The 144,179-nt window shown below is 40.2% G+C and overlaps 2 protein-coding genes across 6 annotated transcripts; one reads left to right on the top strand and one right to left on the bottom strand.

The window, feature by feature from the left end:
* The first annotated feature begins 48,715 nt into the window (after positions 1 to 48,715).
* OPRM1 (opioid receptor mu 1) lies at positions 48,716 to 70,263 on the top strand. Its single transcript, XM_059841955.1, has 4 exons — positions 48,716 to 49,078; positions 62,648 to 63,000; positions 63,912 to 64,432; positions 69,489 to 70,263. The coding sequence occupies exons 1-4, from the start codon at positions 48,759 to 48,761 to the stop codon at positions 69,525 to 69,527; spliced, it is 1,233 nt and encodes a 410-aa protein (XP_059697938.1). The 5' UTR covers positions 48,716 to 48,758; the 3' UTR covers positions 69,528 to 70,263.
* Positions 70,264 to 80,472: 10,209 nt separating this feature from the next.
* Positions 80,473 to 140,067, bottom strand: IPCEF1 (interaction protein for cytohesin exchange factors 1). 5 transcript variants are annotated; one of them, XM_059841951.1, is made up of 11 exons: positions 140,021 to 140,067; positions 125,897 to 125,947; positions 120,233 to 120,269; positions 119,398 to 119,567; positions 111,631 to 111,704; positions 110,413 to 110,484; positions 107,422 to 107,483; positions 103,676 to 103,764; positions 97,987 to 98,356; positions 90,008 to 90,201; positions 80,473 to 86,434 (listed from the first exon to the last, which is right to left on the bottom strand). In XM_059841951.1, exons 2-11 carry the CDS (start codon positions 125,918 to 125,920, stop codon positions 86,234 to 86,236), a joined length of 1,293 nt encoding a protein of 430 aa, XP_059697934.1. In that variant the 5' UTR covers positions 125,921 to 125,947; positions 140,021 to 140,067; the 3' UTR covers positions 80,473 to 86,233. The 5 variants fall into 5 exon arrangements, with proteins under 5 accessions (XP_059697934.1, XP_059697935.1, XP_059697932.1 ...); XM_059841952.1 differs by having other exon boundaries at positions 97,987 to 98,353; XM_059841949.1 differs by lacking the exons at positions 125,897 to 125,947; positions 140,021 to 140,067 and having other exon boundaries at positions 120,233 to 120,476.
* Positions 140,068 to 144,179: the final 4,112 nt, after the last annotated feature.

Raw genomic sequence — 144,179 nt, 5'->3', positions numbered from 1 at the left:
GACTAAAGTAGACTTTTCACTGAAAGGATGAAAAAACCCCACTGTTTTTTGTTATGTTCTTTTCTGAGCATAGAGGGGCCAGCAAAAACTGAGATCAAGAGTATTCTTCACTAAAGAAGAAAACTTGTGATTTATATCATCTTTCAGCACCTTTTCAAGGGATGTGTAGGCTAAAATAAAAGGTGTTTAGGGAAGGATTTCCACAACGCTACTTTATCCTTTTGAACTCATGAACACATTCACTCAACTTCAGAATACAGTATATACTGTAAAATGTTTCATCTTTCCCCATTATTTAATTCTTTGGCATTTTAAAGTGCAACTACAGTGGTATTTATGATTATCTCATAAAGGAAATTGGATTTTCACAACACAAAATGCCACACAAAATAGCTGCAGAAATCATTCCATTTCCAGTACAGAGATTAAAGATACAATTGAGGAACAAAATGTCTAGTTTTAATCAAAGATCAGAAAGAAAAAAACAGATTCTTTCTTTTATTTATTTTTTTATTTCATTTTTTTACTTTAAGCATGAACATATTAACTTAAAAATAAATTATTTCAGAGATAAAGGTTCTGATTTTATTACCGTGTCAGAAGAATTATTTCCATCCTTTCAAAAGCTTTCCATGCATTGCTAAATGACAAATGCACTGAAACAGAATTTCTGGTTCCAGAAGGCTAAAATTTCAACTATTCTGTGTCTTCCCATGGGGTAGAAATACAGAGGGAAAAACAGTATCAATATATTTTTAATTGTATAAATCTTTGCAGGTACTGGTGAAGTTCACCAGCTTCAGGCCACAAGGCAGACTCAGAGAGTTTGGAGCTCCCTCCCTGTATGAGAGAGTTGGCTGACCAGAGGCAGGCAGAGAGCTTGCAGAGTATTCCCTGGCCAAGTGATTTCAAGTCACTGTGTTATCAAAATTTTAAAACATTTTTTAGAAAAGAGGAGCATGAAAACAGAAGGATAGAATACATTTCTACAAAAGATATCTAGAAATATGTCCATTTTATTTTTCCACTTTTTTTTTCCTTTCCTTGAGACCAATTAATTTAGTTACAAAATGCTTTCTCAACAGTCAATCACATCTCTCAAATTTTGAAACTTGAAAAACTGAAATTCCACTTCCCTGAAGTCTCCTGTAATAGGAATGGCTTTATGCCATGATTAGCTAATGAGAAAGAAAGCATAGTGGATATAAAGGTGAATATTTCCCATTACAGTCATGCTGCAGATGCTACAGTCATGAAATTGCTTCTATTTTTTGGCAAAAATGCCAGCAAAAAAGGACACATGAGTTATATGAGTTGCAGTGAAGCCTGTGGAATTGCTGCTCTGGCAGCAATTACGAATCTAACTTTGTTTTCAGATGTTGCTGGGCATCTTATTGCTCCTATCAAATCTGCACAGAAGACAACAATTGTCACTGGCAAAACTGCTGCTAAAATAAATTTGGAAGTGCTTTAAGTCAGTGTGTCAAGTTGTACCCAGAATCTGGTCCATGAGTCAGAAAAGTGAAAAAAATTCTTTCTCAAGATGGCCTTTTTAATGCGGTCAGGACTCCTCTGACAACGCTCCAGCAGTTGTGAGAACCATCTTAAACCCTGGGGCTTTTTGTTCATGGTGAGAAGGTGGAGGAGAGTGTTTTGTTATGTTCCATTGGACACTGCCTGCCTGAAGCACTGCAGACCTCTTGGTTGCCTTTCAAAAAATGAATCCATGCCCCAGGTAACTCCTAAGTAGAAAAATGGGCAGAAAACACAAAGCAATGTTACATGGCTCTACCAGGGTGGAGCAGTGGAGTGATGCACTAGGACAGCTGGATCACAGGGCAGCTACTTGTACCTTATTGCTGCTGACAGTACATCCCTAATGTCCTGAATAAAAAGGCAAGAAAGACTGCTTTCTTGCAAGTCTTTCTTTTTTTTTTTCTTTTTCCTTCTTCAAAAAGGCAAGAAAAAGACTGCTCAAATCTGAAGCTAATAGTCTCAGTTCAAGCTATTGTCTCCTATAAAGAGCCTGCCTTGAGATGCCTCCAGTGCTTATCACTGGAAAGAACCAATTGCCTGATTTTTGGAGTTCTACCATCATGATGCATACAATTGAGTGCCTGCCCCACTCAAACAATTTCTGGCTGGGGCATACAGGCGGATGAGGAGGTGTCCTGGGAAGTGCTGGGAATCAGGAAGAGGTGTTCAGTGACAATCTGTGGACTAGTAAAGGCCTCTGGGTGTCTACAGTGTAGCCTGCTGAGCTCGTGGGGCACTTGTGTCTGCCTCAAGACAGCAGAGCGTGGCACAGGCAGTGTGCCCCACCTCACAGCATCACCACAGAGATGGCCCCAGCAAGCATACTCAAAGGGCCCTAAGATAACCGAAATGAGGAAAGAACACAGATGGTATGATTTAAAGTATCACTTAGGAAGATCAGAGTGCCACTAGCACTCTTGAGGGGGGAAATCTTCCCAGCAACTTGTCCTTTACACTGTCCTCCTTTCAGGAAAGAGGGAACTGAGGCTGGCTGTCACTAGCATCAGCAGGAGCAGAGGTACTTGCGAAGAAAGGCACAGTCTAGATAACTATTTGGCCATTTCAGGGCCTCCTTTCTTCTCTCAATTCTTTTGTTATTTAGTTCTTTGCTACAGTGGGAAATCACCAAGAGCAAGAAGGAAGAACATGAGAAAATACCATTTGTAAGTCCTTTTAAAAGGCTGGCAACTCTGCTCAGACAGTGGCCACAGGTTAGAGGATTGCCACCTGGATACCATTTCCAGATCAGACAGCGATGCCATTTGTCCACATAACTTGTGTACAGACCATTTTGAGCAAAATGAAATTATTAAGAGGTTTCAGCCTGCCCTCAGAAGAAAATTACACAGGTGCGCACCCATTATCCTTGGGATGAATTCAAATGCTTTTCACAGCCTTGTCCCAAAATTAGAGTGATATTTAAACACCATTCAAGAGCTTCCTTGGCTACTGTAATGCCACATTTACATTTGGCAGAGCTCTTGATGACTCCTGTCAGCCCTTGTCATTGGCACTGAACCTGACAGCGGAGTCTCAGAGAAGGATATTACAGATTTAGACCCAAAATTCAGTCCTTCTCCACATCAGGTTTTGTTGTCTGAAAGGTGAGCTCTGAACTGTTGAGGAATTGTGTTAGGATATAACAGTTCTCATGATAAATGAGCAGCTGAGAGACTTCACAGTTTTCATGACCATCAGGATTCTTCAATTTTATTATTATACCTTGCACCATTATCCAGCAGGAAGACTTACAGTGGAAATGGGGATTCCATTGAAAAGTAGAAGAAAACTAGAAGTTTTTTTGTTGAATTTGCTTTTAACTGGAAGAAAAAAAAAATAATATCTAATCTTGTTAATTTGTCACAAATACTGTCAACCTCTTGTCCTTCATGCAAAAAAAAAAAAAAGTTTGTATTGATAAGTAAGCACTGAAGACATAGGACTTGTAGATTAGTTAAATAAGGGGAAAATATTAGATAGCATTAATAAAAATTCTCCTTCTCTCTCAAAAAAACCCTTTTGCTGAAGCAAAAGCCAAGTCTTTTTTAAATACAATTTCAGATCTTAACCAAAAAGTGTAAAGAATTATCACAATGGGCAAACCTCAGCACTAAAATACCACCTCTGGCATGCTAAATGACACTGTAAAAACAATTTCAGGAATATTTTAATATTAATATAAGGCATTTTTTATTAATAGACAGAATATGGATGGATTATACTTAAAGATGACTATTAGAAAAGGATTTCTTCTGAGTCTTAAGAACCATTCCATTAGCAGTTGTTACTTAGAGTGTCAGCACAACTTTTGCATGCCTATATTTTGGTGTTGTGTTTTTCAGAACACTAGCCTAAGGACTGCAAAACAGTGCAAAAAAAAAAAAACCCGATAAAATATTTTTTTACACTAATATTTATTGCTTAAAATCTGTGGACAGAGGGAGGGAGGCTGAACATAGAAAACATTTGGCATTCCAGGAGTTACCTGCCTCTTGCTATAATTAACATCAACATTTTTTCAAAATGTTTGCAATTATAATGACAGAAGTATTATTTTATAAAGCAGTAATAAATTTAATTGCCTGTATTATTAGTACTGACTGACACTTGGCACAAGAAAGTCGTGAACCTGTTAGAGTGGGTCCAAATAAGTGCCACAAAAATGATCAGGGGGCTGAAATACCTCCCCTAATGAAGAAAAGCTGAGAGAATTTTGGTTGTTCAGCCTGGAGAAGAGAGGTCTCTGCAGATGCCTTATTGTAACTCACTTATAAAAAGAGCTTAGAAGATGGACAGAGCCTTTTTACCAGGGCATGTGGTGACAAGACAAGGGGTAAGGATTTTACACTGAAAGAGCGTAGATGTGAATTAGCTCCAAGGAAGGAATTTTTCAATAACGAAGATGGTGAGGCACTGGAACAGGTTGCCCAGAGAAGCTGTGGATTCTCTATCCCTGGAAATGTTTCAGGTTGGATGGGGCTTTGAGTAACCTGGCCTAGTGAAAGGTGTCCCGGTCCATGGATAGGGGAGTTGTGTGATGTTTAAGGTACATCTCAAACCATTCTGTGATTCCCCAGCAGGTGGTTGCTGAGGCAGTAATAGTTTTATCATGGCTTATCTACCACCTCATGGAAAACCAGTAAACCACATATCCAATTCTGTTCTCCTTCTGGAAATGGTTTCTTGGAATTTATAACTACATAAACACATGCTGCAGTTCACCTTGACCCTTCCCAGCTTTAGAGTTTCAATGCTTTCCTGTCAAACACTGGAAAATGTCAAAAGCATACAGCTAGCACAGGATTAGTTCAGCTCTCAGATACTGACTAAAGGAAGTAGCTGGGTAAGAGTGGTTGTGTGTTGCTAAAATATAATTGGTTTTCCACTTCAGCTCTTCAGTGGGTCTGGGTAAAAATAATTGCTGAATATTTAAACACATGCTGCCAAAACATGAACTTCAATTAATTAGATTCTTCTGGATATAGTTTAAAATATGACACTATGTTCAGCTAACTTTCACTTTGGGGACAAAATGCCCTACAAAATCATGCTTAGAGGCATTCTGTCCCTTACAGTTTGTACAGAATTACTTTGTGGAGATCTTTCTCATTGAAATTCTTCAATAAGTTTTCTCTGAACATCCTCTTAGAATCAGAGAGTAATCTCCTCAAAATAATCACACTTACTTGAGAAACAGCACTCTTACCTCCCTGTTCTTTTTCTCTAGAACATCACCTAGACAACCTGACAGTGCATTTGTGAGACACTGACATATGCGTATGTCGAGAGCACCACATTTCAAACTCCTGCCTCGTATTCCTGTACCTTCTTCTCAAGTCTATCAGCTTTTCCTCCAAATTCTTTTGAAGTGCTTTTGAAGGGCACTATACAGTACTTATTTACATAATAATACCATATAATGGTACTTGCACTGTACTAAATTTGGTGTCTACTACCGCCGTGACCCATGTACTTTCATTAAGGTGACGTAGTGGTGGCCATTAGACATTAAACAGAAGAGTCTTGAAAGTATCATGACAAGACACAGTTGATAAATGCTAATTGATCTTCTAATAAAGTAATTGTGTGAGATAGGAGAAAACCTTCTGGAAGATTGAAGACTCTTAAGATACATTTTCCAGGAATAACGAGAGTTCTTGAGCACTTCATCACCTTAAGAAGTAATTGCACAGCTCGCTTCCTAACAGGTAGTTTCAAAGGCAATGATGAGAAAATTCACAGATGCTTTCTACACACTGCATAATAAATAGACACATTGGCAGTGATTAAGTGGCTTCCTTCCATTCCGTAAATTGTTGACATAACGGACACAAGCTCTTTGCTGCAAACTAAGAAAAGCACTGGCAAAGTTTTATTCCTTGACATCTTGCTGAAAGAAGAGCAGTTACTAATCTACTTTGTGAGATATGCAAGACACTTAAACACTGTCTAATCTGTTGTTCTGGATTGCTCTGGGGGTGTTTTTTCCCCTTTTAAATAGAAAAAAAAATGTAAAAAAATCAACCAACCAACCAAACCAAATCAAACCAAAAAACAACAACAAAATAAAAAGCCCCAAACAAACCAAACCAAACCAAAAAAAAAAAAAAACCCAACCAAAAAACCCCAAACCCACCAAAACCAGTTCTCTTGTTTGGGATCTAGTGAGTGCATGAAACTCTATAGAATACTCTATCAATTGCTTCAGCTTCTAGGATTACTGCCACAGACCTGGCCAAACCTATAGGCACCAGGGCAAAAATGGATTAAAACAGCCTGGTGTAACATGTTACATCCTGCCTGCCAGACAGTCACACTTAGAAAATGAAGCCCATGGCAATCCACACTTGGTCTTCAGCACTAAGATTTCGGAGAATGCTTGGAATAAAACCTGCTGTCAGTGAAGTCAGTGGCAATGGAGAGGATGGTCAGCAGTGTGGGGTCATGATCTCTCCTACCTATACCCATGGGAGCACGTAAGCACTTTCCCTGTGTAGCCACCTTAGCCCCAGGAACTTCAGGGTTGTTACTTCACTTCATGCAGTCCTTACTGGAAACACCTGAGGAGTCTGCAAGGCAAAAATGATGAATGAGAGTGGCTGCATCTTTTCTACTCATGGACACCTGAATGACTTTTAATTTGGACCAAGTTATTGCTTTGTGTAAAACTACCAGAGGGGAAGGTAATAACTGATTTATTGTTAACTGCCACATGGCTCTAGCTAAAACTCTGACCCGCAGCAGTTTTTCAGCTACTTAACGTTCTTTCATCAATGCTAAATGAACTTCTGTTTTTAACAAACTGACTTCCCTATGAAGGAAACAGAAGAATCTGCTCCTTTACTGATAACATTTTTTTCTCTTGGGTTTTGTTAAGTTCAGATTGATGCTTCACAATGTAAAATCACTTTATGGAATCTGTATTGCTCATAATAATATTTATGTTGATAAAGAAATATGACTGACCAAATAATAATGAACAATGAATCAGTTTGTTAGCAAAGGACAATATTTCTATAAGCAGCTTAGTGCTTGAGAATCTGTATTTCAAAGTAAATATGATCTAAGAAGCATGCATCCTAAATTTCTTTACAGTTATTTTCCTTTTACTTACTTTAATTATTGTGCCTAAAGTTGTTGTCCATCAGCTTTTCTCAGAATATGTATTGTATACCAACATGTTTTTAGTGCTCTCCTCACTCATTTGCTTTACCAGCTGAATATTGTCAGTCAAAAAGGGATTTCTCAGTCAGCTCAAGTTCTGTTCTGAGTTTTTCCAGTTGCTGACTCCAGCCACAAATTGCCACAGTGTGCCTTTGTCGGCCACAGTAAGTAGTAATTTAGATCCTCATATCTTCTTTAGTGAAAACCCCAAAGAAGGAATCAACTCTCCACTGTCAGAGGTATTTCCCCTGGGTCCCAGAAATACATGTTTGGGGTTTTTTCCTGCCTTCCCTCTAGATTTTCCTAGTCTTTTTATAATGATGATAGAAGGGTTATACCCAGTATTCCTGCCTCAGCATAAAAATCACCTCACTGTTTGCCTGTTTAGACACCTAAGATCATATTAACACATTTTTAGCACAAACTGCACTGATGGCTTATATAAAGTTGTTAGTATTTCCAAAGCCTAAGTAATTTTCAGAGGCAGGATGTTCTATGTCTGAGTCATTAAAAGCAGATTATGACCTGTTTTCTGGGGTTTTTTTAAGGCATCCTTCTAGATGAAGATGAGGTACTAAAATTGGGAAATTCTGAGTGTTAAAGAGGGCCTTGAATTAAGATTATGCTGGGATGCAACATTATACCTCTCATAACTTAATCTAGAGAGTTTATAGCAACAGCTTTTCTCAGTTCCTCTTAACTTTTTCTGCAACCCTTTTGTCTCTACACACATAATATATATAATTTGACAGTCAGCATGTCCATTTACAATTGACAATTAAAGTACCTGTTCTGTACTGCTTTTTAATAAAGGGCCATTTCAATCCTTCTGATTAGTCACATCTTTTTCATTCCTTTCGTGTTTACTCTGAAAGGCCTTTCATCTGATTCCATATTCAAGAAATTCTGAAAGGAAAGTTTTAAAAGTGATTTCAGTATGCTACACTACAGAGTGATATTGCAGCTAAAAACATAGGGAGGTTGATGTTTGCCTATGTCTATAAACTGGATAAATTAATTGTTGAGTTTGCCTGGCTTAAGCTGATTTTTTGGTAACTTTGCAGAAAAACATTCGTTAGCAAAATCAGTGATTTCCCAATTAATGACTATGAAGGAAAGCTTACAGACTACTAAAGGAAAACAAGCTCTAAGATGTCAACATGTTAGGTTTGTCTTTGAACAAGCCAAGTAATGAAAATAAACTTTATGACCCTAACTAATAATAACAAGTGGCACAGCTTAGATGATGAATATCAAGGATTAAAATAGGTTACCTAGGAATGATCTACTAAGAGAATCTACTACTTTTTTTTTAAGTAGTCTGCAGAAAATGTACCTAATTTGTGGAATAATTCACCTAACAAAACTTCTGAAAATGTTTTGACCATTCAAATCCATCAAAGTGTTAATTGAATTAAGCAGCCTAGCTTGAGAGGCATGCTTTTAGTTCTGTTTTTTTGTTTACACTAGCAGTTTACTCAAACTTTATGTATGGAGAACAGCTGTGATGGTCCAACATTTACATACTGCCTCTTGGCAGTAATAAATAATTTACATTCTAAATTCTACACCTGTCCTGTGAGCACAGCTTCCAGTGAAGTCCATAAACAAAGTAGCCAATGAATCAAACTCCAAGCAGTCCCAAGCTCTCTTCATCAATCAGAGAGAGACTGCAAGCACAACCTGTATACCCATACAGCTTACTGACGTTATTCAATGGATAAAGCATGCAAGTGAGAGCACAAAACTTCAGCCATGCAACCAACCCTTCTTCACTTTGAAATTTGGAGCAGACACTCCAAATTCATTCTGGTCTTTCTGGCAAAAAATACTAGTGCTTCTGTAACTGCAAGTGGTTATGGCCTTCCTTTTAATAGCCATAGTGAGACCACAAATATCCTCTGTAACAAGCAAATCCACTTGGCATGAGTAGAGATTCGTGCAGTGCTATTGCCAAATTTTGTACAGCCTTGCTGCTCTATCCCAATGACTGGGAAGCAGGGATGAAAGCTCACCACTCCCTTCTGCTGAGCAGTGTATGCTGGAGCGTTTAATGGTGTTTGCAGAAAGCTTTCATCTGCAGATGTGCAATGTATGCTTATCATATTCTGCAAATTTCATCTTATAATTTGCATCAAGCTGTCCACCTCAGAATCATGTAAACCCAAAGAGAAAAACTTTGAAATCATAAAAATTGAAAGCTTAATAAAGCCAGGATTGCCACACTTTGGAAAGACTTTTTCACTCATCTAATAGGCTCTCTAGGGAGAGACATGCTGTTTGAGACCTATTTTCTTTAAAGAAAATTATTGATGTGCTGAGAGACATTTGAGGGACAGAACTGCAGAAAATCTTAAAGAAAATGTTAGTCTGAGTCCTAATGTGTTCTTCTGGAATAAGATAGTCTATCACCACTAAGAATTTTTGCTGAATTTTACTATTAAGCTCATATAATGTTCATTTTTAAGACAAGGCAACTTAAAATTCCAGAAACTGAGTGCTTGTAGAAAGTTCATATCAAATTAGATAGAGCAATTATAGCCACTTGAGATTCAGAGCCCCTTTTCTACTCCTTTTGGGGCACTCATGCATAAGTGATGATGTCGAGTTGTTCCTAATAATTATTTCCTAACCCAAGTGATTTCCACGTTAATTAAATTCCTGTAACAAGACTTACTTATCCGAGTGAAGCTGAAGACCTGAAGAAAAAACATTTCCCGACTTATGAGAGTCTTCCCAGTAATGTAAACTGTGATTAACTCGTATGTGCAATTTCCTTCTGCCTACAGCGATCCCTGTACTACGTGCAGCATAAACACTGCTGGAAACTGGGCTTATATGTGCAAACTGCATCAGGATGCTCTTTATTTCTGATCCCTGGAAATTCCACTTCTCTTCCACCAGATCTAAGCACAGACTTACTGTAGGACAGGTTACTCAATCAAATCATTAGGATTTCTCCTTTCATTGTGCCAAAGAAATCCATGCCATGCACATGGACAAGCCAAAAGTCCAGCAAAAAATCCATGGCGGTTTAACAACCTCATATTCTTCCCTACTTTCAGGACATAAGAGATTTTGTAACATTTATCCAAGAGCTTTAACAGAGCCCTGAGGTCTGCCCTTTGCTGTCTTTCACCTTAAATTACCTGGTACAGATAATAGAAATACATTTGTTCTGAGAGGTGTTTGGCATGCTGCTACTTCCTCTCCTACTATACTACATAAAAACAATCTCTTCTATCCAAACTTTTAATTTCATTTATTCAAACTTTTAATTTCATTTATTCCCTTTACTGTAACTAGCTATATTTTTGAAAATGGAAATGAAAGCAAAACAAGGAAGAAAATGCAGGTGTATGTTCTTCCATAGAAAGGGCAGCTAGATATCCTGCACCTCGCCCAGCTGCACCTTCACCCAGAGGAACAGCAACCCATGCAGCTTGACTCACACAGGTGAGAGTGATGTGTGAACAAACTTCAAGCAATGGGGTCCATGGGATGTATTTGTTCATGCAAATTCAGGTGCACTTGCTGGCAGGATGGTAAGGGAAGTATTTTCCTGGCAGATTTTATATGAAACATTGCTCATATGTCAGACATCACATCCTTCAGGGGTGGCACCACGACTTGCATGGGGTGCCACTGGTGTCAAGCTCAGGTAGGTGATGCTAGAAGGGATCCAGACAGCTAAATCCAGATAAGAAATGGCTTTTAAGAAATGAAAGTCAACTGGGTATAATTGCACTGCCAACATACAAGGCTTAAAGTTTTCCATAGAACACAGACAGTGTGTATCCTTGCTTATTTTGCCCTCTTTATTCTAAAAATCATATTTGGTTCATCACAAATCCAATCTTTCTTTCTCAAGATTCCCGTCTCAAAAACTTGGATATGCTAATAAACAAATATATTTGTCCAAGACGGAAAAGGAAAGAGCTCAGATTAGTTTTGGATATTCAACCAGAAAAGTGTTAGGTCTATTATACAGAGTATCAAAGAAAGATTAAAATAATTTCCAAAGCATTTTCAATATTAGAAGCGTGACAAATTCTGTGGAAAGCAATAACATCCCTTTTTCTACCAGCTTTTACTGTTGAAAAAGAAAACAGTGGTTGAAGGTAGAAGCTCTATTTCAGAAATGGATGGGAAGCAGAGAACTTTAAATATAAATACAAGAACAATGTTCTGTATTTAATATGATAATTTTAAATTATGTACAATCTTACACAAAACATGGTTTATATTTTAAGGGTAGAAGAGGGTGCTGAGAAGGGAGAGGTGATAAAGCCACCCTCTCTAATGGAAAATAGAGGAACAGACATTTATCTTGTTCATCTGTAATGAAAGCCTTTCCTTGCATTTCTTGTTTTAATCTCTTTGCTCCACAATATAACATAAGAGAGAGTTCAGTGAGTTTTCTGGGAACTGGCTCATGGGCAAAAAGATAATAGTATGTTTTTCTCTATTTAATATTTTATTTTGCAACTAATTGGATTTTAATTCCACTCAGAAATTATTTTTTAAAAAAATATATAAATGCAGAACATACTTTACCTTTCAGCTTGTGTCTGGCTAATACCATTTTTTAAGCATCATACTGCTTTGCACAACGTTATTATTTCTCCTCCAGATTGAAACACTGTTTTTCAAACACTTGTGTTCCAAAGGTCTGCTTATGCAAAAGCTGTTAAAACAAATCTTACTGACACAAATACTCTTCAAGCTATACATGAGGAATTATTACTGCTTTGTTTTGGAGGCAGAATATCCATCCACAGCTGTAGAGGCCAATATTGCTTTGACTTCAAGTTCTGACATTGCATAACAAAGGAGTGCAATAATAGTTTTATTACATATGGCTACCTAAATAGGTTTAACCAAACAAAATTTAAAACAGAAGCAGCAATTTAAATGAAACATAAATTTAAATTTAATTTAAATTTCCAAACCATCTTCCATTAAAAAATAAGAATTTTACCTAATTTCTGTGCATATGACACAGAATGATTCTGCTTTCTCTGGAAATGACCCATTTCAGATGTCTTAGAGGTGCTCTCAGGCACACACACATAGTCCTGTGGTAATCAAGGGTGTGAAATGGCAGCACAGCTGCTAGAGCCTATGTGCCCTTGTGCTCTGGCACAGGGTAGCTGTGTGCTGGCTCTGCCCTCGGCCGCAGCGGGCCACCAAAGGTTGGAGCGCGGACGGGGGCCGTTTCTCATCACACCCGATAACGCCGGGCACTGGCAGCCTGAGCTGCTTCTCCCAACACCTTCCCATACACTTGCTGCTCCTTAATGGAATGTAGGCCTTAACCACCCCCTGATAACATGAGCTGGAACTCTACTGGCTTTCAGCAAATAAAAGAAAAGCCACACAACTCCCCCAAAACAATTTGGTCTATGCACCTGAGTTCTGATCATTTTTCCCAATAATACAAAACTGTGTAGTGTTGTGCATCTGTATTTCATCTGTAGTCAGCATGACAATATAATTTTATCTTCCCACATGCCATTCACAGCCTTTTGGAAAATTGTGTGTTAACAAGACGACTCCTGCAGTCGTGTAATGGGCTTTTACAAGTAAGGGCATGTCAGGGTTCTGTCAGCCCTCCTCAGACCACATGGAGAAAAAGAAAGACTTTGGTCAACAAAGAGTCCTTGCTGGTGCCTTCCAAACAATTTACCTTGCACTGAAACGGGCTAGAGGTGGGTGTGTAAGAAAATGCACAGCCAAAATACACCTTGGGCATGAAGGAGGGCAGTGGTGCCAGCTGAGCTCAAGATTCTACCTAGGAATCCAATCCATGTGCTTTCCTATGCAAATTCAGTCACAGGAAAAGGATATATTTTCAGATTGAAAAAAGCAGTCAAGATAGTAAGGCTGATGACAGCTACACAGTAAAGAGTCCCAAGTGTCAGAGATGATATTCTGCACTGACAAAAGGTCAGAGACACAATCAACAGGATAAGCAGTGGAGAAAACATTCATCAGGGAAGATTTGAAAAGTGACATAGCTGTCAACAAACAACTTGAAGGTTTGCCCACCAGCTCAGTACAAAATTTCTGTAAAGTAACAAAATTTTTAGAAAACAGAGAGAGACAGGTGACACAGTCCACTTTATTACTTTGTCTGTGGTATATTCCAACTATATTACTTTGTCTGTGGTATATTCCAGCTTCTATTGGACATTGAAAATAGTGAATTTATGGAGGTCACATACTTCAGAAGTTCTCAGAATAAGCTTTTAATTCATACTCTAAGACAGCTGGAAGGTCTTTCTAACTATTACTTGGAGGCAGTGGATCACCAAATATATTAATTCATAGAAATTTTTCCTCAATATCCTAATCTGTCTCACACGTGTCAAAATAACTTGAGTGATTCATGCACTATTTATCTGTTGCCAAGTTCTATGCCTGTCAAGGAATTCAAACTTGGATTTAAAAGGTGTCTAGATTTATATGGCAAAGTAGGAAATTATTTGGATTACTCCAAATTAGCATCAAAGAGCTTTCCACATTGTGCCCACAAAACACGACCCTCTAGGCCACAATTACCCCCTCCTAACTTGTTATTTGTGTGTACGTGGTGTGCAGGACAAAATACACAACAGAAAGAGTGTGATCAAATCAGGCACTTCATTATCATGTTTTCCACTCATCTGTCCAATTATGATTCATTTTGCTAGGTGAAATAAATGGTTCAGCACTGACATGCATACTGATCTTAGCTCTTCTAGACACTGTGAGTAGATCCAATATTTCCCAATTTAAGGTCCCCATGATGCAGATCTTCGAGTCAGAATAGGTCTTATTTTAATTCAGTTTCTGTATTTTTAATAAGTAATGTGCATGGGCAAGGGGTTGGTGGAAGAAGATTTTAAGACTCTTCAAAGCTTTTTAATCTTTTTTAATGCTCCAAAGAGCTTTAAAATTGTCATTTTCTCAAAAGCAGCATGAATGTAGAATAGACTTTCCCTCAGTCAAAATATTCACGGATAGAAAGTATAGGAAGCAGTTTCATTTCCATTATATGAACCCTGCCTTATTAATTATGAAAATGACTCTCAAAGACTTTCATTGACAAAGCCCACTTTAAGTAAAACAAACACCACTCTTCATTAACTAAAAGGTTAAAAGCTATTTTCTGCTTTTGTGTTGCTTATTTTTACTAACTTGTTTATGAATATGGGTCAATTCTGCACCAGCTATTAGAATAGATATGTAATCTGGGGGTTTTTTTTCCCCAATTTCTGTCTTTTCTTTTTGCTTGCCTCTTCACTAAACTCAAGATCATGTATTAATGACAGCACCATCAGCTCACTGAGTTCATAAAGTATATTGTAGCATTTAAGATTTTCTGAATAAATGCTTCTGTCTTCCATTCCCAAGAACATGCACAAACACCAGTTTTGGAATATCCCCAGCACCATACCAAAGAGTGTTCAGTAGGAACAACCCACAAAAAAATCTTTGCTAGAATGGGAGAGAAGCCCCTGTTTGTTGCTGTATCAGCTATTGACATCTGAGGTCAATACTGTTTGTGCTGATAGGTCCACCACCCCTAGGAAATCCTACTCCCACATACCCATCCCGTTGTTTAATGGCTTCCATAAATAGCAGGAAATTGCCCACATTTTTCAAATTTAATATCCTGGACGTGAGAGTGAGAAAAAATTCCCTTTATTTCTGACTGCAGCAGTACTCAACATTTCCTGACAGTCCTGTTTGACTCTATGACTCAATAGAAGTCCAGATCCTTTGATTAGGGAAAACTGCCCTCATGGTCCAAAAGTCAAAGTAGCTGAGCACTTGATATAGGAATGTGCTTCCACAAGAAAAGCATCCCAAGCCAAAGGATGTCAGGAGATGGGAAAGGAAAAAATTTTTGTTGTACTGAAGAAAAGAAAAAAAACGCACAAACCTGGAAATCTCTGCCCATAGGGAGATCCTTCTCCCCACAGGAAAAGGAAGGTAAACTGAAGAAGAAAGCATGACTCTAAACTTTCAGATTTAAAACTAATAAATCTTTTTAATTTAAGAAAAGTATTACTGCTGTAGTCTGGTAAAAAAGGTCAAAAGGAATTGATGCATTAGTAAGGGTAGGATAGACACGAAAAAAACATGTGAATTTGTGGAAAGAAATTGGGATGCACCAGCCTTGTAGGTTGTGCTTAGATAATATCTACACCATGGGACAGAGCAGCAAGCCAAGGCTTTGTCAGGACTAAACTCAGATACAAAGCATTCTCCCTGTGCACTGCTTTCCATGGCAAGTTGGCTGTCACACAGGCCAAGACATCCTGGCCCACTCAGGATAATCCCTTGTCTGGAAGAGACAGGGGACCAGGACATAACATTACTCCAGGTTTTTATGCTTGTCCCTGCAGGACGGACATCCTGGAGCCAATCGGAGCCACTGATGAGGAGCTCAGTGGGGACAACAACTTTCTGATCTGTGGAACACCTTCCAGCTGCACCCAGCTGTTACTGGTGAATGAGGTGAACATCCTAGGTCAAGCCCCAGAAGGGCTTGACCCAGCTGCTAGCAGCAGCAAACACAGAATAAAACCTGAAAAAAACAGAGTGTGAACGGGACTTTTTAACTGCTTTTGTTTGTTCTTTGGATTGACAAGCTGGTTATACTTCAATAAATCAGAAAAAATATTATTAGAGAAAAAACATCATGGAAGAGCTGGAAAAGACCAGTATATATGACAAAGCAGGCCAATTCTCCAGCCTCATCTCCAAAACTCTTAGATATCCTTACCCCAGTGAACCCTGGCAATGACTACAATAGGGTTGGTTTGGGATAAGAACCCATCCCAAAGGACAGGGCTGCAGTGCTTGACTTTCCCTTACAGTGCAACTCATCATGTGGTATAAGTGCCTCACTACTGCACAGACTTTCACACTGGAATAAAGGACAGAGATTAAATAAGAGAGCAATTATGATGAGACAGCCTGAAATTAACTGCAACCCACAGGTGCTACGAGTAAATTGAGCTTATTTCTATTTCTACTACCTACCTGATAAAGCTAGATGAATTCACTTCCAGAAGATTACCTTTATTTAACTGAACAATAAAATATCAGCAAATACAACAAACAGAGAAATCTTCTTCCCTGTGTTACATCTTCCCAACCATTTTCTCATTTTCTAAAATAATTTTATTTGCTGCTGTTTTGCTAACTATTAAAAGCAAGGTGCTTTTCTCTAATTTTAAATTCACTCAGTCATAACTTATGGCAGCTGAGTATAGCTATGATTAATGTCCCAAATCACTTCTGTTCAAGTTGCCACTGCATTTCACTCTGCAATATCCGAGCACTCAGCACCATCTCTGGCCAACTGTGTTAAGTACAAGCTAAAATTCAAATAAACAGAAATCTCTGATACCAAATTCACAAGACTCAGGACAGATGAGGTTGACATGAAGATTTTGTAGACAAAAAGCAAAAAGACCTTTGCTCCTCTGGAACATAAGGTGTCCCCAGAAGTGAAAAATGTGAAATTTGATTCAGATCTGTCTATAAAACTCTATAACATTTCTATGAATTTCTGTATTATGCCTTACTATTTGTTGTTTTTTTCTCCTTTATCTAAGAAGCATTAAACCCCTGTGTTTCTGTTTGCAGGAGGGCAATTTTTTCTGCCTTGAGTTAATCTCACCATTTAATAGCTGCAGAATTATGGACTAGATATGGAAAATCTGTGAGGACAAAATCCCTGTGAGGGTGGGAATCCATATTTCACACTTTGGCCCCTTACCACAATGAACCAAACCTAAACCACAAATCAAAAGACTAATTATTATTACAGAGGAAAATACTGAATTTGAGCTTACATATTTGAACTAAGAAAAATGCTCTCCTCAACCTTCATACTGTATATTGAAGCCTGAATTTTCCCTTCATGTTTTAAAGTGTACATATACTTAAAGGACAAAGATAATATGTGGAATCTAATTTGCACATCACTTTTCCTTTCAAATCTTGGGTAAAATCAGCTTTAACTTACTTGGTTGCATTAACCCTTTTTCAGGGTTGCAGGCTGAACAATATATGGAAAATATGAAATTACTGTAGTTGAAAAATTTATCCCTCAAGCTATGTAAACTGTAACAGGAATACACTGTCCCTTCCCCAAACATTCATAAATACATGTATGAAAAAAACTAGTTTTGAGGCTGTGTGGGTTAGATCAAGGCTTAGTCTCTGCAAGTGGTTTCACTAACATCTGTTTTTCTTCCCCTGGCCTCACATGCCTACTTAGCAATGTCCAAGAGGAAAACAAGATCTTCAACTGCAATTGCATTGTACACAGAACAAGGACAGTGATCTCTTGCTTAATGAGTCTGTGTAAAGTGCAAGAGTATATTTCAATTACACATTAAATTCTGATCCCTGACCCAAAATAACTCAGAAATTCACATTGAAGTAAACATCACATAAGTCTTCCTTTCTATTTTCATTCTGTGGTCTCACATTCTATAACATTTGAATTTCTTCTTCACTTTAAAAACTGATAATCACCTCATTTATTTAAATGATTTATCAGAATGAGGGTTGACTCATTGGAGAAATCTCAGACTTCAATTCTACAAAAGCCTAAATGACAACTTAGAATAAAAGCATTACGATAACCTATCATAGAAAAGGCTGCACCTATTTCTCATCTACTTAAGTTAAACATGTATCATTGGTATTCTAAGTAGCCAGGCATGAAATAGCAATGAATCATCCCATTGCACTTTCTCAGATATCCCAAAGACTGAGATAAAAAATAAATCTAAGTTTTCTTCCCATTTTTTTTTATTAGGCATGACAAGTATGAAAAAGCTTTACTCAAGAACCACAAGCAGAATGTCGGCTCACCAAGCATAAAAATGTCTGCTCACTGAGCATTTGCTAGACTTCCATGCTGATTGACTTCCTGTGTTTTCTCATTCCTTGCATGTTCTCTTCCTGATAAGGTGAAAAGCAACTGGCTTTCAACAGCATAATGTGGTTGTGGAAAAGACATTTAGGTACACATCTTTGAATACTTCTGGATTTAAAACACAGTGTTCAAAAGAACTACGTGGAAATTTGGTTATAATCAGTTACCCTCCTCCATGCCATCTGGAACCTCAGTAGTCAGATGTCATTTGTGTCCCAGTCCTGAAGATCACATTCATTGCAGCTTCTGAAAGTTATGCAAGTGTTGCATAAGCAGGGCTCACTCCTTTCCTTTATTTTATTCCTTCAGTACCCTGTGTGCCATCTGACCCCTGTCCTCTGCTTCTGTCTCATCCAAAGGCTTCCCCTCTTCACCCTCCTCCCAACCAGCTCATCTTCAACTGCGTTGTCCCACATTTCCATTTGCCATATTGCCATGCAAAAGGTCTCCCCTACCCTTCTTTTCTGATGCCAGGACTTCTGTGCAGCCAGTCCTTCACATGCCACACTCTTTTCTATTTCTTCTTGCTAGGTATAAGTTTTCTCCATGTATTTGTGCCTTCCTATTGCCTCTTCCTCTGAAGCTGCCCACAGATCTAATGCACCTCCCCCGAAAGAAGGTAGGGAACATTGAGGATGGAGAAAACAACTTTTGGACAACACTGAGCCTTGCTTGGCTGAGGAAATAACACCAGGGGAAAGAGGGAAAGCAGGAAAAATGAAGTCTAAGAAACCCTGTAATGTGGGCCATTAAATATTAGTTAGGTTTCTTCCATAAAACAAACAGTAAGGGATAAAAAACAGCAGGAGAGAAAACTGTCTCCAGTTTGTCTCCATACCCCTTTTTATTCATGTTTTCCACTCAGATCAGGAGGGTGCTCTCTGCCACTGCCAAGAACCTCACCCGGAATTTTCATTCATGAGATGCAATTTTCAAAAGTACGTTTCAGAGAAATGGTCCAATGCACCATGAAGTAAATGTGCCATCTTGGCTGAGCCACATGAACTTGGCAGAGCTGTTCATGTTTAGCAGTTAGCATAGCTAAACAAATGCAATTTGAAAGCATACTGCAAAGAGAAAAAGAGCCTTATTAAAATGGCCAGTCATTACAGCTAGTTTTCCAGCTCAAGGAGAAAGAGCCTAAGAAAATGTAAAAGAATTCAATTTGAGGGAGTGAAGAAACTGTTAATAGAGTGTATGGCATGTTTTCATTCACTTGGGGTTCTGTAAAATTTTTCATTTGTTGCAGGTATCATGGTCTCAAGCCCTGTAGGACTGGGGATGGTAGGCTAGCTACATTTCTGAAGTGTTGTTCCAAACCGTATAGAAATTTGCTAGAAGGAAAAGAAGTTAGAAAAGAAGAACTAGCAGCAATCCAGTGGTCAGCCTGAATTGCAAGCCTATATTAGGGTGAAAAGGCATGGCTATGCATGCAGAAATCTCAGAAGAATGCCTGCTTCCTTCTAAAAGGGACAGCAGCACCTATAAGGACAATAAACAAGCTGGATCCTGAAGTTTGTGCCTTGTATGACAATTCTTCAAAGCAATACACTGTCTCCTAACATCCCAACAGGGCTATGGTTCAGTTATAGCTTTATGGGAGATGTGACATCCAAAGCATCAGCATCACTTAGGGATGGTATGTCATTCCCTCAGAGTATCCTCAACTACAAGCAACGCAACACCTCAAGGAAATGGCACGGTACATGGAGTTCTTCTCATCAGCTTCCCAGAACAGCTTAGATGAAACAGTGCCACACATGACTTAATTCTTACAACTGGGATTCACTGACAGCTACTTAGATGTTGTTTACTGTCATAAGTCCAGTGACAGTTTGTCCTATATCCCCTTACAAGTGGGTTCTGTTAATGAGCTTGGGATGTTTTGTAACAGGAAGTTTTTCCAAGCTTTCCTCTAAGAAACACATCTTTGAATATGGAAATAATTGCTGATGATGGGACAAACTCTTCCTTAATTAAAAAATTGGTACAAGCCCAGACTATATTTTGCTTTGTATCTCAGCCATTTGCAAATGCTTGCAGATGAGGTTGGTCCTCGGCTGTTGCACAAAAATGTAAGCCAAATAAACAGAAATATTGCCTCTTATATTGCAAAAATTCAGAATTATTTTTTGGCTTTCCCAGTTTTTATCTTCTCTCCCCAGTTGTTGGATACATATCAGAGTAAACACCAGAAAAACAGACTTAAAATACTCACACTAATCCTGAAGTCACGCGTAGCATTTACTAATGCCTTTTACTTCTGTCACACAGGATAGACTCCCCTGGTGTCTGACTAAAAAAAATGTATGCCAGGGCAGAAAAATCTTAGAGAGATTAACCAGCTTGCAATTGCTATAAATCATTAAAGCTCCAGTGGGTTTCATGCCTTGCAACTGAACAAAGATGGTTTACAGCTTCAGAGAAGACAATCTGCAGCTGTTCTTCATAACATTTTTGTATAAAACCTTGACAAGAATTCATAAAACAGTGGCAAGACTCTAGCTAGAAGGCAGCAAAAGGAAGATTTGAAAGGATAGTGTGACAAAGAGGAGACAAATATGTACAACAGATGTAAATGCCTCAGAGCTAAAAAGCAAGTGCTACTCCCTTGACATTTCTTTTCTGTCAAAATATAATGAAAGAACAGCAAAAAAAGTGTCTCAGTAATGCACATAATTATGACTCTAGCTGTAGACATATTTGCTTGAAGTGATAATAACAAAGGCATTCCCAGGTGCTAATGGTGACTAATCAATCTTCTCTTAACAGGTAACACACCTTTAACTGAAAGAAAGGAGAAGCACATTTTCCCAAATCAGTCCCAAGAAGTCAATCAAGAGAGCAGAAGCCCTAGTTATGTACCACAGGCCCTGAATTAATGTGAACTATTAGAATTCAAAAATTACTTCTATCTAAAAAGTTAATATTCCCCCAGCCCCTACAAGAAAGTTAATACTGTTGATCACATTTTTTGGAAATTGAATTTCAATTCAAATTTCTTGAATTGAACTTCTTCATATTATTCTTCAGTAAAGATGTAGAAATCATGAACCTCAACCTGCAGAACTGTTTCCTCATTCTTCTCTGGAGAGAGAGAAGCAAAATTTGCAGCTATTCCCTGCCTGCCTGCTCCTTTCCAAAAGTCATATCTTTTCAAATCTGTAAAGACTCCAAAGGATTCAGTGGAGGGAAAATGTGTTTTCATCTAAGCTACCTGGTGATGTGCTGTTACACAGATTCACACAAACATATGCACACCTGCCCTTAACCTTGGCAGGCCTTTAGCATGGCCTTCCTTGCCTCTAACTCTAAGAAGAAGTCATCAAAGAACAGGGAATGGGAAAAAGATTTATAAATACAAGAATGAGTAAGTACAAATCATGGCAGAGCCTAGTCCACCATTCATAGCTGTGACTTGCTTAGATGTTGCTTAGTCCTTGATTTGCAAGAACTGAGGAAATGCAGAAGGCTCCACTAGAGTCCTTTAGAGCAATTCCCAGTTCTATGTCTTCCACCTTTCTCAAATCCAGAGCTGAAACCATATATAGGGGCCCCAGAGAGATCATGCAAAAACCAGTGCCAATTGAGAAGAGCCTGGCAAGCCTACTTCCTGCTCTCAGGATTACTTCTGATTTATGGCTTACTATTGGGAAACAAGTAAGGAGATAATCAGAGTCCTCCACCATGTAATTCCCATCAATCCTGCTCTGGAAATGCTGCAACACAGCCAGCACTGAAGGAACTCCAGGTCAGAACAGGAGTTAGCTCAAGTGCTGTTTGCATTAGGGTGAAAACTATGACCACAGTACAGGGTCCATCTATGCCCTGCTTTAATTATCATCATTCTTTTCTGGATGCTGTTCCTCTCTCTCTCTCTTTAGAAATCCTACACCTAAGCAGCAGGCATGAAAATCCGCAGCTATATTGTGGGCATTATTGAATTCTTCTCTCCTTCACATATTTCTGTCTGCTCCCACAGTGGCTCCATGGCACCAGTTTCCTCATTTACTGTAAACCTAACACAATGGTAGTACCAAAACATCAGCCAGGCTTGTCGATCACCCAAGCAGTCCTTGACGATTTTCCAAGGAGAAAATATTGCTGAAGGAACAAAAAGTGCACAAAGCCTATTTTTTTTTTTTTAATAATGAAAAGTAAGTAAATAAGCAGGGTTTATAAAGTCAGGGTTTGTAAACATCACTAATTTCTCTTGAGATATTTCATTAGCTCTATTTTTAATTCATGTACAGGTAAAGGGTCACATTTGTGAAACATGGTTTTCATTAGCTGTGCAAATATTATGATTCACTGTTATTCTCAAAATAAATGTAATGTTCAGGGAGTCCTTTATATAGATTCAGTTCAACAAAGCTCTTAAACAAATGTTTACACTTCAGTAATGCAGCATGTACGAAACAACATGATACATTTCTTGATTTTCCAAGATGGTTATTGGAATGCCTACGTTGACAGAAACATTTCCTACAAACATACACCCACCACATACAGTAAAGGAATTGTTGGGTTTTTTTTTTTAACAATGAAAAACTTAGCAATGAACAATCACATCAGCAAACCAACTAATTGTAAGTTCCTAGGTTAAAACACCTCCCGCCTCAGCATGGAGCAAGTCGCATTTAAATCCTGCTTTACAGCTGGGACTCCACAATGCTATGGTACTTAATAGCAATAATAAAAATAACAGTGCTAACAGCAGTCTGGTCCTTGCTCTCAAAGATATCTCCTTCCACACACAGTGACTGCTGTGGTGCTCTGTCTTCACTGGGGTGAAGCTTCTTGTACCACAGTGTGTCAGGAAAATAAAGGACATGCACCTGAGTCCTGCTCTGCCCACCCAAACCCAAAGGCACATAAAGACTTCCAGTACCTGCCAGCACATGCATTCCCTGGGCTTCACGAGGAATGCAGATCATACCACAAATTATTCCACCCTGCATCCTGCAAATGACATCTTAATGATTTCAGCCATAGCAAATGTTCAAGGAAATGCAGAGATGGACAGAAAACACTGAATTGACCTTCTACATCTTTTCAGTTAATCGAAAAATGTCTCACTACATTTCTAAAGAAAAAAAAAAATTAATGCCTTTGTGTTTCTTTGCTGTATTTAATTTTTTTAAATTTGTTTTGCTCAGATAGCCAACTGAAGTATTTCAACTGTATGAACTTTTCTTAGCAAGAAATGTTTCAACACAAAACACAAACAATTATGAAAAGAAATGTCCATTAGGGATTTTTATGTTAAACCACTATACACTTTTGGTAAATAAAAGAAGGTAGAGAAGTAGAAAGAAGCAGGATAGCTTGTTTTCCCATGAGTCAAAGGCATCAGCTCTTGTCTTTCCATGTCATTTTGCTATCAATAAACTGTTGCTAGGAGGTGAATGTTTCCATGGTAATGCATGAACTCTTAGTTTCACTAACAGCACTGTTCTCCACACACACTCTGTTTCATTTTCTGAGATTATTTATTTTTTCATACCTCAGGAACAAATATGGAAATTAAAACAGAGATGGGCAAATCTCACATCATACTAAGACCTAGAAAGGCCTGAGGACATCAGTGTGACTCCAGGTAAATATCTCTGAGACAGCATCATGGCTTTTGCCATAGTTTTCAGCTGCTTACTTCTACTTCAGGTTTCTGGCATGGAGTAGAGAAGGCTATCAGGTTCAGGAAATTTTCTGAAACCCGAAAGGCAGCAGCTTGTGCAGACGAAGCCGCAAGTTCAGCGCCGGCTTTGCTGGACGTGGATCATTTGGGCAGGCAGAGCCCTCCGTGCATGTGCCCGGTGGAGGCGGGGGAACGGAGCAGGGCGGCGATTGCCACCTGTTGGGTCTGGAATGGCAACTGCAGGGCCGGAACGGCACCTGCAGGGCCGGAATGGCACCTGGGGGCCGGAATGGCACCTGGGGGCCGGGAGGCGAGGGGCGAGGCAGCCGCAGCGCCCCGCCCGGGCCGGCTGTGCCCGCGTCCCGCCGCCCTCGCTGCGGAGGCACCCGCGGCTCCTCCGCCCCACAGCGCCCAGAGCCACCCGCGCCTCAGCCTGGTGCTCAGGAGCCGACCTTTTCTGGACAAATTCTTCAAGTAAGCAAACATGAAACCGGTATTTACAAGTCGGGTGAGAAAATCGAGCGGTGCGGCTACTTTTGGTCTCCTCCTCTCTGGTTTTTACAGGAGGAAAAACACCTTGGAATGAAATTTGTTGTCTGCATCTGATGTCACCCTCCTTAGGCAGAGGAGAAAACAGGGATAAGGCCACAGCTATCACTTCTGTCGCTCCCTTTGTGATTTCTTTAACAAGCAAAACAAAGGAGACAGGGAGTTAAATGGCAAGGGAGAAACAGAAGTGTCCCTTCTCACCTTGCTGCTCCATGTTCAAAACACGCTGGGAGCCATGGACCTCACCTTGAGATGAGTCTAAACACTGACATCACACTCCTACTAAGAAACTCTTGACTGGCTCACCCAGCTGCTCCTTTCAGGAGACTTGCAGCTCATCCTACTCTCAATCGTTACCATGAGCCTGACTAGACACCCCAGGCTCAACTCAGATATTTCTGAAGCTAGAGGGCAAAGCCAGAAGGAAGAAGAAGGTAGTAGGTTACAGAAAAATCATACACAAACTCTGATTCAGGGACTCTGATTCAGCGCATAGAAAGTTGTAGATAAGTCAATGAAAGAAATCCTGATCTGTAATTTCTTCTCTGCCTCCATTTATTAGATGGCTTTCTAGGAAAAAAATGTGTGACAGTAAATCCCAACAAGTATAGCCCCTGAGGAGGTGAAGTTTGAGGGCAATGGAGATGATTGGCCATGCTAGAAATAAGACCCAGAAACTCATAAAATTCTTTAAAAGAACTTTGTTTTAGAGTGGACCTTATTGACCAAAAATGAGAGGCACATTTATTCTGTACTTAATTACAGGGAAATACAAGTTCATAGCCCAGTTTATGAGCTCTTGACATTCCACCCCTTTTGCCTCACAAAGATTGTGTGGCAACTTGTGCTAGACTCTCAAATATACACAGCATGACTTCTTTTTCTCCTTAGCAATAACACATAAATATCTCTGGCATTAATTATTTTGTGTTGTTTTTTGCCAAGTGGTTTTGACAGCTCTCCTTGATCATGGGACAACAATTTTCTTTAAAATACTCAATTTTCTAGACAGCCACCTTAAGCAGACAGTTTTCTACAGCTGAAATGAGGAATATTTATGGTACTCCATTGTTAAATATTGATCTGTTACTGCTCTTCATCGTTTGGGTGGTTCCCTGCTTTCCACAGTCTAAAACCCCACACAGTTAAAATCTTACCAGAGTCACACATTCAGAGCAGTAGTCAGGGTCTTCAGAAACAATGAATTTATCTCTCAGCAACCTTCCCTTACTTTGCCTTCCCTTACTTTGATATACCTGCCCTTTCACTGAGCATATTGTCCAGTGCCACGTTGAAAGTTTTTTTCAGTGCTTCCTTCTGAGAGGCCAATGAATCAAAAATAGATCAGCCTCTGACCCATATACCTGTTTGAAGCATTTTTAACCCTAAAAGTATTGTTCCTCACATTCCAAAATTAGTGTAGGGCCTGTGACCTGTAACTAGCAATAGTGATCTTACTGGTTCACATGAAACAACATTAGTTGATTTCTCAACAGTTGATTTGTTAACAGTTGTCATAAGGCTGTCCTTTTTAACCAACATTGCCTGAAATGCTGAGCTGTCACAATTGGGGATCCAACACTACAAACTTTGTGGCTCACAATGAACCAATTATTGCAAAGACTTAAGTAATAAGATGCACATTTGGCTTAATCATGTTACTCAAAAGCTGGAATGAGGGACTGTCACCAGCTCAAACAACTCATGAAGGCACAAGATAAAAAGCACAACACTGTCATAATTGCCATTAGCTGTGCTAAATTCATTGAGAATGTCAAATGCATCCAGATACTTTTTTTTTAATGTAGTCATTTATCCATTTTCAAAACACTTTACTTGAATGAAAAGTGGCTCAGCTTGAGACATGGCATAATTTATGCTCATCTTTGACTATATCTAGTGCAGCTGAGGATAAATTATATGCTGGAATATGGTCCCAAACCCTCATTGGCCAGTGGAATCCTGCAGTGGAATTCAGTGGGCTTTGGGATTACAACAAAATGAGACGTCCTGCAGGTAAGAAGAAACATTGACCGAAGGCCTACATTAAGTTCCTAAGCACCGTCTCCACTGGAAACTCAAAGCGTGTCCCTCAGCATTCTTTTCTGCCATGTAAATTATTTTCAAGGTGTACCAGCTATCTTCCCACTGCAAGACAATAATGTGAAAGCCCCTCTGGATTCTCAGCCAACTTCAGATGCTGCTGTAGGAATGCTGCTGGGAAGATCACTGGCAGGACCCAAGGCTGTCCTCCCAGGCCAGAGGTAAGAAGGAAATATCACAGTAATTGTCCTGTATTGCTCCCATGGCTGCAGCACTCTTGCACCCAAGGAAGCTTGTTTAAAGCAAACATGATGCAGTCCTTTCCTCTGGCACCCCACAGGGTACAAACACACTTCTGCTTTCCATCAGTACTGACAGTTCTCATCCTTCCTGCTTTGCATACAGAGCTAAAACCCTTCTTTGCAAACTGGGAGAATGAGTTCACAAAATTAGTTGGGGCTACAAACCTCATCTTCTCCCATCATCTTCCCCAGAGCCCTACCAACATTTCTTGCCTTCTCTTATAGCAAGATCATCAAGGAGTGGAAGAAAAAACAATATGAGATCTAAAAATTAGTGCAGTGTAAATTAATTTAGATCAACAAACTTTAAAGTTACCCAAATGCAGTCTCACAGGTTTTGCACAGTGCCATTATGAGGAGAGGGAAGGTTTCTTCCAAAGAAGGTAATTTCATCAGTAATGAATGAAGAGAAATTGAAGGCCACCTCTAAATACTTAGTGAACAGGACTGCAGCCTTTATACCAGGTGAGGATTTGGAAAGGTTCTAAGAGAGAATATTACAATTCCTAGTTAATACAAACACATTGTTTAATACCTTATAATTTCTAGATTCACTTATCTAATAATACATACTCTCAATTTTTTATTTCTGGTTTCAGATGAGTTAATTACAATAGCCTGTAAATATATTTAAACATATTACAACTAAAACTATTTAGCTATGCTTCCAACTTGAGCTCTACTTAAGGTTTTGCCTGCGTATGAATCAAAAGAGCGTGAACCTGTTCCAAGTACTCTTATTTGGTGATAGAGTTGATGCAAATTGAGTACAACTTTGTAAAGAGAAATTGAATACTACAAAGTAAATCTACACCAAATACATCGCAATTAATGATTTTCAGCATTTACCAGTCTTTCTTTAAAATTTTACTTTCTTCAGTTCTGCTTGTTTATTCAAGATAAAATTAATGTTTTCTTAATACCAAGGAACCTGTTGTTTTCTGTCTGTTTATCATTTATCTGTTTCAGTTTCTTGATCTAGGGCTGTCACTGCATAAAAACTGTCCTTTTATCTGCATTCACCAAGTTTTACGTCTTGCATACGCTCAAGATAGCTTGCTTTTCATTTTTGTTACTGCTAATAAAGCTAACATCCTTTGACAGTTTTATTCTGAAAATATCTTTATTTCACCCTTGAGAAATGTAAGACAATATCTAATTTGGAGATGGGGCATATCAGGAAATCTGGACTGCAGTTTAAGTTGAACAAGAACTGGCATCTAGAATGATTAGACATCTGCTGAAAAGCCCCAGATTTCAGCCCTAAAAAGAGCTAGGCAGGTTTTTCCATTTTGAAAGTCATGTTTCCAGGACCAAAGGGGAGAAAAGTGGGGGCATCATTTCTAGAAGAATCAATCTAACGTTATTTTGGCAGCACTCGAGAGGCAATCACATGCCATCAGGACTTGGTATGGCCCACAGAGAAAAGAAAGAAGCATGGGGACTTTCTGGTGGCACCAAGCCATCAGGACAGCTGGGTCAGCTAGGTGGGGACACTCTTCCAACGCTGGTGGTGATTGCTTACAAGCAAGAAGCAATGGCTTGGTAGAGGTGATGTTAAGGACTTCCCTAAAGCAACAGGGCAGCAGCCAATGGTTATAAGCTGGATACCTCCTTTGCCCATGCCAGGCTCCTGGAAAATCAGACTGGCTGCTGGTGAAGGAGTGGGACAGAGTTTTTGGGGATTGAGGAAGCTGGATTCACACTCATGCTTTTATTAAATCCCCCACTCAAGAAGCCTGTCTGTCTGTCCTAGACAATGGCTCCATCCCCTCCCTGTCTCTCTTCTAGTCTGTGTTTCTCTATTTTCCTCCCTGTATTTCTGTCAAAGGGCAGGAGCAGCTAAGACTGAGCCCAGGTGTTTTCCCCACTGATTTGCACTGCAGCATCCTGCTTAAACCTACTCTGCAAACAAATTTACAGTTAGCTAGCTCTTTGGCCTGCATGAACCAGAATAAAATGAAATATTATTCCTGGCAGAATACCTAGCTCCTTCTAAGAATATAGAGCAGATACGGACTTTTTTCCAGAGATCAGTTCCAGTCTCCTTCTAATACCAGCTGTTATACCACAGATCCCTTTCACAGACCTGGTCAAGTTTGGTCAGGCTCCAATCCTGACACTATTTAGCATTTCAAACCCTTTACTGCCCTCAGGAAATGTTCCCAGAACTGAGTTGTTTGGAGCAGAAACCTCCTCCCAGTATTGAGGGAACATACAAACATTTGCTACAAGTGTACTTTGCATATTTAGTTCTATCTTAGGACTGTGGAAAAACTAAGTATGTTCACAAGGCTCCTTCCAACCTTAAAATTCTGTAATGTAAATTTATTTCCCATCTCTTGCTCTTCTTGTTTTTTTTCTTGTTTTGTTTTTTTTATTTGTCTCTCACTCTTTATAGGTCCTAATCAGTCTATTTACCTTTGGCTTTCTATGGCTAGCAATTATTGCCAGCTTTATGTTGGCACAGTGTCTTAAATATAGACCTTTGTGAAGCATTTAGACCAAAAGTTAAGAGAAAGCACTTCATCATCCCAACAGTATTAACATATTTTCTACAGATAATGTACAGTTAAGCTAAAGTAAGGTTAGCAAATATTTTTTTCCATAGACTACAGTACAATGCTGTATGTAATAATATATCATTTCAGCCAGGCTGAAGTTTTGATTCCCTTTGATGTATCACAGGTATCAGCTTGTCTACAGTTACTTGGGTGGTAATTATGTTTCTCTCAGAACACCTCAATAAAAGAACTCATTGTATGGTGGAAATTCTCCCTTTGAAAGTGATCTTATCTAGATAGTATTCACAAGTCTGGGTCTTTTTTATTGTTTGCTGTTATTACTCTGGAAGGCAGCTTTTGCCTTTTTATCTGATTTGCTGTTGTTTACAAATTGCTTAGTGAGTGTAACCTCTGGGAAAAGAATATTAACGATGAATTGGCAACCAAGATAGAATATTATCAAGCGTGGCTCCACAGTTTAGTAGTTTGAGCACTCAGATTAAAGTGAGGAGACTCAGGTTCCCACCCTAGTTTACAGACCATTTGTGTGCTCTAGTCAAAGACTGCTTGACATAAGTGATAGTTTAAACAGGAATCCCATGCTATTTATCTCCCAAGTGAACAGCCAAAACATGTAGCTAAAGACCAGACCTCTTTTTTTACACTTTTTTTCACAGCTACTCTGAACGCCTATGAGCAATGCCACAACTCTAACAATGACAACAACAAAGGTACAATCTCAAAAGGAGAAGGAAAATACTGATCCTTTTTTCAGAGGAAAATGGAAAGTGATGTCAGAAGAGGCAGAATTTTACGTATGTGTCATATTTAGGGAGCTCTTGCTTAGCAAGGGGGCACCTACTTGGAAAGAAAGCAATGGTTCCTGCAGTGTCACCTGCAACCAGGGCATCATGCTCTGAAATTGCTCACAAGACCAAACTCCTCAACTAGACAAGTGGAGGAGTACCTTCAGTGAGATCTCATATGGATTCCTTTATTTTACAGTAAAATGGCAATGCCACGCTGTGGGATAGAGTGCCTCAGATGAGAGAATAGCTGCTACCAGCTCACAGATGCCAACTGGATGCAAATTGTTTTGTTTAATAGTCTCAGGCAGCTATCTATAGCTGTCTATAGCACTTCTATAACACATATACCTCCATACTGTATTATCTCTCAGTCATGCACAACAGCTAGCTATAGCAGAGTGCAAGTCTCCTTTTCCCATTTTCAATATTTCACAACCATCAAATAAACTGTGATGGTGTTCTACAGAAATCAAGCATAAGATGAATTTCTTTTGCTCTTCAATTTATGGTATATTAAACAAATTGTAAGTGTTGAATTTACAACATCCTGCTTGTCACAAACTTCAGGTTTCTTTGCAGCTGTCTAGGATTTAGCACTTCATTCTCCTTTTAGAATTATTTTGCCAATACATGGCAAAAAAATATATCCACAGAAAGCCTAACTAGCCCTTGAATAATCTATTAAATCTATTAGTGGTCAATACCCACATACAGTTAATCTGCAGAGAGCTTTTTGATCTCCAGAGGAATTACTTGCACATAAGAAAAACATTGATTCATTTCTTATGTTTGTTTAAACACTGTCAGATGTGTGACATATATTGTTAGCTCATTGTTTAAAATTTCATAAGGGGTAGGGGCATGCTGTGAGCACTCCTCTGTCATGTACCAGTGAGGAGATTACAGGTGTCACCATGTTCAGTTGAATTGAAATTCAGATTTTGTCCCATGTAGCAATTCCTTCCCCAGGTATCAGAACCAGGTCCATCCTGTTCTTCAAAAAAACCTTGGCCTGAAATCTTTGGAAGGACTGAACTGTCAGCAGCAAAAGTCTGCCTATTGAGTCGTCTTTTTCTTCTCCTTCTCGTGGTGTGATTCTTGGGGTAGTCCCGTGCAGGGCCAGGACTTGGACTTTGGTGATCCTTGTGGGTACTTTCCACCTTCAGATATTCAATCACCCTGTGAAAATTTTTCCTAAGATCAGAAAAAAGTTTGAAAGTTTCTGGGAAACTCAGCATGTATATGAATTCAGTGCCAAAGGAGCATTGCCTTCACAAAGGACTATTCTTTTATTATCTTCTTCACTAATATAAAATCAAGTTAAAGTACAATAGGCAATTGGATACCATTTTAGCAAAATAAGATAAAATATAAATAGACTGCAATCTTTGCAGTCAAGCCAGTTCCACTATCTTTCTTTCCAGAGGAAATCCCCTAGCTCACCTCATTTTCTCATGTCAGTTTTCCAGTCATCTGATTTTCAACTAAACTAGAGCTATGATGACACAAACCACTTGAAACAGTTACTCATAAATGCTGCAGTGCTACTTACATTTTATTCTGTCCCCCGTGGTTATCATGCGTTATTTCCTACATTATCTGACAGTAACTGCCACAGGCTCGCTAGAAGAGTTGGTTTAAATGCATAAAGAATAAAGCTACATGAAGAACTGCGTATCTTGGGTGTTTATAGATCTAGTCCTGATTTAATTAACCTAAAGCATGTAATTTAAATAGGAGGTGAATGCATGAATATTTCTGTGGCTGAACTGCAAATCAGGAATTCATAAACTAAGGTCACAGTTTGCTTAACATTCACAAAACATGCCCACAGATTCGATTTTTTTCCTCCAATCCAGGGAGCAATTCAAATAACACTAAAAATTAATCCATCACTGGGTTTTTGCTCATGCAGTAAACAGCACTCTCTTCCTGAGGAGAAATCAAACCTAGGTAAGACCAGCAGTTCAAACAGTTTCCCTTAACATGTGAGATGGGAAAAAGGAAAAGAAAAAGAAAAAGAAAAAGAAAAAGAAAAAGAAAAAGAAAAAGAAAAAGAAAAAGAAAAAGAAAAAGAAAAAGAAAAAGAAAAAGAAAAAGAAGAAGAAAAAGAAAAAAGAAAATGAAAGATAGTGTTAAGTCTTCTTCTTAAAAAAAAAAAAAAAGAAAACAGAAAAGAAGAGCTTGCTTTTCTATTTTTGCACACTGTTTTCTTTGACAAAAATATTTTTACAACCCCAAGTCTCTCTGGCTTTTCATGCCTTTTCCCAGGAATCCCCCTAATGCAACAGCAGATGAGGACATGCTGAGCAAATTCACTCAGCTTTTACATGGTAAAGGACAATGCTGAGCAAAGGGTAGCTGAATCTTTAGCAAGCCAACATAACAACTTCCCTTACTGCAGAAATTATGAATAGGAAAAATGTATTTCCTTTGAAAAAACTATTCACACAGACAGTTTTAGATGGATGTGTAGAATGTGCTGAGGCAAACTAGATAATGGGCATGCTTGTTTGCATGCCAGAACTCAGGAAACTCAGATTAATCAGAAAACAAATTAGAGATCAGCAAGTCATTGTTAGGAGTGCATATGTCATGGATGGCAAACAGTGGCAAAAAAGAGCAGACAATCATGCAAGGAGGAATACGAATCACTGAGAAAATATCTTCATGCTTTATATTATAGTGCCATGTCTTTGGAAATAATTGAACTCCATCCTTAACTGCATTGCCTACTGGCAGTCACGATGCATGGGTAGAGGAAGAGACACTGACATTGGAAAATATTACATTAAGTACAGATGGGTGTTAATGTCTTTCAGACAAGACAGGGCTAAATGCAAAATACCCTCAATTCAATTTTGTTGTTATTTACAGCTGACAGTGGATTTCTGATGACTGTGTAAGGATAGAGATAGGTGTAGGTGGCTCTCAGACAGTAGAAAATAGCATTAACATACCATACTTGTCCATGAAAAAAACCAAGGATAAAAAGAGATGCCAGGGAAGGCTCACTGACAGTTCCTCATGCATTATTATAGCTCATTATTACAGTATTCCTAACAAAAACTAGGGAAGAAGGGAAGGGAAGGGAAGGGAAGGGAAGGGAAGGGAAGGGAAGGGAAGGGAAGGGAAGGGAAGGGAAGGGAAGGGAAGGGAAGGGAAGGGAAGGGAAGGGAAGGGAAGGGAAGGGAAGGGAAGGGAAGGGAAGGGAAGGGAAGGGAAGGGAAGGGAAGGGAAGGGAAGGGAAGGGAAGGGAAGGGAAGGGAAGGGAAGGGAAGGGAAGGGAAGGGAAGGGAAGGGAAGGGAAGGGAAGGGAAGGGAAGGGAAGGGAAGGGAAGGGAAGGGAAGGGAAGGGAAGGGAAGGGAAGGGAAGGGAAGGGAAGGGAAGGGAAGGGAAGGGAAGGGAAGGGAAGGGAAGGGAAGGGAAGGGAAGGGAAGGGAAGGGAAGGGAAGGGAAGGGAAGGGAAGGGAAGGGAAGGGAAGGGAAGGGAAGGGAAGGGAAGGGAAGGGAAGGGAAGGGAAGGGAAGGGAAGGGAAGGGCTAAGTAATGTCTTAGCAAATGCAAGGATATCCTTCATCTGGGGAAGATCCTAAGTGAAAACTTAGGGAAACCAGAAGAAAATCTACTACATGCTGGTCCTGCTACTATTTTGTTACAGACAGCACCTGCTACTGATGACTAACAAAGTCAGAATTTAGGCTGACATCTTTATATTCTTACTCAGCATGTGGTTCTGTGAATCATAAATAGTATTCTGGCTTTTCCAAGTAAGCACAGCCCTGCATTGGTCTGAGTTCTGCAGAAACATGTCACTAGGTGGTACCTTAACTTCAGCATCTGCTTAACACCAAGTTCAGTGAAACTGCTGCTGTGATTCACTTTAAATAAACTCTGAGGACAGGATTCTTGTACTGTCTAAGGACACCACATGGTGGCAATGACACAAGACTATGAAGACTCAACAGAGACCAGATGAACAACTTAAAGGATATCTTAAATGGCAGTGGATGTCTATGTTCGAGGAACTGAACTCCATCCTGTTTGAATTGGCCACTGAGAAAGCCCAGAGCAAGACTGATCCCTCTAATTCAAATTCACTGGCCCACATTTTGCAAAGCCTTTTTTTTTTTTCTGGTTTTGCTTTTGGTTTTTTTAGCTGTTAATGCACACTTAAATATTCTGCTGCTTTGGGACACAGAGAAGGTATTAATGTCTAAAAGCCAGTGGATAAGGTATGCCCTGGGACTTGCACTGGAGAAGGTCAGAACTTGAATATTTATTTCATGTTGTTGGTTAATGTCATTCCAACCCTTTGAATATAATTGGAGAAACAACAGCAAGTCCCAATACAATGGTGCTGAGTTAGAAGATCGTTCCATGTGGAGAAGAGCACAGTGAATCTCATGGCAGGGAGACAAGGAGACAAAAGGTCTTGGTATCTGAACTGGAGATTCTGGTATTACTAAAATATTTCACAGAGCACCATGACTGTGCTGAAAACTAATTTTGATTCAACTTTTCATTTTAAATTTTCCATTAGAGCAGATGAGACTAATAAAAATAAATCATAGATTAAAAAAATAGCATTTTAAAAGCAAAACTTTGCCCCATGTGAAATTATTTTTTCTGGATATTCTTTCTTGGCAAATTTTAAAATGTCAAGTTACGTATATAGCTGAAATTAAAGTAATTTTTTAAAACTGTACACTTCTCTGAGATAATGAATTTCTACTCTGTGTGTCTCAGAGATTCTGTGTGGGCTTGAGAAATTTAGGTTGGAACAAGGAATGTTTGAAGGAAACAGGAAAAGATACATGTAAAAGTAAATTATTTAAATTTTCAGTATTAAGCAATTTTAAAGTGAATTGCTCCTTAGCTGCTGGACTTCAAAACTACATCCAAACCTTGCTTCAACATAACGACAAGGTATTTTAAATTAAAGTAGTGTTACAGCCAGACTAAGAAAGCAGAGAAGGCAGCCTGTACTCTCCATTTGTGGAGTTGTTTGAGACATAAAGTAGTTATATCAGGTTGGGTCACTTTTTTTTTGTGCCCCCAAAGTTTCAATTTGAAATATAGATTTCTGACTGCATTTTCAGTGTCCTTCTAGAGAGACATTTCTGAGGAAGAAAGGGCAGTTGGTCTTTTCTTCCATCTGGAGGACCATACAAAGGAAGACACATGCTGTATACATATGTGTCTCCACAGGTAGGCTGTTTTCTCATTTTCCCTCATTTCTTTCCCCTTTTTCCTACTCTTAATGCTAGAAATAAGTCTCAAAGTTTGTGGTCTTTGTAGGAGGTGGGATTTAAGGGTGAAATAGAAATAGAGATCCATCTTTTTATTAAAGATCACATAAAGTGAACATTGATAATACCCACAGGTGTACATTCTTAAACACCATTCTGGGATTACAAATGAGCCTCTTTTGAAAAAAGGGGAAAAGCTTCCAGCCTTCAGGGCACAAATCTGTTTCCCAAGATGACTGGAAACATCTGGTAATCATCTCTCATTGCCTCTGACATGCAAATATTTATTAGATGGAAAGAGCAAACACTTTAAATAGAAGATATTGGGTATTTTTAAAAGCACATTGGGACAAGATTAGCCCTTCACTCCTTTAAAAATTAAAGCCTCTGCTGTTTCGTAAAGCTACTCTACTCATATTTTTCTATACTATCAAAGACAAGTTCAAATCAATAATTAAAAATAGAAATATATTTATGGTGAGAAGACACATCATCCACTAATACCCGACAACAGATATGGTGATTGATACACCTTGGTTTATTTGCTAGTGTTGCTTACAGAACACCACAAAAAAGTAGCCAGGAATATTTACAAGTAACAAGTAACATTGGTAACAAGTGAGGAGGCAGCCCTGGCACCTCTGAAGTGTCCCTGCCAGAACAGGGAGGTGCTTTTGTGGACACTCAGTGCAGTGAGGGCATGGTTTGGGATCTGAATTTATGCTGACAGATCCACGAGCAAGGAGCTGCCTGACAAGGCACCAGACAGGGAATGTGCCCAGCCCCAGTTCAGGATTCCTTACCTTTCTGCACGCACTGTAGTCTGAAAGCAACCTACATCAACTTACATCCAATAGAGAAAAAAGATGTTCCTTATTGTTGCAATACCATAAAAGGAAACAAATAGATACAGATAAACTGATGGATAAACTCCATGGCTTTAGTCAATAAAAATTCCTACTTATCCCAGGGCATAAGTCATTACATGTTCTCATGGGCAAGTTATTCCCTGGAAATTTAGGAAATTGAAAACTAGACTCATTTTACTTGGACACTTAACAGAGGCACCTGCATTAGGGATTTTTGAGGTCCAGCATGGACACAGGAAACAGAAAAATAAAGGCTTCCTCAGGAGAGAGAAATGCCTCTTGCACATGACTCAATGCCCTTCCCATTCTGCCACTACTTCTTCTCCTCACTGTAGCTCTACAGTACATCCTACAGAACTGGAGCTGTTTCTTCAGTTCCTGGCAGAAAGGGAATTTCAATATGGATGGGCTGGAATAACAGCAGGTGCCGTAAGAAAAGTGATACTGGAAGTTGCTGCACTCTTATGATACTCATGAACAAAGAAAAGTTTTCCGAATAACAGCAGGTGCCATAAGAAAAGTGATACTGGAAGTTGCTGCACTCTTATGATACTCATGAACAAAGAAAAGTTTTCTTTGAAGGACCTGGAAGGGAAGAAATAAAGCCACCAGCTTGCTGAGTTATTTATTAGAGACAGATTCTCATCTGCAATTGCATCTTCTGTAAAACAGCTGAAGGACCCTTTGCATTTTTTGTGCTTGTGCCCTAACCCCATTCAGCATTTGATGGTCCAACGCTCTCCTGGGCACTTGCATTTAGGAAGCCTCATCCAAAGGGCTTCCTGACTGAGCAAGTGTGCTACTGGAAAGCATGAATTGTGGGGTGCTCTGAAACCAGTTTCACAATACCTGAATATGAAAAATATATATTCATTCAAAGAGGGCAGTCTGACTTCAGCCTTTCTGCTGCACAAATGATTCATTCCAGGACTAATGAAATGTCAAGGTTTTGGCAACCCATACTCCCACAGTCTGCCATACCCAGGCACAACCTTACAAGGACAATCTGAACTCTGAATTCATGTTCTAATTACTCTGCATACTCAACACGCAACCTTAGAAGTTGTGAGAGGAGTGCAAAGCTAATCATCGTCTGGCAGGTGAAATGCTCACAATAGCATTGTGGATCATGGCTCCTGCCTCCCAGACTTCCTTTCCTTTGTGCTTATTTTCACAATGATTTCATAGGTCCTTACAAGATGTGGGACTGAGAATTGTTAAGATTTTTATATAAATGAAGTCTTGAACAACGATTTGTCACTCTCCCTTCAATTGTAAGCTATTTCAGTGAGCTGCAAAATCTCACACCCCCTAATGTTATATTTGGCCAGTACTGCTGCACAAGTTCAAGTGGTCTTCTAACCAAGAAGAGAACACTTCTACCCAGGAGTACCTTGATGAAAAATACACTGAAAAAATCATGCATTTAATGGATAATAATCATTTTGTATGCTTCCACTGTACATGTCATCTGAGGATTGCAGAACACTTCTCAAATGTTAATTGAACTTCGTAATACCCTTCTGAGACACATAAAAGATGTAATGAAGGCTTCAGCTCCTCAGTAAACTGTACTAGCTTCCAAGAGAGAATCAAGAAATTATCAGACAGTATATAAACACTTCAGCGGGAAGTGAAAAATGTCAGCATATTGCTTTGAGATAAAGCAAAGGGAATTCAGTAGCAGTTTATTCCAGAAGGCTAAAACTTCCTTTTGCTTCAGATTCACTGAAACATTAATGAAAATACAAGCCAGGAATTTACTATTCTCTCCTATTATCACAGCTGGCTATTTAGTAATACTAGCGCCCCAAGCTCTTTTTGAAGTACCTGCAGTAAATTCTGCCAAAAAGCAACATCCATTGCTTCTCTTCTCCACTTCCTGCATCATTTGCTATCCCTGTATGGCAGCTATACCATCAGCTGTGGCTATTGTACAGCCTCCCACTATGGGCCACGATATGGATGCAGCATGAAGTGGTGGGGCCCCAGGCAAGGCAATTCTGTGAGGCCAAGGCTCTGGAAACAGAATCATAGAATCACAAGTGGTTAGGATTGGAAGGCACCTTAAAGATCATCTAGGTCCAATCCCCTCACCATGGACAGGGAGGCCTTTCACTAGGCCAGTTTACTCAAAGTTCTCTCCAGCCTGGCCTTAAACACTTGCAGGGATGAGGCATCCACAACTTTTCTGGACAACCTGTTCCAGTGGCAAAGAATTTCTTCCTACTACCTAGACTAAACCAATCTCCTTCAGTTAAAGGCCATTGCCCCTTGTCCTATCACAACATGCTCTTGTTCAAAGTCCCTTTCCATTTCTCTTATAGGTCCCCTTTAGGTACTGGAAGGTATTGTTATGAGGTCTTATCAGAGCCTTTTTTTCTCTAGGTTGAACAATCTCAATTCTCTCAACCTTTCTTCACAGGAGAGCTACTCCAGCCCTCTGATCATCTTCATGGTTTTCCTCCAAACTCATTCCAACAGGTCAAGGCCTGTCTTGCGCTGGGCACCCCAGAGCTGGATGCAGCACTCCAGGTGGGCACTCTCTCACAAGAGCAGAATAGAGGGGGAGAATCACCTCCCTCACCCTGCTGGCCATGCTGCGTTAGAAGCAGTGCAGGATGTGGTTGGCTTTCTGGGCTGCAGGTGCATGTCGAGTTTTTTGTTTACAAACCTCCCCAGGTCCTTGTGTCCAGTCTTGATCCTTTCTACACCCAGTCTGTACTTTGCCTGGGATTGCCCTGACCCAGGTGCAGAACCTTACACTTTACCTTGTTGAACTTCATGAAGATTGCACAGACCCACCTCTCAAACTTGCCAAGATCCCTCCAGATGCCATCCCTTGCCTCCAGCATGATGACTGTGCCACGTAGCGCCATGTCATTGGCAAACTTGCCACGAGTGCATTCGATCCCACTGTCCATGTTATGGACAAAGACACTAAAAGGTGCTGGTTCCACTACCAGCACCTGAAGAATGCCACCTGTCATTGCTTTCCCCTTGGAGACTGAGATGTGGACTGCAACTCGCTGGCTGTGACCATCCAGCCAATTTCTTACCCACCAAAGAGCTGATCTATCAAATCCACGCCTCTCCAGTTTAGAGACAAGGATGTCATGGGACAGCATCAAATGCTTTGCACAAGTCCAGGTAGATGATGTCAGTTAGGCCTTTCTCATCTACCCCTGATGGAACTCCATAGTAGAAGGCCATCAGATTTTTCAGGCATGATTTGCCTTTAGAGAAGCCATGCTGGCTGTCACAAATTACCTCCTTATTTTTCACGTGACCTCCTTTGCCATGACTCTTTTCCCTGGCCCTCTACCGCTCTACACATTTACTTGCAGCAAAAGGAAGGTCTTACCCACCTCCTAGAACTTGAATTCTAAGTAACTCAAGAGAGCAGACAGAATCTGTTCCCCTAGGTAACAATAACCAAGTCTTTCCTCAAGTTCCTGTTGTCCTGTGAAGCTCCACTGATTTAATCAGAATTATACCTTACTTACTCCAGTAATATCAAAGTCCAATCAGTCCCATTGTTTTCTTTATGGTTAAATGATTTATGGTACAAAAAGATACTGGCATCCAGAAAGGAGAAGTTTTGAATGTGATGCTAAGGGTGGCATATCCAAACCAGAAAAGAATAAGGCTACCATGGATACTACTACTCTATCATTTCAAGCACTTCAAATACATAAAGCATTAAAAGATAATTATGCAACTGCAATATCCATGTTTACAGTCATCCATCACACAACTTTCCACTGCATGCCCCATATGTGCTCCCATTTACCTCAGGCAAAAATTGCACATGCTTCTTCACTCTGTTTATTCTTGCAGGCAAAGACAACAAAGTCACACATCAGAGGTTACAAGAGATCTTAACCTAATAGACTACAGATGTTTCATAGAAGGCAGAAACCAAAGAGAGAAAAGATATTCTGAACTAGTTTGAAATCACAGAAATTTCAATAAACAATAATTTCCACAACATAATGGGGCGGGGGTGCAAGGACTATTTCTTTCCATCACTTCAAATGTCATTGTACCCCAACAGGACACCTTTCTATTGCCAGTAGCTGTTAGCATTCAGAATCTTAGAGACAAATTAAAGGTCATTTTCCTAGATGTCATATGCTACTGCAAATTACTTTTTAAAATCACTAATTGATGAGAAACTGGAAGTGCTTATTATACAGATAAGTGTGAAATCTTCACTTCAAGTTGATTTCTTTCTCCTATTGTGGTTGTTTGGAAATGAATCATCTCCTATGCTCTCTTTTTAGTAACTGCAGACTACATGCAACTCAAAAGAAAATAGAAAAAGAAGGAAGAGAGGACATAAATCAGAAAAATCCGAAATAAAGTTAATTTCAAATTTCGGATTTTATGTTACTTAAAAATACATAGATAAATACAGGACATGCTTGTGACCTTTCATCCTGTCATAAGTAGTACTATTATCCCTCCTATGCAAATGTGAAGACTATGACTCAGACATCTAATTTGTGTAGCTTGCTGATTCTGTTATGCATTTGATAAAGAGCCTTAATAACGCACTGAGCAGAGTCTCTGCATGCTTGCACACATTCACAATACAAATACTGCATTCAGAATACAATAATTCATCACCATGTTCCAATGAAATCCTATGCCGTGTGACACCAAGATTATTACCTGTTCATATGTTGTCTCTTCTCCTTGCTGCAATGGAATAAGCTGGGCAGATATACTTCTCCAAGAAAAATTAACCAGGAAAACTCTTTGCCCTCCTTCAATGTCTTCCCTCGCCAGGTTCATTGTTCAAAATGGATTAGTGTGAGAACAAGGCTACAATAGTTCATCCTTTTCTTGGCTCATGAACTGGCAAGCCACATGTGAAAAAAGTGTTATACCAAGAGAGTTCTGCTTTCTGAGTGTCATGGTTAAACCCCAGCTGGCAACTAAGTACCACAGAGCCACTCACTTACTCCCTACCCCTGCTGGAATGGAGAGATAACTGCAAAAAAGTATAAGTTTTTGTGTCAAGGTAAGAAAGATTAATAATTAAGAAAAACTGAAAAATAGCAAGGAGAAGGAGAAGGAGAAGGAGAAGGAGAAGGAGAAGGAGAAGGAGAAGGAGAAGGAGAAGGAGAAGGAGAAGGAGAAGGAGAAGGAGAAGGAGAAGGAGGAGAAGAAAGAAGGAGAAGAAGGAAGAAGAGAAGGAGAAGGAGACAAAAGAGAAAGAGAGAAAGAGAGAAAGAGAGAAAGAGAGAGAGAAAGAAAGAGAGAAAGAGAGAAAGAGAGAAAGAGAGAAAGAGAGAAAGAAAGAGAGAAAGAGAGAAAGAAAGAGAGAAAGAGAGAAAGAGAGAAAGAGGAACACAACACAGGAAAATGAAGTGATGAACAATACAAGTGCTCACCACTCACTGATCAATGCTCAGCCCTTCTCCAAACAATAATTATCCCCCCGCAACCAACTCCTCCCAGTTCATATACAGGAAATTATGTTCAATTGTATGGAATGTCCATTTAGATCATTTGGACTGTGCTCCCTCCTTGCTTGTTGGGCACCCCCTCACTGTCAGAGCATGAGACACTGAGAAGTCTCTGATTTAGGGTAAACACTACTTAGCAACAAACAAACAAAATGTCAGTATATTATCAACAGTATCCTTGTACTAAATCCAAAACAAAACACAAGACTGTGCCAGCTACTGAGAAGAAAATGAATTCTATCCCAGCTAAAACTAGAACACTTAGGAAAAGATAAGTGGAGAAGTATAAGTGTCTTTCTTTTGTGTTTTATATAGATGCAATACTTCTTAAATGCAAACTCAAACATTTGTCAAACATATGACAAGGACAAATGCAAGTAAACAACCTGAGAAAGAGTAGTGCTATGCCTTCTGTCATAAATCTAAACTAAGATTACACCAGCACTCTGCTTAAGACACTCTATTTAGACAGTGTCATTGTCTCACAACAGTCATCTCTAGAGCATTGTGTGGGCTGAGTTCAAACCCCAAGGTTTCTTTAAAGCGGGCATTTGCAAGTGTTAAAGTGAATTTGAGCACGAAAATCAGAATTTATGCTTTGGACATAAGTTCCCTTACTCAGTACCTGAGGAAGATGTCTCCCTCAATTTGAAATCACAGACACAACTCCTTCCACTGTAGGGTGTCCATCTCCATGTCACTTCAGCAATCACTGATGCTGCTGCTCCTGTGCCTTCTCTCCTAATATGCACCCCAAGAGCAAGACACCCTGCAAAGAAGATGGAACACCTGAGCTCCCATCTCTCATGAGATCAAAAGGACCTAAGCACAATTTTTAGCAGAGTGCTTAAACAGCAGATGAAAGTTCAGGGGAGACTGGGAGAAAAGAGGACGTGAAAGATCTCTCTTTTTGGAAGCTTCTCCATTTAGTTGTGGATAATTAACCATTTACTTAGAGCAAAAGGACAACAATAATTCCCAGTTCAGCAATTAAGAAGCTTTGCTTCCTGAGGTGAACTTTAACACCAATGCCTATCTCAGTGAACACTGTAAATACAAAATATTTAGCATCTAGTGACACATGGCAGCCAAATAAAAGTATGGAACTTTACATTTTGGAAAGAAGTGATTCTGTGATTGAATATCTAAACCTTTTGGTCAAACTGGCCTTTTGTGGCTAAAATGATGACTTGATCTTGGAGAACTCATGTTACATCTCAAGGTGATTGTTCCTACTATTCAATAACACAAAATGAGGTCCAGCCTCCCTCTCTATTTGCAGGGATTTTTCTAGGACTGCACCTCGTGCTATGAAAAGCCAGACTGACATTAGAGTCTATGGAATTCAAGTTTTCCGGTGTGCCTTTTCCTTTCCTGTTGTTTGTCTTTGCTTAGCCTCTAGCCCTACTTCTGTCTTACATCTGTTATGTGCAAGGTTTAAGTGTAGTGCTGTCTTACAAAAACAGGCAGCCTTCCATTCTGAAAGAAGCAAGGCATGCTGCACACAGCAAGAATGCACACAAAAGCTTCAAGAGCATTTTGAGTATCAATTGTCAGAGCAGACAAATCAATCAAGAAGCAACAATTATGAGCTGGAAGACAGAGGACCTTATTTTACACTAATTGATACTTACTGGGAAGACAAAAGTGAGATTAATTCACTTCTCAGTATCACTTACTGTGGAAAGGTCTGAAAAAACAAAGCCCATGGCATGCCTGTAGGTAATTGCTCTAACTTGGGTGTGTTCCCGGTGCCTTTGCAAGCATTGTTTGTGAGGACATTGCTTTCATGATTTATATGAGCCTCTAAAATTATCTCCCTACAAATTACTTGCAGATATGGTGGTAAAGTGGGTTTCCTCTGCATGTGGAAGAACAGAGAGATAAAGGCTGGGAGGAGGTGTGCTGAATTTTTATTTTGGCTCATTTCAGTGGTGCCTCAGCTCTGGCTTATGCTTTCATGAGGGGGAAAACAGGATATTTGAAGGGCACATCATTTTTAACATTTGCATGCAAGAATAATTAGAAGTAAAACTATCAATTTGTTCAAAACTCCCCATTATTTCACATTAAGAGTATTCATATGGGAACATGAATGATGGCAATTATATCAGCAGGGTTACACTGGACAGATTTCTCTATGATAGATCAAATGTATGTTTTATCACTTCTTGTTAGGGCTGCAAAGGAAATAATAACCAAGGAAGGGTTTAAGAGGGAACAGGACATGAGTTTGAAAGACTCATGTAATGGATCTCGTTTTAGGACTCAAATAATACAGTCCTAAAATGAGATCCATATAGGATGCCCAAAAAAGAGTTTTGGAAATGTAAGTAGGTAGAGGCAAAGAAATGTTAAATTTGATAAACATGTCGGGAAACAAAATCCTGCTGTTGGGTTTATGGAAAGATCGTAAGCTCAGACTTCACACAGGAGGAAACTGAGACTTACTTCCCCATTTGAAAATAAGTAGAGCTTGTCAGATTTTAAATTCTGTAACTTTAATCATTTCTAAAACTAACCAAAACACAAATTGGAAAATTCTCAAAACCATAATCCCTCATTTTCCCTCTCCTTTTGGTTTTGAAAACAATTTATTACTCAAAATAAAATCACATGGATAAATCAAAAAGCCAAATATCACCCTGCCCATTCTGTAGAGATTTTGCTAGATTTCCCTTCCAAGAATCAAAGTCAGCTCTTTATTCTGCCACACTGTATTTCATTAATCATGTAATGGGTGGCAATTACTTAGTGTCACATAATGCTCTGCTTTTAGTGCTACCAAAGTGGCATTACACGGTAGTTTAGAAGTTATATTTGTCATAGGGCAATTTATGATGGCTCAGAGTTTTCCATTTATTTCTGAATGCCTTGTGGAACCTGTGAGGCCCATAACAAATATTTTATTGGTGCATTCTGAGGATTTCCTAGAAGTATACATCTGTATTTAAATTATCTATTTGAATCTCCTCCTTTCAGCAAAAACCAACTTTATGGCCACATAACTATTTTTCCCTACATTACCATATGTGAGTGGGCAGAGCAGTCAGTCTCTGTGGACAGTATTTCTCCAACAGGTGCATCCTTTGTGTATGCCTAATGCTGTCTTTCTGGTAAATTAGAGAAATCAGTATTTAGCAGTGAGATTGCCAGAGATGACTCTTAAGTTATGTGATCTGTATCTGCACACATGCAGGGAGAGACAGAGACAGCAGCAGGTGGGGGAACCTAAATAATTCTCTGCTATGGCTATTCCAGGAGCCACCAGAGGAACCACCATCACAAAAAAGACCCATCTCCTCACACAGGAAGGAGCCTCTGGAGACAAGGGCAGGTGGGGGAACGCCAATAATGCCATCAGAGAAATGAGATCTCTCCCTAGACTGTCCCCAGGCTGTCACAGCCCCATCGGCCAAGCACTATAACCAACACCACAGGCCAGCAGTTGCCTGGAGCACCTCCCAGTCTGTAGGGTGTCACTGCTAGGGATATAACACACAATATGGGATGCAGGAGAAGAGTGTCTTGGGATTGCACAAAAATGTGTCACGGGATGCTTAAGGGAGGACGAGACACTGGCAGGAAAAGGGAGGGATACAGGCTGGCTACTGGGTACACTGAGTCTGAGGATGGTTCCTAGGGGGGCTTAGTGTGTCCCCCCATGTGTGTGTTGGGTGTCTGAATGTGAGTCCATATGCACAGCCTGAGTGGTGCTGCAGCCTCAGGGCTCCTATATCCATGTGCAAACAGCTGGGATGCAGGGAGCAGCTACTGGGCAGACTCCCTGATCCAGGTGCTCACTGAGGAGAGCCATAGGGTGTACATGTACACATATATATTCCCACTAGCACATTTTCACCCTGAACAGCCAGAGGGGAGCAGGGTGAGGCTGTTGGTGCAGTTTGTGTTTCTGTTAGTGCTGTTTGTGTCTGTGCTGGTCTGTGGGGCCAGCTGTGTGTGTATATGCTTATGTGTGAGTTCTATAAAGGTGTTTGCAGGCGTGACTATTGGGAGGGAATACAAGCCCAGCCTGGCTATTAGTTGGACCTAAGGGCACAGAGCTGCAGCAATCTCCCCTCTGTTGAGCTACTGGATTTGGAAAGCCTAACCAATGACCAAGAATTGAACTTGCAGAGTCAAATAGGAGCTAGAAAATGTAAGATTATATGAACTGAGCTGTTCCTCTTACTATTGTATTAAATTATATCACACACTAACTTCCTCTAGACCCTTATGTCATTAACAACAGTGGTAGTTTTTTGGAATGGTTGTCACTCTTCTCATTCAATATAGCTCCAACTCAGCAAAAGTAAAACTATTAGTTTGTCAAGGATAGTTGAGAATATAGCTAACTATCAAGGACAGCTAATACAGTCCCTAACAAACCGTCATGAATCTGCTTTGTAGCCTTGCCAGATAAGGAAATTGAAGACTATATCACAGAATCACAGAATCATCAAGGTTGGAAGAGACCTTAAAGATCATCTAGTCCAACCATCAGGGTGGTCAAACTGACACCCTTCAGACTTGTTATGCAAACACAAAAGCTACCGCCTACAGCTACATTTATTAAAATTTGAGGAGACATTCTATTTTCTACAAGGGCACAAGGACCCAGAGATGATGAAAGTTAAAGTACTTATTTTCAGCTAATGCATATAGTATTTGCCACTCTGCAGATTGCCCTTATCTGTAGAGTCACTATCAAAATCTAGAAAGGAGGCACAGGTGATCTGTGAATACAGAAACAATGCAAATGACTGACACTGCTTCTTTTCTATGAAGGAGGAAAAATCTGAACTACTACCAACAAGAAGGAATTACTGGTCTGCCACTTCACAAACACCCTTTGACCACAATCTTGGCTACACAGTCCTATATTATCTGAAATTATTTGAAGAAAGGGTCTCACATATTATTACACCCAAAATTATATTTACCATCTGAAAGCATTATTCTAAACATTTATTTCACTTTGCCTATGTCCTTGTGAAATAACACTTGCATTTAACTATCATTCCCCTACCTTGAAATTTTGCTTAATGAGGCCTGTCTTAAACAGGCTCAACTCCCAGGACTTTTTGCCAGCCCTCTCTGCATCCTAAGTTTTCATCTGCACCTGCCAAAAGGTTGATTTATTTGGGCATAATTTTTTTTTTTGTGTGTAATCACTTTTCTGTGAGCAGTCATAAAGACTTGCATATAGCATTCAATTTACCTGGGCATCTGTTTTTAAGAGGGTTTTTTAAGACATTTTAATGTAATTTTTCTGTCATTTTTAATGCACAAAAGAGCCTTCTGACAATGAGGATGATACAAATCTGTCTATGACACAAGATATGGAGTGGATCTCCTTGCAGCCTTGATTTTTGCTCCCCATCTTCCCCATTCCTTCCACAGCCAGGCACAGTTGTGTTCAAAGGGCTAAATACTAATTGTGTACTTGCGGCTTAGCTTAAACTCTTCTGATGGCTTTGGTGCAACAAAGGGCAAGCACAGAGAGAGGTTCCCACACTCTGTGCACACACCCAGAGATGAAAGTCTCTGAGAAAAGCCCAGTTTTAAAGCCTTTTTCCTCCTGCTCTTTGTACATTCTATACTCCAACAGGGGATAAAGAAGCAGTGTCTCTGACCACGTAAAATCTGAGTTCTTGCTTTCATTTCCCCTTGTCCACAGCTTTTTCCTGAGACAAAAATAACTCCTATTCTAAAACTCATCCTACATGCAATGCTAAATGGGCTCTCTCCTACCCAATGAACAATGCTGAAAATACTATCTGTGGCCATGAAGCAATACATGCTATCTACTGAAAGTGCCCATTAATAGCTTACTTGTTCTTCTCCTTCCATTTCACTTTAGAATGAAAAAAGAAATAGAAATTCTCCATATCTGTATCCCTCTCAAAGTCCAGTGATACCCCTTTCCCATTCCCTCTTCTTCCTCCGCACAAATTATCAGATATACATCGAAAGAGTGTGTGGTCAATTCCACCACTGTTACCTGCCCTGAGCAGCACTGGTTCCCACTGCTTGTGGCACAAGCACATGGGTAACCCTTATACTAAAATGCCAGGGATTCTGCATCTTTCTCTTAGGTTGCTACCTGCTTCTACTCCACTTTTGTCATTACCACTCTTGAAATAGCGGGAGGTGCTCTGCAGAGGGTGAGCAGAATAAGTGCGCATCCATGATGAGGCAGCGGGAGCAATCACTGCTACTCTGTCACCTTCCTGTTCACCAGGAGATATTTTTTCTGCCTTACCTGGGATCTCTTCTGATTTCATTAGTGAGACAGTAAATGAGCTAAGTCCTAATAATCAGCCATCAGGCAGTCCTGCACCTCTGTACTCATTTGGAACAACTGATCAGGGAAAGGTGCCGGTGAAAACAAACGGTGTGCAAATTAAGCACCCAGTAACAATGAGTATACGGCTCGAGAACGGTTTTGATGTCGTTCTTATCTGTGTTATCACATCTGATAACAATCACATCAACACCTAGGAGAGAACATCCTTGGAGCTCTGAATAGAAGGTCCTCTGGAAATCCTGAGGATCCATGAGATCCGAGTAATTTCTAAAGGACAATTCTGTTCACAACCATCCCTCCCAAAGTGTTGCCGTAAAGTTCGTCACATTTTATTACAAGGTTCTGTTATCTCTATAATCACTGAGGACATCGTTTTGCCAAGATCCCTGTCTCACTACGATAATTAGTCGCTCACTGATCTCCTCTCTGCACCGGCCTTTATCTCGCCAAGTCAATCTCCCCCGGTTCTCTCTTTACGGTGTTTGCCACTGATGCCTGTGCCGCTGGGCCTTCAAGTGCCACCCGCAGGGGAGGCGAACTCGCCAGCACGCCGCCCGCCGCCCCCAGCAGGTGCGCCCCGTTCGCCGCTGGGGGCGGCCGCCACCGCGTCCCGCCGGCCGGGGAGGAGCGGCGGCGGGCAGCGGGCGAGGGGAGGCGGCTCCCGCCGCTCCTGCGGACACGGCCCCTCCTCCGGGCCCGCCCCGCCCGCCGCACACATGTGCCCGCACCCAGCGGCGGGGCGCGCCGTCGGGGCGGGCGGGTGCCGTCGCCTCGCCGACACCGCGGCAGCAGCGCGGCGCGCCGGGCGTCCCTCGGGCGCGGGGAGCGGGTGGCCGCGCTGAGGCCGCTGCGCGCCATGGCTGTCGCCTACCTGCTGGGCAACGGGTCCGCGCCGCTCCTCGCCGGCGCCCTGGAGGTCCCGTTCGCCGCCAACGCCTCCGCCTGCCGCCCGCCCGGGCCGCCCTGCCCGGCCTGGGGCAACGCCTCGGCGGCGCTGGGCTGGAACCGCTCGGAGCCCTGCGCCGGCGGCAATGGCAGCGCGGGCGGCGGCGGGCCCTGCGCTCCCGCGGGCGGCGGCCCCTCCGTGGTCACCGCCATCGCCATCATGGCCCTCTACTCCGTGGTCTGCGTCGTGGGGCTCTTCGGCAACTTCTTGGTCATGTATGTCATCGTCAGGTGAGTGCCGCCCTGCCCCGCCCCGCAGCCCACGGCCGCTGCCGTCGGGGCGGAACCCCGCCGCCCGGAGCCGGGATGCTGGACGGTGTTCCGGCGGGGATGCTGCGGTCCCCCTCCGCCGGGCAGCGCGCAAAGGGGCGCGCTGGGGTTGCGGACGGGCGCCGGCCCCCGCGGGAAAGGGAAGGAGGTTTTTGATAAAGAGCCGGAGCGGGTGACGGTGGAAGAGAAACTTGGGGTGGAGCAGTGAGGGGCGTCCGGTCCGTCAGAAACCGCTGCACGTCCGAGGATGTTCTAAGGACCCTCGGAGCTACTCGCCTCTGCGAGCGGCTCTGGCAAACAGGGCCTGAATCCCGGACTTGTCCCCTAAGGAGCGAGGATTTAAAGGAACTGTAGCCACTGCCTGTGAGCGTATACGGGTACGGGGTGGTGCACGGATAGCCGGTACGCATCCACTTGTCTTTCCACCCACCTCTTCCAAATGCACGAACAAAATGTAAATGGCACTGCTTCTCTGTGGCCGTGTTTGGAGATCCTCTGGCTCATGTCTAGATCTATATGTGTATAGTGAAATACATTTATATATGTATATAGGCATACATGCGTATACACGTCTAAATACGTATGCCGTGATCGCGAGCACTTTCTGTAATCCCGGCGTTCCAGTTGTGCTGCGGCACTTCGCAACTTTCTCGCCCGCAAAGGGAAAAGCCCCCAGTGGGGCTGTTACAGACCAGATCACGCGCGATAAATCCATTGCCCGTAAATGAGCGGAAAACGAGTGAGAGGGAGATGAAAGAGGCTCCCTTGCCGGCCTGGCAGCGGAGCTGGGCAGGTGGCTTCCGTAGGGGAACACTGCCACCTCCCGGGAGCGATGGGACGGGAGCGGGACGGCGGGGCGCGACAGGACGGGGTCAACCGAGCTCATCTCCCTTCGTGGCTGCTCGTCGTTCCCAAACCAAGCATCCCTTGAGCCCTGGAGAGCCCAGCGGGCGCTTTTAAGGGGGGAGATAGGGGTGGCCCCGGGGCGCGCTCCGTTCCTATCGAGGCAGCCCCAGCACTTCCATTTTCCCCCACGTCTGGAGCGTCCGTTCTCCCTTTGAGCTCTGTGCTCCCCTAGGAGTCGGGGCCGCAGGAGCCGGGGTTGTCTCTTGGCATCACTGGCAAACCAGCGGCCGCGGGCGGCTTTGTGGTGCGTGGGGGCAGCGCAAGCAGTGCCAGCTGTGGAAAGCCGGGGGTGAGGGTCCCGGTCACGGTGGGGGGTTGCAGCAGGATGGAGGATGCGGCACGTGTTCGGGATGTCACTGCAAAAGCTGTGCATCTCGTAGACCTAGTGGGAACACAAGTGATATCCATCCGTGGTTCGGACTAGAGCAATTCAGAAGCCTTGTGGGTTTAAATGTGCTTTAGAGGCTGCATGCACAGAGCTGGGGAGATTGTCTTCTGTCTTGTGGTTTTGGTCAGTCTGAAACTCAAGCTGTCTGTGTGAGGATACATCTGCAGAAAGGCTTCTGGTGGGGGCATGACTGCAATCACCGTAGCGGTGTTGAATGCATTCCTCTGGGAGGAAAAGCAGATGCACAGTGTAACAGAGACAGGATAGCTGTCAGCAGAGAAATATGCCGCAGCTTGTCCCTGAAATTATGTATTTATTATCCTGGGCATAACCCTTACTAGGTTCATATTTCTTACAGTAATTAATTGAATTACACTTGCACCACAAAGCCAAATCTAATGAGGCACTTGTATTTAGATTCCTATCTAAAGAAAGCATCTTTCCCTGAGATGACAGCTTACAAACAAAAGCCAGAAGCAATCGGAGAAAATAAAAATATATTTTCATTTTACAGAAGAAAACACAAATTAAGTGGCTTGTCCAAAACCACCAGGAATTTTAGGGCAAACCCCACATCTCCTGTGCAAGAACAGCTTTTGGTATGACAGAATTCCTTCCCAGTTAGCACCACAGCTGTTTAGCAATTGGGATGACAAGGACTTTACATGCTAATAGCTGAATAGGATCTGTGGCTTAAGCAGCATAAAAATAAATTCCCTTTCTGTGCTTCTCTGCACGAGTAGTGTATCTGGTCAGCAAGATGGAACTTAGTGATTTAGTTCCTGCTGCAAGCTATACTAGGCTTGAAAGTGTTTCAAATCATAGAATATGATGAAGTGTGCTCACATTCATGCCTCCTTGCATCCAACTACATGTAAGAGCCCAAAGTTTCACTGGATTGAATTTGTCATCATATAAAACTCCCCTTCTTTAATTGCCTTCCCCATAATGCCCGCTCAGGAAGAACAAAACACTGAACTTCAAATTAATTGTGAGAGGAATTGAAGCTAGTAAAAATTAGGATTTTTTGATTAATATTGGTGCCTAGTTTGTCTTGAAAACACTAGGAGTTGGGAGGTAGGTGCTTAGATGTTTGAAACTGTCCTACTCACCCTTCAGAGTCCAGCCCCAGTGAAAGCAACAGTGACTTCAGATCAAGTGTACTGCATGCCAGCATCTCATGCTTGGTTTCTTTGGAAATAGTTTTAAAATAATTACATCATTCTTCTAAACATTATTGCTCTTAAAATTTTTCCACACAAGGCAAATCCAGGGGTTTGGAGCCAGAGCTGTGCGAGTGCTGGCCTGACAGGGAACTATCATTATCACTTGACAATGCCACCCTGCTCTCTCTGCTGGGGCAAACAGAGGTCAGAAAGCAGATACATCCATGAAGGAGTTAGAAATGATTATCAATGTGAAAAGAAGGCTCTTCGTGCAAAGCAGACTGACCAAATGCATTCCAAGATTTCCGATTTATACACATTACGTTATAATTAATGTGTTATCATCCACCCTCCTCGTCCTTCCAGATGGTTCCTGTTCAGCTGAATGCTTTCATCCTTGAATTAACATTTACATGTTTTATATGTAGTATGAGAGGCTTAACCTCCTGTTACTAACACTGAAGTGTTCCCTTTCTCAAGTACCAAAAAATGCCTTCAAGTGACAGCAGTAGTAGTTTAATAGGTTTTACTGCTAGCCATGAATTTCCTGTAATCTGAAAAAAAATCTATAGATAATTTTTATTATCTGTTTTCCTCATGTGTAAGTGTAAATTACTAATATGAATACAATGTCATTATGGCTATATCAACAGCAAATGCTACTTCTACCTGCTGTGGAGTACAAGAAGACAGTGTGCAATTAGTACCATGTGGCACAGAATTAATTTACACAGTAATCCAAAGGCTTTTCCGGCTTTCTCATCGAGTCGGTGGGATATTAGTCTCACAATTAGAGTGGAAACAAGAATATGACGTGGAATTAAGGCAATATACTAGAAAGCTGCAGTAGAGCCTAGATGAAAATCTTAAGCATTGCAGGTCTGGAAGAGAGGAATAGCTCACAGAGGCCCCAGTCCTCCACAATCCAAATGCTCCGGGAGAAATGTAATTCCACCAACAACCACTGAAGTCACTCAAGTTCAGAGTGATTCCTCATTTGTTTTGCTATAAATTTTTCATATACCATAAACAAAGTGGTCTCAGGTTCTCCGCAATCCTTTGCAGAGGAAGGAAATGTCTTGTTTCATTGAGTAAATGATTACACTGCTTTAAAGAAAGAAAGAAAAAAAAGACAAACAGGGAAAGAAGTCAAAGAAATCCTTTCTCTGAAATTAAGAGAAATCTTTCCATGTCTCAAAACAGCCTCTTAATAGTGTTTTGAAAAAAATGAGCTGTGGCTGAAGGGTCATCTAATCTGGAAAGACTGTGCAGCACTGAAAACTCTAGTTCAGCTGAGTTCACTCACAATTCAGAAAAACTGTTTTATTAAGTAGAACAGACTTAAAGTTGAAATCTGGAAATTATCTCAAGCTTGAAAGTGGGTGAAGCAAAACACATGTTTCTAAAAAATAGGTTCTTTGCAAGGTGACATGATGTTATGGATGCTGTATGTAAGGTGACCTTCAGCATCTTTTGTAGCAGCACAGATCAGGGAGCTTAGAAACCAAGAAGTGCATAAAATTCCTGCTTTTCTTTCCTGTCCACAGCCTCGTGAACCTCTCTGCATTTGCACAGCATTGCTTTGTGTGGGTGTCCTGCCTCTTCCACTGGCTGCAAAGATTCCGCCCCCATGCTAAGAGCTGAAAGCCTCAGCAGCCTTATCCAGTCATGTCAATTATGAATTAATACAGCTCACAGCACCAGCCAGAGGAGACCTGGGGACAGAACTGAGGGAGCATTCTTGGGCAGGAGCAGCAGAGGAGCTGAATTAAATCAGCAGCACAGTAAGGGGGTAACCCTCAGCATCCTGCCTTACAGAAAGGCAGGTGTCCCTGTTTGCATACTGTTTGTGACAGAGTTTACCAATCTTTGCTAGTGGGTAAATGTTTAACTAGCAAGCAGCTCCCAAGATGCAGGAAAGCAGACAGATAAAATGGAATGTATACCTTTATATTCTTTTTTTTTTTAATTATGTTTTTACAGACATGATGAAAATTTGACCAAAAATACATGAGGCTGCAACCTGGCGGTAACACCCATCTCACTGAGGAAGCAGAGACACCTGAGGGATGAGTGAGAGCTCTGCAGCCCCAGACTCATCTCCAGACCCTGTGCCTGGCCCCAGTCCCAGTGAACTGCTGCACACAGGACAGCGTGCCAGGCCCAGGTGCACAGACCCTCTGGCTCTGCTAGTGCCTACCACCAGGCAGTTCTGGGCAGGAAACAACCCTTCTCACTCAGTTTGCCTTTAAAAAGCTGTTTGATCCCACTGTACTTTTCCTGGAGTGACATTATGGTAATGGCTCCCATGAAAAAATAGTATTAAACACTTCCTCATTTTTTTTAAATTTCTTTATGAAAATAATCCAAAGTTACCAACTTTTCAAGGCTTCGGTAAGGGTAGAAAATACTGTATGCACATGTTGCCTACATTACATAATTACTAGCAAGCTAATGACTAATGAGCTATTTAGCTAACATAATTCTGAAGTACTGCTTTATTTCATTTTCATTTAGAGTGTTTTCCCAAATCATTGAGCACAACTTTTGCTGAACACTGTGGATAGGCTTTTATAACTTTTCTAGATCAAAAGGTGACATATTTACAAAAATCTCAAACATAACATGGTGCAAGTCCAAATGTCACAAAATCATAACTTACCTTACTAGCCTCTTTTCTAGCCATAGTCAGCAGCTGGTGTCACAGAGTGGAAAAAAACAGGGGCAAAACTGTGAGAGTATCCTTCTAATAGACTTTTAGACTGCAGAGAGTTTCTGAGATGCACTTTGCATCAGCATTTATTCAGTAGCTTTTTGTGGACATTTCTAACATGCAGTACTCTCCAAAAAAATGAGGATCAAAAATAAGATTGGAAGAAAAAGGTCACAAAGATTGCCACTACTGAACAAAGTTGCTTCAAAACAAACATGTGAAGCATTTTTAGGGATTCCAGTTTGGTTATTTTTAAGCTTAGATGTTCTAAGATGGTTGTTGTAGAGATCTTCATTGACATGCATTTTCAAAAAATTATTTATTTTCATTATGATTCCAAGTGAAAACAAGTTTTAAATGTTTGATAATTCTCTTCAAAATACAAATCCACTCTTGTAACTATGTTTTTAAAAAATCCAAAAGCAGCTATTTTCTGAATTGTTGTGTTTAAGACAATCTCAAAGAAAGCTATTTTTATAACCATCTGTGTCTTCCTTGGTTTATATCATGCAGTTTGGGTTTATGGTGTTGAAAGTGGGAATATTATAATTATCTTTCAAAGACCTCTAGTCCTTTTAATGATGTTCACTATCAAGGAGTTCCACAGCTTAGCCAAGCTGTGATAAGCATTCTCATTCATTCATTTAATGTTAAACACTTCTAAATTTTATTTATATTTCCCTTTGAATTTACATGATGAAAAAGGGTAGGGATGATGCACCACAGCTAATCAAATAACTGTGAAGGACATGAAATAGATTTTTCCACCTTCTTACTGAGAAGTGTTCAATTATCAGCTATAAGATCTTGTATCTCAGATCAAGAATAAAACTTCAGAACAAAAATGTTTGTGTAAAATGGAACATCTCCTCCTTGTTGTGTTGTGTGGAGCAGTTCCAACTGAGTAAAATCTCTTTTTTAAGTGGGGACAGGGAGCAGCAGTTGTCACAGTGCTAATCTTCAGCCCTGGGATGTGCTGCCCCTATACAAAAATCATCTAAGGAGCCAATTCACTCTCATAAGATTGTAGTCTTGGGAACTCCCTCAGAGCCAGTTTCAGACAGAATCTCACCCTTGTCATGTAGAGACTGAGTCCATGATTTCCAGTACTTTTGATTTGGTCTTCTCACATAACACATAGCTGTGCTCCTTCTTCCTCTCATGCCAGCTTCTACCATTGCCTGCTTTCCCCTTCTCCCCATATCATAGGCAAACCTTCCTCCACGTTTATTCTCTCTAATTCCTTTGTCTCACCTCTGTCACTCCTTTACAGCTTCACCAGAAGATCCCAATCTCCTGCATGCAAGAGGCCATCCTTTGTATACCTGGTGTTACTTTGGTCTGTACAGAGCCTGGCCTGGCCTCCAGCCCCATGCCACCTCCCTGCTACCCTCTGACCAGGGGCATTGCTTACCTGCTGCTCCCTGCCACACCTTTAGGGATCTCACGTCTACTGGAGCTAAAACTGTCTTCAAAGGCTTCCCTGCCAGCTTCCCTGCTGACCAGGGATATTTCATGTACAGTCCTTATCTCAGGTGGTCAGTCTACAGATCAGGAGTAGGGTACCAGCACCTGGAAACCAAGTAGCTGATAACTTGTCCCCTCTAGGAAAATGTCACCACATTATCTGTTATCGGAGGCATAGTCAGCAGTTTTACTCTCAGTCACACTTCCCTGAAGGCAGAGGGGAAAAAGTCAAATTGAATATACTGACACTTTTCCTTTATATGTCCTCCTAGCAAAGCAAAACCTTCAACAATAAGCACCTGCTGCTGGATGATGGAAATATATTGAAGTTAGCCTTTTTAGCACCATTGATTTATTTCAGAGAGATAACACAATAACCATGAAAGCAATGACCTTTATTGTAGACCCATATATGCCTCAGCCCCAGGCAAACAGAGACTCAAATAAAAGTGGTTTAACAAACAGGCCAGATTAAGTTCTGAACTAATTGGCAGGTAATTTTCCCCCTGTTCAACTAGGCTGGAAGGGAATGAAGTGTACCAGCAGATGACTGTTTGGGCACTGAAGCATACTTATTACTGTCATTTGTTTTTTATCATTAAGTAGCTTTTTATGATGTCTGGGGAAAGCTTGTTTTATTTTCTCTGTGTAGGGACAAAACTCACTGGCTTAAACTAAATAGCAGAAAGAAAACTTCTATATTATGCCTTTCTGTAGCCAAAAAATAAAATCGGGAAGAGCCACAAAGACAGCAGCAAGTCATTTTTAGTCCAAAGTCCATCACAGGAAAACAGGATGAATCAGATGCCCTCACAACTCCCCATCATTTCCCAAAAGACTGGCACTGAAGACTAAAGGTGACTCTACCTAAAGGGCTTTTGTTTAGCTCACCCTCTCCCAAGGCTGAGGTATGAGATAAATTCCTGATGGGTTCTGAGTACAAGAAAAATGGCCCTGAGCTGGTGCTACTTCCCAGGAGGTGATGTGCTCTTCTTGCTTCTCCTGCATCCTGTAAGCAAATCCTGCTGGTTCTGCACGTGCCTTGGCACTGTCCTGATGAGAGGATGGGATAAGCTGGGAAGTCAAGGATGCTAACAAGGTAACCCGAGGGAAGTAAACTTTGGTGACATTCTGGCCAAATCTCGTTTGTACCATGGAGGAGAATAAAGTGACAAAGCAGTGGGAAAACAAATTGCTAGGGAGAAAAGAGGCAGCAACTGAAGCAGCTACAGTGCAGCAGTTCCCTGCCCTGTGCTCAGGGCCACACTGACCACATACACACTCAGACTCCTTCAGAAAATGGACACCCCTTGCCAGTGAGTGAAGGAAAGAGAGAAAGCTGCTCCAGAGCAATGTGTGTGAAGTATGACCGAGTATGTCAAATAACTAATCTCTGTGATCTTAAGATTTGCTGCACTCCCTCAGGATGTCATGCCTTGACACCTAAGTGATGCCTAGTATTTCTCATCTCTAATTAAACCACCATGACAGGTCACAGCAGTGACTGGGTAGCGCTGTGCTGGGAGTCAGGATGCAAGACTTCAGCAGGAGGAAGCAGCAACTGCTTCTGTCTTTCTTAAAGGCAGCAAAAGCTTCCTCACGCCCCCATTTCAGCCTTTACCCCCAAACTCAGGATGGGTGCGGGAAGTAATTGAATGTGATGCAAACTGCACAATTTCATTGCAACCAAGTGTGAATGCTTTCAGCTCTATTATACCTGCTTAAGATTTTGTTTAGTTTTTCAATTTGTTGTTGGTTTGGTTCACTCACTTGCTACATTTAAATTACAGCCTTTTATAAGCTCTCTTTAGTAGAATATACATCAAAAGGATGCAGAGGTTGTTAACCACAAGATGGCACTTCCAATCTGGGTGGCCTTACTTCCTAATAACCTATCAGGGCTGTGCACAAAATTTATGGTGCTTGTAGCCAGAGATGAAATTAAATGGCTTAAGGAAAAAGCATTCAGGAGTCTCATTAATAGAAAAATCAAAGACTTAATTTTTCTAGGTAATTAAATCATGTGCTCACAGACAGGAAGGCCAGACCTATCCAGAATATATGACTTCAAAACTTTAATAGGTTACACCCTGCCACAGCACACATCTCAGCTGTGGCTGAGATATAGTAAGGGTCTTTCACTCTGTGGAGACCAATTACTGTGAGAAGAAAAGGATAATAAATTAGATGGATGTCAGTAAAGTCCATAATTTGAGGCCCTTCAGCTCAAAGGTACTTTCCAGAATGTGGCTTGAGAGACTTCATTTCAGTGTTAAATATTAAAACTGGATTGGCAGACAGAAACATTTTTCAGGTTTTTACAGACCACCTTGAGTATATCATGAATTTGTTCAAAGCTTTAAGGGCTCAAGAAAAATTGAAAGTACCTGATGTCTCAAGAAAACATGCCAAAAACTCCCTTTTTCCTACTGTTTTTGAGTTGCATATACAAGGTGCACCAGAACAGTCATGGGGGAAAAAAAAATTAAATTGATTCAACTAGGCATACTTCACATGTTTTTAATCTTCTCACCCAAGGCAACCTCAGCTAATCTAATGTATGCACATAATGATTATTCATTTGTTTAACAAGTCATTTATGCAAGAAGAACATGAATTGAAATGCTAACCTAATCTCCAGCATCAAGAAGAGTTATGTCAGGTTATCTGTTTGCAAGACCTGACTATTGGCTGTTGTTTCTTTCAGCAACCAAACCATTTTTGAGAGTGACTGCTTTCTGCAGTGAATCTCCAGTGATTTTGTCCAGTTTTTCATGTATTTTGTGCTGAACTTAAACACAGATCTTGAATTAGTCATTGTCTCCAAATTAGCATTCTGTTGGCAAGGCCTTGCATGCCTTCGTGTTGCTGAAAGTAATTATTACCAGTCTGTCATCGACCGGCCCATTTCCTAAGTGAAAAAGACTTTCTGCTTTCCTCCTCATTGATGTTATTCAGAGAGGAAATTTTTCAAATTAATTTGTAATGTTATGTATTATTCTGAGCTGCATCATTATCATTAATAATAATTATTATTATAATATAATAATAATTTATCGTTAATATTTTTGTTGTTGTTGGTCTTGTTATTAATAATAATAATAATAATACTCTGTATTACACTGAGCTAAATGTGGACCTCTCTAGCTTCTTTGCACCAGCTCAGTGCAAGGTCCAAGGATGATGTAAAGCTGATCTGATCCAGAAGAGCAGAAGGCTTTGGAGGAGGGGTTATCTCAACAATCCACATGGATATAAACCACTTGACCAGGGAGCAGTAGGGACATGACTACATTAGTTGCATAGACCACAATAGCAGTATAAAAACTCTGTGAGGATTGAATAAGGTATGATGCAAACTAAAGATTTCATTAAATTTTAAGAAGCTTAAAAGAAGAGACCCTTAAGATATATTTGAAGGTGGTAATTAAACTGTTGGAGTGGACAGGCCAGAAACAGGGCTGTGGCAGGTGTCTTTGCAGAGTCACAAACATGCTCACATCTCTCCGGTTGCAAGAGAAGTGGAAGGGAAGGTGCTGTTACCCTTGGGAGACAGAGTCTCTCTGAGGTTAATCTGGTGAAAGTTTTATTTGGTTTACAAACTACTAGTGGCCTGTGGGCAGACAGCTGAGGGGTCCATTTCAAGACTTTCTATTAATCCTTGAATGCTAGGACATGGTGACTATCTGAGCTGAATTCTCACTCTTTTCTCCATTGCTTTTTCTTATTCCAAGCAAATGTCAGTTGAGTGGACCTGTACAGCTCAGGTCTTCAAACTTGAAGTCTACTTTAAAACTTTGTAGGACTGAACGTAAAGACAGGCTGAGCTTTCCCTAAAAAATTAGACATAAAGTGTATTCTTACTGTTGTAAACCTGATTTATTGACTACTATTAGCAGCAAAACAACAGTTCATGAAGAGATATTTTATGATACAAAACCTGCACTGAGGAATGAGAAGGGGTATACTAGTAGGTGCCAGTATTATAATGAGCATAATTAATTTGGACATATACCAAGTATTGCGCTAAATATTCACAAAAAGCCCCCAATTCATCATATTCTATTAGTCTTTTCATTGTAGAGTTGTAAAATAAAAGTAAGTGTACCCAAAGCCAACTTCTGTCTTCACTTGGAGCCTTGCTCTTTGTTGTGCAGAATTTAATCCACCTGTTGACTTAGACACTGAAATTTCATTGTAATCTAAATATCAGTATTCAGATTTTTATGAGTTTGCAATTAAGATTTTTTTGTGTACGTGTCTGTTAAGTTTTAAATTCTCTAGTAAATTTGAATGAAAGTGTGAAAACAGTATCTTAGAGAGCTTTTATAAATTTTGGTATTGCATTATAAAGTTTGGTATTACTAAGTCCCTCTCAACTGTAGAAATAGAATCACATAAACATCTGTGTCTGGATAATGGAAATGTTTGTTCTGCTTGTTCAAATAGGTAGACTGATACCTTAGCAAAAAGTATAATAGCAGCTAAGTTCAAGACTTTGAAAAGCTTCATTTTGATTGGCTGTTACTTTTCATGCTGTTAAAATTATGTTTAATCAAGTGCTTTGGTATTTATTTGTTCATGCCAAAAAAATAATCCTGGGAACACTGATAATCTACTAATTTAGAAAAATACATGTTTTGCAAAATGTACCTTGCAGAAATAAGCCCCTTATAAAATCTTTAAATACTTCATACAGAGAAATGCCCATAGAATTCACTGAAAAGAATATTGTAAATTTCAATAGGCTTTTGTTGACTAGGCAGCAGGTGGAGGTAAATACTTTCTATTTCACCGTAAGAGTTCTGCTTCTATTCATTGTAAGAACAGCATGATTAGAAGTACAAACATTGCAGAGTACATCAAGCAAAACCTTTCTCTAATGGTCTACAGAGGCCATTAAGCAAAGCAAGTCCAAGAACTTTTAAAACTTAAACTGGCATTGAAAATTAGATTGCTGAAAACTGAAAAATATGTAGCATTTAAGTGAGATAAGGCCCATGCCCAGTGAAGAAACTTTATTCTGTTTATTCAGAGTGTTTTTCTCTCCATCCTCTGTCATGCTAACCTGAAAGTCATTTACATATTGGTTGATGGTTTGGGCTTTTTTTGCTGTATCAAGCATTCCTTTTAAATCATAGTGGCTTTAATTACTGCTGGCAAAGCACTGTCACTGTTACCTGACAATGCGCTCTCCAGACAGACCTGTCCCAGAATCACCTGTGATGGCAGCAGCACTGAGCAGCATTCCCAAGTGTGCTTTCTTGTCCAGCTGTGAAGAAGGCAGGCAGTCATCTAAGGTCTGAGCAGGGATCAGCAGCCCAGGTGAGGGCACAGAATCCTCGTCACCCTTGCCTGTTTGTGCAGAGCTGAGAATCACTGCCCCTCTGTCGCTGTCCCAGCCTGAGCAGATCAGGTGGGAGCAAGCTGGATATGTCTGCTCACAACACAATCAAACTTTCAGGTCAGCTCTGGACAAACCTTCAGCTACTCCTGGATATCTCAGATCTTTGGAGAGATATTCATTTTGACAAACCACAGGGCTTAGTACTGGGTAGTATTAAAAGCAGAAAGTTGCTGCTTTCATTCTCATCTGAAAGATTCTCCAGCAAATTGCCTGAGAAATATTTTCTTCTCCTTCCAAACAGTTTTTAGAGCTGTAACTTTTATTGTGTACCTCTCCCACATTGCAATCCTATACATTTTCCCCAATTTCCAGAAGAGAGAGTTGTAGACGCTTGCATCATCTACCTCCTCCTATGTTAGTTACAAACTTGCTATATAAATGGAGTAAGAGAAGTTTTTACAGGACTTTGAGAGTACGGAGTTTATTTACAACTTGAAAGTATCATATTCAAATCATACTTTCTCAAGGCAGCAGTCAAGATAGCGTTTGTATCTTCTTGAAAATCTGTTTTAAAAACCACCCTAAATTGAAATTAGGATTGTTAGTATCTTCTCATGCACAGTGATAATAATGAGAGAACAGATCCAGTACCAATGACTTCAAATGTTCATCATAAAAGCTTTCTAGGTCCATTCAACGTGAAGTCTGCATTTCTGCACACCCTACCAAAGAAAAGTTCCAAGTGTGCATTCCCTACATAATCCTTTCATTGGGATTTTTTGCAACTGACTCATGTTCTGAAGAAATCTAGCTCAGAGAGATAAAACCCACAAAATTATGTATTTTACATTTTGCTTTCCCTAGCAGGTTCCCCGATAGGTCTTTTGAAATGAGCTATTCCTCTTGAAAAGCACTCTATAATTTGTAAAATATTTGATCAAACACTCTTCTTATTAGTTTTGCAGAAATGGAAGGAAGTTTCATCAAAAGAGCAAGCCATCTGGCCCCCCAAAATCCCAGCAGCCACAGGGCCCAGCAACCTCAGCAGCAATCAGGGCAGCATAGCCAGAAACATTACTTAAATTGAAACTTTTTTTGTACCACTGCAAAAGTACAGCATGTACTTCACAACGTAGAAATGAATTTTCTATTTCTACAGAACATACTTATGATATTTGGCATGACATCAGCAGGTACAGAAAATCTATGCATGTTGTACAGTATCTGATCTGCAAACATATAATTTTTTATCTTCTCAATTCGTTAGCATCTATAATATTGTTTCTTCTATGTGCATCTTTTTCCTTCTGCACAAGTTAAATTAATCTTTTTTTCCTTATATCCTTTAGCTGATATCTCTCTGAACTGCCAACATGGAGGTGAATCATAGTGTGGTCATTTCTTTAAAAGCAGGAAATGTGATCTTTGACAGTATCTAGCACATTATTTTACAGAAGCTTCTTATAGATGATGCACTGAATTCAGTTTTATTTAACAATGTCATTTGTGGTCATTCACACGCTCTGCCAATTTTTTTCCCTAGGTACACGAAAATGAAGACTGCCACCAACATCTATATTTTCAATCTTGCATTGGCAGATGCCCTAGCAACAAGTACTCTGCCGTTCCAGAGTGTGAATTACTTGATGGGAACCTGGCCATTCGGTACCATCCTCTGTAAGATTGTTATCTCCATAGACTACTACAATATGTTCACCAGTATCTTCACACTCTGCACCATGAGTGTGGATCGCTACGTGGCTGTTTGCCACCCAGTTAAGGCCCTTGATTTCCGCACGCCCCGAAATGCCAAAATTGTCAATGTCTGCAACTGGATTCTTTCCTCTGCCATTGGCCTGCCAGTTATGTTCATGGCAACTACTAAATACAGGCATGGTAAGTCTGGCTTTCTTTCCTAAATTGAGTACTCTACATTTAGACTCCTTTCTGCATGGTTTCACTGTAGTGTAGAGGCGTTGAATTAACCTCTGACCTCTAATCAGTGCAAATGAGCCCATTTGACAATTTTGCATCTCTCTGTAGTTGATTGGACAAGCAGTGCATGTGATCTGTGTTTTACAGCAAGCAGCTCCAGCTCCTTCAGTGGGTCCATGCAAGTCTTTCTGCCCCACTCAGTTACTGTAGTGTTTGGAAAAGCATCTGTGCCTGCCTGACTTCTGCTGTGAGGCAGTTCTGCACTGCCCCTCAGCACAGGAGCCTGTGCTTTACCCAGGATACTCCCACTGGGAAGCTGGAAATGTTACACCCTGTCTAGCAGGACATGATACAGAGCAGAGAGCACGTTCTGGACCACTGGTGCTCCAAGACCTTCCATAAAGGGGCAGTGACAGCATGTCAGCACAAATGCAGACCCTCCATAGTGCATAGTTAACAAGTGTCGTGCCATTCTCTTCCCCGTTGCCCTGAAATGCCCAAACTCTCAACACATATGGTGGCTTAACAATCTTTCCTTTCACCATATCTGTATTGAAAGTGAAAATCAGTCAAAGTTTAAGCATATATGACAATTCAACTCTTTTCCTTGTTTAGTATACATTAAATTCCAAACTACAATATGCAAAAGAGAACATGTTAATTTGGTTTTGTTTTCCTAACTCGTTCTTCATGCACTCTATCCTACCAGTGTTTGTGCAAATGACAGGTCACAGATTGCTTCATTTTACATGTTTACTTAGGTGTAAAGTCTTCATATATTTGCCTATGATATTTAATTAAAGAAAGGATTAAAGAAAAGCAAATGAAAAACTGACATGAATGTTCTTCTCTGCTGTTTTCCTTTTCCTCAGGCTCAATTGACTGCACCCTTACATTCTCCCACCCTGCTTGGTACTGGGAGAACCTCCTGAAAATCTGTGTGTTCATCTTTGCCTTCATCATGCCAGTGCTGATCATCACGGTGTGTTATGGGCTGATGATTTTACGCCTGAAGAGCGTTCGCATGTTATCCGGCTCCAAAGAGAAGGACAGGAACCTGCGGAGAATCACAAGGATGGTTCTTGTAGTGGTGGCAGTGTTTATTGTCTGCTGGACTCCCATCCACATTTATGTTATCATTAAAGCCCTGGTCAACATCCCAGAAACTACTTTCCAGACTGTCTCCTGGCACTTCTGTATTGCTCTAGGGTATACAAATAGCTGCCTTAATCCAGTCCTTTATGCATTTCTAGATGAGAATTTCAAAAGGTGTTTCAGAGAGTTCTGCATCCCCACTTCCTCAACCATTGAGCAGCAAAACTCCACCCGAGTCCGACAAAACACTCGTGACCATGCTTCCACTGCCAACACTGTGGATAGGACTAACCACCAGGTATGACTAGCAGTGGAGATGTCATCTCTGGATCCAGGCCACCCGCTTGGAGATGACATGTGTTCTGAAGTTACCACTTACACTGATTTGTAGCTTTTGGAAGGTCTGAACACTTTCAAGGTTATATTTGAAACTGGTGTATGCATACACAGAGACCCCAGTCCTGCATGGTGCTAAGCTGTTCTCTGCCTTGCTTGATGCTCAGAAGCCAAGGGTTCTGAAGGGTACCTTGAGTGACTGGGTCCAGCGTGCATGCATGTACAAAGAACATTAAAAAAACAGTGTTTCCCTGGCAGGGTGTTTGCAACAGGTTGAAAATTAATCCCAGATTTCCCTGTTCGTACTCTTTGTCTGCTGATGGAGACAGGAGTGGGACAGAATATAGATCTCTCTTCTTCTCCCATTGCAACAGTGAATAAAAAGATAAAAAACTGTCCTTGTTCACTTTGATTGATGTACAAAGAAGGCCTACCTGGCCTTGCTTGTCCTGAAAGTCATGCAAGAGATAGGCCAAGGCTTGTCTACATGCAGTTCTTGTGTCAGATAATTATATGTGGTGAATAAGGTGGGGTTAGATATGTATATCTATATATATATATAGATATATATAGATATGAATATATATAGATATGAAAATACATACACACGTGTTAAATACTAATATGCCATTTTGCCATTTCAGGTATACCAAGAAAATACCTTTTCCATGTAGAAAAAGCCTTTAAGAAGTAGGGATTTTATGGCACATCAAATAACAAGAGTTGTTTGTGGTTTTTGTATGCAGCCTATTTTTGCATCATTTTTGCAAAGAAGCTGTTTTGTACATGTTCAATATCCATGGTCCTGTGCTTAGTCTTGAGATCTTCCAAGCCTCATCTCTCAGCAAAACAGGAAAGAAAATCTTAACATTCATGAAAGTAACTCAAACACATTGCAAGCACTAAAAGAAGTCTGAGTTGTCTCTGTAATTCCTTAAAAATAGGAGCAAAAGGCATAAGCCTGGTTCATTCCTTGCCGTATCACCTTTCAGCAATATACTTAGGTTGCTCATGCAACAGTTTCTCAGTGCTGCCACTTCAGCCACAAGCTGGCTGCCTCCTCCAGGTGCAGAACTCAGCAGCTTCTTGTGAAAGCAGCTGCCTACGTGACACTCAGCTGCTGCCAGATAGCCCAAATAAGAGTATTCCCATCTCCAAGGAGACTAAACAGTAATTGCACCACAAAAGAGGAGGGAAGTCTAAAGGGAGAAGGGCTAAAATGAGAAGCTTTATTAAGCATCAGCAATTGGTGTTGTTCACCTGTGTCTGATTCATTCATGCCAAACTGTGGCCTGTGAAATCAGCACCTGCTCAGTCTGGTGGTGAGGCAGAACTGCCAAACTTGGCATAGGTGCACATATATATGTGTATGTATTGTAGTATTTACTAGGTGTAGCAAATTACTACATTCATCTGTTAATAACGCATTTGTAATCCTCAATGGAGTCAATTTTGTGCATGTGTCTGACAGCAAGATTGTATTTCTGTCTAGTACAATTCTAGCTATATAGAGTGCAGTGTGTATGCACCCATTTTCTACATTTAGTTGTATATCTTTATATTACTTCTAGGAGAGCTGTAGCCTTCTAAACTTCTACCCACAGAAAAGATTAATGTGTGCTAGGTACTGCCTGAGTGAAATAAAATCTGTTTCCCTGAGCACTGAGCAAGCACAGAGTAGATGATGATGTTTCCCAGAGAGATGCTTCAGCCTACCCCACCAAGAGAGACAGCCTGCTGGGGCAGGGATGGAGCAAGCTGATCTTGAGAGTGGCAATAAGGAGGAAGCTAGTCCTGTAGTTGGGTTCCTTGCTGCTTAGGGTTTGTTTCTTTCCTTCAGGGAATAGTGATGAAATAAATTAGTTGTGAAGAAATCAAGCACATGTAAAGAGCAGGAAAGGGAAGGATGCTGAGGGGAAGGGGAGGTGAGCGGAAGAATGTTGAGGAGGGAGGGAAACATAAGGAGTGAGGTCCAAGTGAGGCAGTAGGGATGGAAACTGAAGCAAAGAGCCAATGTATCTGGAACAAAAAAGGTCCATGCAGAGCTGGAAAAAATTGTTTGACTGCTTTGGTAGCTCTTCCTACCAACTAACCATCAGCTTTCCCCAGAGCCAGGGAGAAGAAGCCAGCACTTGGTAGCTCAGGCCCTCCTAGGTGGGTGGATGGGACTTTGCATGTTCAGGTATTTGAAAGACTCTGGAGTGGCCCACTCCCCTTCCCTCACCATCCCTGCAGTCCTTGCTGTAGCAGCTGCTGATGCCAGATGTGCTCCTGAATGCTGACCTGGGCCTTCTCCTTGCAGTTCAGCTCAGCAGCTATTTGGTACAATCTTTCTCACTCTCCACAATGTCTATGGAATACATTCATAGCAAGCCATGTTCAAAGCTTAATATTAAAGCTAATTTATCTTTTTTTTTCTCCTGCAAACATTGCTGTAAGAGACTTTTTTGATGTCTGCTTTTATCAGAATGAGAGAAAAGATTGTTGAACTAATCTACACTAAAAATGTTCTTTGGAATAGTAACTAAAAATGTAATACCTAATATTTTTTATATTATTATTTTAAACACAAAAGGCCCTAGAGTGAATGCAGCTTTTACTCTCAGGAAAGAAAAAAGAAAATAAACCCCCAGACAAACCAATATTTGCTCAGACAGTGAGATTCTGTAAATTCTATAGACAGGGTATTCTTTTTACAGGTTAGTGATTTCTGTAAAAGAAAGTCTAGCTTTTCTATTGATTGAGGTATACTGACAAGCTCTTTCTTGTATAGACAAGGCCTTGGAGAGCATTTGGTATGAGCTCTAATTGCAAGGCTGTGTAGTACTTGGCACATTTCATACAATTTTCTAAGAAACAGATGTTCTACAAGTTGCTTTTTGGCCAAGTGAGAATTCTTTTCTCCTGCTAAATGAGAGCTGCAAGGCTCAATCACATAAGGCCTAACACTCTTAAAGCATTTAAAAGCTTTAGAGTTGACACTCTTAAGTATTGAAGTTGTTGGAAGGAACAGTGTCTTCTACCAGTTCAAAAGCACCAACAGGAAACATCATAAATATTCATATTATTCTGAGTTAATACAGTGGCTTTGGGCCAACTCTGTGGCTCCTTGGCATTACCAAAAATGTCCAGATTAAGTGCTTATAGTTTTCAGGAGGGTTTATGCAATCTGATGAGTGCATTTGCATGGAGAAGGAGTGATGCAATCCTGGGAGGGAAAAATGCTTGACATGCAAAACTGCATTCAGGTATTGGCAGGGGAGGATGAAGGACCAAACAGCAGCTTTTGCAAATGCCTGAGGGGTTTTGATGTTGTTGACATTAACTGATTCGTACCAAAATCTTGGCAAGAATATCGAAATGGCTTTTACTTCAGATGCTCAGAGACTCTCTGCATCAGTTTATCTCTGAGATTAAAAGAAGGTTTAATTTTTTTGAATTTAAAATCAATGGATAGTTATTTTCCCCTGATAACCAAGTATTTGCTAGGATCTATGTGTTAATAACTAAAAATCCTAAATAATTGGGGAACTGGATTATTAATAATTATAAAAATCTGAGAAATTTAATTAGTTTCAGTGGAGTAGTTTCTTTGTGACCCATTTTTATAGCTGCTTTTATCACAGCTTCACCTGCATGTATCCAAGAAATGAAGGAAATTATGTATAGGTACATCTTTGGGACTATTTAGTGAGTAACTCTTCTTTTCAATTTTAGCTTCTGATGCTTTTTTGTCAACTACTGAAATGTCTAAATGCCCTAATGGAAACTGTAAATCCTCCCCATATGCTGAAAATGCAGCCTCAGATACGTTCAATAGCAAAAAGCTCAGTCCTGAAAGCTTTGCCTTTACTGCCAGGATTGGCAGCCACATGTAGAAATAAAAAGGATATTGGATTCAAGAAAAAGTTTTAAGTTAAAACAAGGAAAAATTTAAAGTTTGACTTTGATTAAATGAATGAAGGAAGTGTTTTCTTACTACTTAATTTTCCTTGTGCTATACAACCCACTGCAAACAAATGGGGGGAATGCTGGTGATTCCTGTTGCAGAAACATGAAACAAATTGGGCAGCTTCTTGGCGGATTCACATCTACCTGTATTAACAGAGAATGGCCTTCCTGTGTATTTTTAGAAAATTAATATTTCTCCTTTGTGAATTATACCGTATTTCAACAACAGTTTTAAAGTACTGGTTTCTTTAAAAGCCCCTTTCTGGCGAGATAGTGACATCCATGAAACATTTGTAATAGATCCTTAAAACTGGGCTTCTTTTGTAGCTGGTATGCATTGACATGGGCTCTTTGTGAATCTCCAGGCTCCATCTGTGTCCATGCTTTCTATTCCATTCAAATCCATTGATTTGCAGTGTCTCCCACCCAGCTCTCAACAGGTTCTGGTACAAAATTTGCTGAGCAAAAAGGGGTTGCAGCCTTTCAGGATGTGCCATGCAGCAAGCAGGTTTTCTTGATGCAAACATCTGTAACGCTACCGTGCCTGCGTGCAAGTAGGATTTTGTCTGGAGACTGTGGACACGCAGGGCTGAGGGATTGTTGGGTTTGTTTGCTGATGTAAGCCCACCTCATGCAGAATTTAAACCAGACTGTAACTGAAAATCCAAAAGTTAGACACTGTTCTGATATGAACACAGAATGTATTCAAGTAAAGCACGAATTCCCCTGTAACTGCTACAGAAAGAATACAGAGAGGGAGTGAAATTTTTCCATGCTGATGAAATTCGTAGAGAGTTCAACCCTAGAAAGAGAACAACTAGCTTGATATGAAGTATATTGTAATTCAAATTTCAGACCTACTAATGTTTCTTTGTGATCATTTCCTCTGTTGCTTCAGACAAAGCACAGTCTTGCCTTACTCTGGGCTATGTGCTCAGCTTTATACATCAGAACAGTAGCTGCAAATGAGAAATAAATTCCTCCTAAAAACAACACACACACACAAACTTGTGGGTGGGAAGATATCAAGCAATTGTTCATTGTATTTGCAATTTCTTTCCTTTCAGTTGGAACTTCAAGAAGCTGAAACTACTCCACTGCCGTGACAGGGTCTCCTGCTGCATGGCTCTCAGAGCAGTTGCCACTGCCACAGTGTGCTAGTGGGAACATGTAGGATTTGCTTTCCCTCAAAAAAAAAATACCACAGAGGAAAGTGCTTGCTTTTCCACTCTGTCAAAAATTGCTTCTGCAGCACATCTGCATTGCACGTAACAGAAGCATGAAATGTAACAGCGAGCAGAGCCAGGAGATGTGGGGGCCTTCCCGGCTCCAGCTCAAAGCAATCCTGTTTACCAGGAGCACATACGTTAGTCTAAAAACAAAGCTACTCTGCCTGTAGCAACCTGACATGCTCTTGGTAAGTTACAGTGGTGTTAAAACAGGTTGGAAACAAAAATTCAAAGGCTAGACAACCATAGTTTGAAAAAATAAGGATGGAAAATAATGGGGTATGAAGTTGTAATACTGTTGGGTACACTCTATTTACTCTTAAAATTTATTTGTAGAGGTGTTTTCTGTGCAGGTTATTTACGTGCTGAAGTCTCATGAGGTCATGTAGAACAACACATTTTTAGTTCAAGAGGTCTTCTCTTGCAAGGGTTGCATGTCTGCAGTTTCAAAGGAAAAATTTTTTTCAATGATCCCTTAAAAAAAAAACCAACAAAAAAAGCAAACCAAACCAAAACAATTAAAAAAAAAAAAACCAAACCAAAAAGAGCCTCCAAGCTTCATCTTCTGCTTCTATTTCACATAAATGAAAAAATACTTTAAAAATCAAAACAATGAGCTATCATTTTTTCTAAAAGATATGAGTAAACGAAAGTATTCTACATTGTTATTGATTGTCAAATGATCCCCAAAATAGCATAGATTAACATAAATTTCTTTGTGAATAAAAATGTAGCTACAAGCCTGTCACAGCTTGCACAGGCTAATGATGTCTTCTCTTTCAAGTAGTTTCTCAGATTTCAGCTGCTCTGTCAGCAGCATTTTCACTTTGTAAAAAAACAACAGCCCTTATGTGAAGTACTTGGAGCAGTTAATGCATTAGACCTTTTGAAAAAAGAAATTTTAAAAAACAATTTGCTAGACATCTACTTTTTCTTAACCAAACCCATAGTATGTTTGCTTTTCTAATTAACATGATACAATCTGCATCTGCATTTTGTATTAGCTGCTAAAACATTAAGATTTCAGGAAGAAACAATGTGCTGCAGCAAATGCCTTCTTAGCTGTTTTCTAGTATGAAGATTAGAAATAACCATGTGGATAATTTGTGGTTCAATGGTATTTTCTAGACATTGTTTGTTACTTGCTCTGTAAATAAATCATCAGTAGTTAACTGGAGGAAAATTGTACTTCGATGAATTTAAGTGTATTCTGAAATACAACTATATGGAACAGGGGGTTTTTTGTTTGTTTGCTTTTTTCTTTCTGCAGCCAAAATATATTTCTTATTTTCATTGTTAAAGTCTGTGTAACAATAAGGTTATTATGTGAAATTGTTTGTTTCTGCCATAGACTGCATAATAAAGATTGAAGACCGAATCCTTGCAAGTTGTAAATTAAAGAATTATTTGAGTTTCATCACTGTGTTGCAGCTAAATATGTAGCCTATATATCAGCAGAATATGAAGCTAGATATAACAGAAGTGCCTTATTTTTTTTCTCTTTCTGTTTAAAATTTGACTGTGTGGTCATAGGAATTTATGTTTAATTTTGTGTTAGTTTAGCTGTATCACCTCATAGCCATCATTAAAATTTAAACCAGAGTCATCACCATTCTAAGAGGTTTTGCATCTAATTTTTAAACAACATAAGATAGGCACTTGCATGAAGTTGAAACCTTGTTTTGCACCACACAGCAGTATTATTTAAATAACAAAATCAACATAAAATACACTTGATTTAAATGAAGTAACATCCTATGACATCATTACTACCTGATGGATTCAGAGTAGTCTCACATGCTCACATACAACAATCAAAAAATTTTAAAATCTTGAATGAATATTTGGAAAGTCTTATCTGATAGACTAAAACAGTGTTTAAGTAAACTTCAGATTGTAGTTTTGTGGGTAGTCAAAAGTTCAGCTTTCACAAAATTTATGTAATTAATTGAAGCCATTATTTCTTCTTTACTTTGCATGAAGCACACAGGCAAAATACTGTGACTTGTCAGCAGACAGCCAAATATTTTTAAGGACATTTTCCGTTTCTGCAATCCAAAAATTGAGAAACCCAACTGTAAATATGTTTAGCAGTAATAACGTTGTAGCCTTGATGTCTTACAGATATGAGGAAGTAAATTTTATTAGCAGAGCACTAGCAAAAAGTAAGAAAAATGTCTTTTTTTCCAGAAGAATTGAATGTGCACCAGTAGTGCTTTGCAGTAAGCAGCATATTATTATATAACTTCTGTATCTGCATTTTAAACCTTTAATAAAAATGTCTCTGTTTCTTGTGGATTTGCACTCAACCCCATTGTCCATGTTTGTGGTGAAAACATTAAATAGCATTGATCCCAAACAGACCCCTCAGGGAGACCATTTGTCACCGATGTCCATCTGGACAGTGAGCCTTAGACCCCCACTCTTTGGGTGTGGCTGTCCAAGCACTTTCTCATCTGTTGAACAGTCCACCCATCAAAGCCATGTGTGCCCAATTTAGAGAGAAGGACATTGTGGGAGCTATGTCAAAGGTCTTACCCTTCTCCAGAGAGATGACACCCAAGGCCCTTCTCTAATCACACTGATGTAGCCACTCCATCATAGAAGGCCACAAGGTTGGTCAGGCAGGATTTGCCCTTGTTGAAGCCATACAGGCTGTCCCAAATCACCTCCCTGTCCCCTGTGTGCCTTGACATAACTTCTAGGAGTTCCATGATGTTCCCAGACACAGAGGTGAGGCTGATATGTTGGTTCTCAGGAGCCTCCTTTCTACCCATTTTAAAGACGGGTGCAATGTTTCCCTTTTTCCAGTCACCTGGGACTACACCTGATTGCCATGACTTTTCAAATTTGATGGAGGATGTCTTAGCAATTACATCAGCCAATTCCCTCTTTGCTTGAAGGAGTCTTTATACAAGGGAAGAGGAAAATTAAGTTGACATTTTCCACTGCAGAGATAGACTCCATGCACCCAAGTCTCTTTGTGTGAGTTTGTCTCTCTTGAAGCTGGAATGTAGCTGAGTGCAATTGCAGATGCTCTAGCAGAAGAAATATGCAGCTGAGTTGGCTTTGAGCTGACTTATGCAGGTTCACTCAGCTAAAAAAGGGAAGGGAGAGCTCAACAGCTGAACCTTTGGCTGTCCTTTTGGCTTTATTGTTAATAAAGGCAAGGCAGCTTGAGTAGGGTTACCTGTGCTACAGGCATCTGGCTCTCATTTTGAATAATGGGAAGAAACCTTAGAAATCTACATCATGATCTGCCATATCTCCAATTAATAAAAAAATAGGGCACTTAGATTGTGTCGTGGGCAAAACAGCCTCAACTAATCCTTGCTAATTAACCATAAGGATTCAGGTAATCAGGAAAAACTCTGGAAATAACTATGTGCCACTGCAGTGGTAAAAATACTACTTTGGTGGCCTCTAGTGGGGCCCTGACACAGTCCTCCAGGGGGCATTCCTGTCCTCGCTGCTTATTTTTCACAGGTTTTGGTGTGTTGGTGTCTTTTCGATCAAAGCATTTTTCTATATAAGGTCAGTGTTTTGCCAAATTTATGATAAAACAGTTTAGTTCTGATTTTCCAAAGACCATACAATAATTTTTTTTTAAGTGACCTACTTCTGTGTTACTTAATTTTCTTAGAACTATATTTTTAAGGTCATGTTTTCTTGATAGCCTTTTTGTACAAACAAACTGAAAATCGTTCTTTCAGTTTTTGCTTTGCATCAAACATTTTCTTCAAGGTGTAGGATCAAAGTGATGACTTTTGTGTCAGGACTGTAAACTGCCTGGAAAATATATCATCTGGGAATTGCTAGTACTGAAATCTCCAAACTAGGTGATAAGATCAGCACTTTACTTTCTACTGGTATCCAGTTCCTAATTTGACCAGCTGCTGTTTCTCCTGATCTTTTAAAAATTTTCTCTTGATTAGGGATTCCATGTACTACATTTTGTCAAATAACATGAAAGTAAAAGTGTTTGACTTTGGCTGAACTTTTTACCTGACACAGGATCATATTCTTCTCCTTTCTTTCCCCCCCCCCACCCCCACCATAGATTTCCAATAACTAGTTATTTTCTTTTGAACTTTTCAAAGAAGGAAGATATTTGTGAATAAGATGCAGTTTAGTTCAGGATCATCTGAATTCTCTCTAACTTCTTACTAATTCTGCAAATGTACATATTCAAACCTCTTATATTAAATGTTTGCTTGGTTTACTCAATAGTGCAGAGATGATACAGGCTGTTCAAATTTAATTGCTTTTTTTGTATCCCTTCACTGTGATATTTTCTTGTATCTGATGTTCCAGAGAAGAGAAGACAAAAGAACAGGGAACAGGCAGGCTCCAGGCACATACTGTTCACATGTAAATGATGCATCGCATTGTTTCTGCACATCAATTTACTGTCACAGTCTCCTTCTGTAAATACCTATTTTATTTTTCCCTTATAATGTTGTCAGTAGGCAGCATCAGAAGTACTCAATCTTCTCAAGAGTCCTGTACATTGAGTCAGAGGGATAAATACAACCTGGTAGATCCAAATATGATAAGAGGTCTGATGATGAAGGCAGACAAAACTTCTTGCTCTGAAAGATTTACAAATCAAAATTGCTTCCATGTACCATAATACAATTAGATAAAACCAGAGAATGGTAGCATCATAACACTAACACAAAAGTTATTATACAATGTTTATGAGACTTTTATTTTCAAGAGAGGATCAGACCATATCACAGTATCCACTTAGGACGGATCAAAATTTCATGCTTTAACATTAATTCTTGGTAATGGAGAAGATGAATATCATCACCACATGAACTCTGAATGGGGGGCCTCCCACTGGTATTGCTAATAACTATAACCTCCCTCTGTGCTGATGGTCTCTGGCTTAATGCAGTTCATTACAGAGCAACAGAAAATTATTTTTTTTAAACGTTTGATAGAGCATTTATGTTGCCTTTTATACTGCCATCATCATCTCTGTAATTTGGAAGCTGAATATGGGATAATTGTGAGAAAGCTTTTTTCTCTCCCAAGAAAAACATGAGCTAGATGTGGCAGAGAAACGCCATGTCAATTCTGAGAAAATAGAGGTAGCAGTGGAATTACACACGTGCTTGTAACTGTACACACTACCTGTGCTTCTGCCTATTGGTTGAACTGAAGTGGAATCACAGAATCATAGAATCACTTTGGTGGGAAAAGAGCTCTAGGATCATCAAGTCCAGCCATTAACCCAGAACTGCCAAGCCCACCACTAAACCACATCCCCAAGGACCGTATCTACACATCTTTTAAATACCTCCAGGGATCAGAACTCAACCACTTCCTTAGGCAGCCTGTTCCAATGCTTGACTAGCCTTTGCATGAAGCAAGTTTTCCTAATATCCATTCTAAACCTCTCCTGGTACAAATTGAGGCCATTTCCTCCTCTCATCCCATCATTTGTTACCTGGGAGAAGACACCAACCCTCACCTGGCTACAACCTCCTTTCAGGCAGTCACAGAGAGCATAAGGTCTCCCATGAACCTCCTTCTCTCCAGGCTAAACACCCACGAGCTCCCTCAGACACTTCTCCTGAGACCTGTGCTCCAAACCCTTTACCAACTGGAACTTTTAGTCTCTTTAATAGCAGGGGATCTTTAAACAGTCAGAAAAGGAACTGCAATCAGTAGGAAGTGAAGCAATGGCCAATTCAGGAGGGTCCCCTGTACACATATGTGCTAGAGACATTTTAGACAGTATTATGAAGGTATAATGGGATTTCAACTTATTGAACCAAGAATACCCTCTGTCCACCCTTTTCTTAAAGCAAAACATCATGTACTGGGATCACTTGGACTTGGTAAAAGACTAGACAGCCTTTGTAGACCATCTGAACAGAAGGTTGTAGCATTTGGGTTTGGCTTTCAAATCCCTGGATTGGTGAATTTGCCTGTGAGGGATGAGCAAAACAACATCTAAAGAAATCCTCACAATGTTTTGGTTTAAAAGTAATATTACAGGTCACTAGTTGCAGTAGATTCCAGGTAACAATGCCAGAACTTCAGCAAATCTCTCCCAGGCCCTAAATGAACATATGTCAATAATAAAATACAGTACAGAAGTGAGGGAGAAGAAGAAAGAAAACAGCATAAGTAAATTTATTATGCAGGGAAATTCAGTGAAATCAGTATTACCTATAACGGAGTAAAACTTAGGGCAAATTTTAAATGTCATATAGGTGGTTATCTCCACAGGCTGTCTTAGTAAGGTTTCCCCTTTCCACTCCTCCACTCCTTTCCCTTTAACATTACTGCCTCTGCTTTGTAGTTGCTATTTTATTTTCTGTCTGGTGTAAGTTCAGTGGAACTACTGCTGCCTCTTCTCCAACAGAGCAGCAATCCTCTTTCTTGTCCTATTCTTTTGTAGAAATGATTCTTCCTTCTAAGTGCATATTTTCTAATCATGTATTTGATGGCTGCTGCTGGGCTTTCAGCAGAGGCATCAATGAGAGTGTTAGAAAAAGTGCTACTTTTTTTTAAGTTTATGACTGTGGTGGTTTTAATGGGAGGAAACTGTTCCAAAGAGCAGTGAAATAAAATGCTATATAAAAAGTGCTATGAAGAAAAAAAGTATTGGGAGTGTTCAATATTGTACAGGCTTTCTTTAAGCTCAAGGTGTTTTGTTGCAACCAATACCAGCACCTTCATCTGTGAATCTGTGGGTATGTGTTGCAGAAAAGGCTGCTGCAGGATTTGAAAGGATTAATTGGAGCAATACAAAATAAATGTCTCTTTTTCATCTTGATCTGTACTACTTTCATAATCCTCACTAATGTAGCACTTAAGAATTTAGCCTGATACTGCAGCTACAAATTATTCCAAAACTTTCAATGAATCAAAGTAAAAACTAGATCTCTTTCTTCAGCTAATGCCAAAGGTGAATTTGGTGCAGTGGAATTAATTGGATGCCACATTAAGAACTGAACACAGGTATGTGTATAGCTATTTTTCTGATCTTTATTGGAAATTTTGACAGATAAAGTAGGAGTATGAAATTGTTGCAAAGATCCTGATCCAAAGTCATTTTACTGTGAAACTCTGAGAGGCTGCAGGTGGCATAAGATCCCAGAGACAGCTATGTCTTTCTTGAACTGTAATCAGAATTTATCACTGTGTCCTCTCCAGGAAGTAGATAGTATATCAGGGAGGGTGCAAACCCACACAGTAGGATTTCATATCTTCCAAAGCAACAAAATCAATGGAAAACTGAAGGCTGGAGAAACTGAATTGTGGACATTGCCAAAAGTGGCATCATGTTCAGGCCACACTCCAAAGCTCAGGCCCAGGGTGCTGACCTATTGCAGCTGCCTTTTGCGTGCAAACCTGTCCTTGGGAACTGAACCTACTGCGGTTTCCCTTGTGTCACCTTCCCACCCTGTCTTGACACCAAGCCATGGTTTACTATGTCTTGCTTACCTCTGCTTACCTTGCCAGGAGGTGTCTATGAAACAAATGGAACTTGGGAACTAAGGCAGATTTGCAGCCTGTTTTTCTCTCCACGGGATCCTCTTGCCCTGTGTCATCAAGCTAGTTCCAGATGTCAGCTGGTGTGCTGTCCAGTCCTGCCCGGGCTGTGGTTCAACCAGGTCACCCTACAATCCTCCAGAGCAGCCGTGCTCCTAAACCAGCCCACACCTTCCTGCATCTGAACTTTATTACTTCACACACTGATTTTTTGTATGAACAGCACTGTCACACAAACTCTGCCTTCATCATTTCTCTGATTCCTTATGGGATAGGTTTCCTTTCTCTCTTTAATGAGTGAAATTCCCACATCCTCTTTTGAAGATGTCATTTGTGCCACTGTCTCCAAAGTGCTGATCTTTGTTTGCCACCTCAGTTCTGAGGCTCTCATCTGCTTCTTCCAAATAGTACCAGGACCATAAGTCATTCTTTTTCTTGTGTTAGAAAACACATTTCAGAAACAACACAGCTGCCTGAATTGCCTCATGTCATTAGCAGCAAGATGAACAGAATAAATTGTTTCACAGAAAACAAATTATGCTCTTGATGAAATATCACATCTATCTGGGAAAGTGATATGTGTGTTTTACAACAGTATGAAATCTGATTTGGAGCTCCTCCTGACATTTGTAGAGAAAAATTTCCAAATTTCACAGCAAATGACACCACTAGAAGAGTCATCTTCATACCTGCTGTAACGCATGAACTTAAGTGCTAGCCGAGGTGAACTGAATTTACTGTCTGTAAAAAAGACAAGATTTAGGAAAATGCACCATAGAAACAAAGATTCTACTTCAGCAACAGGACTGCAAGAGCGCAGGCAGGCCTGTCAGTTACCAGGACGTGGCTGCCCTTGCAAGGGTTGAGGACGTTGGAAATGCCTCTGACTTTTCAGCTATTTCCTTGTGACACACCATGACAGTGGCTTTGGGGTTTTACCAGGCAAGCACAGAACATTTCACAAGGGACAGAAACGTGGTCCTTAAGTGCATTTCACACAAAAAAATCTCTGACATCTGAACCCCCAAATTTTAGGGTGCTCTGCAAAACAGTTTTAATAAATTGCTGGATGAGATACATGGATATTAAATAACCAGATACTAAAAATCATCCCCATCCATTGTATGGCCAGTTGGGGTGTTCCACTAATCCCATGCCACCTGTTTTTCATCAGACAATAATTACCACTTTCCCACACCCTCTAATTTACCAGCTCTTTTTTATTTGTGCTGACCTTTGCTGCTCAGGTGTTCACTTGCTCTTTCTCACAGAGCATCTTTATCTTCAGACTGACCTTGGTTTCAATTTACTGCTTCTGTTTCAGCTCTGGAGAGGGTCAGTGTCCCAGACAGCCTCTCCCATTTTCACTCTTGCTGTGAATGCTGTCACCTCTCTGCAAAACTTCCTCAAATGTGACCTGAGACTATCGCAAAATTGTACACGTGCAGAAGAGGGGAAGACAAATACCAAAAACCTTGTACTGGGAATAATGGAGCAAAAAAATCATGGTCCGGCAGCAAACCCTCTTTTTTTTGTTTTCTCTCTTACATACGAACTGTGATTTTCCCCCTTGCTTGTCGTGCTGCCAGCAGCCAGCAGGCTGTGCTGAGGGATCAGTTTTCTCCTTCAGGAACCCGCTGAGAGCCGCTTGCAGAAGTGTTCTCACCTGCAGTACAAGAACTTGTTTGTTTTCCCAAGACTGAGAGCACTTTGCCAAGAAGTGGAAAGGGGAAAGATACAGTTTCCCCACCAAAATAACAGAGCAGTTTGTCACTGTACACTGTATGTCATGTACTGCCAAGGCTTCTGTTAGATGATTTGAAGCATCCCCTAGTGATAACGAGGGTATTTCTTGAGAAGAGGAAGATAATACAGGAACTTTCTCACTGACAGCAAACACTTTCTTCCAGCAATAAGAAAAAGCCACAATAATAAGAAGAATGATGACTGAGCCTTTCCAAACCAAGCAGTGATGAAATAGGGTCAGATGCAGGGATGGAGCCTTTGCCCCCTGTGTTGCCAGTGATCATGCTCATCCCAAGGTCACAGGAGGAAAGCCAAATAAAGCCCCACAGGGTTTTTGAATCAGACAAAAGACAAATGTCCAAATCATAATGAGCAACCCAACGATACCTTTGTAAAACGTTGGAACAGCTGATGTTTTGTACCACCACAAGAGGGTGTAAAGCAAAAACAAGAGTCAAACAAGAGGCAGCCCAAGCCAGAGAGGTGAGGTGTTACAGCAGGCATAAGGGTAGACATATGGTGCCCCATTGCCTTTCCTGTCAGCATTCCCACAGCAAGCATGCCAGGAAGGATCCTAAAGAGAGGTGTCATTGGATGCTTTTTTGTAGAGTTTTGTTTTCAGGCCCAGAAACCAAATGTTTGGCTGTGCATTAGGCACTGAAAGCAAGAGCAAAGGCTGAGATGACATGAAAACTGTTTCCTCAGGTTGTCTTCATTACTCCCTGTCTAGCAGGGGGAAAAAAGAGGAATCATTGCTTGGTGGAAGCAAAGGTATAACTTTGTGGGAACATGAGCCAAGCTAATGCTTCTGAAAGAGTCCCTCTCTTCCTTCCCACTTACAGAGTTCTTCTTCCTTCTGCTTCTGCAGAATCCAGCTGCATCCCTTCTGAGGACTCTGTCAGGCACTGAAGCTCTCCATAAGGCAATTTCAATTATCATCACTGAAATGAACATCCAGCTTGATGTGTCTGTTCGCTGCTGCCTGGCTTGGCTGAGCTGACAGAGGTGCCAAATGATGAGCTGATTAGCCCAAGGGAAGCAGTGGGAGGATGTAGGAGGGTGGGGGAAGAGAAGGGACAGACAGGGACATTCTTTCTTCAGCTGAGCCCTTAGGACAAGTTCATTTCCTAGGAAACACACTTTCACCCTACTGCTACCTGGCTGGCATATCCAGATAAACTGAAAGCCTTTTGACAAAAATACCTATCTTCTTTTAATTGAAGTAGGCTGCTCTGTGAGCTTAAAAAAAATCCAGTAATGTTCCATACCTGTCAGAAGAGACTGATCTTCCTTAAGGGTGCCTGCAATAACCAGTTAAGAATTAGAGTTAACTAATTTAAAAGCAGTTTCAAATATGACATTGTGAACTAGTAGAAGGCATTCCTCAATCAAACCATTCATTGACTCTTCCTGGTTTCAGATTATACAATTTAACAACAATATTAGTCCCACAGGGAAATTGTTTGCTTAAAGAACCAGCAAAAATTTATTTATTTTTATAGCAGTAAACTGAAAAATCTGCAGTGAAAATAAGCAGGGAAAAAAAAGGCTGAGCAAAATATTCTCTCATTTCAGTGTTTAATTGACAAGTGCAAACATAAGGCTCTCATTCTGCAAGATGTGTGTATCATTCCATGAAAATCAATTCACACGTGTAGGCAACAAGCAGTAAAAAGGCAGCGCTGAAGTGCCAACATTGTGCTGTGAGTTTTAAACTAGTGAAGAAAATAAAAAAAACCAAAAAGATTCAGCAGATAAAATACTGAATTTGGATCCCATGTAATTTTGTGGTGCTGCAGGCCCTGCCACTGCCTGATAGAAGTCCTTGTAAATCTTCTTCTGTGCATGGTTTTTCCTCTCTACAAAGAGCACAGTGGGACAGACGCATCCATTCTTCCTTTGGGCCAGTCCTCAGCACTGAAAGCTTGGCACAAGGCCACTGCTGTTTGTATGCACAAATGGCTTTTCACCAGGTGAGTTATTCTGGTAAACACTCATAAATAAGGCGACTTACATTAATCTCTGCTAGACTAGTGCTAGTTTTAATCCATTTGGGATTGGGAGATGTGCTTTCATATCCTCTTTTTATTTTTAGCTGGGAGAAGATAAAACTGCCATAAGCAGCTTCAAAAGTCAGAATTATTTGGGCAGGTCCCAGGGCATCTAGGACACAGGGAGTGGTTCCTAAGCTATGGCATGAGGACACAAACTATTTGCCCTATAGAAAGGCCATTCACCTACATCTTCAAAATGGACCTCTTGTGGACCAGATGGGACGCATAAGCTTCAGACACTGGTAGCTACAATGCTTTCCCAAAGAAATGGATTTTACAGGCTGAATGTTACAGGCTGAGTCATCGAAAGTCAACCACTTCCAGGTCATACATCAAGGTTGTTGAGCTATCGATGAATTACATGCATATTTCATCTTTCACTTGCTGCCATCTTATAAACCACTCCCTCTGGATTTTTATCAGGAGGAAATAATTTAGGAAAATATTCATTTTTCCAGAGCAGACAGGTCTTGGAACTTCTCCCATAGCAAATTTCAAGTAATGTAGTACTCTTTTCAACACCTTACAATTTTTTTCAGTGTTGAAATTCTTAGCTTTTGGCAAGCTCAGCTCCTACTATCCTATCCTAAGACATGAATTTCAGCATGAAATTCAAACTCCAAGATTTTTTCTGCTCTATTTTCATTTTTTCACCTCAAATTTTGTTTCAGTTCAACATTAAGGCAGTTTTAAAAAGATGCAATAATGTTGCAGCTTGAAGCAAACCAAAATGGGATAAATCTTCAAGCATCAAGGAAATGCTCACTGACATCTTAAAATGTCTGCTGCTTTGAATGCCCCACACAAAACAGGAAATTCCACTTTGGCTCTACTACTATAAGAAAACCGCTTTGGCTTCCTGTTAGCAGAAAGACATGTCTCATATAAGTGAAGTAAACTCAGGCTCTCACTTGGTTACAATGGTTACAATTGGCTACTTTTGTATGACTAAGGGAGAAAAAGAGAAAAAAAAAGGCCAAAGCCCAAAACCCAATCACAGTACATGGAGTTCCCCTTGTAGAAGTATGCTTTCATGAGCTCCTTTGCTACTTGAAACATTTAAAAATACAGGTTTTCATATTAAGTCTGTAATAGACATGTAAGCTTACAGGCTTACACAATAGATGTAACACACCCATAATTTTTTCAAATTAGAAATAATTTTAAATTCTGAATTTCCACAGAGTTTCAAATAAAATACCATGTTTTTTCTTCTTCTTTCCTCCTAGACTGCCCCACACTAGCCTTTTCTCTCAATATGATGGTATCCCCCAAAATTCAAATTATTTGCAAAAAAGAGAGGCAACACATTATTTATTCCTGTTTATTCCTGGTATCAGTTAGGGAATAGTTAATTTCTGCTTCAGTAGCTGTTACAGTGCTGTGTTTTGGATTCAGAATGAGAATGGTATTGGTAACACACTGGTGCTTTGTTTTTTGCTAAGCCGTGTTTGATCCTCAGTCAAGGATATTTTGCCTTGTCTCATGCTCTGCCAGTGATGAAATGCACAAAAAACCAAACTGGCAGGGAGCATAGCTGGGACAGGGGACTCGAACTGACCAAAGAGATATTCCACATCACAGAACATCATGCCAGGTAAATAAACCAATGGCAGCTACCTGGGAGGGGCCTGATCTGAGTTTGGGAAGAGGGGTCTGGCAGGGGCAGGTCAGTGAGTTGTGAGCAATTGCATTGTACTTCACTTGCTTGGGTTTCTTTCCTCTTTTAATCATTATTATTATTTACCATTACTGTTGTATTTTACTTTATTTTAAATTATAAAACCATTTTTGTCTCAGCCTACAATTTTTTCTTCAATCCTGTTCCCCATTACACAGGGATGGGGAAGGAAAAGAGAGGGGGGCTGAGCAAGGAACTGCATGGTGTTTCGTCTCCAGCTGCCTTTAAAACCATGACAAGGTGAAACCCTAGTATTGATTGAATCAACAGGGCTAGATGTAAAAATATTCACAATCCCCACATGGAATCTCTTCCATCATAGGAAAGAGAACATGATCCCACCTCATTCTGGTACATCATGAGATGTACACCACCAGAACAGAGAGATTCAATTTCCAAAAAAGCTGCAGAAACAGTTGAAATTAGGCATTGTTACCAGAAATTCCAAAATCTCCATTGCTGGACTTGCTGCACCAACTGGCTTTACTGAGAGAAGAAAAATTGTGCATTTGCACGTATCCACACACACATACTTTCTCCCAAAAAAGTATATAAAACATGTCCCTTGAGGCAGATGGTTAAAGACTTCTTGACATTCACACACTAGGGATGCACAGCTCTCTGTGCTATGAGTCAATAGTGCAAGCCTTCCAAAGCCAGACCAAGAAATACCAGTTAGTCCAAGCATCACTGAGCAGAGCACAGACTTGTCCAAATTTCTCCTCTTGAGGCGGCTCCCTGCTGTAGCTGTCAGCTTGTGCATAATTCTGTCTCTGATTATGGCTTCCACGCTGCTGGGCAGCTCCTTGTGATAAACCCAGGCGAAAACCGTCACAGTCATTAGCAATGCCAGAAAATTAATCCTGTTTCACTGCAATTTTCACTTTGCATTTTCCATGCTTTCCATTATTTTGAGTCTAAGTAGTAGCTGAAGGAATGGAGTTAGACTTCCTGCACGGTACATAAAACCCATATATTTGTTTTCCTGAACAAAGAAATTTGTTAAAGTCATAACTGGGATTAAAGTAACCCCATTCAAGAATTTGCTGTTCTTTTCTAAGCGGTGATAGAGCCCATGCTCAACAGGTCTCCAAAACCTCAATAGTTCAACAATAAGTATCTACTGACCATGTGAAAGAGAGTAACTTAAAAGCAATTTCAGGCTATGTAATCTGTCAAAACCGATAGTGGAGTTTGGGCAGTCCAAGGGCATCTCTTTGTCCCTAGATTTGGGAAAGCTGTTTTGTCTATGTTTGCCCAAGTGCAGTGTGAAAAGAGCAGACACAGGATGTACAGACCACATAGGCTTTTCTTTGTACACAGCAAATCTACTTCAGCAAATGGAGTTGACTCAGACTTTGCTCAGAACAGCAAGGCACTGACTTGTCTGGCCCAGCTCAACAGGCCACTTAAGCATGTGCTTCTTTTCAGCATCTAAGTGAAGATGATTTTGAAGGAAAACGGAGTCTACATGCTTTGTTTCGTGAGAAACTCACACGTGTGATAGAAAATGTACATGAAATTTTTCCTCCGATATACTTAGCACCAGGTAGTTAAAAATTAAATGGACCAAGCAGATAAATCCCTACACTCCTAGTTTTCAGGGTGCTCTCAGCAGTTAATTGACATTTCAATGAGTATAGTGGAAGAATTATTAAAAAAAAACCCCAAAAAACAAAAAGAAGAACAAAAAAAGCAACCTAAAAATGGGCTCCATTTTTAAGATGCAATTACTCCAAATCAAATTGCACCAGGTATTTAGCTTGCTTAACTTCTAGTTACAATTAGTGAGGTGATGAAATCACCATTCATATGATGATTTCTTGAAAAGAATAGATTTTTAATCATCCAGGGTTTTGTGTCTGCTTCCCCATTTAGTCATTTTCATCTATTTCCTTGCCTCTATTTTAAAAGAAAAGCTGCTGAGTATTAAAAGTGCAGTATCAACAATCAAACAAATCACTACACAGGTGGAAAAGATTTCATATGTTCCCACTAACACCATTATCTTTTATTTTGTCAATTAAGCTATTAAAAAAACATAAAATGTATAAAGAGAGGTGAATATGGCTGCATCTCTATAGTGTATTTTGCTTTAAAAGATAAACTGTATTGAAAACTAATGACAAAGAATATCATCATGAAATAGCAACAGAAGTGCAGACTGTCACAGTTCCCGTAGTGACATTAATTTGTGGATGGTGGACTAATTCTTGCTTTTCAAAATTCAGCACTCTGCAAAATTCCTTATATTGCAGAAGAGAGGAAGGCAAAAGCCTAAAACCTTGGACTGAGGACAATGAAGCCAAAAAACAATGATCCTACAGTAAAACCTCTTATTTTTTTCCCCCAAACGGAAGTCTTGAAACTCTCTAGAAAACTTTTTTCAGGCCTTAAGTTGTACAGATTTTCTTCATCTAAAACTCAAAGCTAGAAAAGCAGAACAAAGAGTCACAGCATATGCCTCAGGGTAGTCTCAGCTGCAGAGCCATTACTGTGATCTATAATGGAACACAAAATAAAGAGGCATTTCAAGTCAATCTGTAAGCACTCGCAGCTGGGTGGGCTTGGTCCACATGTGCCTATTTATATTAGGAAATTCAGCATATATAAATATATAAATAAAATGTCTATACAGTACATAGTCACATTCATATAAGTCATAAAATTACATATATTTACAAAAAATATTTGCAGCTTTGTTTTACACTTCCAGGTCCACATTAGGAGTTGAGTCATTTAGCTTCTGGCTTGTGAATATGATCACCTTCCTTAAGATGGACTCTGGGATGAACTTGTACCTTATATACGCCCAGTTGTCAAAAATAAGAAAGAAGAACAAAATCTTCCAAGGAATTCTGCAAAGCTTATAAGAAAATCTTGTTGAATCTTGTCTCACTGAAGAGCAAATAACATGTTAGCAAAAATTTAGAGACTTCTTCTTCATGTAGAAAGACAGTACCTTTTTGGTCTGAACCATAAATAAATTTGAAACTCATAAAGCATCAGGCAGAGCCCAAACTGGGTGCCAGGCAGCTGTCTACAGTATCAACTCATGCATAATTGCTCTTCCATTTGTCTCCATTTAAACTGGTTGAGTGGTGAGAGTAAACAGGTACAGAGATGAAAATGTATACATCAGGTTACCTTAGAGGGTAAAAAGGTAGAGCAGACTACTTCCTGTTGGGATCAGTTTAGCTTCATTTCAAGGTAAGTTGTATGGTTAAAACAATCCCAAGGATCTCATATTTATACAGTACACATTACATAGTTCTGTGTCCTCCAGAAGCTGGACATTTATAATTTTCTTCTCCAGAAACTGAAAAATGTTTCTTTGCTGCTTTGTTAAATAGTCTTCTTACGTACGCAGGCCACATTCAGACGTGCTTTTTTGGGCAGCTTGGGCAAGTTTGGGGAACTTGCCCATTTGACATTAAATGAGTTCTGCAAGAGCATTTAAAACTTTGGAGACTGGGTTGTTTTCTTTTTGAAGCACCCTTACAAAAAACAAGATACAGCAGCTTAAATTGCTTGTACGTGAAGATACGTGAAGACCTGTGGAGAAAAATCTTGCCATGTGCCATTGATCAAATAGCACTTTCAGTGACTGGCTGTGGAGTCAGTTCTTGCTCTTCACTATTCTCTGTGGACATGTCCTGGACCTCCTGCTGCTGATAAATATCTTGGACGAGCATGATGTTTGTGCTCCTCCACTCTCTGTACTTCACCGCTGTCAACTTTGGGTCCTCTAGCAACTGGTTAATTGTGGCCAGGTCATGTTCCTTACACTAGGAAGAGAACAAGTGGTTATTTCCACAGAAAATGTCGAGACAATTGTCCCTAACAAAAACACTCTGGGGACGTTAGACTTGTGTCACAAGGAGATGGCCAATTACCCATCCTCCTGGCATCTTGTTCCCATTTTTAGAGAGTAGGTCATCAAAGTTATGTCTACAGTAAAAATTCTTCCCAGTTAAAGGCAAGTTATGATTTCATCTAGATTTTTTATAAGCTTCTTAACAAAATTTGATGAGAGAAGATTCATGTGAAAATTACACATTGTTATTCTGTCTCTCAACAAGACAGTACTTGCATGAAATGAGACACAACAGCATTTATTTCTGTAATTCACAGAATTTCTAACTTTCTCAAAAACACTTATTCCATGTAATAAATGTCTCTTCTCTGGGAGCCGGACTGACCATAATTTTGGATAAAATTTGAGCACTGGCAGTAGAGTGGCTACAGTACCTGTGTCTGCCATTACCACCAGCTACTGCTAATAAATCTGGTATCTACTTTTAGGCAAGAGCAGCTCAGACCATAAACTGTGGGCACCCTGGTGCTTGTAAGATGTGGGCAGTGACTGACACAGGAACACTGAGACTGTGTGTGTCACAGAACTACAGAATGACTGAGCTTGGAAGGGACCTCTGCGAGTCATTTGATCCAAAACCCTTCCTCAAACAGAGCCACCTACTGCAGGCTGCCTAGGACTGTGTGCAGATGAGTCTTGAATATCTCCAAGGATAGAAACTCGACAGCTTCCCTGGACAACCTGTGCTTGGTCTCCCTCACAGTGTTTCTTGCTATCCAGGGGAAACCTTCTGTGTCTTAGTTTGAACCTCACTTCTGGTCCTGTCACTAGGCACTACTGAAAATAGCCTGGCTCTGTCTTCATTCCACCCTTCTTTCACACATTGATGTTCTTTGATGTCCTCACACGTTGTGGCATAAAAAACCACTTCGCTTTTCCAGCCCATATTGCCTATCCAGGGACCACAGGATAGGGAAGCCCCAGTTAGCAGATATAATTTAATAATAGAGGCACCATGCTGCACTAACAAAACTTGGCTACTTTTGCTGGGCTCCCTCACTTCAGTCTGTGTATGAAAGCAATGGAATAGTTCTAACCATCTTCATCTGCTGCCACCCATTCATTATGCCCAAGGACACCCTGTGCTGGTGGCTGCCTTGAAACACCTTGAAAGTACTCCCACACACTCATTCCACCTTCTGATAGCAGCCATCACCTGTTTCTATATCCATATCCCACTACTAATTTAATGATCCTTCAACTGCTCCAATTCCTGTCATGCCTTAACTGCTTTTTAAACCCAAAAGCTCTTTCAACTGCATTTTACACATGTCCTACCTTCAAGTCCCAGTGCCAGCCCTTTTAAGAAGACTTCTGGCATTGATGCAGGGATATGTGCAGTTAGCTTAAGAGAAGAAGAAAGGAGATAAGGAGGTGGAAGGAAGAGAAGTATTTCTACTGGACAAACTCGGCAGCAAAAAGTCATGACATGGAGTTTCTCCTGTAGCACTAAAATTATTTCCCACATTCACTAAGACTGTGATGCATTTGCACATAGCTTCCCTCTCTTCCAAAGTATTCAAAACATGTTTTGTTAATGATATATTGTGGCAGCAACATTAATCTGTTGTTAAATATGTGGAGTCAAAAGTCTAAAATTAAAATTGCATTGAGACTTGCATAAATCACTTCTCAAACTAATAGGGTTTTAATTAAAGCAGAGTACATATGGATCTAAAAAATCCTGATTTTTAAATTTCCAGTAGATCATTTCCAATTATCTTATGTCTTATATTATACATTAAGAAAATTGACTTGAAAAGCACATAATTCCACTGATGTAATTAATATGGCACTTTCCCTCTGCAGGCACTTGACTTTCAGGCAGGATAACTTAAATACTGCTGTGTAGAGAGCTGTGTTTGTGTCTATGAGAAAGTGTCTGTGCTTTTTTATTTGTCTTGTCAATACTCCAGGTTCTTAGTTTGAAGAGAGGAAAAAAAATCAACAAAAAAACAATAATGAAAAGAAACAAAAAAAACCTCAAAAAACCTCAAAACACCTCAAAACAATCAAACAAAAAAACCCAACAAAGATGTCAATATATTTTATATGTTACGAACACTCCAGAACTTATTTTTCCATGTTAAATACAAGTGTTAAACAAGCCTAAGTTAATCTCAACTTATATAATACTCCCATGCTAAATCAATGCACTGTTGTCCTTCTTGCTCATGTCTGACGTTAAGGCTTATGTTCAGCTCCATACTAATGAAAGTGACTGTCCCACAAAATATAACTCCATTTTGCACTAACTGGTTCTTAGATTTATTAGTGAGGGTCCTGTCAAGGAAAACTTTTTGGAATGTTTCTGTACATAGCTTCAGGTCCGAGGACGTAGATGTACATTTTAAACCAACTTTCTGCTATGTGGGGGGCTCACTTTACTGCTGATACAAATGAATACTTCTGTAGTCACCGCCACATCTCTGAAAACTCTTTGATACTGAGACTTCACCAGGTCTCATACAGAGCCAAGAAGGATGCCTCTCTTTCCAGTTCCCTTTACTTTTCAGGAATTTCAACACAGGTTGAGGTGCAAAACACAATCCTTCCATTGCAATTAATAATCAAACCAATGACTGTGCCAGCAGGATAAGTTTTTAGAATCATAGGGCTGCTGAGGTTGAAAAAGACCTCTAGGATCATCAAGTCCAACCATTCTACGTGCATTTCTCCAGCTTACAGTGCCTGAAGCCAAATACATCCATTTGAAAAAAGATACTTAATTCCTGCTTCTAATGCATATGAAAAGAAACAAGCTAAGCCCCAGGTTTGCATTTATTCTGTCTTCTCCTTACAATACAAATTCTGTGGTTAAGCTTTATGTTTCCCTCAGCACCACTCAGAAGCAGGCTTTGAAATCCCGTGACATTTGATGCTGGCAGGTAAACTGCTTCATAAATTCCCATATTCCAGACAGATTTACCGGCCCTTTCATGGAACGTCTCCTGAACCCCTCCAGTTCGTGATATATTTCCAACATAAAAGCAGGATGCTTTTGTTATTAGGAATATTTTAGTTACAGGAGGTCTTTACAATGGCTTTGGCACATCCTGTACATTCTCTGATAATCACATAAGGAAAACTTTTTTTGGCTCAGGGTCATTTTCATGTCCTTTATCATCAATGTACTTTGTCTGCTCTTCCTTTTTTAAGGCTCCCCTGTTTAGTGCATTTAGCTGAGCTAGCAAGTTTTCCAGTTAACTAAGAGTTTTCTTTATAAAATTTTCCAAATGAGCTGGAACTTCTGTAAGAGGAGTCCCTCTTGAGCTATTGCCTCTGCTTCTAGTTCAAGCTGAACAACATAACGCAGATCAGTGTTCACAATGAAGCAGAAAAAAAGAATTCAAAAACTTAACAAAATTCTCTAGGGCTTTCAGTAAATACATAATTAGAGTTTGGCTGAAGTCTCTACTGCTTCTTTTTTCAGCCAAACTGTTTTTTTCTCTCAAGCTTTGCTTGGCAAGATCTGCAAACTCACCTTTAATGTACTGTTCAGCATTCTGATTTTGTGGAGTTTCTCATTAATGGAGGGGTTTTTGCTGCGCTTGATAAATGACTTCCTAAGCTCCTTCTTAGTTGACAGTCGACGATCACCAATGGGAGACAGGCTTGCTTGCTCCAATGACTTGTAAAGTCGCTCCATCTCATCGTCATCATCACGCTTATCCTGGTCTTCAAAGAAAAGAATAAATTGGGTATGAGAACATGAATGTAGCAGCAGAAAACAGAAAAGTTATGTTCAGCCATTAAGAAGGCTCTTAACAACCTCAAAAAATAATTGTTTAGAGTTAAAACTAAGGGCAATTAGGGTAATTTCTAGGGTAATAATGCCTATGAGAAAGACATACTTCCAAACTCACATGTTGTTAAGAATCAGGTAATGATCCAAACAGATGTGAGCTTGTATCTCCACTAATAGAGTGCTGCTTTAATGCTCTGAAGGCATCACGGACTTAGAACAACTGTCAGTAGCCCTATGTTTGAATGAAACAACTCTGATAGCATCTACACCCATCCATTCCTCCCTGCATGCTCCACACAGTGAATTAAGCTTCTGCCTGGCAGTTGACAGGGCAAATTCTCTTTGGTGTGCTGGTTCATCACCAGGTTTTGGTAATTATTGAACACAGAGTTTCAAAAAAAATGAGCTACTAAAAGAAACATAGAAACATTTCAGGGGTCCCAAGAGAAGGTCCCTAGAAAGCAGATTAAAGCAAGAACCCTTGGGGAATCCAGTGTCTTGCCCCGGAGTTTCACAGATTGCAGCAGAGAATTTGCTTATAAAGCCTCACAACAAAGCCTTGGTTATCTCCACCTTAATTATTCTGTTGGCTCCCAAGCTGCAGGACCATCTTCCAAAACAGAGAGTACATGAAAGGAAAAGCGAATAAACAGCTGAGAATAGCATAAAAGGAGATGAAAATTTAAGCAAAGGCATTTCTCAGAATAAAACAACTTAAAAATGAACAGACGGAAATGAAAACTGTGCCGGGCATATGTAGGGGCGTTTCAGCAGAAGGCCATTTTTAGCAACAGACTGCGCAACTCACTTCTTGTCCTTCAGTCCACACAGTTTCAGTGATCTTTAAGGGAAAATCTTACAGCTATTGCTGTTTTCAGGATGCTAATGAATCCCTCAAGATCCACTTTGGATAACACTTGGTTTTATGTCTCTGGGGGTAGTGGCGTTGGTTCTTCTCAACTGCAGTCCTTCCTATTTCCATTGAACTGGCTGGGCTCTTTTTTCTTTTAAAGTTAAACATTTACTTTTCTAAATCATCTGCAGTCAGCAAATATATTCACAACAAAAGGAACAAGTCCTTCTGCTCAGTCATGCTGCTGTGAAAAGAATTCTGCAATATGTCAGCTTGCTAAGGAGGCTGCTTCTTATCTTTTCCATGTTTTATAAAGTACAGCATCCTCCTACATCTCTGTTCTTTCTAAATATTTAGGTTACAAGAAAGGTTTATGATATGCTGCAAATATTTGCTTTCACTGTGTTTCTGGTCTATTCTTCACTACTGTGTGATTATAAAAAGCCTACCATAACTTGACAAAAACTAAATATAACTTCCAACATTGGTACATGGCTGGGGGAGGAAAAGGAGAACTGTTTTATATTTAACAAACTGCAGGAAACAGAAAAAAAATGGAAGTGTAAGGCATAATACACGGCAATAGTATTTCCTGAAAGCTATTGGCACATGCCATGAGGCTTGCAATAACTAGTTTCCTGCCTGCTTTCTTGGGATGAAGCAGCTGTTTGTTGCATTAGCCAGCTTCTGCACAGGACTGGCTCAACTCTGCTGTAGACATCACCCATCAGGACTGTGCACAGTAATACTTAGAGAGATAAATTGATTTCCATTAACTATCCAAGAAAACTGTGTAATAAGGTAAAAAAGTTGCTTCAATCCTCTCAGCAACTTTTAGATAAAGTCAACCTTTATCTAAAAGTTGCTGAGAGGGTTGAAGGGGACTTAATGTCCCTGCTCCAGACACCTTTTGAGGCTAACTCATGAACTTCCTCAGTATCCTAAGAGGGTTACAAAGCAGCAAGCCTGAGACAATACCCTCACTGAACACTCTTCTTTCATGCTAAATAATCTGATATCTTCCATGCACTTGTGGGAAACTGTAAGGAGTGCAGTAACATTCAGCACAGAAAAAGATGGAGCCAAAGTCAGGAAAGCCCAGGAGAAGGCTCACACATGATGCTTTTGCCCATCAAAGTGGACTCAGCACCTGCAGACTTTCAAGACTTCTACCTGAAACTCTTTTCCTATTTCTTATTCTTCCACCATTCTCATCCTCCAAGGGATTAATCAGGGTCAGGTAATTTCAAAGGGAAAGGAACGTGTCAGATTCTTCACATCAGGTGGATAATGGACTAAATGGAATTTCAGCCAACTGCTGAAAAACAAGGGTGAGTGGAACTTACAGGTTGTGTAGAGCTGGGTATGAGTTACACAGCACTCTTGCCTCCATCTCTGATTAATTTCAACTACTGCTAAGAAATAAGAGAGCATCCTAATATTGTGCATTTGTGTGGAACACTGTTGCTGTTGACAAAGAATATGCCTGCCAAGAAACCTCTATAAACTGAGGCCAGACTATCTGTTACCTATCTGGAATTTTACCTTCAGCATCCTGAGCCAATCTCGGAAAGAAAAAGCCTATATTTTGCAGGCTTGAAGCTGCCACCGAATGCATTGGATTGATGCTGTAAATCTGAAAGGGGGAGAGGTAATTGAGGAACTGAAAAATTCTGATTTAGGGGAACTAAAACACAATTCTGAGGCTTGATGCCATTTATCTGTAATTTCCTTCTAACAGGAGGTATCACAGACAAGAACAACTTCCCAGAGGGTCAACATGCCTATTCTTCACCTCCTCAATTTTCAGCTTCAGCTCTTTTGTCAGCCAACTTGCCAGAGGCTGGAGACATTAAGATTTTGAGACTCCCCATCTTGGAGCATCAGTACAAGAGCCTGTCTGAAATCCCAGCTTTAATGCTCTTTAGGCCTCCATAAGTGAGATTATCCAGAACTTTCAAAAAACAGCTGTGAAAAATAATGTTGATTGTTTCCCAGTAGTCAAGATAAAGAAATAGGAAATGTTTGGCAAAAAGAGCATTTTGCATTGAAAACCGCCTCCATCAGAGCGTATCTGGCTAAATTTATCTGAAATGTAAATATTTGTTCTCCCATTCTGCAACTGAGATCTCACAGACCCCCAGTTGTGTATTAATCCCAGGGAAAAAAACTCTGCTTCTTCCTCCTGTTCTTGCTACTCTTATGAGCATGTTGTAGCTTTGCCAGCACCTCTGTTTCTGATTCTGCTAAAATTTTTTATGCCAGTCAAGAGAGCACATTCACCCAAGGCTGAAAAGAGCAGAGGGAAAAAAGTCACAGATGATTTTTGCCCTTACCTACCTAACCACTCCCTAGCCCTTCTCCACAGTGGGACTAGACTTTTCGATGGGAATATGAAGTCACCTCAGGGAAATCCCATTTCCCACATAGATATGGAACAGAAAATACAGAAAAAAAATTCAATTAGGTGAGCATAACTCAAGCAAACTCCTCACTGGCAAACTAAGCAGAACTAAGGAAGGAAAGATTGGAAGGAAATAATAGGAAAACTGTTACCACAATTAGACGCTGTTGTCTGACAGTATAGTGGACCCAGCAGTGAGGGGTGGAATTTTAATAAACTGAACTGGAAACAACATAAATAAGCCTCTATTTTTCAGAGGGTTCAGAAAGCCATAGCACCATAGTTTTCACTGTGATTTCTAACTAATTTTTTATGAGAAACAAAATAATTATTCAAGTTTTTTCTCTACATAGTTGTTCTCACCATAAGCACATTTCTCATCTAGTCTCGGCCACAATCTAGCTATTTCCTATAACTTTTGCAGAAGGAACAAAGGGGCCAGAGCACACCAGAGGATCTGTTCTGGCTATTACTGGCACAGGCAGACTCCAGAGAGGAAGAGGATGTCAGTTGTGAGAACAGAAGGAATTGAATGAATCCAGCTCCTATTTAACCAACTCCTTCCCATAAAAACAACCCAGATAAAATCCAAGAGGTATTTGAAAAGCTGTTTGAAAATATCAGCACACACCAGATCTTCCACAGCTACTGTGAGCTACGGTAAAATGAACCAGAAGAGGTAAAATAGGAATGCCTTGCCAAGATACATTAACTTCATACAATCATGAAACCCTCAGAAAATGCAGGGAAGAAGAATCTTACTGCTATAGTGGTAGATCCCTAAATATATAGGAACACACATTCCTATTTTCTTATATAACCTCTTAGTTCCTGTGGCTTCCTTTAGCTGTTGAGGTTCTTGATCATAATGGTGGTGTGTCAGGGTCATATGCCTTTCCTTCCAGTGGTTGCCAGAAGAAATACAAAGGATGGAGAGTGTGTGTAGCCATCCTGGAGGGGCCAAGGCCAGCTCCTGGATACAGTGCACGTAGCCAGACAGCTCCTTGTATTCTCAGCTGTTTCTTGTTTACCTTTCAGTTTCTTTGCATCACAGGCAGACTTAGAATCCTTTGTCATTCTGCATGTAGCAAGCTGCATCACCAAAGTCTTAAATATTCCCAAAAAGTAAATGGATGCATAATGCTGATATCCTTTCAAAAGAGAAAACTGATAAAACCCCCCCTTATTTGTATCACTGTCTGGTATGTAACATCTCCCCTGTAACTGATGCAGAGAATTAATGCTGACAGTGTTCATAACACCACTAAAAGTGGTTGGCAAGATTGTTAAAAATATCAAATGTTGTGGCTCCTTGAACCAGACACTCACAGTTGCTTAGCAGAGTTCATTAAATAATTTCTGTAGAAAAAAATAATCCATCATCATTTAGTTGAATCTGTAGCTTTTCTTATGGAGATTCATGCGTTTATTTCTGGAAAATGTTTCTTTCATTGTTTAAACTCATCACTAAGGTTTCTTCACTGTTTTTGTTCTTTTTCATGGTAAGCTCTTCCCACAAAACCACAGCTACTCTTTTTTCCTTTTAGGTACCAACTTTTCTCACATCAGTCTCCATTTCTAGACTTTGCCTAGCAAAAGTGGTCTTCAGTTCCAGAAAATTTTCACTTCAACACTAAGCTCTTATCAGCTACAACCAAAAATTCCACTTGTGGCTTTAGCTTAAAGAATGTAGCCAGAAAACAGTGTGGCAGGGTTTTTTTTTATTCTCACCAGGAGAGAGACACACTTGTAGGTTCTGTGGGGGACTGGGATCAAACACTACCTAAGAACATAGCTGTTCTGATGACAGCAGGGCTATGTTTACACACAGGGAACATGTGCTTTCAGGAAAAATGTGGACAAAAGACATGCTTGTCTCCTCCTGGATACAGTCTCATGACTCTGAACATGTCAGAAACACATTATTCAGAAGCACAGTAGAGCAAATAATACCCACTGCACTGAGCTATGCCTTCTTGCTTTGCATCAGATAAGAGTGTTCTTATCAGTTATTGCAAATCAGGAGATTTTGCAGCTAGATTTTACTCAACAACTTGAATTCATCTCACAGTATACTGATGCACATGCTTATCAACTAGCTGGAGAGAGAAATTCTTGGGGGATGAGCCACAGAGCCAGAATTGCATCCTTTTTGATAACTTTCATTTGGAACTGAAATGTTATTTTACATTAATCCTCCTTTTCCTACTTCATGCTCAAATTGAAGAAGCTTAATCTCCTTGCAAAATATTTCCTTAATGTTTTCAGTGACCACTGCAGGGAAGGGCCCCATACAGCAGCACTCTCTACACCCAGCCCACAATATGCAGCCTGATAAAGACAGACCTGTGTCCTGTGTACATTTTCTTGGTCAGCAATGGGTTATGATGCAGACAAGAACTAGTGAGGTGACCCAGTTTCCATAGCGCCTGTCTTGGTGGAATGATCTATTTCTGGAATTCTGTCAGCGACCACCACTGTGGTTGGGATGGAAGTGTTCTGTGCTCTGCCATCAGGGCTGCCCATCAGCAAAGCAGTGAGCAACAGAAGAATTCATTTCCCCAGGAATAATCTTATCAAAATTGAATCATCTTGCACACTGAAGGAGTATACCAAAATATGTCTTGATTTACATGTTAATCCCATTTAATTGGTTAGTATGATGGAACCTATCAAACTATACTTTAAGTGATTTATGAACGTGTCATGCACATTCTATGACATCCATAAAAGTATTTGTCGCCCTTACATTAAAAGCAATGACCTACACATTATTGCAGGGGTTTTGACAATATCAGAGGAATATAGTCTAAGCAAAAGTTTAGATTTCTGAAGAGCAACCACTGAATCTTTGCCAACAGGATCTATAAGCCACTATGCCATTTATGACCTAGATTCCAACAATCCACTTAAATACCCCTAATGATGTTTTCCAAACACATTACTTTATCAAATTTAACTCAGAAGGAAAAAAAAGGAAAAAATATGAAAAACAATATATTTAATATGTCTTTGTGACTTTCTTATTAGGGACTCCATTTCTGCCAGCTCCAGCCTTTTCATAACTTGAAAAGCCAGAATTAGGGGAACTAGACTCCACAGTAACTCAAAGCACAGCACTCTTTTCCAATACATAGAAACCGCACATATGCTCACTCTGGATTTTAATATTTTCTGCTCTTCATTGCTGCAGAATTTTCTAGCAGAGAAGCCTATGAAAAGGATAATGTAGGTGAGCATAAAACACTGAGTTAATTTTCATTTTTGATGAAAACTTTACTTTTCCTAATGTCTTTTTTTTTTTTTTTTTTTTTTTTTGTGTGTGTGTGTGTGTGTGTGTGTGTGTGTAAAATCAGGAAAGTATGACTACATAAAGGGGTGCCAGCTTTTTAAGGGTCGATATTTGTAAAACCTAGAGGCACTGACAAGGTAACTAATGTGCCTCATACTATCATCTTTCAGTACCCAGCTCACCTACAGAGAAATGCCCTGATTTCGCAACAACTCCAGTGTTGTTTCTTTCCACCACTGCATTACTTTCAGCCTAAGCTCTAAGATGCACTTTTCTTTTGCATTGTGCTGAGACAACCCTTCTCTTTCAGCAACAAAGTACTCACTTCAAATCTTTACAAGGATCTGGGAAGACCTGAGGCACAGGAATGTTGTTGTTCCCTTATGCATTACTCCTCTACTCAGAACTGTACGCCAGGAACAACTCTTAGGCTTCAACTGCTTTTAATTCAGAAGGAAGAAGCTTTGCTCAAAAGGCAGGAGATATTTCCTTGCTACACAGGAGAGTTACAAACAGTAACAATGTCCAGATTCTGGAACCATTTTTCAATTAGCAGTACATTAGCCACCTTTTTTAATTAGCAGTACATTTCAGTAGGAGGATACTGTGCAGACACCTATTTGCTTAAACAAAATCCAGTCTTAATAGACTTTCTGATTCAGGATTTCAGTTGTTTTCTCTTGATTGCAATGAAGCTTAATGAAGCAAATAGAGAGTACGTACTTTGAGTAAATGCAACAGCACAGATATGTAAAATTGAACTGACTTAACCCTATGTTCTCTGTTCTCTACATATTACAGTTTTGTTACAGTGTCCATTCACTTTGTTAATACACTTTGTTAACATTTTGGTTCAATCCTAACTAATAAAAGATATCTGCACTGAAATAAAGACTGTTAATGAAATTATGTTTATGCTAAATTTCTACACAGAGGTTATGGTCTAACATACAGATACAAATTTGAGAAAAGCTATAAAGGTACCTACAAACCAGATACTACATTATATATTTAATGTGCAATAATTTAAATGTTATAAATGTGTGTGCCACTGGAAACTCTTCAGTGAAGGATATAGAGGAAGGAAGGGGGAAGGAAGTTAAGGAAACCTGGAATGCTTCTATTGTATGGCTCTGAAACAAAAGCCTCCTCTCTCATTAGCTCACCTCTGGCTAGTGATCGCTGTCCTGTCGCATCTGGCACAGCTAGACAATGTGTATCTGCACTTAAGTAAGAGGTTTGGGATCCATCATTGGGTTCGGAAAGCCGGACTTCCTGGCTTTCTGCTGCATCTCCACAGACCACTTCTGGCGCCTCGTCGGAATGGATCTGTACGCAGAACGTTAAAGGCTGATCACCCTCTTCTGTGCCAGAGCTGTTCACCAGGTCAAGCCAGGACTGCCTCTCAGAATAAACCACTTTGGATGCCAAGGAAGACGATGATTCTTGGGAATTGAAAGTGCTTTCAGGAGAGGAGAGAGAACAAGATGCTTCACTTGACAGAGTTGAGGTGAATGATGACTTCTGCTGATCCTGCTTTCCGGAAACAAAGGATGGGGGGGAAGAAAAAAGAAAAATTATTTACAAATTACTCCTGTTTCTAGGTTCTATGTGATGTATAACATGCAACTCAAATGCTGAATGACCAAAAATTGATGTAATCTGATTACTTATTCATCCAAACAAGCCTGTGGTGTGGTAATCAATCTCCTGAAGAGCAGTAACTTCAGAAACCAAGCCACCAGGAAGCCAAAGGCAAAAGATATAAACCTGACAATGACCAAGGAAACAAAGACCAAGGAAAAGTATGCTGAATGTAGCCTTCTGTGGTAGGTCTCACACTCACCTTCTTTCTTTAATTTGTCTTCACTTTATTGGTCTAATCAAGAATGAAGAAGAAAAACTACAAATTAGCCATTGAACATGAAGCACTCAACAGTTCCACCAATGCAATAATCAGAGATAGACAGAAGGGGTCCCAAGCACTGAAGTACTGTAAAGTATTTTTCCTAGTCCATTCAGGGGATAATCATTCACCAGGGCAAGAAGGCTTAGCAGAAACTATCAGAAATTGTGGTTAGATCATCATGATATGAAAGCCAGATTTGCTACTGCAGAAATTTATTCCTTCTGCATATCATCTCCTTCTGGCCAATGCCGGCATTGGAATACCAGGCTTGATGGACCACAATTCTGGCAAGTTTCGATCCTCAATATTTATGTAAAATAGATCTGTGTAAGCATTAAAACCCATGATAACTAGACTGAAAATATTGAAACTTACTGAGAAGGTGTTGCTAGGGAAACCTGGAAAAGCTGAAAACACAGTAAAGGGGATAGCCTGGAATACCTATTTATAAAGTAAGCCAGAAATGAGTTTTATTCAAATAAGCCAAACCAAGAGTAACAATTTTTTAATTATGATTTTTAACCTCCACAATTCAGTGTTGTATACTGTAAGGTATACTACTTCCTTCTCATATTAAAAACACCAAAGCCTTCCTGTGCTTCTAATATAGCTGCATCATTTAACAAGGAGGCAATTCAGAGGATGAGGAAGACCTTTATCAGACTGTGAGCACCATTTGTTAATAGCAGCTTCTTCACTTTTGTAAATTTTTGGACCCATTCATAATATCATAGAATTGTCAAGCGTGGAAGAGACTCCCAAGTTCATCCAGTCCAGACAAGCACCCAGCACTTCCATTGCAACCCCTAAACCACATCATCCAGCACTGGATTCAGATCCCTCTTGAACACTTCCAGAGATGGTGACTTCACCACCTCCCTGGGTAACCTATTCCAATCCCTGACCAACCTAATGGTGAAAAGTCTGATAACTAATCTGAATCTGCCCTGTCCCAACTTAAGGCCACTTCCTCCAGTCCTGTCACTGTAGGCACGGCTCCCACCTGACTACAACCTCCTTTCAGGGAACTGTAGAGGGCAATGAGGTCTCCGCTGAGCCCCCTCTTCTTGAGACTGAACAAACTCAGCTCTCTCAGCAACTCCTCCTAAGGCATGTTTTCTGATCCTTCCATGATTCCTATAAGACTGTGCCAAACATTGCAGGACCCAGGCATTTATATTCCCCTATGAAAAATACAGCACTGTGTTTCAGGTGTGGTTTTGTTTCCAAAATAGAAACCTTCACATATGCATCCTCAAGCCAAGGACAAGGAGATGCTGTAATAAACTAGGAGTGCTAAAAACACCCTTGGGGACACAGGTGATATGAAGCATTTCATCTAAGAGCTCCTATCACAAAGACAAACTGTTGAATTGGTTTAAAGTCAAGCAGAACAACCAAACAGTAAGAGCTCTTGCCCACATGTTGTAGATGGTCTAATTTCAGTTGTTCAAAGCTGGAAAAGGAAGATATTAGATCTCACCTCTATTTTTCTGGCATTTGTCTATACAAAAAAAAAAAAAGTGTTATTGAAATGAAGGCTGTGCCTCACTGAGGGAAATGTGTTTTTATTTTCATTTTCATTGTGTGTTAATTAAAAAATATGAGTGAGAATAAATATGACTGCCAGAAGGTGTTTGGTTTTTTCTGCACATGTGTTGTGTTTTGTTTTTTCTTTGGCATGACAAATGTTTTACCTAACTTATTTGAGTGACTCCTCTGGAAGTTTTGCAATCATCCATATAATACATTTCCATTTGGGGGTGTTTTAAAAAGCAGATCATAAGGATTTCACTGGAGATTAATGAGTCCCTAGATATTTTTTAGAGAAAAATTATGACCATGAAACTCTTCAACTGCTTTTTTGGCCACTGCTGCAATCTATTGTCTTAAGGTATCTGCTGTTTTTTTAACTGTGTATGCATTCACATGTGCACAAATTAATGCAGGTGGTCAGTTTAACTTTTGTACTACAGATGTTATAATTTACTTGTTCCTCACTTATTTTTTTCCTCCACAGTACCCAAACTCATGCATACACATGGAACCTCATGATCACTACTTTTTTCTTCTGCAAATTTCAAAACGGTTTGAGTCAGCAGAGAATAGAACAGCAAGTACAAACTTGGCTCTAGAAGTACAGCAAAGTGTTTGCTGCTCTAAAATGTAACAGAGCCTACACCTGGGTTTCTATTAGTTTCCAGAATAATAGTTTTTGGTTTGGAGCTGATGTCAAGAAGTTTGCAGACCTTTCTGCTTAAATTAATAAAAAGACATTAATTCTTGTCAATGCCTGTGGCATTCCTGACAGCGAGATGAGTTGACAGGATAAGTGTCACTTCCAGTAACAATCTGAGAAAACTGAAGTAGGCCAAGTGCTGCACCCACAGAACATGAACCCAAATCCACCACATTTTTGAGACTGCATAGCTTGGTTCAAGAACTCTGCAACATATAAACCAGCAGAGAGCTGTGTTTAATCAGCCTTCCCTGAGACAACCACAGGCTGTAAACTAGAACTGAGTTTTTTAGTAGAAGCTGCACTTTCCCAATCCTTACAGTGTTTTTCTTGTTTCAGCCCTTGCCCAGAAGTGAAGGGGGTATTAAATATGGCATTTAAAAGAAGACTCTGACTTGCAATCAAACAGAGATGTTCCTACTCACTACATAAGCAAGCTGAGCACAGGGCAGACCCACAGCAAATGGAGCTGATTCCAGTGGCAGTTCTGGGGTGGAAAGGTGAAACCTTTGTTTAGGAGACACTAACCTTAGTCCACAAGGGAAGGGATTTTAAGGGATAGGAAGAATTGGGAAATCAGCTGACAAAGGCAAAGGCTGAAGGGAAGATACCCTTTAAGGGAAAGATTGAGAAGCAGCATCCGCAGCACTGCCTGCCTCCCACACGTTCCCTGCCAAAACGTGGAGGCCAACACTCCAGAGGAGAATATGGGAAGGAGACAACCGGAGATCACCTCTGCAGCAACAGACCAACAGGCAGCAGGAAACCAGAAAAACAGAAAACTAAAACCAGCACCTGTTTAAAACTCATCATCTGGAAAAATGCAGGCATTCCCTCAGAGGCGAGCAGAGGGAAAGCACATCTACATCTCCTAAAGGCAAGGCGCTGAGGTATAAAATTCAATATGCTCCATTAACTGACCCACAGCTCTGAATAACTGCAGGAGACATACTGCCAAAGCTCTTCTCTCCTCTGATATTTATAGGCACTCAGTCACATTTCACTTCCAGCTAATACAGGCAATAAAGAACCACGTTCTGCAGCAGTGAAGGCCTCACGCCCCCGCATGCCTGGCGGATTGTTCTGGTGATAAACGTCACACATTTCGGGAGAGGAAGTGAAGACTGACTTATCTGACTGAAAATGAGGGGGGCGAGTGCGTGACCGTGTGACATGTGCTCCCAGCTTTATGTCAGCTAATCAGAGATTGCCAGACAGGCAACTCTGTCCACAGCATCTCCTTTCATTAATATCTGTGATTGCACAAGCTTCTCTAGCTCATCTGCATATTTCTGATCTGCTCCTGCTCCACTGCTCCTGTGCCCACCCAGCTCCTGGGTGTCCTTTCAGCGTGCCACAGAGGAACTTGTACCACAACAGTGAGGCAGCAGACACTTCCCTTGTGTGAGATGCCATGAGAATATTTAGTGCTAAGTATACTACTGCAACACCTCTCAGTGTTAACTTTCAGGTAGGGAAGGGAAAGGCTTGAATCAGGATTCCTTATTAACAACCCAAACCAGATCTCTCACTTCTAAACACAGAATTAAGAAAATTTGACTTTCCATTTAAATGGGAAAAATTTAAAAAATTAAAAATGTAGTGACAAAAGACTCTCACTCTCTATAGTTTCCAAAGCATTATATGAACAATCTATTTACTCCAAAATTGCAGCCAAAGCCTCAAAGCCTGTTGCTTGCTCCAGGAAAACTTGCTGGTTACAAACATCATGGGATTGCCTCTGCTACTTGCAACAGCTCTTCCTGACTTCTACTACAAATGAAACTTTTCACTTAAAGGCTGCAAAGAGTGGGAAAAAACCCACCCTAAACCTACTAATGAAGCTACCTGTCATAGCAAATTTACAACTTTCCTTTCTTTACATAAAAAGAAATAAAAATAGAAATTTTTTTTAAAAATTTGAAGATTTTTTAAAAAATCCATTTAAAGCACATATAAGGGCAATGAGATCACTGGGAAAAACAATTATATAGAAACAAGATTAATAGGGCAAGAAATAGATAATAATTAGGCAAGTCAATTTGATTAGACTCATGAGGGTTCATAGTGCTTATTTTAATTTATGAAATGAAGTGAGACAGGAAGGAATATTCTGGGACAATATGCTACATAGATTTTGGAAGAATGCCTATTATCTTTTTTCATAGTCTATTTTTCAGAGGTAGAAGAAAAAAACCAGATTTTTATCTCTGTGTGAAGAGGCCTCTTTCCCTTCACTTCACTGCCACAAAAGCAGCTTCAAATTCAGCAGTCTTAAAAACAGCCCACTCAAATAAATAAATACAAAGCTGTTAGATATGCTACCAAGGTCACAAAAAGAGAGAGGTTTCAGGATAGATTTTTAAAAAAGAGAGAGAACAGTATGAAAAAAACAGCTTATAGTGGTGTGTTAAAAATCTTGCAGAGAAAAGACAGAGTTTGTGTATGAGGTAGAAGGACACCTTCATTTCTCTAGCAAGATAAATGGGAAGGAGCTGATCTTTTACAGTGCAAAGCTCCCTGTGGTGCAGGATGTGCCAGCTGTGAGCTCTGACACGGGGTGGGCAGTCTGTGTTCCTGTTTCACAGGAACACAGCGTGGACGTTTCCAGACAATGTCTTAGGCTATTCCTAGAGGTCCACCACCTCGAAGAGTTTTGTTTCCACCTGCTTGCAACAAGAAACGAGGTAATAATAGGAACACTTACCGAAGGAAGAGGTGGGGTCTGGACAGTGTAGGGTGGAGGTGGCGTGTCTGTTATTTCTGGGTCGTCATGCTCACTTTCACTGTAGCATTCTGAGGCAGACATGGAAAATGAGCAAAAATTAAGAGTTAGACCAATATATTTTTCTTTGCACCACTGTGGCAACCAAAGATCACCAAACAGGGTGTTCTGGATTTAGGACTACACTTTAGTCAGTGTCTCCTAATCTACTTGTAGTAATGCTGTAGAACTGTTGCAAGTAGCAGAGGCAATCCTTAGTCCCTGTAATCAGTAAGTTTCCCTGGGGCTAGCAACAGGCTCTGGGGCTTTGGCTGCAATTTTGGAATAAAAAGATTGTTCATATAATGCTTTGGAAACTATAGAGCAGCCTTGTGAGAGTCTTTTGTCACACATGGTGTCTCATATAGACACAAAATACAGCATGGCAGAACATATGAAGAAGTAATGCCAAAAGTAAACACAGTACTCTAGGAATACCCTACTTGTCTCTCTCTCTTTTTTTTTTTCTTTTTTTTTTCTTTTTGTTTATTTTTTTGGAGTTTTTTGGGGGTTTTTTGGGGGTTTTTTTGTTGGTTTTTTTTTTTTTTTTGTAACAAACTCATAGGAGTTTGAGCTCATTGACACGTGGCAGAGGCAGTCATCCTGTTATTTCTTTCAACTATCTGTGCAGCAGTTGAAAACGTTTTCCATGAATTTGTTTAGAGGTGGATCAAATGAAATGATAATCATGGATAAAATGAGACACAGAAAAAGGGAGGCAGAATGTTGCTGGTTCTTAGGCCTAGGACCTGGCAACAGTAAACATGGAACAAGATCATGGAATAGATTGGTTTGGGAGGGACTTTAAAGGCCATATAGTCCAACTCCTCTGCAACGAGCAGGGACACCTTCACCTAGACCAAGCTGCCTGGAGCCTTGTCCAGCCTGACCTTGAATGTTTCCAGGGATGGAACTTATCTCTGGGCAACCAGTTTCAGTGTTTTGCCAACCTCACTGTAAAAAAACAAATCTTTCTATCTAGTCTAAACTAGACCTTTCTTGACCTTGCTAAAATGTTTGCCCCCATCATTCTTACAGGTCCTCTTTACACACTTAAAGGCCACAAAGATCGCTTTTGCTAAATCTCCCAACACAAATATAACCTCTACAGGAACAAGTGTTTGCATCCTACCCAGCAGCACCTGTGCAGGGTGACAGCATTCCCCCCCCACCAGAGGCTGCCCCGAGGTGTCCATGGGATCAGCACTGCCCTTTGCTGGCCACAAGCCCTCAGCAGCCTGTGCTGACCAGGAGCCTCCATCTAGCTCTGCTCCAGAGAGCAGGGGTTGCTTTAGTGCAGCTCTGACTCCTTATCAGAGCTGGACTTCAGGGGCTCCCACCACTAGAAAGCAGTTTGTTAGCATGGTCTCTGGACAGTCACCTGAGAGTATTTAATCTAAAATTAACTCATTTAATACCCACATGCTTTCTTTTTCTGCATATGATTGTGGGGGGAGGGTGGATATTAACATGCACAGAGTGAGGGGAATAAAGTTGTAAGAGAGAAGAATTTTGTGCATGAGAGAGAATTTTCCAACATGTTAACAAAGAGAAACTTAAAGAGGTCCATTTATTTTTTTCTCCCTGTACTCCTTGCAGAACCGTAGGGTTTTGAGTAGCATAGATGCTGTTCTGTTTACTGGAAATATGTGCTGGCACATCCAAGCATAAAGAACTGAAACTGGCTGCAATAAGGCCTACATCAAATTCTAAGACTCTATTAATGTCTTTTTGAGTAATTCAGTAAAAAGTTTATACTTCCTACAGCTCCCCTTTTAGGCACACAGAAGAACTGAAAAAGATTCAACCGCTGTTTCTGACACTCTAAACAGGGGGGTGTGTTAAAATGCACAGAAAGTATCTGAATACACAAGAAATGCCATAAAAAGAGCCAATACTTCTGAAGAATTATGGTGTGTGATACAGACAGGAGGAACTGGTCAGCAGGAACAGAAGTGACTGTGGGTAGTGACAGTGTTTTTATGAAACATAGCAATGTTTCTGTAAGGATGTGTCCACCTGCCCTCAGGGTGTTGCCCCACACTGAGAGCAGATGCTGGATCACCTGTGACAAAACATGCATGAAAAGACAAGGGGGTGTTTGACACTGCAATCAGAAGGCCCTTTCTTGAGGAGGAAACAGGTGACTATCCTTAAAGGCTGAAGAAATATTGGTTATATTATGCTATTGCAAAGTTATTAGATAACCTGTTTCAGGGGTTATTGAGTGGATTATTTTTTATCTTTTGGAAATTTTTTAAAATATTAAAATTGGTGGATTAGCTCATTTTTTAATGCTTCATAATTCTTGATTCAACCAATACAACCAGTATCACGTTTTACTGAGGTTTAAAAAAATTGGTTTATTGTAAAAAAATTTTGGCCATTCCCACTTTCCATTGAACTCTTCCCTTCATGAAAAGACGGACAATATATTTGCACACTTCCCCCCTGAGTACAAGTATCTTGCAGCTCTTGCTACATAACCTAATTTTCAATATAGCCCTTTTTCCTAAAGTGTTTTGATAAAGTTGGCTTCAAACAGGATACAGGCAGGAAGAATTAGATGGTGTGGAAGTCAACAAGTTTCTTGACAAGAAGCAAATGTGAACTGAAAACAAAGAATCTGATGAGACTTGCTGAATTCTCCAGGAATCAGCAGCATCAGTGTTTACCAAACCCACAGCTGCTTTTAATGGTAGAGCATAAATGGAGCCAGATCAAATTAATCAATAATGTCATTACATGTCCCAAGCCTGGACATAAACCACAATCTTGAATTTTTTGGAAAAGCAGAAGGGATGCAGAGAGGAACACTTCGTTTAGACAAAACAGGCTGCATCACCTAAGTGTTCATACAACTGCAAATTTCAGCTTCTTCTTTATAATGACAGCTCCTTCACAAGCTCAGCAATTCCAAAAAGGGCACTGGGTACCAATGTTCTAAAAATGGAGACTTAAAAGCCCAGATATTCCTCACATATTCCTCAGGTTAGAATCCATTCCTGGCTTGGTAACATAATATTACCCAGAGCACTTCTCACTCTGAACCAACCCCTCTGCCCAGATTTGTGATTTGAGTGCTGCTATTCTCCCACCAAAGAGTTACATTAGGTCGATGTGCAAATTAAGACAATAAATAAATTGTTTAGGATTTTTAAAGTTTTTCATTCCGTAATGAACTTGGGCTTGGCTCCAGAACAAGTTGTAAGCTCCAGAATAGCAGTACAATCCCCTCATCCCCCAACACTGCAATTGCTGAAACCCCCCAGGCTGGAGGACACAATAGGGATGAGTGTGCAGAGCACAAGGTATTCCTGGGTATTCCTGCAAGCTGCCTTGCTGCAGCACAACTCTTGTAACATAACTCACCAGCTCAAAACCCAGAGCAGCACAGCGGTTCCTCTTCACTCTTGGTAGGCTTAGCAAGCCAACAAACTGCCAGAAAGGAGTTACACACCTCTCCCAAGATCACCTAGTGTCTCTCACTCACTCTGTTTCTCACCATTTTTCCTTTTCCTGTGGTTACTCTGTGCTGTGACAATATGGTTTCTCTGAGCTCAGGCAGTAGGCAGACCCAAGACGACAGTTCGAAAGAAAGAAAATAGCTGGCAAAAATAAAAAATTTGGCCAAGAAAAAACTGTGAAGAACACAATGTAGTTACACACTGAAACCAGTTAGAACATACCTTCCTCGTTCTTCCTGTTTGGCGTCTGAGGGTCTACAGCCATTCCCAGCTTACTTAGCCACCTGTGTTTGAAACAGAGGGACACAGTGTCAGGGACACTCACACACTCTTCAGACTGAGTTTTGCTCCTTTCAGTTGTTTTCTACATCACCACATCTGTTTTCATTAGCCTGACAACTAAATGTCAAAGTTTCTATTTCTTAGATCATCTTCTAGAAAGGCACCAGTTACCTCTGTTTTAATATTCCCTGTAGTGAACAGGATTAGTTGCCTGGGACATGTTTCCTTGATACTGAAAAACAGGTACTACTGATGACCCAGGAGTCGTATTTGTGTAAGCTAAAGAAAAAGTCTTTGTGCTGTAACTCCACGTCAGTGAATTAGTCCAGCTGTTGAAGTGTTATCTTTCACCTGAGATGAAGAAACAGGCATGGGAGCCTCAGAAGATGATGTCAGCTGGCCTGGCCAAAATTATTGCAGCACAGTCTGCACTGCTTGAAACCAAACTTTTCGATCACAACATATCACATTTTTCAACTTGCTATGTACTTTTGGTTTTAGTAAGTCTCACTTCCTTTATGGGTTTATGCTATAATTAGGTGTTTTTCACTTGTCTTCCTAGGTGGCTGCATTCTTCTGGTGCTAGAAACATTCCCTAGTCATACTTCTTGTATATTATGTTTGCCTGTAGGTCATTCAGATCCACATTTTAAGTAACTAACCACTGAAAAGGCTCAAGCTTTTAAGATTAAAACTCAAGGCATATATAGAGTAAGTAGGAAGGGCAGGAATTCACTGGAAAAAAACCATTTTGTTTGATTTTGGTTCTACTAAAGCAACAGGGAATTTGCTAGTAAGATCAGCATCAAAGTAACTGCACTTTCAGACTGCAGTATGAGCAATAGAGCCACAAGCAAATCAGAAAAACAAAGTTTCATTTCTGTAAGAGAGGTCCATTGACTCTTTTCTGACAGCTAATCCTAACAGAATAATTTTTTAAATGAAAATCTATCTTAACAAGGAAAAGATTTGCTAAAACCTTCTAGGACTTCACTAACAATGAGGGCAGACAAGTCATTAATAACTATGTACAACTGGCCAGCTAAATGCATGCGTATATAGTCAGCATGGCTTTACTTTTCTTGATGCATGACAACAGTAAATACATGATAAATTAGTGAAAAAAATGACTTTGTTAATAAGCCCACTGTTGATTTAATAGAGATATATGTACAGGTATATGCATATGTCGATACATGCATGAAGAGTTACAAAAGGTCATGATCCATCAAGCATTTATGCACACCAGGAACTCGACACACACAAATGCTCTAGTGAGTTCAGTGGAACCATTCACACGTGCATTTGCAGGACTGGAGCCAAGAGAACAGATGTCTTTTAGTCTGTTTCGACATATGCGTGAGTATGCGTGTACTTTAGGTATTAAATGCATGTATTTTGTACTTTGCCAAGGAAAACATCATCAGTTGCAGCAGTGGGGGGTTAGTACAGCATAGTGCAGGCTGCTCTAACACTAGGCTACCTATCTTTAGGCCAAAATGAAATTTAATCAAGAAGTGGAATTTGAACAAAATCATTCCAGGGGCATAAGAGCTGAGACACCTGCTTAGATTTCAATCACTGACTCACAAGAGACTAAGCATTCTTCACATGAGAATTTCCAGCTGGGCTCCAAACTGGCTGTTAGCACTTACTAATATCCTCTATTAGCTCTAATTTTCCTTCTCCATACAACCTTCCATCTCTTCTCTCTTAACCAGGGTTACCCTCTCTACTGAAATATTCCTGTCCAGCTGCCCCTCATTCTCAGTCGTCCTCATCCAATCTGCCTCAGGACCTTGTCACTGCATTCAGGAGCTCTGGCTGGAAATGCAGGAGCACTGAAATGGATGGTTAACTCCCACCAGAATGCTCCATGCTGCTCCAACTTGCAAATGGCAACAGATTCTTTTCATACTTGTAGGCATCTGTAGAGTACAGATTTATTAATACATGCCTATGGACTGACACTACTGTGATATTGTACATTTCTGTATCTACAGATCTTTCAGAAGGTCACACACATTCTCTAAACCTCTCTCTTTTTCTGTTGTGGCAAGTATGTATGAGGTCTCTCATTTATAGAGGGAATGAGTAGTCATTGCCCTGTGAAAAATCACACAAAGATCACCAGTAGAGCCATGATGAAAATCCTGACCCGACTATTGTAGGAGCACTCTTCCCATTTAAATTGTACTCCTTTGTATCCAGTATTTGGCCATTTAATGCAATGGCACAGAGAACAAACTGCAATCTGAAGTAAAAAGGGCAATAATATGAGATATATCTAAATCAGCCAAATGTGGATTAGTAGAAAATAATATCTTTCTGGCAGCTCAGTAGTTTCTAAAATGGCAGCATTCATATCCATTTTTACTTCCTCCATTGCGAACTGTTTGGTTGTCAACCTTCTGGACATTTGTGGAAGGAAAATTTCTGACCTGCCATGAGGATCATTCAACTACAGCACAGTTTGATGCTGAAATTAATGCTCATTTACATAAAGGAAACAGAGCTTTCTATCCCTCTAACACTCCTTGTTAGCTGACATGATACTCTGAAATCAGAAACTGTTATATTCTAGTCCCAGATCAATTCTGGGACTTTTCCCTCTCTTTCCTTTCCCCCCTCACTTCTTCCCTGGTGCTGTACTTGCTATCAAATCTTAGCACCATTCTAACAGAAAGGGATTTATACCAGCAAATGTTGGGAAGATTAGCATCGAAATTGGGCTAATTAAGCGATTCTGATTTCAATTATAATTAGCGAACAAAAAGCAATAGTTTTCTTCCATTTAGTAACCAGAAAAATTAGGCTCAGTAATTCCCCAAATAACTTTGTCAACGACTGCTTGACAGTGAAAGAATGAACTTTCAAAGGGTGTTCTCAGGCATGAGACAGGATGAAACATGACCAGTCACTCCTACTTACGTGTTCATTTCCAGAACATTTTCTGCCGCAAAATAAAATGTCTTGATCTGTGGGTGGCTGATCTTAATAGCACTTTAGGAAAAGAAAAAGAGAAGAGATATGAAGAAAAATAGTTTCCATAAGAAAGAAAAAATAATAGCTGAATGAATTATTTAAAATATGTATTCACTCCACTGTATTAATCCAGATTACCTTGTCCATCAACACAGCTCTTTCTTTAAAACTTTAGTCTACTTTTAGCTCATTTCCTAGGCCACACACTATTCAGAGAGTATAAACCACAGGAACTAAAAGGGAAGGAATAAAGAATAAAACAAAGTCTTCCATTATTTCATTACATAACTTTGTTGCCTTCTCAAATCTCAAATACTATATGCAGTTTTGCTTCCTCCAGCTCTGAGATGTAAAGAAAACTTGAAAAATGTTGGAAGAAAATACCAGTAGTGACCCAAGGCATGGAACAGCTTCTGTGTGCTGTGCTCAATCAGGCTAAGACTCCAAAGCACGGAAAACTGATGGTTGAGGGAAGGGACATGTGACACAGTAAAATCACAAGAGCACACAGTGGGTAAACAGTGACTGGCTCTTCTGACTTCTCCATCCGAATAATGAAGGTTTTCTCTTGAGGGACACAATTAAAACCATGCTGCACTTTATAGCTTTGAACCACAGCAACACCCCTCCCAACCTTTGAAGTGTACTCAGAAGCAGCTGGCAGTCAGTTCTGCATATAGAGTTTGGAGAGAATATTTTTAAATGTGCACCCTGCTAAAGAAAGTATTTATTCCCTGCACAACCAAGGGCCTCAAGTATAGTCCAAGCTAAGTTGCACCACAGCAGCCTAAGGAATAATCCAGGCTTAGAGGGATGCAGCATTACTTGCATCACTGCTGACCTCCTCAACTAAGAGGGGGCATCTGAGAATTACAGTCTACTCATAAACAGCAAATGAAAAAAAAAAAAAAAAAGGAAAATAAAAAGAAAGCATTTGGCACACTCATCTGTTCTTTTTTATTTGTGGTTTTAGCAAAGCACATCTGGCAGAGATTTTTCAAAAATATTTTTGTAATGTGGTTTTCTTTCAGTAGCTCAATTAATATCTCATTATTTATACAACACAAAAGAACTCCCCACAGCTTCACAGTCAAAGACTACTGAGGCTCATTCCTTGCAATGTTGTGAAAATCATGCAAAATTAGGAACAAGAGATAAACTTACTGCTTTTTTTTGCATTCAATTGCTCGATCCACACTGAAGTCTGGAAGTCTTATAAATCCTTCTGCTTTTTCAGCCTTCCATAAAAGAAAAAAAGATTAAATATCACCACATCAACCAACTGGTAAACCAGTAGACTCCAATGCTGAATAATATTTAACACGCAAGTGCTTGGTTTTGACAGCTTTTTATACTGTGAAAATATATGCTCATCACCATGGGGACAGATTAACGCCTGATGGAATATTTCTATACCAGCTATATTTCTGCAAATCCGGGGTGCAAGTGCACTCCTGTTGGTGCAAGTGGCAGAGTGTAAGCATAGATTTTTTTGACTAGTAAGCATGAACAAGGGTTACATCATCTGTTCAGGTCTGGATGGCATCTACAATCTCAAAGGTGGGTTTGTGCCATGTACACACAGCATGTGTGTATCTAACACAAACATGTAACAGCAGCGCAAAAAATGACCTATGAATAGCTGAAAAATACAATTCAGAAGTGCCCCAGGATGATTCTAAGTAGAAATAGAGAAGGGTGTCCCCTGTGTAATTGCAGCATGGACCATTTTGCAGGGTCACCTGTACACAAGCAAGGCAGAGGCAATGCAGGCTGCTCCCACCCCACAAGGTGCAAGGGGATCATCCCACACAGCTGAGTTCTGTGGTTAAACACTGCAGACCTGCCTCAGAGGGCTTTGGTCACCCAGCTATCACTACCCCTAGAAATTTGCAGGCATGGTGCAAAAGATAGCAATACCCAGGCATACATTTACATTTACATTTACAGTACCCTGTTTACATCCAGTCAGCCCTTTCTGCATGCCAGGAGCTTTACTGAGCATTGACGTCTCTGCTCTCAGTCAGCAGGACTATGAGTCAGAGCTGAGAAGCTGAAGTGACAAGCCTCAAATCCCTGTTTGTGCTGCCTGAAACTGAAACATATGAGGCAGAAACATCTTCCTTGCGACATCTATCTACATACACCTGGTCATCTGCAATGAGGTTAAGAGTCCTCCTAAGATGAGATGAATATATAATGTCAACAAAAATCTGTAGGATATAATGTCAGGAAAAAATGTACTTTCCAAAACACAGAGTGTTCATTCCTGAGTTACATTTTTGCTGCTCCCAGCCATTGCTAGTAGACACATTAAAATTCTGAAAATGTACACTGAGTTAAAGCAGATAAAATACACACAACAATTACAAAGGCAGAGGATAAATGAAGATGACTGACAGTATCTCAAGTCTCATTATGCATGAGTATGATCAGACTATAAAAAGATGTACATCAAGACAAGTCTTTGAGCTTCAATGCTTGGAAGTATGAATCTCCAAGAACTGAAATATTAATACAGAATGGTTACTTCAGTGGGTGGGTATTCCCCTCACATCTGCATATCTGCTCTTTGGTATACAATAAATCATGGCCTAACCATCAGTCCTGTCATTTACATGTATTAAACATTCATGTGAGAAGTTTACATTTCACATCATCACCGATAAATGGTTTGCTGCTCCAAGACACAGACACAGCACCACTGGAAGGGGTTTTTCTTATTTTTCTTTCAGTACAGGAGAAAAAAAAATATTTTTTACATCTGGGCCGAAAAAGTTTCATTTTGTAATGTTTGTATGAAAAAGTGCTTATTTGCTACTTGGGCTTTTAACACTTTCTGATTGTATCTGTAAAACTTGTTTATTGACTAGCTTGGGGACCTTTTGTTTCCATTCCACAGGTTGGAATTTCATGAGCTTAAAGTCATTGAGATAAAATGACAAACTAAACCTAGTATTACTACCCCAGATCCATAGTATATTAAACATATAGGGATGAGCAAATAAATACAGATGAGTAATAAAGGAGCACTATTCTTGGGCTGTACTATACTAAAATTAGAGATTGTATTATCCAGCATTTCAGTTCCAAAAAGATGATAATTTATTTGATTTGGAACACCAAAATTCCTGTTTAGTTCCCAAGACCAATCTGAGAATACCATGAACCAAACTCAAAAAAGCTGTCCATGAGATACAACAATCACTGTTGCACACACTGCTGGATAAGAAATGCATACAATGCCAGTTGCTTCTCTGTAGTAGGAATCCATACTCCCAGTTTAAGAAAAAGTTATCCAGAGACCCTGGGTGAAAGAATACACCCAGGTACCCATGCAGCAATAAATCCATGGCCTGAGCTGGGTAAACCATCAGGTAGGTGAGTGGGTGACTTGGATCTGGGACAGGTTTGGCCTTTCTTCCATGTTTTGACTGCAGTCACAACTCAGCCAATTCCATCTATCAGTGCAGTGACCATTGGTCTAGGCTGTACCCTATAAACAGTTTAGAGTGCTGCAAAAGCACCCGAGGGGATTAAGTCCATGAAATTCCACTGGATAAGTCACTGTCTCTACTGTCAATGTACAAAAGTATTTGAGTGTTTGGATTTTGTATTGGACTAGTGAATTAGCAGCACCCCACGAGCCAGTGTGGAGACACTCGCCTGGAACATTCCCACCCATGCAGAAATGGAACTCGGAATTGAACCACTGACTTAATCCATCAGTAATTCAGATTAGATTAAAATAGAATCCTCTATCTAGACTAGGAGAGCTCCCTCTAAATTACTAACAACTATAGGTCTGTAGGCCTTGATTTCAGTACTTTAATTTTAACAACTGTACAACAGAGAAGCCCCCTATTTCTTATGCAATATTTCACCAGCTCCAGTTGGTAAAAGATTATGTTCTCTCAATTCATTCAAATTTTATACTAATTCTATCTGTGATTTCATATTTGTTCATTTAAAGAAAAATTAATGTTTCATTTTATGTATGAGTTAAATATACTATTTGTACACATCTAAAACCTGCCATCTATGTAGCAGAAAAGAGGGGTTTGATGGGTATGTAGCTTCAAAATTCTCAGGAAAAAAAGGAGAAAAGAAAAAGAAGTCACAAAAAAATCTTAGGGGTGTTATTTCAGTCAGCAAATAGAATTCCAAATAAATCCTAGGAACAGAACATGTGGAAGTCATCTTTTCAGTCATTCTTAGGATAAAAATGTCATTTTAAAACATTTCAAGCATATAGAAATCCTAATTGCATTCTTTCTTCCCAAATGTTATCTCTAACATGACTTTAGCGTGCTATTTAACTCACACGTTTCATTCAAGATTCCTTCAGATTTTGATGTGAAGCTGTAAAATAGCCCTAAAAAACTCAGATGCAAAGAACCTTGACCTATTTTCTACTCAGTCGGGATGTTTAAAAGAATAAGCTGTTATCTCTTGTGGGTTTTATGGAGGTTAGGCTAACATAAATCTGTGCTTTTGCTATTCCAAGTTGTAGAAAAATAATTTCATTAATAACAACAGTCTCTGCAAATTCTTGTGGCAAAAAAGAAAGTAGCCATTTTTTTCACAGGAAAAGCTTTGCACTCAAAAAAAAAAAAAAAAGAAATTATTTATGAAACACAATGCATGAATCCAATGAAAGAGGCTAATGTCTTTTTGAGCTTGCCTCAATATGTTATCTAAATGCGGCTTTAGGAGATTTAGTAAGTCATTTAAAGTGAGTGCAATGTTGCAGCAAGGTTTTAAAACATAGTGCTAGAAAATGAAATATCTTGTTATTATTGTGGAAGAGGTCCAATCTGCAAATCAGGGTAGTCCTCATGGCTTCATCAGTGTTTCAGCACTGCCCCCAGAAGATGCTACGGATGTTGGAGGAGCAGTTCAGCATTTCAGTCTTTTTTTCTCTCTGCCAAGTACACCAATGAGACATCCTATAAAACTGTAAATAATTTGGGTAAGGTATTGGACTATAGGTCCCCAAGCCTCTCAGCTCAGTCAGCTGACATCAATGACTTTTTCTCATCCACATAAGCTGCTATTACAACTCAAAGGTAAAAGATTTTTCTTTTAAAAGACCGTAATTATACAGCTTCCAGCAAAGTTTTTGGAGTGAGGACTAATTCAAATGCAGTGAATGAGGAAAAAAAAAGTACAAAGATAAATAGTGACAGTAGATCACAGCCTGCATCTCTTTAATTTTATATTTATATTTCTTTTCAGCTGTATCCCCATGACAACCACCGTTAAGACATTCCACAAAAATCTATTTCAACTCTATGTGGAAAACCAGTCAAGCTACCCTCAAGACCCACCAGACAGAGGCACTTAGTCCTTTGTCCCATTCCAGCCAACACTATCCAACACAGTTGAAACAAGCACAGAGAGCCAGGAGCCTGGGATTACATGTGACACTCCTCCACCACCACCCCTCTTCCTATGTAGGAGTACTAATTCCCTTTGGGGTTTCAGTATGAGAAATAAAACAGCTAAAGGGTCAGGCAGGATCACAAACTGTACTATTTAAACACTTGTCTTCAAGGCAGCTGCCTACAGAGAGCGGTACTAAAACCAAAACCAAAACAAAACAAAAAAAAATAAACCAACACTAATGAGGAACAGTTGTCCAAGGAGTCTGGTGTTCTTGAATGCACCCAGAAATTCTGACTGCCCAGATATATTTTCTGACATGTCCTGTGTTTTCATTGCAAAACCAGCCCTTCTGTGCTTCCTCCCAGTCCAAACAGCTTCCCCTCCCCAGACTGGGAGTGCTTCCGTGCTGCAAAGAGAAGTTTTCTTGTCTCACTTTTTATAGAAAGAAGAAGGTTGTGTGGGAAGAGGTTCCAGAGCAGCCTACCCAAGCCTGCTGAGACTACTGGGCCCTGACCTCAGCTAGCTCATCGAAAATTTATTCAGATTTGCTTGTGTTCTCTGGCTTTCTTTCAGTGAAGGAGAAGTTTAGCTCTTAGGGTGTCTGATCTGCCATTGCTGACCCTTTTTTTTTTTTTTTTTTAATTCTTTTGAGCTGTGGCATTCACAAAATATTTTATGTTAAATTGAAGGAAATATCAGCTGAAAATTGTCACAACAACTGTCCTATATCATGTATCCAAATCTGCCTCTCATGAGAGACCCAGAACCAGAGTGGCTTGGAGAAAAATTAAGCCAGAGTGACAGAAACATTCAGAGCTTCAGAGGCACATGAAGACAAACTTGACCAAGCAGAAGATGTGCAGATGAGGTTATCTCCCCAAATCCAGGATGATGCGTGTTCCCATACAAATTCCACCCACTCTCTATTTTCTCCATCTCCATTAGAAAAAAGGTCCAGCACCCTGTTGCTATGCTACAGTTGCCAGTGTCTGGTTTTCACACAGCCACAAACGAACCCAGCTCATTTTTTGCCAGAGCCAAACTGGTCAAGCAGAGCTACAGGTATGCAGCGCGCCCCAGTCCCTCTGACATCAGCCCCACTCTTTCATCACCACCTTTGGCATCAGCCCCTGTAAAAGGGCCCATCACAGGAAGCCTCAGGCACGTGAGAAGCAGGACTCCTGTTTCAACAGAACTTGAAACTGCCATGTTGTACAGCCCCCTGGGACCAAGGATTAACTTTACAGAACACAGTGGAAGTGCAGGCAGTCCTAATGCCAGAGACTTGTCAGCAAACAAGTGAATGTGTCGCTGCAATTTCTCTGTCATCAATCTAGAAGTGAGAATATCTGGGTCTAATTGATCCCACGTACAACTCTGAGCATGCCTCTGGTCTCAAGAACTTAAGGGATCAGGTCTTAGCAAAGAACATCTCTCCTCCTTTCCAAACCCCACAGTTACTGACATTCTGCAAACACTGAGTGAACCTATACATAGAGGCTGCCCTTGAAGCTGCCCAAAGAAACCTTGAGTTTTTAACATAAAATAGTGTGTGAGAGTTGGCAGGAGTTAAAAGCAAAGAGGTACTACTGGCTAGCATGCTTAAAGCACACCTGTGATAGGTGAGAACTCAGGGCTGACACAAGACAACAATATTTTGAAGCCATGTTAGCTCTTCAGAGGAAATGAAATAAACTGGAATGAGGCTGGCACTTATTTTTCAGCCTTGTTCTTTTGGGGGCAGTCAGTGACAGTCAGGAAGTAGGCATGGACTAAAAGGGTAAGTGCTGTCTAGGAGCACTTGAACCAGCATGATCATGGTTTTTCTGGATCTCAGGAGTGGAATTTAACCAGGCCAGAACAACTGAAGGAAGTAGAGGAATTTGCACCTCTCCCCTATCGCTCTTCTCTTCCCAGAGGCAAACTTTTCCTAGTCTTGCCTTTTTTATTTCCTCTCATCTTGATTACTCCTTAGGATTATTCCTTTCTGACATTTTCTGTGTCTAAAAAGTCATGTCAGCCAGCCAGCTCACCTTTTTTAAAATGTAGAGCTTGGCCAGAAGTACAACTGCAAACAGATTTGTAAAAGCCAATAAAGTTTTGCAAGGTATTAATGCTGCTTATTGGTATTACTGCTTCGCCATGTCTTTCAAGCAGAGAGATTGTAAGCATAAGGAAAAAAGTGCCTTTTCAAAACTTTTTTTCCCAATATTTCTATCTATTTTCTTTCTATTATGCATGAATTTGACATAGTCTTGAAAGAAATCCATATCAGACTACCACAACATCATAAAAAACAACAGCCCAAGACTAGCAGAGTTGCTTTCCTTTATCCCAAGAAGAAATAGTTAATATAATCTTGAAGTACCAGTCAAAGTTTTTATTTGGATTTTAAAAAGCAAACAAAAAAAATCTCTCTCACAAACACACAAGCAAACAAACACCCCACAAAAAAAAAACTAACACTATGCTCACAACTGAAGGGAGAATGTGAAATCATCTACATGAGTGAAGCTTTGTTTAGGATATGAGGATTTTTTTAATGGCTAAACTATTGTATTTTTTTTCCCTGAAACAGTTAGGAAAAATTTTGATGGGCATTACTGCACTGGAAATAAACAAGTGGAAATCATCCAGATTGCCTTTGATATTTTTTAAAATGCACTAATAATTAATAAGGGTTCCTTCAATCTTTCATTCTCTGCTGTGCCTGTGACATGCTTATTTTCCAGAGCAGCTGCTTTGCATTTAAGGAACCTCATGCCCATCCACAATTCAACATTGCAACTGCTGAGTTTCAAACTATGTTTTTGCTGGCATACCCAAATTCTCTTCACACTCTAATTCTTAGATCTGTCACTCCATCATTTGAATGTCATAAGACCTTTTTAGAGGTAGCAGTGTCAGACAGAAAAGTGATAGGAATAACTATATCTGAGCCTTCCTAGGATGGGCAAGGCACTCTCTCTGCCCAATCAAACAAGCCCAGAGTAAAGCCAGCTGCCCACTACTATTTGAAAAGAAAAGAAGAGGAAAAAAACGAAAAAAACATTAAATAGGAAAAAAATAGAAGAAAAAAGAAAAAGAAACTAAGAAGACACACAGAATGAAAACAGAATAATCTCAGTGTGGAAGGGGATGGAAAGAGAAATAGGAGAGACATTTCTGAAAATTAAATCAATAAGAAGTGAAGAAGCATTCCTGTTTTGAGTTTTGACAAATGTTTGCAAATTGTCTATACCCAGGAAAACATTTCTCAAATTCAAATGCCACCAGAGCCCTTAAAGAAGAGCTCTTTACATGGCAAGACAGACAGCAAGTTAACATTTCACAACTACCTGCTCAACCAGAAAACACATAATTTTCTGCATATTTCAAATTGATATAGACACTTCCCAGATCACAAGTGTCAGGGCTGAGAGATAAACCCAGTTATTTGCACTCCTCCAGGGTGCACCAAAATTGTGACCCCAGGGTCCCCTCTGTCAGTCCCAGCAGATGCTGTTTGTCTGGCCCCCGAAGCTGCCTGTATGCTGTACTCACCAGCTGACTGCTGTACCAATACAGCGATGACTCCTTTAGCACACACCAGAACTTTTTCCATTTGTTGCCAATGAAAGCTCCTTTTTCCTTCTTTTTGTAGAGCCATCCTTGGCAATCGGCTTGCCCCAGCTCTTTGCACGATATCCTCCGTCGGCTCATTATAAAGAACCCTGTGCCATTAAAAATACAGTGTTGTTCTTGCTTAAAACTGCATTACCAGGAAAGATGTTGCTGCCAATTAAGGATATTATCCTTACTTAGGAACCTCAGCAAGTCATCCAAGCATATCTTAAAATATACTCAAAAGTAATTCAGTTTTATAATGGCTGTGACAGTCACACACACTCATTTGAAAGGCTTGCTGGTGTTCAGAAATTAAACAGTAAGCTATAGATAATGCAGATACTAATTAATGCTAAGATAACCATGCACGAGTTTTTGTAAATTAAAAATACAGCCTTTGATCCTTTTAAGAGAAGCATGCATATATTTTCCCTCACACAGCTGCACTGAAAAGGATACATCTATTTAAGTCAGCTAGAGAAAACTATTATGCCAAGTACATGAAAACCACTAGTGTATGTCTGTGCAGGCAGCTGATTCTACCTCACCAATTTCCAGCTTTGATTCAATTAACATACCACAAGGATTTAGTCCAAAGGAACAGCCCGTTGTCATTTTTCTCAGAATCGGTGTAAGAATCAGTGGTGTTAAAAAGCAGCTTTTCACCAGATGAGTAGCAGTACAAAATCCTCACCCTCCCAAGAATAAGACATACTAAGAAAATAACAAAAGAGGAATCCAGGAGAGAAAAGAAAAAACAATCTCTCATTACCTTGACTTTTCTTTTTTGTCTTCTGACGCAAAGGAACCTGTAAGAAATGCAGGAAGGAAAGAAAGGAGGAAATTTCAGATTGTGTTGCAACATTTGTGTAGAAAGGGGAGGGGGAAGCTAGAGAAGGACGTGGTGGTGATGCTGGTGGTATATGCAGGATGGAAACACATAACCCACTCGCTGCTGAAGGGACGTTAGCAGCTGAAGCAAAAAACATGTTAATTAAAATTGATGTATATCTAGTTGAGCAAGAGCAAACACAACCCTATTACACGTGTCTATCTACTACTGCTTCCTGTTTCACATCCACAGACAGCTTCTACTTTGCTGTGTTTGCCCAAATTGTAGTTAAAAAATAGAAGTTAAAACTCCAGCATTTTAATGTTTCATTAGGCTCCATAAGGAGGATTTACAAACATGGGGAGATTAAAATACATGCCAGATGACTGTTAGTCATTTAGCTCATTGTAAGAAATCCTGAAAAAGAAAAAAAAAATTATCTTCACCCTTGTCTTTTTTATTTAATGCAGAACATGTATTTTTTTCCCTATTAAATAGTTTAATAATATTTCTTAAGGAAAAACAAAATCACACAAAATGTATGGAAATTTTAGTCACTGCAAAAATAACACAGAGGCATTTAGTCCTTTGTCCCATAAATAAATTGAATTTATTTAGGCATTTGCAGTATACATATTTTAATCCTGCATAAACACATAGAAAATGAAACTAAAAGAGAGGACCACAGAACAAAAAAGAGGTAATTGAAAATGGAAGGTATGGCTTTTAGAGTAAATTCTCCCCAGACAGACTGGCTGGTTGAGTGATTGCGGACAAAGTACTTGACTTCTCTTCGCCTCAACCTTTCCTTCTCTAGTGTGGGAACTAAAGCATTCACTTTTTTCTATTTTTAGGAAGGGTTTGAAGCCCCCAGATGACAAATGCAGCATAAAGTGAGGTATGATTTAATATGCTGGCCACAATGTTGCTATGCAAAGCCGCTAGCTACCTGATCCGCTGCAGAGCTACGCTATGAACATCCCTAATGTAGCCCCTCCGCCTCCCAGACAGCTTCTCAGGAAAACAAAACCCCATTTCATATCCCTCTTGAAAAAGCTGATGGCTCTTCTCACAGGCAAATTGAAGGTGAATAAGCCTAGACCATCTGCAAGTTGATAGAAGAGCCCACTGTCACCAGTATTTACAAGAGCGACAACTTTCTGAAGCAGGGATCTCTGCAGCGTGTAGCACAGAGCACAGAGCCGTGCCTCGCAGTCCTGTGCTCATCCTGTTTGACATGACCTGAGCAACACTCTTGTGGGAGGCTTTACCAGGCATGAATAATCCCAGACTCCTGCCTAATCACTGAGTATTCTTTTTTCTTTTTTCCCTTATCGTTTTTTTTTTATTGTTCTACCACTGCCTCTCTCTCTCAGACTATTCTCCATGACAACACACAAAGAAAAGCAATAAGAAAACACATCAGCTCTATTAGAGATTCTGCTATTTCCCAATCCTTTTCATGTCTTCATTCCAAAGAAACTTATGCCCTATTTAGGACACATGGAAATAATGTATGGCCTCAGGGAATCAATGGGTCACACAAACTAATTGCTTTCCTTCAGAGCTATCCAAAATGATATTAAGGAAAACAAATATGAATCAGGTCTGCTGGCCCAAAAACAACCGCTTTCTCCAAAGCAACATCACATCTTTGCCATGGCTCTATACTGGGGTCATTTAATCTCTAACAAACAGAAAGTCATTAGAAAAACCAGCAATACTGAGGCAGGATGTGGCTCTCTCTACACAACTGAGGAGGAAGTAATCTTTCCACTAACCTTGTTGATGATCAAAAAAAAAAATAGCATGGTCTATTGCTCATGTGTCAGGAAAGAGTTAGTACCCATGTTATGTAAGACATCTGTAGGGCCCACTTTATATCAGACTGAGGCAAAAACTGGTCAGCTAGTAAGAGCTTGGGCTAGCTAAAATAACTTAAAAATTTATGTGTATTATTCTGCAGCAATGATGGTGTCCTGCTGGAAGTTGATAGGAGTGATGAACCAACCCTCTTGTCTTCCTATATTGTAGGAGGAGTTGGGAAATTAACGGTGGAAGGAAGAGCAGTTTCTCTACAGCCAGACCTGTATTTAGTCTGCCTGGATAAAATCAGTGGTAAATCTCTAACAAAATAACTGATGAATTATTTTTTTTTAAATTAAGATTCATTTCTCATGATCTTTCCAAATATTCCTAAAAATTGAGGTAAATTTTCAAAAAATTAACACTAAGCCTGGAATTCTGCAACTTCCGATTGTGTTTTAGTGCTGTTCAGAAACCCAGCTTCATCCTATAAAAAAATATGTGTTCTGCTCCACACAAGAGAAAGCTCTTATCCCCAAATGCAGCAATAAAATGCAGCATGATTCACAAAATTGCCTTCTCAAATTTTGTTGATCTATAAACAAATAAAAACAACCTCTTTCTCCAAAGCATAGTGTAGATAGGTACTTTATGAAATAAACAAACAGTTTTCAGTAAAAATGTTTTCTTCTCAAACCAATAGAAAACTTATATTTAAATGAATCTACCACAAAATTCATAAAATGCCTCATAAACCCAGTTTGGATTCAATTTTCCATGAGAATACAACACATTAGCAAGTCTCCAGTGGCAAACCTTTTTTCAAGAAGTGAATTAAAGTTTCCTTCACTGAAAGCTCTTTTATAAAAAAGTCAATAATCTTTTATATCAGTGGACCTAGGTGAACATTGATTAAAAGATACTTTTAAGTTTCACTCTTCTAGAGATTCTTACCAGCACAGAGCAAAGAGAAAACTGTGGAAGGCAGAGTTGTTACCAATAAAACAAGGGGTACAACAAGAGTTTGAGATGTAAATATTCTGTAACTAGCAAACATAGCCACTGAACAGTCTGAAACTAAACTAAATGTCATGATTTTGCTTTTAACAATGCTGGGTTTTTTTCTGTAATTTTAAATTTCCTAATGGGAAGTGATGTATTTCATTATCATGGGTCCAACTGAAAAGCTGAGAATATCAGATGTATTTCTATTTCTTCTTACCAAGGGAACTCTGAGAGCAGTAGTTCTCAGAAAGCTCTGGGATAACTGCAAAACATACACTTTTGTACAAGACTGGTAAGAGAGAGTAGGTTTTAATTATTTTGGTAGTCTTTGGTTTGCTAAGGACTGAACAGAATGGGCCAGTGATCCTGCAGAGCTACACAGACTTCAAACTGGCTATCTATTACTCCTGCACTTGGCAAACACACCATGAGCAAGTTGCAAAGGAGCCTGTACAACTGTGCAGAGTTCATTTCCACTTCTGTGCCAGGCGGGCTCCAGTGATGAGCAAAAACGTGTGAGAGAAGTGACAACTTGAGCAGAGGCTTCTGTCAGTCCAGGAGCTCTTTTTTCCCACAGAATCACAGTATGATTCAGTCTGAAGGAACTTCAGGAGGTCATCTAAGTCCACTCTCCACCTGCAACTGGTTTTCCAGGACTGTTTCCAGATGGCTTTTGCATTTCACTGAGCATGGAGACACCCCACGCTCTCTGAGCAACCTGTGACAGTGCCCAGTCCTTCTCACAGTAAAAAAGGTTTCCTGATCTAAGAGGGAGCCTCTTGTGTTTTGGTTTGTGTGCATCACTTCTAGTCCTGTCATTTGGCACTGCTGAAAAGAATCATAGAATCGTTAAGGTTGGAAAAGACCTTTAAAATCTACAAGTCCAACGATCAGCTAAGCACCACTACTGTGTTGGCCATTAAACCATGTCCTCTTCTTTGCATCCTCCCTTCAGGTATTTATGCACATGGGTAAGAGCCCCCCTGAGCCTGTTTTCCAAGATAAACAGACCCAGTTCACTTAATCTTTCCTCTTACCTTCGATGCTGCAGTCCCTTAATTATTCTTCTGGCCCTTCATTGGGCCTCTTCAGTATATCATGTGTCTCTTACATTGAGAAGTCATTCTAGGTGTGGCTTCAGCAGCACTGAATAAATTATGACCTCCCTTGACCTGCTGGCAATACTTTGTCTGACGTAGCCAAAGACACCATTTACCTTCTCCAGAGCATGGGCACATTTTTGGCTCATGATGTCCACCAAGATTCCCAGGCCATTCTCTGCAAGGCTACTTTCCAGCTCTGTGGCCCCCTGCACATACTGGTTTCCCCTAGCAGTATCTTTTGTGCTCAGATGGAATAACAACAGGGGATAGAAGTCAGAGGGCTGCACAGGCTTTGGCAGTCTCTGGACAACATCCTGGATCCTGGTGTCTCCCAGGCAGCAAACATCTCTGGATGGTTGGTCAGGCACACAGATGGGTCCTTTGTCCCTTGCAGCAGGGAGTCACACTCTGCAGGGTCTCACCTTTTCTTCCTGGCAGACCTGCATGGTTTACAGTCAAGTGAAACACGTATTCTTCTAGGGGACATATCTGGCTCCTCTTCAATTATGAAGGCGGTCAGCCTGTTCTTAGATGAGGCAGGAGCTTCCTCTAGATACAAGAAGTCATCAACTTCCATCCTTCCAATTCTCCAGAGGTTTTTTTCCTTACTTCGATAGAGGGCATAGACACTGCCTGCTTATCCACTGCAGGTGGGGACTGGTGGTCTTCGTGCTGCTGTGCCTCAGAGAAGACCCTACCTCTCTCCCTTCCACTTTCTCTGATGCTGCACAGTTTGCACACTTCCTCCCCAACCTCCTCCACTTCCCAGCACAGCTCCTCCAAGATGCCCTGCAAGGCTGAGAGACATTGCCCTTGGCCTCAGGGAGAGGTTCCTGACACCCACTGAAGTCTGGGACTTGGAAAGCTGCAGCCGCTCTGTGTGGAAGCCTCTGCCCTAGCAGGGACATGTGTTCCTACACCTTCTGGGGAAACTGCTGTTACCAGCATGTCCAAGACTGCTACAACCCCACAGTTTGAATGGAGGCCCCCTTATTTCACTCCTTCCTCACACCCAGCTGCACAACCTGATGGCTCTGTTGGCTGCTCTCAGGGCAGGTCCCTCCCAAACACCAGTTAAAGGACCCTTGACCCTTCCTAGTCAGAGGGAGATGCATCTAAGGCTCCAGGAATGCTGGGTCAGGGGCAGCCTGCCAACTCTCCAAGAATAAAATGGGGTGAAATAGGCATATGAAGCTGTTTCAGGAGAAAGAAAAAAAAGTCTACTTGGAAAAGCAGGGACATTGGGCTAATACTAAAAAACAGGCTCTCATGAAGGTTGACTCTCAATGCATGAGTCTGAAAAGGCACCAAAGGCAGCTATGATCAACAGATATATTTTCCAGAGCTGTATTTTCTTTAAGCTTCCCAAGGGTTAGACTGTGTGGCTAAGAAAATCCTTTGCTAAGCTCATGTATCTTAGGTTACAGTTATCTCATCCATTGAGGGGCAGGATTTGGAAGTGAGGGCACCCCTAGCATCAGGCACATGCAGTAGATTTCAGTTTATCCTTATAGCAGAACTGGGGCAACCTCTCTGCTTGGGCTGGCCCATAATAAAGACTGTGTTTGGAGATTGATGCTGTTGTGCATCTTTTATGCTGTTCATGGTCTTTGTGACTACAAGGATATAATCCCAACATATGACCTCTGCAGATGATCAATAACTCTGTCACAGCTTCAAGTATACTTACAAGAATATTGCCATCAGCTTCCATGAATGGTTTCAAAGCTCAATGGAAAAGCTGTTAAAAAAGAAAATTTTGTGTACTTAAGCTCTGTATTATATTTTCATATAACATAAATCTCATCACTAGAGTAAAAAATAACGCTTTCAAACATTTTGTCTTTCTAACTCTACCCTCTGACTTCTCCCAACCCCTAAAATTAATTTTCCAAAGACAATCCTATGTTATGTAAACTGATTTTACTGATTTAGAAATCAACAAGTAGTAAGTAATGTTAACTCAAAAGTATCCAAGCTTATTTTTATGAAATAAACAGAACAAAGCTCATGGATTTGGCCAGAGGCTTATTTTGTGCTTGGTTGTGATAGGCTTTGGAGTTGGGTGGCAATGGAGGTTTTTGGGGTTTTAGGAGGAAATGCAAGAGAGAGAATAAATAAATAAAATTGGAAGTGGATTTTTTGGTTCATTTTGGTCTTTAGTCTGAAAGAAATCTATAGATTTGGATTCCTGCTTTGGTTAAGTAATTCCCAGCATTTCCTGGGAATAAAAATTAAGTAACCTTCTGTCTCTCCTGAATGGGATGAGACCTCATACGGGACTACTTATTTTATAATGGGTTGAAATTTTCCTTTCTGGAGACCAAAATCCGTGCAGTCCAACAGCAGACCCTGGATTCTACTTCCCAAAGACACCAGGTTAGCAGGTATCCATTCAGGTGGCAGATGAAGTGATTTCATTTGGTTAACACAAGCACTTGTCAGCTCCCTGTGTGATTTTCCTTTGGTTGGTAGAATGGGCAGATGATGAATTGGAGCAGTACAAGATTAATGAAAACATACCAATGTTTTGGTGCCAGCAAAGTTCCTGTGAAACTCACCCCTCTGCATGTGAAAGAATCATGGAGGAAAATGGGAGAGGATACAAAACTCTGCTGAAGCAAGCAAGAAGGGATTTCCAGAAATAGAGCCACACTTCAGAAGAACTTCTAACAAGAACATTTTCCTGTTACTAGAACCAGTTATTTAAGATATGTGCCACTCCTCATACATAATATTTGTCTTAGTTTGAAAATAAAATCTTAAAAAGAAAATAAAAACCCACCTACTGGCTTCCAGCAATTTCAAACTAAAAATAGAAAGGCAAACAAATACATATTTTTCTGGCTGCCAGCCATTTCTGTTCAAAAGTAGAAAGAAGCACTTTCTATAAGTAGCTCTAGTTGAAGTAATATCATGATGAGGACAGATGTTATGGCCAATAATTTCAAGGATGTTTAGAAATCAAAGCTAGTACAAACAAGCAGAGGAAACACCTTGAGTTATCCAAGCAAATTAACACTGAGCCTCAAATACAGAGCAAGAAAAAAAGGGAATAACAGACCACATCACAGTAATTACTGTGACGTGGCCTTTTTCCTGTCATTTCTTAATTTCATGTGTGCCTTGGGTTTGGGGAGGAACTGCACAGCTTTGAATCCCACAGTACCAGGAGCAAGGGGAGAAGCATTAGTAAACTGGCAAGGCAATGTTTCCTCCTATGTGCTTTGTGCCAAAGAACTTGAAATGGATTTCAGCTAACCCTTCTCTCTGACTTTAACTCAAACATTTGTTTAGTTTCCAGAAACTGGACAAGCAGCTTTGAGCCAGCACCCAGCGTTCAAAAGCAGCATTGACTTCTGTCCCATTCTAGTTAAAGAATATAATTTATTGTTCCCTGTGTAACGAAAGACACTTGAAAAATCACACAATCACCGCAGAAATAACTCTTAGACACTGAACCTGAGTTTGTTTCTTCTAAGGAAGTCCAACCTGAGTGAGATTAGTTCCTCTGTGAAAAGGCATTAGGATTTTTTATATCCACTCAAGTGTACTCAGCTGTTTCAAAACTAATATTTCAGAAGGGCATAACCTGTTTATCTCTGCACTAGGACAAAATAAGTGATTCTTTTCAATTTTGTGCAGGTTTACTGTGGGAAAACTATCCTTTCTAAACAGTCAGGTGAATTAGGAGAAGGAGCTGGATAAATGTGGCCGCTCAAATAGAGCCAATCCACCTTCCTGGATGGCCCAGCATGACTCTGCAGGGGCTGTCTCTGGGAACCACAGCCCCCTGCCCCTCAGTAAGCCCCTGACACAGGCTACAGCTGGGATCTCATGATGGGCAGTGCCCTCTGTGTGCTGGTAGTGGTCACACCATGGCAGCCCAGGGGCGTGATCAGGGCTGGCAGCTTGGCTAACAGAAAGACTTCTGGGGCCACAAAAGCTACACCTGAGCTCAGGAGCTTTGCAGGTCAGTGAGAGGTTAGTAAGAGACATATCATATCAGTTCATATCATCAGCAAGGTGTCCTGACTCCTAGCTGGAGTAGCTGCAGCGGGAGAAGACTCAGCCCATTTCACAGCACTCACAGCGCTGCCTTGCAGCCTGAAGACCTGTGTGCATCCTTGTCCTGAATGGAATGGAATTTGAAGAGGGATGTCACCCTGAAAGGTGTGTGTCGGATTCTAGCTCTCATCCCAAAACTCTCCACTTGCAACAAGATAAATTTTAGGAACAGAAGGAGAGGAAAACCCTCCAGTCTACGGATTAAGGGACCCACATGGAAGACTTGTAATAGGATTGCAGTCTGCTGTAATGAATGCTCAATTTGCTAAAATTAAAATGTGGAACAAATCAAAGAGAGAAAATTAAACACGGTAAACGCTCTCCCACTTCACATGGTTTCAGAAACAGTAAAACACACTTGAATCTCTCATTTTCTGAAGGCTAAACTGCAATGGATGTACTCAATAAAGGCAAAGGGGATGGATTTATGTTATCAGCTCATAAACCATATCTATATTTCTTTGGCTTTTCTAGGAGTTATCTGAACCACCTGATTTTATTTCAGTCTGAATTGAACACAATGTCAAATGTGGTTTCAGTTAAAAGATTTCCAAATCAAGTTCTTGAGGGCTTTTTAAATTTTGATTTAACAACTGAACATTAAGTACCTGTGTGCATAGTTTTATTAGTGTCACTTCATCCTTGCTTTTTCAAGAAGAGTAATAAACAAGTAGGTATGTGAGCAATAAGCTGATGCAACAAACATGGAAACGTGACAGGTGTCTGATCATAAATATTTTGCAATAATAGATAGAGGTAATCTATTTGACTCATCATCTCTCCTAAAATATATAGAAATATCTATAAAGATCAAATTTAAATTGAAGGTGTGGGGAAAAAGGAAAAAAAAATAAAAAAGAGAACACTGAGGTTCCAATGACTCTAATTGCAAAAAATCAATCTTAATTCATTAGTAATATTCCTCTTGGGAAAATCAAAATCCACAAGGCCTTATGCTGTCTCTTGCCAATTACAAGCTACAGTGAGTATGTCAATCTGCAATGATCAGGGCATAAGTCTGCCAGACATGCCTTCCAGGCATCTCCCAGATGACATTCAGAGTGGACATATGCCCTCCTGCTTCTGAGCAAAATATTTGATATATGCAACATGGCTCAGACTATTTGTGTCACAGAAGCACCCAAAATGTGCATAGCTGAGCTCCTGTTCGGGTGGCATTGACACAGACTGCTCCAAAAGAAAATTTCTGGTTTACCAAGCAGCAAGCCAGGGCTGTGGACAACCTGGAAAATAAGCTCTGAGCCTTCTGTTTACATTTCTCACACTGGTCATCAGCTTCAACCCCTGTGCTTGTTTTCTGCTCGTCCGGCTGCCTGCAGCAATCTGCGCTTCAATGGGCAATGAATTGACAGGTGATATGAAACTAGTGAGAGTGGTACAAAGTTTCCCCCCAAAAATCAATGATTACTTAATCACATATTTCACCAGACATTAGGAATAACATTGCCCCAATTTACAGCAGTGCTTGAAGCACTGTCCTGTGGCAAGGAGACAGCCTTGCGTAATAGTCCTAAATTATCACCTTACTTCTAACTGGGGTTCTTGCAACAATGGAGGGGGAAAATTATCACAGTGATTGCAAGCTCTTAAATGTCCTTAGGCTTACTAGAGATCAATTTAATCTGATAGAACCTTACCATTAACCACTAATTAGTCAGCTCTAGTCAGGTACTTAACTGGTTAATCAGCTATCTAAATTGACTGTCTGACTTGTAGGAGTTTCTTGGCCTGCAGATTTTCTCTCACATACAGGTTCACCAGGGAAGATGGATATTAAGGTGATACTTTGCCTTAGGGGAACATCAAATAGACACTAAGGTAATTTTCACAAAAGTTCATGGACCCATTCCCATCCTGGATAAGGCTGCCCCACCTACTTTGGTCCCCATGACCCCATGTTTCTAACTGCAGATGAAACTACACATTCACCATCGGCATCAGAAAGAGCAAGTCTATGAAAACACAGTCAGAAGACATAATTTTTAGAGTACACATTCAGCTTTGGCCACAATGGGTAACTTTAACTTTTTGAATAAGCATTACACTTTGAAAAGACCAAAGGCTTCTTTTCACAGGCTCAGCAGCAAGAAACTGCATTTTTCTGCATTATATATCTATATATTTATATTTTATAATACCATTGGTTATAACATTGTATTCAAATGCATTTGGAATTACTCCATTCCCTCATGTGAAAGCAATTCAAAAAGATGACTTCTGACTCTCTTTGGGAGAAGGCCAGGAAAAACTGGAACAAAGTTCATTGCTCCCGTGTTGGAGACAGAAGGGATCTGGAGACATCACCCTGCTTGGATCATGGCCAGGTCCTGTCAGCCCAGCTGGGAAGCCCAAGGGCAGCAGGTTATATGTGCTGACAGCTCTGAGCAGGCAGTTGCAGGAGTCAGTGCTCTCTGCCTGCAAGAGAAGAGGGGTGGGAAAGAAAGAGGAAGTTCAGCAAAAGGAAGACATGCTCCAGCTGCCTCTATGGCCTCACAACCAAAATGAGAAAACAAAATGGCATGCTTAATGAAGTGTGTCTGCCCCACATTCCTTGTAGTGTGGAACTCCTAGTGCTGCTATGCTTGAAGGCCAAGGAAGAGTTTGCAGAAACATCAAGTGCAATGCCTCAATTCCTACTGCCTTCTAGCTGGCTTTTTTGTTTTTGCTGTGGCAGGCAATGAAAGTGGGCAAAGTTAGGCTCTCTGCAAAACTGGATGAAGAGTCAGTGCACTGAAAGGGCATGGAAACACTCCAGGGATAAAGAAGCACCTCCCTGATGTTCTGCTCTCCTCCAAAGATGCACAGGTCTTTACTAGTCCAGAAGATGAAACACAGAAGGGAGGAAGGGGAAAAAAGTAAAAAGCCTGTAGACCCTCCTGAGACAACAATCTAAAATGTTTCTCTCAAAGCAAGTCCCTTGTGAAAAGACAGAGATAAGGAGAGAGGAATCTAATTCCCTCCTCTATTTTTTCTGATCAGCTGTTCAGCAAAGACAGTTTTGAGGGAACAATGCAAGGTCCAGTACACAAAGAGAGAACAAGGACATGACTGACCCTAGCACAGAGGTTCAGAATTGCTGTTCTGCTTGCAAATTTAGATTATTGCAGGGACAAAAACCTGAGACATCCTCACCAGAAGGCAGTTCTGAATAACCTCTGCTGTCATGGCATTGCAGGAGGTTTATACATCCAATGGAAGGTAAAAATTGCAGGAGCATGCTTTCAACTCCTGCATTTGAGAGCAAGAGGCCAGCAAAAATTGTTACTCTTTGCACTCTCTGAAGCTTAGAGGTAAGTCCTGTTTCTTCTGCCAAGGAAACATTCACTGCATTGACAGCACCATACAAAAGGCCAGCATTCACACTTCCAGGGAAATCTCAAGAGGACTGATTTTAAAAATCAAAGCAAAATCATTATGTTGATGTTTGTGAGGATGAAGTAGGTAAGAAATATCTGGGGGACTTGTTGCTTCTTCCATCAAAGAATTCCACTCCACATTCATAAAGTTCTCAGGACACTGAAGTCTCGAGAGTCCTGTCTGGTTCTTCATTAAGAGATCAGGAGCAATGAAGAGTTTATCTTCCTCCCACACATCAGAGCACAGCAAATACATGTGCTGCACTCAAACATCACCTCTGCAATAAGGCAATCCCAGTGGGGAGAGGCAGAGCAAGGAGAAACTGCCCTGGCAAGTTTGGCCAAAGGAAGGTGGAACTGCTTCTGCTCACAGTGTCATCTGCTGAGCCATACAGATTTGCAAGTGACCTCCTTTTTCCTGTGGCTGAAAGGCATTTCCCTAGGAATAAGAGAATGGAAAAAGTGGACTGCTGACATCACAGCTTCTCCAGAGAAATTTAGCTAGAACCCATTCCTCCATTCAACATCCATGTACTAATATACAACATAAGTTTTCTCCAAGGTCTAGGACAGGCAGGCCCATGAGGGGCAGGCAACTGGGAGCCAAATGCTGTTCTCAGTATGCCTGAGTTAGACCAGATATGGACAACTGAGAGGCAGAAAAAATCATCTCTAGGATGAAAACTCAAAGATAAGAAGGTACTCTTAGAAACATTTTTCCCTGAAATCCATTTTAATTATCAAGTAGCTTTCTTGCCTCTGGACTGTTTCAGCAGTAGATTTGTGTTTCTTTTAAACAAATTAATTCTCATCTTCAGTTGCTACCAGCCATACTTACTTTGACTTACATTTGCAATAAGGAAAAAAGCCTCTTCACCACACAAAAAAAGCACAGTAAGTAACATCTGCTAGAATGCAGACCCTCACCAGTGTGAAAAGGGGGTCTTGTCTAAGGTGGGTACCCTAACAAGCTGGTTGGCCCTGAGAGCAGCAATAAAACTTTAAAAAAAAACAACCCTATGAATGGTTGCAAATGATGGCTGCATGCAAATGATCAGTGCAGTACTTTTCTGTACTTTTCTTCAGTCTTCAGTACCTGGAGGCATTCAGGATTTACTGATTCTTGTTTCTTACACAGCACAGCCTTTGCCAGAACATCTGCACAAAGAAATAGATCATTAGAGATAGCTATTTGCTGCTCCTGGAAATGCAGATCTGGCTACATCAGACACTTTCTTGTTGAATCTTACAGAAATGAACACTTTTCTGAACTCCTTTCCTGTAGTGTTGCTCTCACTGTAGTGAAATCTGAAATAAAAACAGTGAGCCTTTTTCTAAAGAAGAAACCCTTATGTAAAAATTATTTACATGGAACTAAAAACTGAACTTCTTCTTTCACAGAAACAATTTCAAAGTTTTCCCAGAATGTCTGGATTTTCTTTTATGTCATAATCTGTATTTCACTAAACTTTTGTACTTATGTTCCACCATCCTATGGCTGTTCTCACAACAGCCTACACCAAGTTAATCTGTGTGTCTTATTTTTCTTCTAAGGAGATACTTCCTGTCTTCTCTGTTTTTTTTTTTTCTAAAATGTTCCCAGCTCTTTATGTCCTTCTATGTTTAAAAGAGTGTATTTCAATATAGAGCACCTCCATTTTTTTCATAATTCTTACTATACACATATTTTGGAGCTTTATAGAAGAAAAGGAAATAGTCAAAATAAATTCTTGACTTCTCAGTCATAAAAAATAATAATCAAGACAATATAAAATTAGTATTATAAGCTATTTGTACATCTCACAGTAATTGCAGCCTCAATAGTTACTCTTGTTTCTATGATCCTCTTTAAATAAATTATTTTAACTTCTTACTTCAGTTTTTCCTTACATTGGCAACAGAGCCCTTATGGTGTGTAAAAGTAATGAATGAGAGGTAAATGCTTGAAGAAAAGCAACCCCACATTTGGTATTTCCCATTGCAGCTGAGCTCTAATTTATGCCAATAACAATATGATTTCTAAAGTTAAGTATGTTCTGCTTGAAAATACTTATCTTTCAAATTATATTACTGTCCTTAAATTTCAATTTTATAACTTATGTACAATTAAGTAATAATATAAAATTCAACCAAATTCATATGAAGGTTGGCACAAGAAACCTACTTCTCATAAATTGGACAGACTTTTGACCAACAGTCTGTGATTTATTGAGATTAATGAGGATGAAAAAAAAATGCAAGCTATTCCAAACCACTTCAGAGGACTCACTTTCAATATGTTTGTGTTGTTTTTTTATTAAATGTTTGCCACTCCAGAATTTAAGCCCCTGTTTTTAGCAGGAAAAGAAGACTGGGCCACAGGGGTAGGATGAAAGAATGCTGAAAATGTTGAATTCAAGGTAGCCAAGGCTGAAACTCCACAGAGTCAGGTCAGAAGGCTGAGCAGCTGTTCAAACTGGATGTCAGTCAAGTTTTCAGCACATTTCATAATGTGTTGCTTGTGCAACAAATTTGTTCCTACTTTGTCACGTCCTTAAAAGCAAAAGAAGAGGAAGCAGCAGCAGAGGAAAGATGTGAACGCCAGCTGAGCACCCACTGTCCTTGCACATCCAAAGGCAGCAGTGAAGAACCCAAATATAATACCATCACATAGTATAAGGTAATATTATGACCCAGAATTGGGAGCAACATATCTCCACCCTCTGAGCAGCTGTCTCTGAAGCTGTACCAAGGTTTCCCTCAGGAGAAAAACAGGCCAGAAGACAACTACCACCTGGAAATCTATCTGATCAGAAATCACTGAAGTGGAGGAACTGGAAAAAGCCCTTTGGACTCAGCAATTAGTCAGTACGAGACCAAGTCTTTTCTGTGGGTTAGAAACCCAAGACCACAGTTAAATTGCTCTGATTCACTGGGTTTCTAGGATTTTATCTTCACAATGCATCTTTGCATTTCATTCGTTTTTCGTTTGGAAGTGAAGCGTATGCCAGGTACAGACAGCACATCCAGAACACAGAAAACTGCTGGAGGGTCCTGCTTACCCCTGCAATGGTGTGTACTACATGGTAGTTTAGAATATAGATTCAGTCTTCATCCCAACATTGCTTCAAGTGTGCTGGTAGCACTCAGGCAAAAGCCGCAGGACCCCAGGCAGAGACACAATACAAAAACCACAACAGGAAAAGAAAAATCCAGTGAACTAAATTCCTAGTAAATAAATAAATAACTAAATAAATAAATAGTGATAATTTCTGGTTCTCCATTTCAGCTCTCTTTCCTTCCCTCCTAAAATTCCCTATTTTGCCCATATCTGTAGAGATGTTAAACAACCAGTTTGGGAAATGCTGCATCTTACTAAATACACACATCTTCATTCTGTTGCTTTCTGAGAAAAATTGACGATTTGACGTCACCTCCTTTCTCCTTGCACTTTGTAAGATCCACACAAATAATTTAAAGACTCTATTAGAGTGAGCTGCAGAAAGCTCAGACAATAAGCACATTACTGTGTATTAGCTGAGACACATTAACTATGAAGGAGCTTTAAGGCAAACTAAATTGCCTAGCAGTTGTCTTTGCTTTAGATTAAGAGAAAATAAGCACAATTAATATGACTCAGCTGGTACGGTATTTTGATGGTGCTTGTACCCGGAAGCTGCTCCCAGAAGAACCTGGTAGACTTGGATGCCCCATGGAATAAGAGCATGAGAGCTCTCTTGAGACCTTGCAAGCAGAAACAAGGATAACGAAACAGCTACACAATGTAAAAAAGCAGAGAAAGATGTCAAGTGATTCACAGCATCACAACACAAAATATAGTTTGAAGAAACTTCTCTGAAGTGTTAGCAACAGGGATTGCACTATGCTTGCTTCCATTACAATGGACCATGTGCACTGCAGGAACAGGGAAGAAAAGGCGGCTCTGTTGGCAGGCTCAAGACAAGATACAGCAGGAGGATGTAGGCAGGAATCAGACAGACTCCAAGATAGCAGCAGGACAACAACCACCAGGATCATATTTTGGGTCTCAGTAAGCCTGAGGACAGGCATTGTCAAAGGTTTGTGTTAGCACCAGAGCAGGGGCTTTGAAAAATAATGAGATGATATATATTCAAAGGCTTGTAAAACTAAGAGAGGGATCCCAGGGAGTTCAAAATGAGAGTTCAGGCTCAGTATGTTTAATGCTGCTCAGACATATAAATAAATAAGATAGAAAATTCATCAATGAACCAGAGTAGGAAAACTATCCTTGCAGTGAGTTTCTGACCTGATATGAGGTGATGAAATTACTTTTGTCAAGGCCAGATAATAGGAGATTTCAGTAAAAGTGACATTAGATGATGACACTTGGATGAGAGTATATTTCTGTGTATGGAGAGTGACAGCATTTGAAAGTTCACGTGAAATTTAAACAATAGCTTGGAAGCAAGAACAAAGAACTAAAGGAAGTCCTTAGCTGTGATAGCACTATCAGTATGATATCATTGCCAGCAATGAGCAAGTATGACCTAGGAAAGGTAGAAGTTGATCATGATGGCTGGATTCAACTAGAGGTTGAGTCATGACATACCAGAGAGAGAGGCCAAACACAACATTTGGCCAAAAAAAGAAAAAAAACATACCAAACCAAACCAAAAACAATCTAAATAGACAAAAAACAACTCTGTGTTTAGGATTAGATCTGTCCTTCATAGGAGGACGTTTGGGAATAAAATCACTTGGGCAAAATGTGCAGAGGAATGGATCAGAGGACAGTAGAGATTAGATCATAAACAGCATGTTGAGGTATATCAGGACCTTCTGAAAGACATTTTGCACATGTTTTCAGAAAACAGATGGAGAACCGTTGGCAGATAGAATCACAGGTGGAAGGTTTTAAGGAGAGATTTTCAGATAAAATTGAAGGTAATTGCCAGGATAAAATGAAGGCAGAGTGGACAGGATTTTGTTCATTGATTGTAGTCAATAGAAGAATAAGAACATGCTAGCTGAGAAAGAGAGAAAAACTAGAGGAGGTTTTGGAGAAAAGCAAGGTAGAGAAGTCAAAGGAAGATGAGCTCTGCCCTGATGAGAAAGCCATATCTGCAGAAGAAGCATTTAAAGTAGAAGGTGAGTCAAGGCTCTGTCATTATGCTGATTTTTTTCCTTCCCCCCTAGAAGCAACCCACAAGAGCTGTTTGGAGAGAAAGGACAGAAGAACATGGGGACAACTGAAAGCACAAGCACAGGGAAAGCATGACTCAGCTAAGCCAGAGGCAGGGGATAGAGCTGGAGGAGGACAGACATAGCCTATTCACAAGATTTATGCCAGAGATGCCCCATAGCAAAATCAGAAGAAACAGACACTGGAGGACAGCCAGGCTGTAACTTGATGATAGGAAAGAGAAGTGAGCAATTAAAGAGTAGAGGAGGCTGCAAAAGAGAAATATTTTTAGAAAGGCATGTCGCTAAGGCATAAACACAGAGCACACACTTTGATGAGCTCTGTCTGTAACTGCATGTACTGCTTTCCAGAGAAATTCTTAAGAGAAAAAAACGTGGCTCTCCTTCAGGCAGAAGGAACTGAGATGCAGAAAGGGGTAATAGGTATAGTTTCACATGCAACATTACCTCTGTGCCCATCTCCCTGTCTAGTGATGGTGCAACACCCAGTATGACTTTATCAGCATTAAGTGACACACCAGGAAGGACACCTTCTCCAGACATGAAACCAGTACCAGCTACACTGGTCTGTAAACAGCCCTCATGAGTTAACAGGGGGTTGAGTGACTCCTTGAAGAGAGTTCTGTGCACAAAACAGTGAAACTATTCAGCATGTCATGCAGTGACAGCCCTTTCCTTGGTCACTGCTCCTACCACAGTGTCGGAACTCAGGACATCTCTCTGGGCGTCCAGAGTGGCCAGGACCCCTGCCAGGGGTCTCAGAAACCCTGGCACAGAGCCCAGAATACCTGTGGGTTTGATAATGACCTGTGGAACAAATTACCAGCCTTCTATGAAGACCAACAAGCCACAGCAGTTTAAGTAGCATAATAGTGAAATTATCACATCTAAAAAATAGATTTTTGGGGTTTCTAGAATGGGGGTTTCGGGGGCAAGATGGAGGGATTTGGGGGTGTCCAGCCTTTCTCCTTCTTCTTCTCTGCCTCCATCTTCTGCTGTGATGTTGGCACTTTTAGATTGGTTTAGAGTAGAAGCTCACTGTTTAACATGGGTGATAGGTATTGAAAAGTAATTGTAAACATGTTATATGTAGTTTTTAGTTTAAAGAGATAACACCTCCCCAGGGGCAGGCAGTGTGCCTGGAACTGTCCTGCTGGACGGATCTTGGCAGGGCAGGAGAAAAATTTTTATAGCCAAGACGCAATAAACAACCTTGAGACTGAGAACTGAAGAACTCCAACTCATTCTTCAAGCACACAGGCTGAAAAAGAGACTTTTCACATATCTTTGGGTCACAGCGACTTGGACCCTCGAGACCACAGGATCCAACAGGGACTGAGAATCTCCTAGGATCCCCCCATGACAATCTGGTGAGCAGCAGGCTGCAAATCCATGCCATTTAATCAAGTGAGTGCACAATACTGTTGTCTGCACAGCACCCTGCAGCTGCGTCTTTATCCACAGCAGACCTTATCCCACTAATCCACAACCAAGTCAGTGTTACTTTAGGGAGATCATGGGGGAGTGGGTAAGGGATGGACTTACAAGGGGCAAGGGGAAACATCTGAAATCAATCAGGACAAAGCAGAGAATCTTAAAAAATAAGGAAGCCCTTCAGCCTGTATTGGCTTGATGCTTTCTTCCACCACCTTGCAGGGACTGGACAGGGCTGGTGGAGGGCATGCATGCTGAGCAGGCAGCATCCATCTGCTGCACCTACAAGGAAATACACTCACAGAGGTGAGAAGCAAATCTTGTGTTCTGGCAACTAGACAGCCCTGCAAGAAAATCAGGTCTCCCAGTATGCATGGGGACAAGTAGCAAACAGCTAGAGCCCAAAGTTCACATGAATATTAGCAGCCTGGCATGAATAGCTCTTGCCATTTATAAGGTGAAACAGAGCCTTCCACCATCCTGTGATGGAAAAAGGACAGCAGGGAGGCAGCATGTTGGGCAAAGGGAAGGTGATGCAGCATTTGAAAGCAGACAGCTTCAGCATGCCTGACCTGAGGCACACAGCCTCCACATGGCACAGGACTTACACCTGGTCAGAGTATGTGCAGCTCTGCCACCAGAGTCAACACCAAGAGGGGGGCACTGTGGGAATCTCCTTTCCACAGAGGTAGTTCTTGCATCTAGAAAGTTTCACCACAGGGAAGGGTACAGAAAAGCCATTCCACAAGAAGTCACAAAACAATTTCTCTCCTTTTATAATTGTCACAAACCATTGAATATAGGAATAACTGGCAGATGGGAAAATCCTGCCAAATTGAGCTGCAGTTCCTGCGTGGGGATAATAAACCATCCAAGAAACCCAATTAATACTACTGAGCCCTACACTTCAAAAGAACTTGTTGAAAGAGAGTAGGTAAGTGAATATCTAAACTGGATGCTCGTCTCCACTTTCTCCAGAGGCATATTTTGCTGAGGAAAACTCGAATCCAGAAATAAAGACAGGGGTTTGGGTTTTCTGTTTCAGCACAAAGGACAGGAGATTCTAATTCCAGCTGTCCTTTTGTATGGGTAAGCCCATTCACACAGTACTTTAGCCATGTCTTTACTCATTCAATTTAATGTGTATGAGAGAAACATTAAAACTAATGGACTCTAAAATTCTTCTCACATTGAAAACAGAAATAATTCTGCTCAGTGCTGTCACCACAGCACAATAAAGTCTACTCCCATATTGCACCCTAAATTCTCTTCACTCAACTATATTTGCACGTATTTTTCTAGGAATCTAATAAGGGAATTGTTTCAATTTCCATTTCACATATTTGTCTTCACAAATATCAGATTTACAGGAACAGCCATGAATAGATTGTCACCATGTCCCTTGATGGATCTTAAAACTTAACTGAATTAAACTTGTCCAGAAGAAAGCAATTCATATGCATGCTGTCCCTTGTCCTCACTCAACAAATATTTTTTCTAATTATGTCATTGTTTTTTAGTGATCCATTTTCATTTTTAACCAAAGCAGAGAGGAGGGTGGGAGAACATGAGATCTTTTACACAGGCCTTTAAAACCAGAAAGCTACTTGTTCCTGTGAACTTCCCTTATTGTACCAAGTGAACATTGTTTCTTACCAGCTAAAACTATACTGTCTTTAAAAAAGAAAAAGAAAATAGATGTGACTAGACAGAAATAACTAACACTTGTCACTTAAGCAAAAAAAAAGAAAAAAAATTAGCCACAACCTTACCAGCAAAGAATTCTGACAAATAGCCACGCTTGTCCTGTCAGCTCCATACACCTTGCAAAGCAGAGAGGAAACTCTTACAGAAATCAGTTGCAATGCTGAAATTGCCCAAGAGGAAACTCATGTCTCTTTTACAAGCCATGACTACACAAACCACAAGTCAGACATCAAAGCAAGTGCTAAAAGCCTTGCCTGCCAGAAGTGTTAATGCTAGAACCCAGACGTGGAAATGGGATAGGAGATGCAAATAAAATATAAGAAATATTCCCAGATAGCTAATTTTTAATTTGTTTTTTTGTTTTTTTCCCAAATAGAAATTGGTTTGGAAAATGTACTCTCATAGATTCCTCAGCAGAGTCTTGTGGGAGACAGAAGAAATTATGCAACAGTCCCCATGATGAATGGCACTCTCAAAGCCTCAGCACAGCCTCTCTTGCTAGCACATTCCTCAGAGCACCTCTCCAGTCCCAGTCTCCTGGGGGCCCCAGCATTCACTCACTCCTGAACCCCAAGGTGTGGTAGAGCCTGAACCCAGCCACACCAAGGCCAGGGAGCCCTTGGGACAAAAGGGAAGATGGACATGAAGTGCTGTTGGTTTGGTTTTTCTGGGTCATCTGCAAGGTGTGTCTCAGGAAACCCCATCCAAGCAGGGATGACAGCAAAATCTGCAGACAAGCACATGGATCTAATAGTTTCAGATCAACCAGCTTTAGTTACCACATTTCCTTTTCAACTAACCAACAGAGTGGTAAGCTAAAAATAACCACCCTGTTAAAAATAGGAGACAGATGCCTCTGTAAGTTACATATTCACTAGGCTTGTGGGGAAAAGGAAATGAAAATTCAGGACCTTGTATTTTGGGTACTTTTCTGGCTTATGCATTCAACAGTTTTACCGAAAGGTATGTGGACTTCAAGAATGAATAAACATCTAGCACAAATATCCAAGTAACTTTTCATTGCTCTATCTACACAGCTCTTATTTCACATATCACATTAGTCTATAAAGACCGAGCATGCACTCTGTTAAATTTCATCCTTCTTCAAAGAGATAGGCATTGCTAAAAAATAAGGCAGGCCATTACATACTTTGAAATAATTTTTTCCTTTTTAACTCCCTGGAATATTACAGATCAGTTTCCTCAAAGCAGGATGGAGGGATACTGCTGCTTAGAGATTCCCCTGCATTTTCCCAGCACTCTTTCCCTGTCACAGCAAACTTCCAGGGTCCAGAGTCAGGTAAAGGAGATACACAGAGATCTCCATGCTTTACTATTCATGACACTGAAATTACAGTGCCACCTGTAGGACACCCAAAAAAAAAAAATTAATTTGGGTCTTGCTGGTGCCACAAACGCCAGTTATAATTATAGGGCTTTCGAGTAGTCTTGGCAGAAGTGCAGGAACTTAAAAAACAGATGACTCACATCAGTCTACAGGGAGTTACTTGAAAGCTTTGTTCACATAGAGCAACATGCATCAGCACATCCAGAAGAAGATATTTTGCTACAAAGACGAATCTTTCGGGGAAGAAGGACGTGCCAGTGCAATGCATTCATAGTCCATCCATTTCAGAGCTTGTGCCAGCGTAGGCAGGAGAGATCTGCCACATCCTCAACCACTTCCAGCCAACAAAGACATCACCCTTGAATCTAAAGAAGGTTTCCATTGTGGCTGCACACTTTTTGTTTGTTTGTTTTTAACTTTTCCATTCTCAATTTAGTTTTTAACTGTGGACCATGTTAACCCAGAGCATCACATTTCACTGACTGGTATTTGCATTGCATTTATATGTTACTTTGCACCAGCATTGAAAAGCACTCATATATACTTCAAAATATACTCATGAACTTATTTATGTTGCTTTCCCTTTTCTTTTTTCCCTCTTTACCAAGAGAGTAATTTTCCACTTTTCTAACCCATAGCTAAGGCAATGACTGTAAAATCTTCTCTCCAATGCATCATTTCAAGACATAAGGTAAGACAAGAGTAAGCAGATGCATCTTTGTAGCTAAATTTCCATTAATAGCACTTGAAGTGGAAAGTACTCAACCGATTTACTTAATAGCTCTGCTGCTGCAAATGAACTCAAAAAGAGGAGGTGTACAGCATGTTCAAGGGCAGTTTATGCTTAATGCTCAGCTGTGGTCAGAAGCAGAACAAAATAGTTTGACACATGAGGAAGGGAACGGTGAATAATAGAACAGATTTAGGAATGATTTTGTTTGGATCAACGGCAGTTTTGTGTGGAATATTACATAACACAGCCATCACCAACACACATTAGAAAGAATCTGTAAGACTGAAGAGAAAAGAGTGAAAAGAATGGTCAAGAATTGCCAGGGGCAAAAAAGCTCTTGTAGGAAGATGGATTTTAATACAAACATGTATTTTAGTACAAACAGTGCATTGTAGTGTGGATTGACTGATAAGGAATTCAACATAAATAGTTTAGATTATGATTTATATAGGGAAAACACATCTCTTTCTCAGTCATGTAGAACAAAAAGGGAAGGAACAAACAATGAAAGGTGATAAAATGAAGAGAAGGAAGAGGATTCAAGCAGAGTATTTGGACCTTTGATACAGAATTGAAAGTATTACTCTGTGAAACAATGCAAATAGTGATTTAATATGTGTAGAGAGCAGTAAACTAAGTAGTTTTCAGAAATATCAGGTCAAAATATTCATGGCAAATTTCACAGCATAAAAACAGTATTCTCTTTGTTTTACTAGCTTCTTATGGCCACAGCAGTGACAAAGAGTCAGAAACTGTCACTAACTTTTGAGGTTACAACACAGAAATAAAGATTGCAATAAGATAAGTGATGCAGAGTTAAAAAAAATTATCTATATATTTGTGCAAATACAGGCTGTAGAAATCTCTAGGTTTCCACACAGGTAGTTATGGAAGTCTGGAGCAGAAAAAGGATTTCTGAAGGGACTTCCTGAAAACATGGCTACAAGGACACAGGAAAACTTGCAGAGAGGAACAAAAAATATTTAGGAATTTCCAATTCCTGTTTCTCTGGCAAGCTGTCTGTGAGGAAATAAAGGATTGTTATAAGCAAAAAATCAGAATGATATGTACCAGGGCACATATGAACATGAGGATAGCTCACAGAGATGCGTGACACTTGGTGAAAGCAGGCAGGTCAAACTACTTTTCCATTGTGCTCCTGGGAGATTTCATTGGAGTTGGGAATTGCACAGTATAAACATATTTGTGTGGTTAAAAATTCAAGAGACAGCATCTGTATTTTCTCCTTGAGCTGAAAAACTTTTGTCACAAAAAAAGGGGGGGAGAGAAGTCCCCATATTTGCAGTTTATTTGCAATAAAATCCCATTAGACACTACATTTTGTATCAAAATGCTCCGTGAGTGTTTGTTTCTTATCAGACAGGAAAGCAAGGTATCATCTGAACTTTCCTTTGCCTACTCAGACAACCAAGTAACCAATGAATGTACCAGAAGGTATGGGAAATCTGCTGAAACTTATCACACACCAACAAACCTACTGGTTGCATGACCCCTGTCACGGGCTGTAGAGACCACAAGTGGGAAGAGATGAGACTCTGTTAACCAACATGATTCATTCTTGCCAAATGCACCTGTTACAGGCAAACCAGGTGTTACCAGCACTTAACATTTATGATTGCAAACCACTGACTTGCACAACCATAAAGTTTTCCTTCTAAGCAGTAAAGATGTTCCTGTTTCCTCTGTGAGCTTTTTTTTCTATTTAACCTTGTTTCAGTTAATGAAGTGAATTTGAAACAGAGAGCATTAGCCAGTCTGAATGCTCCAGTGTTGAGAGAATGGTGGGGGGATCATACACATCACCTCCTCTCTACCCCAGATCAAGTCACCCTTGTGGGAGCATTATTGGCAGAATCAAAGGGGAGGAAATCAACTGTATATTTGCCTTTACCACTAGGCTAAATCGCAGTGTGAGATTTTGAAAATAAAGTGCTGAAGGACAACATGAATCTGAAAGCCTTTGAGCAGGGAATCAGTACTCAGAGGCTCCAGGCCTGATTCTGGCACTGACTTACCACCTGACTTTGAACCCCCTTCTTCCACAGCTTTACCTTCCCACTTTTAAAGGAGGTACACAATTATTACCTGCATTGGAGGATTTTTATGAAAATTTAGTAATTCA

The sequence above is a fragment of the Haemorhous mexicanus genome, chromosome 3 (assembly GCF_027477595.1).
Source record: "Haemorhous mexicanus isolate bHaeMex1 chromosome 3, bHaeMex1.pri, whole genome shotgun sequence".
Classification (NCBI taxonomy): domain Eukaryota; kingdom Metazoa; phylum Chordata; class Aves; order Passeriformes; family Fringillidae; genus Haemorhous; species Haemorhous mexicanus.
Note: the sequence above shows the minus strand (reverse complement) of the source record. Positions and strands in the feature narration are given on the sequence as shown.

Coding starts and splice junctions, on each gene's coding strand:
- IPCEF1 (XM_059841949.1), bottom strand. CDS start 120,449: ATGTTTTTTGCTTCAGCTGCTAACGTCCCTTCAGCAGCGAGTGGGTTA. Junction 111,705..119,397: donor ATTGGTACAGCAGTCAGCTG/GTGAGTACAGCA, acceptor CTTTTATGGAAG/GCTGAAAAAGCAGAAGGATT. Junction 103,765..107,421: donor AAACAGGAAGAACGAGGAAG/GTATGTTCTAAC, acceptor TGTCTGCCTCAG/AATGCTACAGTGAAAGTGAG.
- OPRM1 (XM_059841955.1), top strand. CDS start 48,759: ATGGCTGTCGCCTACCTGCTGGGCAACGGGTCCGCGCCGCTCCTCGCC. Junction 49,079..62,647: donor GTCATGTATGTCATCGTCAG/GTGAGTGCCGCC, acceptor TTTTTTCCCTAG/GTACACGAAAATGAAGACTG. Junction 63,001..63,911: donor AACTACTAAATACAGGCATG/GTAAGTCTGGCT, acceptor CCTTTTCCTCAG/GCTCAATTGACTGCACCCTT.